This window comes from Dendrobates tinctorius, unplaced genomic scaffold, assembly GCF_039654945.1.
Source record: "Dendrobates tinctorius isolate UK_male_01 unplaced genomic scaffold, ASM3965494v1 ptg000015l, whole genome shotgun sequence".
Classification (NCBI taxonomy): domain Eukaryota; kingdom Metazoa; phylum Chordata; class Amphibia; order Anura; family Dendrobatidae; genus Dendrobates; species Dendrobates tinctorius.
In genome coordinates this window covers 18,503,851-18,648,029 of record NW_027361683.1, presented here as the reverse complement: position 1 = coordinate 18,648,029, position 144,179 = coordinate 18,503,851, and the positions used below count along the sequence as shown (strand labels likewise).

General features: G+C 45.6%; 1 protein-coding gene across 1 annotated transcript; it reads left to right on the top strand.

Moving 5' to 3' along the window:
• The first annotated feature begins 40,213 nt into the window (after positions 1-40,213).
• STK40 (serine/threonine kinase 40) lies at positions 40,214-129,911 on the top strand. The gene is made up of 11 exons (XM_073562584.1): positions 40,214-40,407; positions 58,844-58,962; positions 59,856-59,941; positions 70,551-70,694; positions 75,159-75,386; positions 75,582-75,634; positions 86,679-86,794; positions 97,075-97,219; positions 99,946-100,065; positions 101,834-101,915; positions 122,676-129,911. Exons 2-11 carry the CDS (start codon positions 58,851-58,853, stop codon positions 122,919-122,921), a joined length of 1,332 nt encoding a protein of 443 aa, XP_073418685.1. The 5' UTR covers positions 40,214-40,407; positions 58,844-58,850; the 3' UTR covers positions 122,922-129,911.
• Positions 129,912-144,179: the final 14,268 nt, after the last annotated feature.

Here is a 144,179-nt window from a genome sequence, read left to right as displayed (position 1 = left end):
GGCGCCTGTGCACTGCAGTATTCTGCTCTGCCCTCAACAGGGCAGAGCAGTGCGCCTGTGCCGGAGCAATTACAGGAAGGGAAGAAGAGGACCTCATCGCATGAAGATAGGGAGGCGCCGGACTGGACCGCAACACCCATCGGACTAGACCGCCCCCTCCGGTGAGTATAATCTAACGTGTTTTTCTTATCTTTCAGGTTACATCGGGGGCTTATCTACAGCATTAAAGATTGCTGTAGATAAGCCCCTGATGTCAATGCCGGCAGCTGATAGGCCAAAAAACGGTGACAGATTCCCTTTAAGTAGCAGGACAGGCAGGAAGTTCCAGGACAGGGCAAAGTACCAGACTCCAAGTAACATCCGGAATCCTCACAGTGCCCTCCCATCAGACTAATCCTAACCTTAACCATTTCCTTTCTACATGCTAACCCTTTTCTGTATCCTATGCTATCCTAAGCTTATCCTTATGCTATATTTATATAATGCTCTACTTTATATACTATACATCACCATAAATTATATCACATTACATTAGACACGTTACTTAACATTTAAAACCACACAACAATGTTCACACAGTGCGTCTGTTGTCTTCAAGTGCAGGAACAGGGTAAGACAGTCCACATCCCTACATTCCTCCCCTCTTTAAACATGGTCATCCTTGACTATTCTGGGACCTGGAAGACAACACACAACATGCAACAATCATATAAAACATTTAAACTGTTAGTCTCCTCTCTTCTGGGGTATAGAGTATCCATTGCCAGTGAGTGCACTGACACCACAATCAAAAAGCACAAGTTCCTGGGCCAATAGGCCATCATAACAACCACCTAACAGTCTTTGAGCTCATACCACGTTCATCTCCTGCTCGAGACTTTAAATAAGCGGTCCTCAAAGTCAAAACCGCAGATCAATGTCCATCTGAGTCCATGTTCAGAAACCAAAGCCTGCCTGGCAGTCCATGAACATAGCCAGTTCCTTCATGGATCCACATGACATTGGTCTCATCAACTTGGAGACCGTGACACCACTTGTCTAAGTTCTTTGTACTCACAGGTCCATTGGCCAACACAGCAACAGCTCCAGCGGTTCTGGAGTACAGTCCATACAATACTCGTCTATTTTTTAAGACAATGTTGCAATAAACAAAGTCCTGACCTGGCTTAATCCTAGGATCCTCTGTTTCCATTCTCCTCTCCCTCTTTTGTGAACAGCGGTCCCTTTAAGTTGCATAGCCTCCTGCTCCCTCTGCTGTTGGTGGTGTGAACAGCTCTGGTTCTTATACTATAGAGTCTGCCTATGGGGGGCTGCATTATACTATAGAGTCTGCCTATGTGGAGTGCTTTATACTGGATAGTCTGCCTATGGAGCTTCCATTATACTATAGAGTCTGCCTATGTGGAGTGCATTATACTATAGAGTCTGCCTATGTGGAGTGCTTTATACTGTATAGTCTGCCTATGGAGGTTGCAGTATACTATAGAGTATGCTTATGGGGGGCTGCATTATACTATAGAGTCTGCCTATGGGGAGTGCATTATACTATAGAGTCTGCCTATGGGGAGTGTATTATACTATATGGAGGTCTATGGGGAGTACATTATACTATATTGAGGACTATCTGGTTCATTATTGTCAGAAATACTGCACTGCACTTGCTCACTGAGCCAGTGCGCGAGTCCTGAGTACAAAAACTATGCACAAAGATACCTGTGGAGTGGGGCAGCAGTGGTGACGATGTATGCTCCAGGCTCACAGGACCTGAAGCACATGATTGCTGGGGGCGTGGCCTAAGCTCCACAGAGCTAGGAGCTGCAGGGAAACTCCTAGAAAGGTATCTACTGGACAATGTTACCAAGGGGCATAGACAGAGACTGAAACCAGATCAAAGCACGAGATCGCACGACAGTACCAAATGGTTAGACAGAATGGATAGTCAGGACGTAGCAATAGATCAGAAAACCAGAACGGGCAATAGATGGTACAATAGGGACAAACTATAACGGAGTAACGATAGCCAAGCCAGGAGGTCAGAACCAGAAAAGACAATAGTACCAAAACGAGAGACGGAGTACAGAGTGATGGGACAGACCGGGTCATACACGGGAAGCAAACAAGCAATGCAATATACAAGCGCACCAGGGGGGTCAGACACACAGCCAGAATAACAGTATAGCTGACAGAGAACCCTGGTAAACAGTGATTATAAATACCCTTCCCAGATCCAGAAAGAGGCCACATACACTTAACCCTGTGAGTGCAGGGCAAGAACCCTGTTCAAACCATGACAATTATACTATATTAAGGCTATCTAGGGGGCCATCATACAGTGTGGTGATTACAGTGATTGGGCCACCATTGTTACATCTGTGCCCGTACCTCAGCGAGACACTTGGCGGAGTCCCCGTCCTCATGCTGTGAGGGCTGTACCTCTGCAAGACCCCCGGCGGGGTCCTCGCTCTCTATCGCAATTAAGTTGGACCTGCAAGAATGGAGACACCTCCTTGAGGGAGCTGTTCATCAGGTAATCATTTTCACAGATCATAAAAACCTTGCTTACCTCCAATCCGCACAGAAGCTGAATCCCCATCAGGCCCGGTGGGCCTTGTTTTTTGCCCGATTTAATTTTGTTCTTCATTTCCGTCCAGCTGACAAAAATATTAAGGCAGATGCACTCTCCAGAGCTTGCCTGCCTCCTGACCTTGAAGAAGAACCCCAACACATCATTGAACCATCAAGGTTAGTACCTGTAGCCTCTGATAATCTGGCCCGGCTTCCTCCTGGAAAAACTCTCGTGACCACCTCAGAATGGAACCGTGTCCTTCGGAGGGGTCACTCTTACAAGTTTGCCGGTCAGAAAAAGACTCTGCAACTCATTACCCATTACTACTGGTGTCCCAACATGGGCAAGGATATTCAGGAGTATGCTGCTGGACTGCTAGATGTCTGCCAGCCGGTTAACTTCAGCCTCTTCCGATTCCTTCCGCTCCCTGGCACCATATCGCGATGGATTTTATCACGGACCTTCCCATCTCTCCGGCTGCTCTGTTGTTTGGGTCGTCATGGATCGCTTCTCTAAGATGGCTCACTATCCCGCTACCCGGTCTTCCGTCTGCCCCAGAACTTGCGGATTACTTTATTCAGCACTTTTTCAGTTCACCTTGAAGTTCTGGAGAGCGGTCTGTAAACTAGTAAAAATAGAACTGGACTTTTCTTCAGCGTACCACCCACAATCCAATGGGCAAGTGGAGAGGACAAATCAAATCCTGTCTGGATTCCTCCGCCACTTCGTCAACGCGCACCATGACGATTGGGTAGAGTTACTGCCCTGGGCGGAATTCTCCTACAACAATCACGTAAGTGAATCTTTTGGAAAATCTCCCTTTCAGATTGTCTTTGGACTCCAACCTGGAATCCCTCTTCCTATCTCTGGACCATCTGGCGTTCCTGCAGCCGATACCTTTGCGGAAGAAATTGCAAAGGTGTGGAGTGACATCAAACTCGTTTAGGAGAAAGCCTCTCAACATATGAAGATATGAAGACCCGGTGATAAGGTATGGTTCTCCTCCAAGTACATCCATCTGAGATACCTTCTAACAAATTAGGCTCCCATTTCATTGGTCCCTTTGAAGTCCTGAGTCAAATCAACCCGGTTTCATACAAATTGAGATTGCCTGCTTCTTTATGTGTGCCTAACTTGTTTCATGTTTCCCTCCTCAAACCAGTAGTTTTGAGCTCCTTCTTTAAAGACCCGGGTGCCACTCCTGATCCTGTCTCTGAGGATGATTTCTTTGAGGTAGAAGGTATCTTGACCACTAAGAAAGTAAGGGGTAGGACCTTTTATCTGGTGGACTGGAGGGGCGTTGGTCCTGAGGAGAGGTCATGGGAGCCTAAAGAGCAATCCAGGCCCCTCTCCTACTAAAGAGATTCTACGCAGGCTTGAAAAAGAGGGGGCGTAAAGAGGGGAATACTGTTACATCTGTGCCCGTACCTCAGCGAGACCCTCGGCGGGGTCCCCGTCCTCATGCGGGGGGGTCTTCGCTCTCAATCCCTTGCCTGCTGTCCTGCGCCTTCCTCTGCTTCCTGGTGTGCGGCCAGCACATCCCCTGGTATGAATTTTGGGCGCGAATTTTGGCTCATCTTTCATCGTTTTTAAGAAATCTCAATATGGAAGAGGCCAGGAGCCATTTGGTGAGCTGCCTTTCTTGCTACATGTTCACAGACTTACCAGTGGAAAAGCCAAACTTCACATGCCACAAATGCAAGCTTGTGTCCCTGTTGGAGGAAAAGTTGCAAAATCTCGAAGAGAGGTTAGCTACGTTGAAGATCATTAAGGAAGGTGAAGAGTTCTTGGACAGAGCAGAATTATCTCTTCATGTTACAGAAAGAGAAGAAATTCGAAGTCCACCTGAAGAAAGAGAGGAATGGAGACATGTGACCCAGAGAAGCAGGAGGATCAGGAGGCAGTCAGCACCCATACTGCTCAGGAACCAGTACCAGGCTCTCACGCAGGAAAACGATGAAGAAATACATCAGGATAAGACTTTGCCAACAAACAGCAACCTTGTACGCCTTCAGAGTCCTCCTGGATGGAGAAAGAAAAATGTTGTGAAGAAGAAACGGAGAGTGGTGGTCATGGGGGATTCCCTGTTGAGAGGAACAGAGGCCGCTATCTGCAGACCGGATATAACTTCAAGAGAAATGTGCTGTCTTCCAGGTGCAAAAATTAAAGATGTGTCTGACAGGATATCAGGACTCTTCAGACCTACAGATGACTACTCATTCCTGCTACTACATGTGGGGACAAATGACACCCCAAGAAATGACCTGGAAACCATCTGCAGAGACTTTGAAGACTTAGGCAAGAAAGTGAAAGAACTGGGAGCGCAGGTGGTCTTCTCTTCCATCCTCCCAGTGGATGGCCATGGAACAAGGAGGTGGAATAAGATTCTGCAGGTGAACAACTGGCTACGTCGATGGTGCCGTCAGCAAAGATTTGGATTTCTGGATCACGGAGTGAATTACTTATACGATGGACTACTTGCTAGAGATGGGGTGCACCTTACGAAGACTGGAAAGCATGTATTTGGAAGTCGCCTTGCTACACTTGTAAGGAGAGCTTTAAACTAGAACAACATGGGAAGGGAAGCAAAAGACCAGAAAAAGCCATACACCTGACAAATGCTATTGAGAACTCTGCTATTAGAAGTGGAAAGGAAGAACAAAGACAAAAGAATCTAATTAATAAAAATATTGGAGAAAGAGAAACCTATCACAAACTAAAATGTTTCTATACTAATGCACAAAGCATGGGCAACAAACAAGGAGAATTGGAACTACTAACACAGGAAAAGAAATATGATGTCATTGGAATCACTGAAACTTGGTGGGACAATACACATGATTGGAATACAAGACTAGAAGGATACAACTTATTTGCAAGAAACAGACTTGATAAACGAGGAGGAGGTGTCGCATTGTATGTTAGAAACGCGTATATCTGCACAGAGATTGAAGCTTCAGAGACTGGGAGTTCTGTGGAAACTGGGTAAGAATACAAGGGCAGAACAATGGAAAGGACACCATTGTAGGCATTTACTACAGGCCGCCTGTGCAAGCTGAAGATATGGATGAACTCTTTATGCATCAAATGGCCAAGTTCTCCAAAAAATATGACATAGTTGTCATGGGAGATTTCAACTATCCAGACATTTGTTGGGAATCTCTCTCAGGCAAAACTAACAGGTCAAGGAAATTCTTATCCTCTCTTGCTGACAACTTTATCTTCCAAAAGGTAGGGGAGAAAACAAGGGGAACTGCTACCTTGGATCTAATGCTTATAAACAGGGAGGAAATGGTTGAGGAGGTAAAAGTGGTTGGGACCCTAGGAGGTAGCGACCATGCTATTTTAGAATTTTGGATAACTAGAGGCGGAAGACCTGTGAAGACTCAGACGTCAAGGTTAGATTTCAGAAAGGCAGATTTTAAGGGATTCAGAAAGAGAATTGGAGGGATCCAATGGCTGGATATCCTTAAAGACAAAAATGTCCAGGAAGGATGGGAAATCTTGAAAAATGAAATTCTCAAAGCACAGTTGTTAACAATTCCGAAAAGAGGGAAGAATAGGAAGCATTTAAGGAAACCAGGATGGATGAACACAGAACTTAAGCACATGCTAAAAAGGAAGAAAAAAATGTTTATAAAATGGAAAGAGGGAGGCATATCTAAAGAAGAATATAATGCTGTCTGCAGAACCTGCAGGGAACAAATCAGATTAGCTAAAGCTGAAAATGAATTGAGGCTTGCAAGAGATGTCAAAAGCAATAATAAAGGATTTTGGGGATATGTCAAAAGTAAAAGAAAAGTCAAAGATGCTATAGGATTTTTACAGGATGAAAATAATGAAATGGTAAGACAGGATGTTGAGAAGGCTGAACTTTTAAATTCCTATTTTGCATCTTTTTTCTCTCAGAAAGGAAATGTAACATCAACTGTTCTTCACTGTCCTATTAAGGGAATAAAAGAATCCAGGATATCTATAAACAGAAATATAGCGAGGAAACACTTAGCTAACCTAAATGAATTCAAGTCTCCAGGTCCAGATGAATTACACCCCAGAGTACTGAAGGAGATAGCAGAAGAAATTTTTTAACCCCTCTCCATAATCTTTGAAAATTCTTGGAGAACAGGAGAAGTGCCAGAAGACTGGAGAAGAGCAAATGTTGTTCCTATCTTCAAAAAGGGGAAGAAGGTGGACCCAGGCAACTATAGGCCTGTGTGTTATGATTGAGTCACCGTAGGAGGCAAAAACAGAAATGCTAGCTAAGTCCAGAAAACCAGAGAAGTTGGCAACTATCAGATTGCAGACCCCTGAACCTATCAACACAACTAGTAGTAGCCGTGGGGGGTTCCTACGATGACCTAGACCCCTCGATCACAGCCGGAGAGATACATAGGCCTAAAGAAGGAAAGGGGAAATCTAACTGCCCCAGAGCAGACCCCAAAGCAATAGGCAGCCCCCCACATATGACGGTGAAGCAAGATGAAAACACTTACACAGACAGAAAGACAGGCTGAGCAAAGACGGGGCCCAAAAACTACCTAGATAGGAACGGATAGGAAGGCTGCTGTCTGCAATCTGCCAAAACCCTATCAGAGACAAAAGCCAACAAGCTGATATAAAAATGGCCCTGAAGCAACTAAGCTTCAAAAACTAAATCAGCACTCAGGTACTTTCAGAAGACAGAGCTCACGGAACACTGCACACTCCAGCAGGGAGTGGCAGAATCCAAAAAGCAAGAAAAACAAAAACAAATCTTAAATGCAAAAAGGCAAAACAGAAAACTTAGCTTTAGGAGAGCAGGAATCAGACTGGTGTCCAAGAGTCCACAGAGAAATCACCCGCAGGGCAGAAAGGGCGTAGACTGCCTTAAATCCAGTCAGTGACTCCACTCAACCAATCGTCTTCATTAGTCCCAGGTGCCTGATAATCAGGCTCACTACCTTCCTTCACTACAATAGGGAGTTCACCAGGCCTCAGTGACGGAGGGGAAAATGAACTCACAACACCGGTGAGTCTGACTTCTATACCAGGAAAGATCTTTGAACAAATTATTAAACAACATGTATGTCAGTACCTGGATAAGAATGAAGTGATTAAACAGAGTCAGCATGGGTTTGTAACTAATAAGTCATGTCAGACTAACTTAATTTCCTTCTATGACGGAATCACTGATTGGGTGGATCAAGGAAATGCTGTAGATATATTATATCTTGAATTCAGCAAAGCATTTGACAAAGTCTCTCATACAATCCTGTTATGATGAGTCACCGAAGGAGGAAAAAACAAAATACCAGCTAAGTCCAGAAAAACCAAAGAGGTTGGCAGCTATCGGATTGCAGACCCCTGAACCTATCCACAACAACTAGCAGTAGCCGTGGGGGGTTCCTACGGTGCCCTAGACCCCTCGATCACAGCCGGAGAACTATATAGCCTAAAGACAGAAAGGGGAAAAACTAAACTGCCCCAGAGCAGACCCCAAAGCAATAGGCAGCCCCCAACATATAATGACGGTGAAGCAAGATGAAAACACTAACACAGATAGAAAGATAGGTTGAGCAAATGATGGGGCCCAAGCTAACTACATAGGACAGGATAGGAAAGCTGCTGTCTGCCATCCGCAAAAACCCTATCAAAATGAGCCAACCGACTGATAGGAAAAATAGGCCCTGAAGTCGCTAGGCTTCAAAAGACTATATCAGAACTCAGGTATATTCTGAAGACAGAGCAAAATATCAACAGATCAGAGAAAAAATGGAGTTCAGCCTAAGATGGTAGCAGGCTTAGTCACAACAGGAGAATCAGCAAGGAAACTCCTAGAGAGGGCGTCTGCCTTGACATTCTTAGTGCCCGGAAGAAAAGAGACCACAAAATCAAACGTGTGAAAAACAAGGCCCACCTAGCCTGTCTAGGATTCAAGCGCTTGGCCGACTCCAGGTAAATCAAATTCTTGTGGTCAGTAAGGACCACGACTTGGTGTTTGGCTCCCTCCAACCAATGTCTCCACTCCTCAAATGCCCATTTCATGGCCAACAGTTCCCGATTCCTCACATCATAGTTACGTTCGGATGGGGAGAACTTTCGGGAAAAGAAAGCACAAGGATTCATTTTAGATGTCACAGGATCTTTTTGGGACAACACCGCCCCTGCACCAATCTCAGAAGCGTCGACCTCCACCTGAAACGGGAGTGAGACATCAGGTTGCCGCAAAACCGGAGCAGAAGGGAATCTTCGCTTCAGCTCCTGAAAGGAAGAAACAGCCTCCGGAGACCAATTCAGCACATCAGCACCCTTCCTAGTTAAATCCGTCAATGGCTTGGCAATACCAGAAAAATTAGCTCTAAATTTCCGATAAAAATTAGCAAAACCCAAAAACTTCTGGAGGGCCTTCAAAGAAGTGGGCTGAACCCAATCATAAATGGCCTGTACCTTGGCCGGGTCCATTTCAATAGTTGACGGAGACAAAATAAATCCCAAAAATGAAATCCTCTGTACCCCAAAAAGGCATTTCGATCCCTTGACATACAGGGAATTCTCCCTCAAAATCCGGAACACAGGCCGAACATGTTCCACATGAGAGTCCCAATTCTTGGAGAAGATCAAAATATCATCCAGATAGATAATCAAAAATTTATCCACAAAGTCTCGGAATATATCGTTCATGAAGCACTGGAAGACAGAAGGGGCATTAGTGAGCCCAAAAGGCATCACCAGGTACTCAAAATGTCCCTCCGGAGTATTAAACGCCGTCTTCCATTCATCCCCATGCTTAATGCGAATAAGATTATACGCCCCCCTGAGGTCAAGCTTGGTAAACCAGCAAGCACCTTTAACTCTGGAGAATAGATCAGAAATCAGGGGTAACGGATACTGATATTTAACAGTAATTTTGTTGAGGGCACGATAGTCAATACAAGGCCTTAATGAACCATCCTTTTTAGCCACGAAAAAAAACCCAGCACCTAAGGGTGAAGAGGATGGTCTAATATGACCCTTCTCCAATGCCTCCTTAATATAGGATCGCATAGCCTCGTGCTCGGGTACAGATAAATTGAAAAGCCGACCCTTGGGGAATTTACACCCCGGGTTCAGCTCAATTGCACAGTCATAACTCCTATGAGGAGGCAAAGACGCAGACTCATTCTCACTAAATACATCATAAAAGTCCGCCAAATAGTCAGGAACATCATGCGACTGGGGAGAGGTGGAGAAAACAGGAGCATCACTAAGGGCACACCGACAACCCCAACTCACCACAGACAAAGATTTCCAATCCAGAACTGGATTATGGATTTGCAACCAGGGAAACCCCAGAACAATGGTATCATGCAAATTATGCAACACCAAAAATCTGCAATTTTCTTGATGGTCTGGGGCGACCCGCATTACCACCTGGGTCCAAAACTGAGGTTTATTCTTCGCCAAAGGAGTAGCATCAATACCCCTCAAAGGGATAGGCGTCCGCAGAGGTGTCATAGGAAATCCACAACGTTTAGCAAAATCCAAGTCCATCAGGTTCAGAGCTGCTCCTGAATCCACAAAAGCCTTGGCGGAAAATGTGGACAGGGAGCAGATCAGAGTAATTGCCAGAAGAAACTTAGGTTGAACACCAGCCACAGAAAACGTGTGTGCACAACGTTTCTCTCGTTTAGGGCAGACAGAAATAATATGCGAGGCATCTCCACAAAAAAAACACAGTTTATTACGCCTTCTGAACTCCTGACGTTGCGCCCTAGAGAAAACTCTATCACATTGCATAGGTTCAGACATTTGTTCAACAGGTGGTAACATCTCTCGTGTAGTTTTGCGTTCACGTAAACGCCGATCCACCTGAATCACTAATGACATAGAATCGTCAAGACCAGAGGGAACAGGAAATCCCATCATAGTATCTTTTACAGTTTCTGACAAACCCTTCCGAAAGAGGGCTGCCAAGGCACCATCATTCCAGGTAGTAAGGACCGCCCACTTTCGGAATTTTTGACAGTACAACTCTGCCGAATCCCGACCCTGGCTTAATGCCAACAGGGTCTTTTCAGCCTAATCAATAGCATTAGGTTCATCATACAACAACCCCAAGGCTTGAAAAAATGCGTTCACATTATTCAGAATAGGATCATCAGGTTTCAAAGAAAACGCCCAATCCTGGGGATCGCCACGCAGCAAAGAGATGACAATTTTAACCTGCTGCGCGGAGTTCCCCGACGAGTTAGGCTTCAAGGCAAAAAATAATTTACAATTATTCTTGAAATTCAAGAATTTAGACCGATCCCCCAAAAATACATCAGGAGTAGGAATCTTTGGTTCAGCAGCATGTGAATGAGCAAGATAGGCGGAAATTCCCCGCACTTCAGCAGTAAGCTGCTCCACACGATCAGACAATTGCTTCATCTCCATTGAGAGAAAAATTCCCCCTACGGCCTCAGAGATATAGAGGAAAAAATATGCACAAAAAAAAAAAAAAAAAAAAATTCTGACACTTTTTTTTTTTTTTTACAATTCTCTCCTGCTATTGAGTAGGATCTGCGGTATGGCTGGTGATTCTGTTATGATGAGTCACCGAAGGAGGAAAAAACAAAATACCAGCTAAGTTCAGAAAAACCAGAGAGGTTGGCAGCTATCAGATTGCAGACCCCTGAACCTATCCACAACAACTAGCAGTAGCCGTGGGGGGTTCCTACGGTGCCCTAGACCCCTCGATCACAGCCGGAGAACTATATAGCCTAAAGACAGAAAGGGGAAAAACTAAACTGCCCCAGAGCAGACCCCAAAGCAATAGGCAGCCCCCAACATATAATGACGGTGAAGCAAGATGAAAACACTAACACAGATAGAAAGATAGGTTGAGCAAATGATGGGGCCCAAGCTAACTACATAGGACAGGATAGGAAAGCTGCTGTCTGCCATCCGCAAAAACCCTATCAAAATGAGCCAACCGACTGATAGGAAAAACAGGCCCTGAAGTCGCTAGGCTTCAAAAGACTATATCAGCACTCAGGTATATTCTGAAGACAGAGCAAAATATCAACAGATCAGAGACAAAAATGGAGTTCAGCTCACCCCCGGCCAGGGATGGCAGAACTCCCAAAAAACAAGGCAAAACAAAACAAAACTGAAGAGTACAAAGAAGAGCAGAAAAACTTAGCTTTGAGATGCAGGAATCAGACTGGTCTCCAAGAATCCAGCAGGAAAATCACCAGCCAGGAAGAAGGGCGTTGGCAGCCTTATATCCAGTCCTCAATTCCAGCCACCCAGTCATCATCTAGCTGCCCAGGTGTTTGGTAATCAGCCTCACTACCTTCCTTCACCAGAGGAGGGAGTTCATCAGACCTCAATGGTGAAGGGAAAAATGAACTCACAACACAATCCTTATTGAAAAAATGACTAAGTATGGAATGGACAAGGCAACTGTTAGGTGGATTCATAACTGGCTTAGTGATCGGACCCAAAGAGTGGTCGTAAATGGCTGCACATCCAGTTGGAAGAATGTCTCAAGTGGGGTACCACAGGGCTCTGTCCTGGGTCCTGTATTGTTCAACATCTTTATCAACGATTTAGATGAAGGAATTGAGGGTAAACTGATTAAATTTGCTGATGACACAAAGCTAGGAGGGATAGCTAATACTAGAGAAGAGAGAAAGAGGATTCAAAAGGATATAAATAAACTGGAGAAGTGGGCAGCAACTAACAGAATGGTTTTTAACAGGTAGAAATGCAAAGTACTACATCTAGGCATTAAAAATGAAAAAAGCATATACAGAATGGGAGGAATAGGGCTAAGCGACAGCACATGTGAAAAAGACTTGGGTATACTAATAGATCACAGACTGAATATGAGTCAACAGTGTGATGCAGCAGCAAAAAAGGCAAATGCAATTCTAGGATGTATTAACAGAAGCATACAGTCTAGATCACGTGAAGTCATTATTTCCCTCTACTCCTCTTTGGTCAGACCTCATCTGGAATATTGTGTCCAGTTTTGGGCACCACATTTTAAAAAAGACATCAACAAACTGGAGCAAATTCAGAAAAGAGCGACCAGAATGGTGACCGGTCTGCAAACCCTGTCTTATGAGGAAAGGTTGCAGGATTTGGGAATGTTTAGTTTGCAAAAGAGAAGACTGAGAGGAGACTTAACAGCTGTCTACAAATATCTAAAGGGCTGTCACATTGTAGAAGGATCAACTTTATTCTCATTTGCACAAGGAAAGACTAGAAGCAATGGGATGAAACTGAATGGGAGGAGACACAGATTAGATATTAGAAAAAACTTTTTGACAGTTAGAGTGATCAATGAGTGGAACAGGCTGCCACGAGAAGTGGTGAGTTCTCCTTCAATGGAAGTCTTCAAACAGAGGCTGGGCAGACATCTGACTGGGATGATTTAGCGAATCCTGCTTTGAGCAGGGGGTTGGACCAGATGGCCCAGGAGGTCCCTTCCAACTCTACGATTCTATGATTCTATGATTCTATGAGATTAAGGTCACGCGCGCGGTCTCTAGGTCTCTTAAAGAGACAGCGCACATTTTTCAAAAAAAGTAATTAGCCAATGGCAGAACACTGATTGCTATCTCTGGCCCCTCCGCCATAGGGAGGGTTCCGGAGCAACAGGTATCTACTGTTGCTAGTTCCAGTTCTGTGTCTGCTCTGTCTGCGCTTCTGCAGTATTCAGTCTAGTACTCTGCTTACACTATTTGTTTCCGCCTGTCAGCTCCACCATACCTGTATATTCTGGTTACCCGCCACGTGTCTGGGAACTAACTGGAGGTAGCACCTGTATCCCCCTGGTACTCCATTCTGATCCTGTTCGAGTGGTCTTACTACGGATACCTGGGGCTCACTAGTCACGCCCCCTTCGGAGCCCCCGGACCTAGGTCCCGAGGTTCCACTCAAAAAATAAACAAATGTGAATTTCACTACCTGTGCCTCCGCTTCCATCTGTTACAACCATGTAGTGTGTTGGAGCCATCAGTCAGTTTGGGGTATACTAAGGAGTCAGTACATATACAGTGAGATGGCATGATACTGTGTATAATAGAGTTCATCATACTGTGTATAGGGGAGCTGTACAGGGAGGAGACTCGGGACATTAAATGTAAAGAGGGCAATTATTGTAATAGGGGAACTCAGGTTACTGTGACTGTCAAAGGGACACACAGAGGGCATTATAACTTTCTAGGGGACAAAATGTGGGCACTGTTTTCTAGGGCACATTCACAGGGCATTACTATATTCTAGAGGGTTGTTTTACCAACTCGAGGTCACACAGAACCACACAGAAGGTGCAGTAATAGGGACACATACGGCAGAAGCGGCTCAGCATTGGAGTATTAGCAGGATAAGGACTTGTGCAGGTTGGGAACAGTCCCATTGGGGACAGTGCTGAAAATATGAGATGTGAAATGTGTATTTGTTGTAATCTCTGCAGCCGAGTCCTGGCTGGAAGAAGTTGCCATGTTGGTCTGGACCAGATGGAAAAGATGTGAAAAGTAAACAATTCAATAAGAAAGAACGTCCTCTGTAAGTCACCATCTATAAATGTTCTGTAATTATTATTATTATTATTATGCATTTATATAGCGCCATTTATTCCATGGTGCTTTACATGTGAAAAGGGGAAATATAGACAAGCATAATAAACATGTGTAAGACAAGGGACACAAGTACATATGGAGAGGGGACCCTGCCCGCAATCTCTTATATGTTCCATAGGATGGGTATCTACCACTGATGATCTTTGTATAGAGATTATTTTCAGCAACAACGCGGTTCATCTGCTGAGATTCTCCTACATCCACTATTTGGATGCACCACTCAGTTGTAATCAAGGTCCCTGGTTACGGGCCCTCTCAGAAGTTTCACCTCCCCTGAACCAAAACCCAAGCTACGCCTCTGTCAGGGGCTCTCCAAACATGACATGGCGTCTGCTAATTATGCCAGCAAATTTTACATTCAAAAAGTGAAATGGCGCTCTATCCCTTCTGAGCCCTGCCGTGTGCCCTAACAGTAGCTTTTCCCAGTTTTCTAGGACTTTGGTGAGAGATAAAAGCCCTAGAAAACTATATTAAGAACCGGGTGGTACCAGGAGGCCTTAGAATCAATCTACATCCATCCCCTAGAACTGCATCCCCTGAATTCCTCAATAAGTGGTTAAAAGAGTCAATAGACTCCTCCATTAGATTTATGCAACTACTACTGGAGGAAGAAAAGAAGCTTTTTGATTTGTCTACTAAACAGTTAAATAAGTAAATTGATAACATTCTGAAATTTAAGGCGGATCCAGATTTCATCAGAAGGGAGAGCCTATTGCAAACTTCTGTGGAGAAGTATCAGTCTTTCATAAAGGAAAGAAAACAACAGCAGTTCCAGAGGGATGTTAAGGCTTTTGGTGACAACCTGGCATATAGTTTTCCACAGAACAACATTTCTGACATCTCATCATCTGATATTGAGACATCTGACACTGAGCGTAACAACACATTTATCTCTCCAAGAGGGGGTAGACGGTATAGACAATGGAGAGGCAGAGGAAGACACCGCTCAAGGGGTTCCCAAAGGGGTGGAATGATGCAGTTAAACCCAAGGGGGAACAATGAGGGAAACAGTTTTTCATCTACTGCCTCCTCTTCCTCCTATTTTTTAGAGAAGAATGCCAAAACGGGCTACTATCTGAGAGTGAGACCCAAATAAATTTGAATCAAGGCCTGATTATTAATCTGTCCAACTACATCCTGACGAGTGAGGATTACAGTGTTTTGAGAAAGGGTCTAAATGATGTCCCCACCAATAGATTTGATTGTTTCAATTGGACAAAAGATATTAACCTCTTTTGTCGCAAACTTAAACGGAAAAAGTTTTTTGCACACCATGATCAAACTGAATGTGAGTGGTTGGGGTTACAAAGGGATGAACTTGAGGGCTACAGAGCTCTAGTAGGATTATTAGAGGAAAATGACACGAGAGAGGGCTGTGGCCCCTTCACGAACCTGAGAAATAATAGTACCAAAATGCCTCCACAATCTGATGTTTCCAGCATTGATATTTTTCTCAGGTTGGTGGAAAAAGATCTAAGAAAGATACCATCCACTGTGTCCACTTCAAATCTTAAGGCCTCTTTCACACATCAGGTTTTCGCCGTCAGGCGCGATCCGGCGCTTTTGACAGAAACCGGATCCGGCGAAATGCAATGCCGGATCCGGTTTCCCCCCCATTGACTTGCATTTGCGCCGGATCGCGCCGGATGGCCATGCGTTTCATCCGGTTTTCGCCGGATCCGGCAATGTGTCGCGATCCGGCGTCTGGAAAAAACGGCTACTGTAACGTTTTTTGTCTCCGGAGAAAAGCCGGACACGCCGGATCTGGCGCGTCCGGCTTTTTCACACAATGAAAGCCTATGAGCGCCGCAATGCGCCGGATCCGTTTTTTTGGTCTGAGCATGCTCAGTAGCTCTGCCCACAAGACATATATAAAAGCAAGACAGTGGGACCCACAGCCACACCCAACATGCCACCCAAGAAAGCAACCAAGCGAAGCAGGAGAAGGCAGGAGACCACTGCAGCACCATCAGCACCACAACCACCCCAAATGGAGCAGCAAATGCAACATGCTGAGGAGGGGAGGCCAGCAGCAGATGAGAGACGGTAATTATCAAATCCCCCATTCCTCCAAACTAGGGCTATTGAATATCAAGATATTCATTGGCCCTTTGTTTCTCTTTATTCAACAGCCGCCCAATAGATGCAGCAGCAGCAGCAATGGCAGCAGCTGGAACACCACCCACAGGCATGGAGTGTGGCCACCAGGAAGACAGCACATCATCTTCTGGGAGCCCTCCCTCGCATCGTCAGCGTTTGACGGTAAGTTTTTATTTCCAAAATCCATCTTCTCTGTAATATATGTCTATTCATTGCCTTTTATTTCAAAACAGGATTCACAAGATGAAGAGGAGCTCCCAGAAGAAGAAGGAAGGGGTGGACAGACACCTGGAGTGGGCTCACAATTGGTAAGTTTTTTGCATCAAACGCAGAAACACAACATCACACTACACACAACACATAGAAAACAATGTTCTGCAGACCACACACAGCAAACAAATGCCTACATCCAAAGACATAACATTTTTTGTTTTCTTCTCTAGTCTTCCCAATCTGGTGCTCGGCCAAGAGGTCCTCGCAGTGCCTCCCAGGGTCGTCGGCGACAGCAACGCGGCGGTCACCAGCGTGTAAGTATAAATATTTTTGCTTTGTTTTTTTGCACTTTTTATTTCATTTCTTATGTGGAGGCGTTATTTTTGTCTTTTTCTTTAACAGCCTTCACAGCGTGCTCCCGACTCTGACGGTGAGGATGGAGGACTCGATGTGGACCACCTCATCGATCTCGTCCGAGAAAGGGAGCCGCTCTGGAATATGGCTGACCGCCGCCACGCTGACCTTATCGTTACCCGACGACTCTGGGAGGAAATCTGTTCGCTCCTTGTGGGCCGCTGGGAGGACCTCGATGTTCGGGCCCAGATTACAGAGCGTAAGTATATACAGTACCGGTTGCTTGATGTAAACCAGTGTTTCCCGAACTCCAGTCCTCGTGGTCCCCACGGATCATGTGTTCAGGATTTCTATTTACTATGGAAATCCTGAAAACATGACCCCTGGGGACCATGAGGACTGGAGTTTGGGAAACACTGATGTTGTATACTAACCACTCCTTTCTCGTTTCAGGGAACAGAATTGTGAATCGGTGGCGGTCTGTGAGGGATCGTTTCAAGAAGGAGTTCAATAAAGAGATGCGGGCCCCGAGTGGATCTGGAGGACGCAGGAGCAAGTACAAGTACGCAGAAGCCCTGTCGTTCCTCCGGGAAACAATGGTCGCCAGAAGGTAAATATTACACACCACATGTGAAAACAAATGTTAGATGTAAATTTTTTTTTCAGCCAGGGCCATACCATGTCAGTATTTTAATTGTTTTTTTTTCTCTTTATTCCACAGCACGGTGAGCAGCCCTCGGGAGCCGGCACGATTGGACCCTTCTGAGGCGATCCCTGAGGAGACTGGCACTGAGGGACACTTCGACCGCCCCGGTACATCTGCACCTTCCCAGCCTTCCCACACATTCGACCCATCTGTCCCATCCACCAGCACAGGAGCATCGTGGCCGCCTACATTACATGAAGCTGCTGGTGAGGAGATCGCTTTCCCTTTACCCCACCCTTCTGCCCCTGCCACCTCTAGTACACCTGCGGGTACTGGGCGGCAGCGGCAGAGGGGTCAGGAAAAGACTTATGCGCCAGAGTTCTTGCATCTGAATGCATCTTTCCAGAACTGTCTAAAAGTCTTGTCAGAGCAAATCTCCGCAGGCTATCAGCAGATCAACTCCAGCATTCTGGAGGTGAAGACACTTCTGCAAACCATGCATTCAGAAGCAAGATCTTCGCCAAACCACACCTTTTTCAGGTCTGTTGTGGAGCGCATGGAAACGCTCTCTCCTGCCCAGCAGATGCATGTAATGCATTCATGCCACGCTGCTCTCCAGCAAGTTACCTCCCAACCTCCTCCTCCCACCACAGTAGTTCCTCCACCTGCACCCCCTCCAGCCACTTTCCATCCTCCCCCTCCTATTACATCTACACCCCCTCCAGCCACTTTCCATCCTCCCCCTCCTATTACATCTACACCCCCTCCAGCCACTTTCCATCCTCCCCCTCCTATTACATACCATCCACCTCCCCAGCACCATCCACCTCCCCAGCACCATCCACCTCCCCAGCACCAGCAACCTCCCCAGCACCAGCAACCTCCCCAGTACCAGCAACCTCCCCAGTACCAGCAACCTCCCCAGTACCAGCAACCTCCCCAGTACCTGCAAACTCCCCAGTACCAGCAACCTCCCCAGTACCAGACATCTCCCCACTTCCAGCAACCTGCCCCGTACCAGACATCTCCCCACTTCCAGCAACCTGCCCCGTACCAGACATCTCCCCACTTCCAGCAACCTGCCCTGTACCAGACATCTCCCCACTTCCAGCAACCTGCCCCGTACCAAACTCCTTCCCCATACAACTTGCCATCAACATCATCTGCTCCTACAGTCCCTGCCCAACCCTCCACTCCACCACCCACCACCTCTTCTGCTTCCCACATGTCCACCCATTCTGTAGTTTTTTCCACACCTTCACCTCTAACTGTTCCTTCCCCACCACAATCCCAGTTTTCTCTCCACACTCCCAGTGTCGAAGTGTCCCGCAGCCCCTACAGCAGTATTTCCACCACACACTACACAGATTTATAATGTGTGTATTTAAATAAAAATGACCAGTTTTATGGTTTCAGTTTTATAGTTTCAAAGTTTTATTAAACAAGTTTATTAAAATTTTAAAAAAGTTTACTAAAAAAACATTTTTCAATAAAAGTTAAATTATTTTACACTGGTTGTCTGTCATTTCTTTCTGCGGAGAAAAAGGTTAAATACAGGGTATTTAAAAGGTGAAATGGTATTCAAAACTAGGTATATAACTGTGGGTAAATTTTAGCTTTTTGCCACAGTTGTGTTCCTGGTTGTGTTTGAAGCAAAGTATTTCACCTAAAAAGTTGTGTTTATTGTTGGTGATTTCCTAACAATGTACACAACTTTTGTTAAAAGGTGAAATACTTTGCATAAAACACAACCAGGTACACACCTGTGGCCTAAAGCTAAAAATAGAGACCATGACAAGATAGCCAACTTTGGTTGGCAAAGGTATATACTGTTGGTACAGAAGGTACACAAGTTTGGTTGGGCACAAATCTTTCACACTCTGTCATCCTGCCAGTGTACTCTGCCTTGAGGTGACATAAAGTATAGTGCAAAATTGTCCCTCATTACTGAAACCGTCACAGAACTTCTAGTGGTAATGTCATGGTAATCTTGCAAGGTGGTTTCTTCAGAGGTGTCCTCAATGGAAATGGGTTCCTTGCAGATAACAAAATTGTGGAGTACCACGCACGCTTTGATCACCTCGTCCACAGTTTCTGTCTTGAGGTTGATCGCAGTCAATAGGACCCGCCATTTGGCTGTCAGAATACCAAAGGTACATTCAACCATTCTTCTTGCTCTTGTGAGGCGGTAATTAAAAATGCGTTTTGGTCTTGTCAATCCTCTGCTAGAGTACGGTTTCAAAAGGTGTTCTGACAGCTGGAAGGCTTCATCCCCTACACAGACAAATGGCATAGGTGGACCAGATGTTTGCGGCAGCGGTCTAGGTGGTGGGAACTGGAAGGTGTTTCCATACAGTTTACGCCCCATGGCAGACAGTTTGAAAACTTGAGAGTCATTGGAGCGGCCATAGGCCCCAATATCAACCGCAATAAATTTGTATTCCGCGTCAGTGATGGCCATGAGGACAATTGAAAAATATTTCTTGTAATTGAAATATTCCGATCCTGATCCAGCTGGCTTTACAATGCGGATATGTTTCCCGTCCACAGCGCCCAAGCAGTTTGGAAACTGACATATCTGTTGAAACTTGTCAGCAATTTCAATCCACCTCTCTGTTGTGGGCTCTGGTAAAAACTCTTCAGCTAAGGAGTCCCACAGTGCACGGCATGTGTACTTCACAATTCCAGATATGGTGGAAATCCCGAGTCTGTACTGGAAATGCAGTGATGAAAGGGATTCTCCAGTTGCAAGAAATCTGTGGGGAATTAAAAAGCAATAAATTAGTTTTAAATCACAGCATTACATACCAAAACTGAGCTATAACACTTGGAGATACAAACTACCACCAACAAGATTGCAGTGAAAGTGTGCTCTGATGCGAGCATATCCAATAAATGTGGCTTACCTTAAAGTCACCATCAGACGCTCTGCGGGTGAAACAGAGAAGCGGCAATAGGTGTCCGCTTTTCTTATGAGGTGTGCAATGCGCTCCACCAAGTAATCAAAATTCTCCATTTTCATCCTAACATATCCAAAAATTGTATCCGGGTTTCGTCGAAGGTCCATGCAGAGTGTAGAATAGACCCCACGCGTCATTCTCTTGGCTGTGATGGGGTGGATCCACAAACGTCGTCTACGATGCCTGATGCGCTGCTGTCTCGCTCTCTCCTTCTCCAGAACAATCACCCTCAAACGATTTGCCTCCGCTGTAAAATCCGCCAAATTCTTCAAAATATTTCCAATGACAACATCCATCTTCGCCAGTAACTTGCTCTTCTCTCCAACCTGCACTTTCTCCTCTACAACCTGTCAAAGAAGGGCTGTAGGAACATGCTATATATAGTTTTCCAGTAGCCAATCCCGTTCGGAAGGCCACAAGGGTCAATTTTAAAAACCGGATCCGGCGTAATCCGTCGAAAAACGGATAGAAAAACGGATGAACCGGATGAGACGGATCCGGTTTTGTCTGTCAAGAAAAAGACGGATCCGGCAGAAAACCGGATCCGTCACATCCGGTTTTACGAAACAGTTGCCGGATCCGGCGTTCCGGCACGACGCCGGATCGCGCCTGACGCCGAAAACCTGATGTGTGAAAGTAGCCTAAGACTGATGAGCAGGAGGCATTGACCAGACTAATGGAACAGAATGAAAAAACACAAAAATTGAGCTTGGTTTGAGTTGGTACACATGCAGCATATAAATGCATGTTCACATGGCCATAAAGCATACAAAACCTACAAAAGACAAAATGAAAAAAAACCCTGCTATAATTAAATAAGTAAAAAGCAAAAGTGCATTTAAATCATACAGAGTTCTTAGTAATACTGTATTTGATCAAACATAGCATAAAAGCCGTCCCACCATCGACAAGGTGACTCTGTGGTCGGGGCGGTCCTACGCTGTCTAGTATTAATAACCTTATCATGTGTCAAAGTTGACGCCTGTGTGAATAAGGGCAGACAAGGACCGGGTCCCAACCAGTGGACACCAGTCAGGGGAAGCTTTTAAAAACAATTTCCAGCTCAGGAGAGGGAGGCCACACCCCAGCTTGCACAGAATGCAAAAATACAAAGAAAAAACACAAAAATTGAGCTTGGTTTGAGTTGGTACACATGCAGCATATAAATGCATGTTCACATGGCCATAAAGCATAACCTACAAAAGACGGCTTTTATGCTATGTTTGATCAAATACAGTATTACTAAGAACTCTGTATGATTTAAATGCACTTTTGCTTTTTACTTATTTAATTATAGCAGGGTTTTTTTCATTTTGTCTTTTGTAGGTTTTGCAGCATTACTAAGAACTCTGTATGATTTAAATGCACTTTTGCTTTTTACTTATTTTATTATAGCAGGGTTTTTTTCATTTTGTCTTTTGTAGGTTTTGTAATGGAACAGAATGATCTGATAACTAAACCTTCAGACAAGGGTGGTAATCTCGTGATCATGACTGAACAGGATTACATCAAAATGTGTAATAGTATTTTAACTGACTCACAAACATGAAATCCTACGCTCTGACCCCTCTATGGGATATAAGGCTGAATTGAAAGGAATACTTGAAAAAGCAAGAACAGCTAATTTAATATCAAAGAACGAATTTGAGTTCCTATACCCGTCCCAACCCCTAACTGCCACCTTTTACACCTTACCTAAGGTGCATAAGGGACTAGATCCCCTTAAGGGATGTCCAATCGTCTCGGGGTCTGATTCACTTATTCAAAATTGCGGGGTTTATATTGATCAGATACTACGTCCCTTTGTTTTGTCTTTACCGTCATACATTAGGGATACCTCGGATCTCCTTTTGAAACTTGAAGGCATTCAATTGACTGAGAACTCTATATTGGCTTCAATAGACGTGGAGGCATTGTGTAGTAATATATCACATGATTTGGGCCTTGAGGCGATTGGATATTTTTTAAAATCAAGGGCAATACAATATAAGGCCCACAATGAGTTTGTGCTGGAATTATTACCGTTTACCCTCACCAAGAATTTTTTCTTGTTTGACAGGAAGTACTTTCCCCAGCTCAGGGGCACCGCCATAGGCAGTCCCTGTGTGCCAATGTATGCAGGGTTGTTCCTGGGCTGGTGGGAGGAAACCCTGGTCTTCCCTGATGAACCCAAATGGTGGCAAGAGCATATTGGAACATGGTACAGATTTATTGATGACGTGTTTATCATCTGGCAGGGAACAGACTGTGAATTCCTAGAATTCATTAAAGAATTGAACAATAACACAATTGGTATGAAATTCACTTATGAACTGGGTAAGACGGCTCTACCATATCTTGATGTCATGATTCATAAAGGGGAGGATGGTTTTTTGAAATCTCAAATATATTGAAAACCGACTAGTACGAACAGATGGCTTCGCTGGGATAGTCATCACCCAGAAGCACTTAAACGTGGTATTCCAAAGGGCCAATTTTTAAGATTGAGGAGAAATTGCTCAGATATGGATGCTTTTAAATATCAATCAGCGGATATGAAAAAGAGATTCTTTGAAAATTGTTATGTGGCGCCCCTGAGGTTCAGTCGCCACAGAGGTACTGCACCTCCTCCTGAGGTGTGGTGCCCCACTATCCAGGTAAGGTGGAGACACCTGACCACGCTCCAACACCTGCACCCCACACCACAAAATAGTGTAGCAAAGCACCTTCGGCGGCTCCCTGCTTGGAGTGTAGCATAGCACCCCTTGGTGGCTCCCTGCTTGGAACACAAAACATGCTGGGAGGTGGGTGGAGTTTAGTTGACACAAATTGACACAAAAGAGCGGGAAGAGTTGAGTCAGTCAGTCAGTCCATTGACTCAGTCAGTGAGTGAGGATGTAGAAGGACAGAGTGTGAGACAAAGAAGATCCCCGGGAGAGGGATAGAAGAAGGAAGTGCTGCAGCAGGCCACAGTGATCTGGGTCTGCTGGCACAGGAAAGAGACAGAGAAAGGAAGCTTGATTCTTATAAACAGGGAGGAAATGGTTGAGGAGGTAAAAGTGGCTGGGACCCTAGGAGGTAGCGACCATGCTATTTTAGAATTTTGGATTACTAGAGGTGGAAGACCTGTGAAGACTCAGACGTCAAGGTTAGATTTCAGAAAGGCAGATTTTAAGGGATTCAGAAAGAGAATTGGAGGGATCCAATGGCTGGATATCCTTAAAGACAAAAATGTCCAGGAAGGATGGGAAATCTTGAAAAATGAAATTCTCAAAGCACAGTTGTTAACAATTCCGAAAAGAGGGAAGAATAGGAAGCATTTAAGGAAACCAGGATGGATGAACACAGAACTTAAGCACATGCTAAAAAGGAAGAAAAAAATGTTTATAAAATGGAAAGAGGGAGGCATATCTAAAGAAGAATATAATGCTGTCTGCAGAACCTGCAGGGCACAAATCAGATTATCTAAAGCTGAAAATGAACTGAGGCTTGCAAGAGATGTCAAAAGCAATAATAAAGGATTTTGGGGATATGTCAAAAGTAAAAGAAAAGTCAAAGATGCTATAGGATTTTTACAGGATGAAAATGATGAAATGGTAAGACAGGATGTTGAGAAGGCTGAACTTTTAAATTCCTATTTTGCATCTGTTTTCTCTCAGAAAGGAAATGCAACATCAACTGTTATTCACTGTCCTATTAAGGGAATAGAAGAATCCAGGATATCTATAAACAGAAAGATAGTGAGGAAACACTTAGCTAACCTAAATGAATTCAAGTCTCCAGTTCCAGATGAATTACACCCCAGAGTACTGAAGGAGATAGCAGAAGAAATTTTTGAACCCCTCTCCATAATCTTTGAAAATTCTTGGAGAACAGGAGAAGTGCCAGAAGACTGGAGAAGAGCAAATGTTGTTCCTATCTTCAAAATGGGGAAGAAGGTGGACCCAGGCAACTATAGGCCGGTGAGTCTGACTTCTATACCAGGAAAGATCTTTGAACAAATTATTAAACAACATGTATGTCAATACCTGGATAAGAATGAAGTGATTAAACAGAGTCAGCATGGGTTTCTAACTAATAAGTCATGTCAGACTAACTTAATTTCCTTCTATGACGGTATCACTGATTGGGTGGATCAAGGAAATGCTGTAGATATAGTATATCTTGACTTCAGCAAAGCATTTGACAAAGTCTCTCATACAATCCTTATTGAAAAAATGACTAAGTATGGAATGGACAAGGCAACTGTTAGGTGGATTCATAACTGGCTTAGTGATCGGACCCAAAGAGTGGTCGTAAATGGCTGCACATCCAGTTGGAAGAATGTCTCAAGTGGGGTACCACAGGGCTCTGTCCTGGGCCCTGTATTGTTCAACATCTTTATCAACGATTTAGATGAAGGAATTGAGGGTAAACTGATTAAATTTGCTGATGACACAAAGCTAGGAGGGATAGCTAATACTAGAGAAGAGAGAGAGAGGATTCAAAAAGATTTAAATAAACTGGAGAAGTGGGCAGCAACTAACAGAATGGTTTTTAACAGGGAGAAATGCAAAGTACTACATCTGGGCAATAAAAATGAAAAAAGCATATATAGAATGGGAGGAATAGGGCTAAGTGACAGCACATGTGAAAAAGACTTGGGTATACTAATAGATCACAGACTGAATATGAGTCAACAGTGTGATGCAGCAGCAAAAAAGGCAAATGCAATTCTAGGATGTATTAACAGAAGCATACAGTCTAGATCACGTGAAGTCATTATTTCCCTCTACTCCTCTTTGGTCAGACCTCATCTGGAATATTGTGTCCAGTTTTGGGCACCACATTTTAAAAAAGACATCAACAAACTGGAGCAAGTTCAGAAAAGAGCGACCAGAATGGTGACCGGTCTGCAAACCCTGTCTTATGAGGAAAGGTTGCAGGATTTGGGAATGTTTAGTTTGCAAAAGAGAAGACTGAGAGGAGACTTAATAGCTGTCTACAAATATCTAAAGGGCTGTCACATTGTAGAAGGATCAACTTTATTCTCATTTGCACAAGGAAAGACTAGAAGCAATGGGATGAAACTGAATGGGAAGAGACACAGATTAGATATTAGAAAAAACTTTTTGACAGTTAGAGTGATCAATGAGTGGAACAGGCTGCCACGAGAAGTGGTGAGTTCTCCTTCAATGGAAGTCTTCAAACAGAGGCTGGACAGACATCTGACTGGGATGATTTAGCGAATCCTGCTTTGAGCAGGGGGTTGGACCAGATGGCCCAGGAGGTCCCTTCCAACTCTACGATTCTATGATTCTATGATTCCATTGGGAAGAAGGATTAGCACGGAATGTGAGGAGAATAAGAGAACAAGGACCAGGGTTAGAGGAGAACCCTTTTCAAGTTCTAAGCGCAAGGCCGGGGTCCGGTCCCCGAGGTTCTACAGATACTAATGGTCCTGCAGCAGACACCGGAGGAATAGAAGTAGTGACCACTTTATTCCCACACAAGATTTGGGGGCACAACAGCAACATATTAGTGAGCCGGGACTCAGCAGCAAGGAGTCCCCGAAGCAGGCTACAGCTGTCTGCCGTACAAGTAGAGTTCATAGGAACATCTGACAGGAGGAACTCCAGTGTAACTCAGTACTAGGAGTACTTCATTCAAAGGCGCTATAAGGGGAGACGTTCAGAAAAGGCACATGTTGGCGGAGTGTTGGAAAGGAGTACTTTATCTTGCCTGGAGGTTGGCTGAGCTCCTGACCCGGAGGACACGGCACGGATGCGGGCACCTGTACCTGCAACAGACTATGAGTAAAGCTTTGGAACTACATGCCCTGGTGTCCTCCACTTATTCCTGCGCCAACCTGCCCAGCACTGCTACATCCCTTGCGCCTGACACTACACCATCTAAGTGTCACTTCACCTACACTGCCCTGGGACTACAGCCCTGCCTGTGGAGGGCTATACCATCACTGCTGCACCACACCATCTGTCCCAGAGGATCTGTCTGCAGTGTCGGCTTACATCTCTATTGCCGAACACCACAGGTGGCGTCACGAATCACTCATTATAAGCACACTGAACATTTCCCCTTTTACAATGGGCGCCCAGGGCCACGGGCCGGGTCCCAGCTGCCGTGACATCTCCCATTGAAGCTCATCGGGCCCGGTACCGAGTATCCCATGGCCCTGGATGTGAGGGCGACCCAACTTGGCGTCACGAACAGGATGACGAGACCTGATGCCATCGGGTTCTGTGTGCCTAGGACTCAAATCTTTTGAAAATGTGCAGAAGGCCCAATTTAATAGACTGTAAAATGAACGCTAAAAATGGCTGCCAGCGTGGAGAAGAAGGGCGTGACAACATGGGTGGTCCTAAGAAAAGACCCTGAACTGTCCTGGGCCTCCTCTGTCTGAACTTCTATGCGACAGCAACATGGCCCACCCCCCGAGGGGTTCGTATACTGGCATGGTATGGAGGAGTAGGAAGAAGACGCCGCCCCCAGAAGGAGGAGCGGGAGCCGGTGGCGGGAAAAGAGTCCAGACCGTAAGAGAAAGGAGAGAATGCCATGATGGAAAGAGAGAGGAGGCCCGAAGAACGCGATGGGGAAAAACCACTTGCTCCCAGGCAGCCCCTGCGGGGCACACGACCACTGCGATACCATCTACAGCGCCCACCCCCACCTCCAAACCGGTGCCGCCACTGGATGCGGCCTGCTCGGAGGAGGTACATGAGAGTCTCGGAGCAAGCGGTGGAACCGAGGTTGAGGCCCTATCCTGACCTGGCGCGGCCGCGCATGCCCACCCCGGAGGCCTTGGCAGGAGCCAACCCTGCACCAGTACGGACCCAGCTGCCGTCCATTTACCAGGCAGCCTCGAGGGTTATGGCTGCCATCGTTCGCCACCCTGTACCCGTGCAGGAACCAGAGCCTCATCGAGAAGCACCAGGTACGGTCCCCGCCCCGACCATGATCCTGGTGCTAGGGACGGCGCCCATAGACAGAAATGGTCCTGCGTTTGCGCAGGCATCAAGTGACAGCACCCAAATGGCTCTATACCAGCAGCAACAGATAGTAGTGCCATTAACAGCAGTACCACCTGAAATGACAGAACAACATCCCTTGGTACCAGCTGCAACTCCTGCAGAGTCACAGGCAACTGAGATATCACCAGCAACAGTGGATGTGCTACCTATACCAGTAGATGCCAACCTCACTCCAGGAGAAAAGGAGTACCTGCAATTTGTGAACCAGCCGAAAGGAAGAGGATGCCCTGAAGAGCTCCCCTGGAAGCAGCAAAAGAAACCAGCTTCCACCACCCCAGGAGTGTCAGGAACACCGCACTGCACTTTCTCACTGAGCCAGTGCGCGTGTCCTGAGTACCAAGACTGTGCACAAAGATACCTGTGGAGCGGGCAGCAGTGGTGACAATGCATGCTCCAGGACCTGAAGCACATGACTGCTGGGGGCGTGGCCTAAGCTCCACAGAGCTAGGAGCTGCAGGGAAACTCCTAGAAAGGTAACTACAGGGCAATGTTACCAAGGGGCACAGACAGAGACAGAAACTAGATCAAGCCGAGGTCAAAGCATGAGATAGCAATACAGTACCAAAGGATAGACAGAATGGATAGTCAGGACGTAGCAATAGATCAGAAAACCAGAATGGGCATTAGACGGTACAATAGGGGTAAACTATAATGGAGTAACGATAGCCAAGCCAGGAGGTCAGAACCAGAAAAGACAATAGTACAAAAACGAGAGACGGAGTACAGAGTGAAGGAACAAGCCGGGTCATACACGGGAAGCAAAACAAACAACGCAGAGTACACGCACACCAGGGGTCAGACACACCAAAACAGCAGTATAACTGACAGAGAATGCTAGTTTGGAGTGAGTATAAATACCCCTCCCAGATCCAAAGAGAGGCCGGCAAAAGTTAACCCTGTGAGAACAGGACATTAACCATGTCCTAACCATGACAAGGAGGAGACCAGTACTAAAGAACATTTCCCAAATAACTAACTTTTGTTACCCAGGAGGGTATTAGCACTATTGTGCCTGTTTTTCTGTTTTTTTTTTGTTCATCATGTTTTTCCCGTTTAACTGTTTCCAGTTTTTGTTGCCCAGTCTAGTTGGCAGCCTTTACACTTGAACTGTGGAGATCATGGACACTGAGTGATCCAGAGCTGTCATGTAAATAGTTTGCACCTCATTAGGTGCTCTCTTTTGGTTTTACATAGGACTTTCCTGGAATAAGGACTACCTCATTTCCTTGTTGAATAGGGACATTTCAAGACGTGTTGGCTGGACCAGTGTCTACTCTTTATAGAATTGCACTTAAAGAAGAAAAAAAAGAAAATGATGATGCTTAGTATTTTTGTAATAAAGAAGTAAATAGTGATAGTGTTTACAGATTTTACAGCGAATGTTTTATGATGTTTAAGAAAAAGAGAGTATATATTGAAGTCTGAATAAAGATTTAAAATTTTAGGTGACGAACCAGGTAGCCACGGTTGTCACTTAGGCTTTTAGAAAGTAGTAAATGTGAAGAAAAAGAGAAAGTGAAGAAGTGTGTTAATGATGACACATGAAGTGGTAGTGAGTTATTGCCAAAAGCACTTTTGAATTAGGTACTATAGTAAAGTATAGATATTTAGTTAAATTGTTTGTAATGTTCAAGCATGAGTGCCACCCACATTGGGACGTTTAGATAAGAACTGTATATTAGCATTATAAAAATTTTGTATGTTCCTGTATTTGTCAACCTTTGTTTTCTTGCAGCTCGCGGACGTGCTGTGTTTAATGGGGGGGTATGTGGTGCCCCTGAGGGTTCAGTCACCACAGAGGTACTGCACCTCCTCCTGAGGTGTGGTGCCCCACTATCCAGGTAGGGTGGAGACACCTGACCACACTCCAACACCTGCATCCCACACAACATAGTAGTGTAGCAAAGCATCCTTTGGTGGCTCCCTGCTTGAAACACGAAGCATGCTGGGAGGTGGGTGGAGTTTAGTTTGCACAAAAAGAGCGGGAAGAGGATAGGATTTAGTCAGTTAGTCACAGGAGTCTGACTAGGTCAGTCTGTGAAAGGAGATCCCCTGAGTGGGATGGATGAAGGAAGTGCTGCAGCCGACCTCAGTGATCTGGGTCCGCTGGCACAAGAAAGGAACATTGATAGAAAGCCTGACTCTCCATAAGAAGAAAAGAATTAGTACGGAACGTGAGAAGAAGAGAACAAGGACCAGGGTTAGAGGAGAACCCTTCCCAAGTTCTAAACGCAAGGCCGGGGTCCGGTCCCCTAGGTTGTATGGATACTAATGGTCCTGCAGCAGACACCGGAGGAATAGAAGTTGTCACCGCTTTATTCCCACACCAGACTTGGGGGCACAACAGCAACGTGTGTGAGCCAGGACTAGGTAGAAGGAGTCCCCGAAGCAGGCTACAGCTGTCTGACGTACAAGTAGAATTCTTAGGAACATCTGACAGGAGGAACTCCAGTGTAACTCAGTACTGTGAGTACTTCACTAAAAGGCGCTAAGAGGGAGACGTTCAGAAAAGGCACATATGTTGGCGGAGTGTTGGAAAGGAGAACTTCATCTTGCCAGGAAGTTGGCTGAGCTCCTGACCCGGAGGACACGGCACGGATGCTGGTACCTGTTCCACAACAGACTGTGAGTAAAGCTTTGGAACTACATGCCCTGGTGTCCTCCACTTATTCCTGCGTCAACCTGCCTGACACTGCTACATCCCTCCTGCGCCCGACACTACACCATCTAAGTGTCACTTCACCTACACTGCCCTGGTCCTACAGCCCTGCCTGTGGAGGGCTATAACATCATTGCTGCACCACAACATCTGTCCCAGAGGAGTGTCGGCTTAACATCTTCCTTGCTGAACACCACAGGTGGCGTCACGAATCACTTATAAACTTTCACCACCATAAGCACACTGAAACAACTCCTTTTGCAATGGAGCCCCAGGGCCATGGACCGGGTCACTGCTGCCGTGACAACTGATCAACCGGCCCGGTACCGAGTACCTCACAGCCCTGGCGTGTGAGGGCGCTCCATTATCAATATGATTTATTAATTTTCTCCATATGAGCCACAAATGGACCATTGGGTCAAATATACACCTTCTGTTAAATTAATATTTTGCTATCCTTATCTGATATAAGTTCAGCCATATCAGGGACTGAAGGGATAGCCGTCGTGGAGCCGGGGCGCCATTCCGCTGAGCAGTAGGGTGCCAACCTCCGCTGACAGGAAGGTTACCAGTCACAGGGAACAGTTTAGTCAAGTACTCAATTGTTTGCACATGTCACTTTATGTCTTGTGTTCTCAGGACCTTTTGCACTTTTTCTGTTGTTGCTTATAAATCTACCTACACTGATGACACCTGTACTCTCCTTTCCTGGGTAAATGAGTGACTGCATGTTGCACCAGCCCAGGGTGATTTAGGAGCAATAGGGTCAGCCATCGTGGAGTGGGGGCGCCTATCTCGATTGTGTTTAGTGTGCCAACCTCCGCTGGTTGATAGAAATTATCAGGGCCCCAGTGTAGGGCCATTATAGGTGACACGGTTAGTTGTTGGTAGTTCTGTGTGGTTGTCTTGTTTTTAGCTCTTTTGAATAAAGGTTGTATCCATCACATTGAATATTGCTATAAGTAAGGCTCCTCCTAAACTTTGTATTTCGGAAATATACACAATGTACCGTTAAGATGTATAGTATGAAATCCTAGCTGGCTGAACAAAGGGCTCAAGCCGCATGGCTTGGATCCACAGGGGGTCTTCCTGTAAAAGGTTACATTAGAGCCGGCTCTTAGTTAGATTTGGGGTTACTCTTTATTACTGATCTGGCGCTGGCTGACAGCCAGCTTACCATTAGAGCTGACTCTTTGTCAGATTTGGGATTACTCTTTATTACTGAGTTGGTACTAACTGACAGCTTGTCACCATTAGACATGAATCTAAGTCAGATTTGTGGTTAGGCCGGGGTCACAGTAACCGACGCAAAATACGGTCAGTATTTGACATGCGTAATACGGATGAATGGCCCCTAAACAGTTATCCGTATGTTATCTGTAATCAAGGTGTGGTCGTGTATTTTGCGCATGTCAGCATCCGTATGTAATCCGTATGCCATCCGTATGGCGAGATTTTCTCGCAGGCTTGCAAAATGGACAAATAATGGAGCCCTATGACAGGGTTTATAACAGAAACTAAATAATAGATATAGACACATAGAATGCATATATATATATATATATATATATATGTATTCTATGTGTCTATATCTATTCTTTCGTTTCTTTATTAAACCTGTCAGTGTGAGTTTACTGTATAGCGCACTGAATTGCCGGCTTTGCTAAAAGACACCGGGTGCGTATTTCTCACAAGTCACACGTGTGGTCCGTGTGTAATCCGTATTTTTTGCGCACCCATAGACTTGCATTGGCGTACTACGGCCGTAGTACGCTGACAATCGCAGCATGCTGCGAGTGGCACGGAGCGTAGAATACGGATGAGAAATATACGGCTGGTGCGAGGGACCCCATAGAGAATCATTGGTCCGTGTCTAATGTGTGCGTTTAGCGCCTCTCACTCGGCCGTATTCCTTGCCAGTGTGACCCCGGCCTTATTCTTTATTACTGACTGATAGCCTGCTCACCATTAGACCTGGCTCTTAGTCAGATTTGGGATTACTCTTTATTACTGAGCTGGCACTTATTGACAGCTTGTCACCATTAGAGAAGGATCTAAGTCAGATTTGGGGTTACTCTTTATTACTGAACTGGTACTGACTGATATCCCGCTCACCATTAGAGCTGGCTCTAAGTCAGATTTGGGGTTACTCTTTATTACTGATCTGGTACTGACTGATATCCCGCTCACCATTAGAGCTGGCTCTAAGTCAGATTTGGGGTTGCTCTTTATTATCGAACTGGCACTGACTGATAGCCAGCTCACCATTAGGCTATGTACCCACGTACGCAGAAAATTCCTGACTGAAAACCGGACTCCTTCCCAGAAAACGCGTGTTTTTTCTGCACATTTTCCATGTTTTTTTTTAGCAATATTTGCGCATTTTTTATGCGTTTTTTTTCCAGAGCGTCCCCAGTCTCATAGAAAATAGTTAGAAATGCGGATTTTTCCACGAAATTAATGAGCATGCTGCGTTTTTTACAGCGATGCTTTTTTTTCGCGGAAAAAATGCATCAATATGCACAAAAAATGCAGAATTCATTAAAATGAATGGGATGCTTCTTGCAAGCGTTTTTGCCGGTAAAAACGCTTAAAACCGCGAAAAAACGCTTACATGTGCAGATACCCTTATGTTCAACTGTTAGTCAGATTTGGGGTTACTCTTTATTAATGAGCTGGCACTATCTGACAGCCGGCTCATCATTAGAGTCAGCTCTTAGTCAGATTTGGGGTTACTCTTTATTACTGAGCTGGCACTAACTGACAGCTGGCTTATCATTAGAGTCAGCTCTTAGTCAGATTTGGGGTTACTCTTTATTACTGAGCTAAATAAAGGATGGAATCTCCAGCGCTGGACTTCAGTTAAAAATTCATCATTTATTATAAATTCTTAAAATCGGACAGAAAAAAGTATGAATAAGGACATACAGGCAGATGGGGTCTCTGGTGGTCTCCAACCAACGCGTTTCGACCTAGAGGGTCTTACTCATTAGAGTCAGCTCTTAGTCAGATTTGGGGTTACTCTTTATTACTGAGCTGGCACTAACTGACAGACGGCTCACCATTAGAGTCAGTTCTTAGTCAGATTTGGGGTTACTCTTTATTACTGAGCTGGCACTAACTGACAGACGGCTCACCATTAGAGCCGGCTGTTAGTCAGTGCTGGGGGCGTGATTACAGCCACCAATCACTATTCACTGAGCGGTGACTCAAGCCAAATCTGCTGCATCCTTATAATTGAAAGCCCGACCCTGCCGGGAGCAATAAAGTTAATTTCCTCCTGGCATTGAGGCTCTAAGTGTGGGAACTGGGCAGTTCAGCTATTAATGGGGGTTAATCTGCAGTGTTTTTTACATGACAGGTTCCCTTTCGGCTATGTGCCGACGTATGCAGAACATTTCTGCATGAAAACTGGACTCCTTCCGAGAAAGCGTGCTTTTATTCCCCACGCATTTTTTGCGTGTTTTCCGTGCGTTTTTTTGTGCAAAAAATGCGCATTTTTGATGCGTTTTTTCCACGCGTCCCCAGACACATAGAAAATAGCTAAAAACGCGGACTTTTCTGCAAAATTAATGAGCATGCTGCATTTTTTTTACCACAAACTGTTTTTTTCATGGAAAAAAACACATTAATATGCACAAAAAGTGCAAAATGCATTAAAATGAATGGGATGCTTCTTTTAAGCAATTTTTAAGTGTTTTTTTTCTGGTAAAAACACTTAAAAAACGCGAAAAAAACGCTTACGTGGGCACACAGCCTCAATCACCTGTGTGTCAATTGCGTATTATTGCGTGGGTCTTGATCACCAAGTGGACACTAGAAGTCCCAGAAATTTCGAGCTCCCCCCTGAAGTCCTGAAAGAGGGTCAAATGACCCTTAAGGGGGTTTTACACTAAGCGATATCGCTAGCAATATCGCTAAAACGTCACTGATTTTGTGACGTTATGGCGATATTGCTAGCGATATCGCTATGTGTGATACTTACCTCCGACCAGCTCCCTCTCTGTCCATCGCTGATCGCGCGAGATCGGGCGGCTCCATTTCTCGTCGGGCGCTTCCTGCTGGGCTTCCTGCTGTGTGAGACGAGCGATGTGTGGAGGTGGGCGGGAGGACGTCAGGATTCATAGCGCACACGCAGTATGCTTTGCCCAACTGCGGGCAAAGCCGAATGCCAGACTGCGCATGCGCCGGTTAACTAAGCCCCGGAAGTATTTTGCTGTGTTCCAGGGCTTAGTAACCGGCGCATGCGCAGTCCGGCTTTTCGGCTTTGCCCGCAGTTGGGCAAAGCATACTGCGCGTGCGCTATGAATGCTTAGCGCACGCGCAAAAAATGGCGTGCACCTACTCCAATTCAGCAATAACCTGCGGACGGCGGGCAAGGATGGGGAGGCTGCACACATCGAGAACACCGCCCATCGGACCGGACTGACCTCGTTTTCATCGCCCGCCAAAGGGTAGGTGACAGATTCCCTTTAAGCCCCATGTAACAGATCACATGGTGGCCGGTGGACCAATCACGGTGGTTCTCAGCCTTTTTAGTTTGCCGTGGGACCTCTTTTCATTCGGAAGCGCATTTCTCATCAGTATCGGCTGTCTTGTTTGCTAAAGACCTACATTTCTCGTACTTTCATGTTCATGCACTGATTTTGTCTGTATATGCATATAAGAATTTATATATTGATGTGACTGTATTTATGTGCCTATGTTGATACATTGATATTTTCTGTATATGCACTTGGGACTGTGTATATCAATATGACTGTGTATTTGCGCCCATAATGATTATATGCTTTGACATCTGAACCGTATATCGATCTAACATTTCGTTGGTGATACAAGTGGTTGTGCGCATGCGCTCTGCTCTCCCTTGTGTCTGGCGATCTGGGAGGCGTCTCCTAATCTTCCCCCGAGCTTCGGGGAACCTTCCCTTCTCCCCATGCGCCCGGGGTAATGTGTGACGCTTTCCCCTGTATTGGCCGGCGCTCGGGACGTCCAGTGCGCATGTGCCGCTGAGAACCACCGTTATTGGTCCACCAGCCACCATGTGATCTGTCACATGGGGCTTAAGAAGGTCCTGCTCCTCACCTGACACACACTTCCCTTGAGAAAGCGTGGTTGCTGATACGCAAAACGCGCGTCGGGCTATCCCCCACCTGGCCCAGGGTCCACTCTGCCTCTGCAGTTACTTTGGTAAGACATTGCCTCCGTATATGTTTTATATCTGACCGCCGCAAATGCTCTTTACATCAGCGGTTTGGGCTGTCATTACCTGGACACACAGTGGTATAACGTGCACTGGCTGTATGCCTTTATATTTTGTCTGCTCTGTATCACATGCATTTATGTGCACCCATATGCAGTTAGGCAGTGTTTTCACCCTGGGTTTTGCTGCTCTCACCCTGCGGTGTTGTCTTATTATTACTCTGTCCACTACTATTATGCTTGTTATTGTATTTAGATATTTTTATTGACTATAATAAAGATGAATTTTTATTCTATACACCTGATTACTCCGATTCCTCCTTGCATGTATATATAATGAGTGGGTGTTTTCTCTTCCTCTATTGGGGGGCTCAGTTTAGCCTACCCTTCTTGCGACACATCAAGATGTCACTGAGGCATTTGCATATAATATTCATCGATCGCAGTTAGGTGACGCACAGTGTATTTACTTTACTCAGTTATAAAGAGTGATTCATTTCCACAGCGCTTTACAATCATCATAGTGTATGAACTGCATATGTTTGTATATTGGCAAAAGTGTATTTGTGCACCTGAACATTCATTTTAAAGTAAACGTGTGCTAGCCCTTTTCGTGTTTTTTTTTTTACACTGAGACTCTGCTGTATACATCACAGAGGATGCACTGAAACTCTACTGTATACATTACAACGGATGCACTGAGACTGCTGTATAAAACAGAGAGGATGGGCTGAAATTTTGCTGTATACATCACAGAGCATGCATTGAAAATCTGTTTTCTACATCACAGAGGATGCACTGAAACTCTGCTGTATACATCACAGAGGATGCACTGAAACTCTGCTGTATACATCACAGAGGATGCACTGAAACTCTGCTGTATACATCACAGAGAATGCACTGAAACTCTGCTGTATACATCACAGAGGATGCACTGAATCTATGCTGTATACATCATAGAGGATGCACTGAAACGCTTCTGTATACATCACAGAGGATGCACTGAAACTCTGCTGTATACATCACAGAGGATGCACTGAGACTCTGATATATACATCACAGAGGATGCAGTGAGACTCTGTTGTATACATCACAGAGGATGCACTGAAACGCTTCTGTATACCTCACAGAAGATGCACTGAAACTCTGCTGTATACATCACAAAGGATGCACTGAAACTATGCTGTATACATCATAGAGAATGCACTGAAACGCTTCTGTATACATCATAGAGGATGCACTGAAACTCTGCTGTATACATCACAGAGGATGCACTGAAACTCTGCTGTATACATCACAGAGGATGCACTGAAACCCTGCTGTATACATCACAGAGGATGCACTGAAACTCTGCTGTATACATCACAGAGGATGCACTGAGACTCTGATATATACATCACAGAGGATGCAGTGAGACTCTGTTGTATACATCACAGAGGATGCACTGAAACGCTTTTGTATACCTCACACAAGATGCACTGAAACTCTGCTGTATACATCACAAAGGATGTACTGAAACTATGCTGTATACATCATAGAGAATGCACTGAAACGCTTCTGTATACATCACAGAGGATGCACTGAAACTCTGCTGTATACATCACAGAGGATGCACTGAAACTCTGCTGTATACATCACAGAGGATGCACTGAGATTCTGCTGTATACATCACAGAGGATGCACTGAAACTATGCTGTATACATCAGGGGATGCACTGAAACTATGCTGTATACATTACAGAGGATGCACTAAAACTGAAGTATACATCACAAAGAATGCACTGAAACTCTGCTGTATACATCACAGAGGATGCACTGAAACTCTGCTGTATACATCACAGAGTATGCACTGAAACTATGCTGTATACATCAGGGGATGCACTAAAACGCTTCTGTATACATTACAGAGGATGCACTAAAACTGATGTATACATCACAAAGAATGCACTGAAACTCTGCTGTATACATCACAGAGGATGCACTGAAACTCTGCTGTATACATCACAGAGGATGCACTGAAACTCTGCTGTATACATCACAGATGCACTGAAACTCTGCTGTATACATCACAGAGGATGCACTGAAACTCTGCTGTATACATCACAGAGGATGCATTGAAACCCTGCTGTATACATCACAGAGGATGCATTGAAACTCTACTGTATACATCACAGAGAATGCACTGAAACTCTGCTGTATACATCTCAGAGGATGCACTGAAACTATGCAGTATACATCAGAGGATGCACTGAAACACTTCTGTATACATCACAGAGGATGCACTGAATCTCTGCTGTATATCTCAGAGAATGCACTGAAACTCTGCTGTATACATCACAGAGAATGAACTCAAACTCTGCTGTATACATCACAGAGAATGAACTCAAACTCTGCTGTATACATCAGAGGATGCACTGAAATACTGAAATGCTTCTGTATACATTACAGAGGATGCACTGAAACTATGCTGTATACATCATAGAGAATGCACTGAAACGCTTCTGTATACATCACAGAAGATGCACTGAAACTCTGCTGTATACATCACAGATGATGCACTGAAACTCTGCTGTATACATCACAGATGATGCACTGAAACTCTGCTGTATACATCACAGATGATGCACTGAAACTCTGCTGTATACATCACAGATGATGCACTGAAACTCTGCTGTATACATCACAGATGATGCACTGAGATTCTGCTGTATACATCACAGAGGATGCACTGAGATTCTGCTGTATACATCACAGAGGATGCACTGAGATTCTGCTGTATACATCACAGAGGATGCACTGAGATTCTGCTGTATACATCACAGAGGATGCACTGAGATTCTGCTGTATACATTACAGAGGATGCACTGAAACTATGCTGTATACATCAGGGGATGCACTGAAACGCTTCTGTATACATCACAGAGGATGCACTAAAACTCTGCTGTATACATCACAGAGGATGCACTGAGATTCTGCTGTATACATCACAGAGGATGCACTGAAACTATGCTGTATACATCAGGGGATGCACTGAAATGCTTATGTATACATCACAGAGGATGCACTAAAACTCTGCTGTATTCATCACAAAGAATGTACTGAAACTCTGCTGTATACATCACAGAGGATGCACTGAAACTCTGCTGTATACATCACAGAGGATACATTGAAACTCTCCTGTATACATCACAGAGAATGCACTGAAACTCTGCTGTATACATCACAGAGGATGCACTGAAACTCTGCTGTATACATCACAGAGGATGCACAGACTCTGCTGTATACATCTCAGAGGATGCACTGAAACTATGCTGTATACATCAGAGGATGCACTGAAACACTTCTGTATACATCACAGAGGATGCACTGAATCTCTGCTGTATATCTCAGAGAATGCACTGAAACTCTGCTGTATACATCACAGAGAATGAACTCAAACTCTGCTGTATACATCACAGAGGATGTACTGAAACTATGCTGTACACATCAAAGGATGCACTGAAATGCTTCTGTATACATTACAGAGGATGCAAACTATGCTGTATACATCATAGAGAATGCACTGAAACGCTTCTGTATACATCAGAGGATGCACTGAAACTCTGCTGTATACATCACAGATGATGCACTGAAACTCTGTTGTATACATCACAGATGATGCACTGAAACTCTGCTGTATACATCACAGATGATGCACTGAAACTCTGCTGTATACATCACAGATGATGCACTGAAACTCTGCTGTATACATCACAGATGATGCACTGAAACTCTGCTGTATACATCACAGAGGATGCACTGAAACTATGCTGTATACATCACAGAGGATGCACTGAAACTATGCTGTATACATCAGGGGATGCACTGAAATGCTTCTGTATACATCACAGAGGATGCACTAAAACTCTGCTGTATACATCACAGAGGATGCACTGAAACTCTGCTGTATACATCACAGAGGATGCACTGAAACTCTGCTGTATACATCACAGAGGATGCATTGAAACTCTGCTGTATACATCACAGAGGATGCACTGAAACTCTGCTGTATACATCACAGAGGATGCACTGAAACTCTGCTGTATACATCACACATGATGCACTGAAACTCTGCTTTATACATCAGATGCACTGAAACTCTGCTATATACATCACACATGATGCACTGAAACTCTGCTGTATACATCAGAGGATGCACTGAGACTGCTGTATACATCACAGAGGATGCACCGAAACTTCTGTATACATCACAGAGGATGCACTGAAACTATGCTGTATACATCACAGAGGATGCACTGAAACCCTGCTGTATACATCACAGAGGATGCACTGAAACTATGCTGTATACATCACAGAGGATGCACTGAAACTATGCTGTATACATCACAGAGGATGCACTGAAACACTTCTGTATACATCACAGAGGATGCCATACAGCCCCTCCATGCAGCTCCCATGCCTGCAACCCCCCATACAGCTTTTTCCTTGCAGCCCCCACCATACAGCTCCCTCCACACAGCTCGCTTCATGCAGCCCCCCTATACAGCTCGCCTCCATACAGCTTCCCTCCATGCAGACCCTACCACACAGCCCCCACCATACAGCTTCCTTCATGCACCCCCCCATACAGCTCCCTCCACACAGCTCGCTTCATGCAGCCCCACTATACAGCTCGCCTCCATACAGCCCCCACCATACAGCTTCCTTCATGCACCCCCCCATACAGCTCCCTCCATGAAGCTGCCAGTAATACTATGAGCTGAGTGTCAGCAGCCAATCACCGCCGCCTTCATTCACATTCACAACACAAAACAACGCCGCTCCAAGATGACGTCATCACACTAGAGCGTGTGTAGGTGTGTCTTTCATAGGCAACAAATGGATTGCTGGTAACCAATAGGAGAAGCTGTCCCTTGGCTACCCAGCTAACTGGAAGATCTCAGACTCAGTGTGATTGGTTGGAGATAAGTGTGCGTCATTTCCGTTGTCAAGTGCGCAGCGATGGAGAGCCGGGCTTAATGGTCGGCGGAGGCCTGCCTGTGTGTGTCGCTGTCTGTGCGAATCACTGGGCATGAGTCCGGTGTGAGGTGGACCGAGTGCTGCGTACCAGGTGAGGGCAGAACGGTGCACACCACGTTTGGGTGGGGATAGCGGCGGCAGAGGAGTGCTGTGCCCCGGGGTGTGCTGACTTCAGCCTTGTGCATAGCATTGCAGGGCTGTAGACTTCCAGTACTCTGCCCGGAGCAGGGTCAGTGTATGGGTGCCAGTCTGCTAGGGATCAGACATGTTGGATTTCGGCTTGCCCAATCTTTAGTTCCCACTACTGCCCTCATGTTGCTTTCCCCTTCTGAAATAAACACGCATTCCCAGCAGATGGAGAGGCTGCTGGGCACCGGCCACCCCTGTACCACCCTCCATTAGTGTGGCACATCTGAGGCTTCCTCTGCAGGATATTGCCCCCACCCCCTGGGCATTGATCCTCTGGATTGGTTTGTATTTGCCCTAAGCCCATACCATAGTATTGGCAGCCTTTCAGTGCTGGGGTCCTGGGTCAGAGCCCACCAAGGACAACATCTGCAAGGAGTCTGTCCCCCCGTGTTTCTGTATGTCTACTCCAGACATACAGGTTTTAGATTGCTTGCCCCAATGAGGACCGAGCTATTATCTGTGGGATGTGAGTGGTAGTAATAGAGGGGGTCCTCCTACTCAGCAAGAACAAAGAGCATGTCCTGCTGTGGGCGCTCAGGCTGCTCCTCATGTTACACTGCCATTAGCTTATTTTCGGAGCACTTTTCTAATGGTTAGCAGTTGTCTAGGGTTGGGGGCTGGATGAGTCACACAGTGTCTGCAGTGCTGGAGCGGTGACTGCCGGGGATCATATGGCTGCAGTGTCTGGCGAATGCCTTACTTAGAAAATAGAAAAGTGCCGAAATCCTACATACTCATTATTTCTCTAAATTGGAAAGTATGACGATATTCGTATTAAAGTGTGGCTAGCAATATCCCAAATACATCTGCACAGATATGCAAGGGGCATTATCCCCTGCAACCACAGGTGGCGCTGTTATCGGAGAGCAATGTAAGTTTGGGTAATGAGCTCCTCATTAAATGGAGGTCGTCTATGTAGGCAGCTTCTATTCATTAGTCCTGTATGTGCAAATGGACGTTATAGAGGAGATCTCCTGACTTTGACCCGCTCCAGCCTCACAGCTTTTAACTATTGCTGGGGGGAAATAATGGCCGCACACAGCATTCCCTCCTGGTGCCCTGTTTTGGAGAACCTGGTCCTGCAGGGATCAGGAGATCGCAGTCACAGGTTCATATAACTATAAGTGTTAAAGGCCCAGTCCGGGTCCTCCCATCTTCATACGATGCTGTCCTCCTTCTTACTTCTGCCGCGGCTCTTGCGCAGGCATACTTTATCTGCCCTTTTGAGGACAGAGTAAAGTAATACATTGCCCTCAATAGGGCAGATATAGTATGCCTGCGCAGGAGCCAAGGGACAAGTAAGAAGGAGGACAGCATCGTATGAAGATGGGAGGCACCAGACCGCGACACCCATTTGACTGGAACCTGGGGTGACTATAATAAAACTTTTTTTCTTCTCTTCAGGTTACATCGGGGAGCTTATCTACAGCATTACAGAATGCTGCAGATAAGCCCCTGATGGCGGTCGCCGCAGCTTATAGGCCAAAATTGGGGTGACAGATTCCCTTTAAACTTTCCTGCTCCTCCATCTGTTACAGTGAAGCTTTACTTTTGTGGAGACTCATGAGTATATAGTAGAAATGGCTTGTTTGGGATCAGGTTAGTTTCGTGGGCGACAGTGAGAGCTGTCACGGCCTTTTATGGGTTACTTGATTTCAGCTGGCGGTGCATGTGCAGGCTAGGAGCAGTGCCATGACCAGCCAGTGATGGCTCCTTCATCCTGTCTCCTACAGGGGACACCAGCCAAGGTAGTGCGTTTGGGCAAAGCAGAGGCAACGCGGAAGGTCTTCACAGTCTTCCACTACCCCAAACTACATGACTCAGTATCTTAATAAAATGGCAGAGAAGCGAGGACACGACACAGACCTTGCTAGATCTGATCTGTCTGCTTCAGTCGTCAGTAATGATCTATTGGTCTGTAATTGCACGATTGTGATGGACATTATTGGCATACGTGAGCTGGTGTATGGAGACTGCTGTGAGATGGTATATAGTGGCAAGGGGATGTTTGCAGAGGGAGCATTCATATTAGGCTCGCGCTTGGGAAGCCACTGGGCAATAGGAGTCCATGAGATGGGTTGTGCTAACAGACAGAATGTCATATTAGACACCTGAAATCTGAGTAGACAGTTTTACGTGTAGGTTTCACCACTTTAAATTGTGAAGAGTCAATACTTTTCCTATGTCTCACCAGCGTATAAAAAAAATCATTGTTTCATCCAGAAATGTGGACTGTTTTTATTTTTTTATTTGTATTTTGCAGCTTTATTCATTTCTAAGACCATTTCCAGTTTTCTGTTACATAATTACAATATAGCTATAAAAATTTGCTGTACTGTAGCTCCGTATGGCATCCAGTTTATTTTTCCCCCCTCTGGGCGCGTTTCATCCGATTAGTAGACATGCAGGTTCGGTCAGTGTAAAAATTCTCTCATCTGCCCTGCTTCAGTGATTAACATTGGTCCGAGTGCTGTCCACATGCACAGTGCACATAGACCTAAAATACGTTTGTGTGACCGAGCCCTCGCTATGACTGTGGGGTCCCAGAACCCTTGCTGAGTTTGTGCGGGACCACCAGTTTCCTTATGTGTATGGATGGCCTTAGAAATGACTTTAGGGCCACAAACGTACAGTGCCGTCTGCTGAGCACTACATATGGATTACTGTCTTATGCGCTGACGTAGCTACTCACTATTATCAGGTTGATGGAGGCACCTTGGACAATTTGGCAGGGTTGGGGGTTTTCATTGAGATCCATTTTTTTGGGGGTGATTTCTGTTAGAATCCCTTATGTGCTTCTCAGCAGAGTCCTGTATGTGGGTGACCCTCGTCTTAGACCCATATATATCTGCAACGTTTCCATCTCAGACCGTTGGAGGAGCCATTATTGCAAGGACTAGCTGTGAACAGCTTCACTATATTGTGTAGTGGTCCACACTGAATGTGAGCGCAATGGTGGCCATATGGGGGAGGCACATGCGCCTTACTGCTCCGCAGTACACTGTAGGGACTTGTTTTTGTAGGGTCTGGCATAAGAGTAGTGTCTGGAGGCATTGCAGTGTAACCACAATGGTGTTTTACAGTTTCAGTCATCCGAGTATGTGACGCGTCGATCTGTATAGAGTTTTCTCATGGAAAACACAGGTTTTTTATTAGTTGCTGACTTGGTGGGCTGGTTTGTGGTGACAGTCCAGCTTCCTATCTTTACTCATCGGTGCCATAAATATAGTGATCTTAGTTTCGGTTTTACGCTAGTGCCCGTGGGAGTAGTAGGTCTGGCCCATAATCTGTTTGTCTCTTTATTTTTCTCCTCAACCTGCAAAATGAGAAATGTTTTCTCAAACTGCCACTTACGATATTTAGTAATCTGGTTCCGTTGTTAGTAGTTTTGTTTGCACTGACATAGCTATAGGATATAAATACCCAAAATATTTGTTTAAGTAAATAAAAATCTGTCATGGGGCTGCAAAAGCCTCCCCAAATCTGTAGTGGTTTAGTGCTGAAGTCTTACCTGATTGAAATGTGAACTAAAAGCTGTCACATGGACATACCGTGCACGGAGATAATCTGCACGCAGCTGCAGCACGGGAGGAAAGCACTAAAGCAGAGAAACCCAATCTGTTCTCAGTATACAGCTTTTGCAAATGAAAAATGTTTTGGTTAGTGATGGCTTAGCTGTTGGGATCAGTGATAGGACATAGGTCCTTTCAGGAGGACACCATCGCTGTGGCCGCAGGCACACCCTGACTTTGGAGGTGGATACCGCCGCACACACCTCACTGCTGCTTCTCTCTACGTTTAACAGTGTTTTTCCAAGTAATATATTAAATGTCCATTCGTATAGCTAATCAGTCCTGCGTCAGTCAGAAGTTTGTAATATCTCTGATCTGTCTTTGGAAATCTTAAAATGCTGTGCTTAAAGGGGTTGTCCGGTCTAGACAGTGTGAACGCTGGGAGGATTCACAAGTCTGCAGTCACACAGAGTGTCTGCAGACTTCTCATTTGTCACCGAGAAGAACGGCGCTAGGAGACACTGGAGAAAGCAGCGTTAGGGGAGTAATGTGTACATGCAAGTAATGTAGTGAACACATTAACTGAATAAAAAAGGTAGTGGGAGTGCTTCTTTAAAAATATTCACGCTTATGTTTTTTTTTTTTTTTCCTTCAGAGATGTAGTTATTTAATATAATCATCTTATTTTGTGAAAATTGAAGGGAACATTCGGCATTAAAAAATGCGCTTTACCTGCGGATATAGGGTAATTCTGCAGGAAATTTAAACGTAAATCCTGTACACTTGACTTACTTGAGCAGCAGCTACATTGAGAAAATGAAGTTTTATTCTTCCTGCAGCCACTCGATGTCTATCCCTGTGGGGTGCACTTACATAGTCCTGGGCAGCCCACCTAATGTCAGTAATAGGTTGTAAGCCACTGTATGCTACACGTATGTGTGTGACGGGCAGCCTATACAAGCCTTACCCATGTGCATTTCTAGTACTAGGCACCCACCCCGTCCATAGACTAGTGAGGGGTTGCTGCAGAACTATTTTGTACTTGTCTTGCTTCCCACTAGATCAAATAAGATGCTGCAACCTGTAGTGCAGGGGTGGGCAATTAATTATCCGAGGGGCCACATGAGACCATGACTGTTGTGGAGGGCCGAACTAATAGCTTGAAATTAAATCTACTCAATATTAATCTTATCACTTAATATTGAGCAGAATTAAGTATGCTGACACCCCCCCTATATATCTTTGGGGCCCCACGCACCCTCCCCGTGTGCTGCATGGGGCCCATAGAATCCCCCTGTTCACACCCATATTAATACACATGAAAAAAAAAAACACCACTTACTCACCTCGGTCCCGTTCCCAGGCGCTCTGCTTCTGTTGCTATCTCCGATCCGCTGACTCTCCGGCGGTATACAGCTGATGCGATGACATGATGTCATCGCGTCAGCTGTTTCACACGCTGATTGGAGGTTGTGGCTGGAGGGCGGGCACAGTGCGGCCCGTGGACCTCAGGTTTTCAGCCCCACGTGCCGCACTTTGCCCAGGTCTGCTGTAGTGCATTAATATTTTGACCTGTGTTGGTAAATACAACCCATTTTTCTGGTATCTTATTTTTTTTTTCCTGTAGCGAGCTATGACTAATCATTTAATGCACGCCCCATGAAACAGCGAGTGCCTCTCTGGAGGATATAAGTGCATTCCCTCCCGGCAGCCATGCTTTCTGTAATGCCGTGTACCTGCAGATTAACTGTGTGCTGGCAAATAGCATTTTCTCATTGTAGCAGCTTTTACAGTACTGGCTAGACGGGATTTAAAAGCAGTTTACCTATATATTTTCTCTAGCTACACAGCCCTGCCTCACTACTGGGCATGTACATAAGGTGCAGCACCGCCTCACTACTGAGCATGTACATAAGGTGCAGCACCAGCCCTGCCTCACTACTGAGCATGTACATAAGGTGCAGCACCAGCACTGCCTCACTACTGAGCATGTACATAAGGTGCAGCACCAGCCCTACTACTGAGCATGTACATAAGGTGCAGCATCAGCCCTGCCTCACTACTGAGCATGTACATAAGGTGCAGCACCAGCACCGCCTCACTACTGAGCATGTACATAAGGTGCAGCACCAGCACCGCCTCACTACTGAGCATGTACATAAGGTGCAGCACCAGCCCTACTACTGAGCATGTACATAAGGTGCAGCATCAGCCCTGCCTCACTACTGAGCATGTACATAAGGTGCAGCCCCGCCTCACTACTGAGCATGTACATAAGGTGCAGCACCAGCCCCGCCTCACTACTGAGCATGTACATAAGGTGCAGCACCAGCCCTACTACTGAGCATGTACATAAGGTGCAGCATCAGCCCTGCCTCACTACTGAGCATGTACATAAGGTGCAGCACCAGCACTGCCTCACTACTGAGCATGTACATAAGGTGCAGCACCGCCTCACTACTGAGCATGTACATAAGGTGCAGCACCAGCACTGCCTCACTACTGAGCATGTACATAAGGTGCAGCACCGCCTCACTACTGAGCATGTACATAAGGTGCAGCACCAGCACTGCCTCACTACTGAGCATGTACATAAGGTGCAGCACCAGCACTGCCTCACTACTGAGCATGTACATAAGGTGCAGCACCAGCACTGCCTCACTACTGAGCATGTACATAAGGTGCAGCACCAGCACCGCCTCACTACTGAGCATGTACATAAGGTGCAGCACCAGCACTGCCTCACTACTGAGCATGTACATAAGGTGCAGCACCAGCACAGCCTCACTACTGAGCATGTACATACAGTGCAGCACCAGCCCTGCCTCACTACTGAGCATGTACATAAAGTGCAGCACCAGCCCTATTACTGAGCATGTGCATAAGGTGCAGCACCAGCACCCCCTCACTACTGAGCATGTACATAAGGTGCAGCACCAGCCCTGCCTCACTACTGGGCATGTGCATAAGGTGCAGCACCAGCACTGCCTCACTACTGGGCATGTGCATAAGGTGCAGCACCAGCACCGCCTCACTACTGAGCATGTACATAAGGTGCAGCACCAGCCCTGCCTCACTACTGAGCATGTACATAAGGTGCAGCACCAGCCCTGCCTCACTACTGAGCATGTACATAAAGTGCAGCACCAGCCCTATTACTGAGCATGTGCATAAGGTGCAGCACCAGCACCGCCTCACTACTGAGCATGTACATAAGGTGCAGCACCAGCACTGCCTCACTACTGGGCATGTGCATAAGGTGCAGCACCAGCACTGCCTCACTACTGGGCATGTGCATAAGGTGCAGCACCAGCACCGCCTCACTACTGAGCATGTACATAAGGTGCAGCACCAGCACCGCCTCACTACTGAGCATGTACATAAGGTGCAGCACCAGCACTGCCTCACTACTGAGCATGTACATAAGATGCAGCACCGCCTCACTACTGAGCATGTACATAAGGTGCAGCACCAGCCCTGCCTCACTACTGAGCATGTACATAAAGTGCAGCACCAGCCCTATTACTGAGCATGTGCAGCACCAGCACCGCCTCACTACTGAGCATGTACATAAGGTGCAGCACCAGCACTGCCTCACTACTGAGCATGTACATAAGGTGCAGCACCAGCACTGCCTCACTACTGAGCATGTACATAAGGTGCAGCACCAGCACTGCCTCACTACTGAGCATGTACATAAGGTGCAGCACCGCCTCACTACTGAGCATGTACATAAGGTGCAGCACCGCCTCACTACTGAGCATGTACATAAGGTGCAGCACCGCCTCACTACTGAGCATGTACATAAGGTGCAGCACTGCCTCACTACTGAGCATGTACATAAGGTGCAGCACCGCCTCACTACTGAGCATGTACATAAGGTGCAGCACCGCCTCACTACTGAGCATGTACATAAGGTGCAGCACTGCCTCACTACTGAGCATGTGCATAAGGTCCAGCACCGCCTCACTACTGAGCATGTACATAAGGTGCAGCACCAGCCCTACTACTGAGCATGTACATAAGGTGCAGCACTGCCTCACTACTGAGCATGTACATAAGGTGCAGCGCCGCCTCACTACTGAGCATGTACATAAGGTGCAGTGCCGCCTCACTACTGAGCATGTACATAAGGTGCAGTGCCGCCTCACTACTGAGCATGTACATAAGGTGCAGCACCAGCCCTGTCTCACTACTGAGCATGTACATAAGGTGCAGCACCAGCCCTGCCTCACTACTGAGCATGTACATAAAGTGCAGCACCAGCCCTACTACTGAGCATGTGCATAAGGTGCAGCACCAGCACCGCCTCACTACTGAGCATGTACATAAAGTGCAGCACCAGCCCTACTACTGAGCATGTGCATAAGGTGCAGCACCAGCACCGCCTCACTACTGAGCATGTACATAAGGTGCAGCACCAGCCCTGCCTCACTACTGAGCATGTACATAAGGTGCAGCACCAGCCCTGCCTCACTACTGAGCATGTACATAAAGTGCAGCACCAGCCCTACTACTGAGCATGTGCATAAGGTGCAGCACCAGCACCGCCTCACTACTGAGCATGTACATAAGGTGCAGCACCAGCGCCGCCTCACTACTGAGCATGTACATAAGGTCCAGCACCAGCGCCGCCTCACTACTGAGCATGTACATAAGGTCCAGCGCCGCCTCACTACTGAGCATGTACATAAGGTCCAGCGCCGCCTCACTACTGAGCATGTACATAAGGTCCAGCGCCGCCTCACTACTGAGCATGTACATAAGGTCCAGCGCCGCCTCACTACTGAGCATGTACATAAGGTCCAGCACCGCCTCACTACTGAGCATGTACATAAGGTCCAGCACCGCCTCACTACTGAGCATGTACATAAGGTCCAGCACCGCCTCACTACTGAGCATGTACATAAGGTCCAGCACCGCCTCACTACTGAGCATGTACATAAGGTCCAGCACCGCCTCACTACTGAGCATGTACATAAGGTCCAGCACCGCCTCACTACTGAGCATGTACATAAGGTCCAGCACCGCCTCACTACTGAGCATGTACATAAGGTCCAGCACCGCCTCACTACTGAGCATGTACATAAGGTCCAGCACCGCCTCACTACTGAGCATGTACATAAGGTCCAGCACCGCCTCACTACTGAGCATGTACATACAGTGCAGCACCAGCACTGCCTCACTACTGAGCATGTACATAAGGTGCAGCACCAGCACTGCCTCACTACTGAGCATGTACATACGGTGCAGCACCAGCACTGCCTCACTACTGAGCATGTACATACGGTGCAGCACCAGCACTGCCTCACTACTGAGCATGTACATACAGTGCAGCACCAGCACTGCCTCACTACTGAGCATGTACATACGGTGCAGCACCAGCACTGCCTCACTACTGAGCATGTACATAAGGTGCAGCACCAGCCCTGCCTCACTACTGAGCATGTACATACAGTGCAGCACCAGCCCTGCCTCACTACTGAGCATGTACATACAGTGCAGCACCAGCACTGCCTCACTACTGAGCATGTACATACAGTGCAGCACCAGCACTGCCTCACTACTGAGCATGTACATAAGGTGCAGCACCAGCACTGCCTCACTACTGAGCATGTACATAAGGTGCAGCACCAGCCCTGCCTCACTACTGAGCATGTACATACAGATTGCCCCGATATGCCTAAACAAGTGACCCCATTTTGGTTGGAAAGTAGACCCCCTAAGGAACTTATCTAGATGTGTGGTGAGCACTTTGAACCCCCAAGGGCTTCACTGAAGTTTTATAACGTAGAGCCATAAAAGTAGAATTTTTTTTTTTTTTTCCCCACAAAAGTGATCTTTTCCAAGGGTAAAAGGAGAAATTGGACCCCAAAAGTTGTGCAATTTGTCCTGAGTATGCTGATACCCCATATGGGGTATCAGCATGGCAGAGCTCGGAAGGGAAGGAGCACCGTTTGACTTTTTTTCAACGCAGAATTGGCTGGAATTGAAATCGGACGCCATGTCGCGTTTGGGGACCCCGTGATGTGCTTAAACAGTGGAAACCCTCCAATTCTAACTCCAACCTTAACCCCAACACATCCCTAATCCCCACCCTAACTTTAGCCCCAGCCCTAACCTTAATGGGAAAATAGAAATAAAATAGGGAAAAATAATAAATACATTTTTTTTTTTTAACTAAGGGGTTGATAAAGGGGGGTTTGATTTACTATTTATGGCTGTTTTTATATTTGGCGGCTGTCACACACTAAAAGACGCTTTTTATTGTAAAAAGTTTTTTTATCACCACATATTGAGAGCTATAATTTTTCCATATTTTGGCCCACTGAGTCATGTGAGTCATGTGAGTCTTATTCTTTGCGGAACGAGTTGACGTTTTTAGTGGTACCATTTTCGGGCACATAACATTTTTTTGATCGCTTTTTATTCGATATTTGGGAGGCAGAATGAACAGACCCAGCCGCTATCAGCCGTGCTCCCTCCGTGAGTGCGGCTGATCGCGTATGATGTACTATCCTGTCCAAGGGCATCAAGGCCCAGGGCACATGGACGGGATAGTACATCATATGTCAAAAAGGGGTTAAAAGCTTAGATCAGGAACAGAACAGATATTTATAGGACATTTGATAACTTTCCCAAATTCCTATGAAAACATGTACAGGCCATCCTGCACTGTACTACTGTACCCAATTTATTATACGGTATATTTTAATAGTCTGTCCATTTTATATTGACTCCACGACTCCATAGCCCTGGTTTGAATGGCATGAAAATTTTATTTTTAGATTTGAAAAATGTAGTCCATAGAAAAGCAGTGTATAATGAATTTGACACTTAATATACAGTTGTGGCCAAGTATTAGGCTGAGGGTGCCAATACTTTTGTCTGGCCCATTTTTGGAGTTTTATGTGAAATGATCAATGTTTTGCTTCATTCTCTTTTGTGTTTTTTCATTTAAGACAAATTAAATGAAGATAATAATACCAATGAATTTGTGTTTGCAATCATTTTCAGGAAGAAACTGAGTATTATCTGACAGAATTGCAGGGGTGTTAATACTTTTGGCCACAACTGTATAAATGGGATTGTTGCAGCATTTCTTTCCCCACTAGGAATAATGAAATTTCATGCAAAATTCAGTGTAATAGTTGCATGCAATTTTAGTGCACTCATGGCCTGTTGCTTTAGGTGGAGGAGAAATCTTAAAGAAAACTTGTCCCCAGGCCTTTGCAACTCCATCTGAGAGCAGTATAATGTAGGGCCAGAGACCCTGAATCCAGCAATGTCTCTTACTTGGACAGTTTTGATACAATCACTGTTTATCGGCAGATACAGGACTAGCAAACCTGCTACCATGTAGTCCTCCACGTTCATAAGCTCTGTATAAGCCTGCCCCAACAATGATTGGCAGCATTTTATATACACTGTACATTGGCAGAAAGCTGTCAGTGGTGTGGGTGGCCTTATTCAGAGCTCGGCATTCAGAAAATGCTACATCTGCAGCAGATAAAATCAGAGTTTTATAAAAATGACAGCAAGCAGCTCAGTAAGTGACACATCACTGGGTTGGTGTGGGATAAAACCCTTGACAGATTCCCTTTAAGATTGGGTTTGCACTTGGCAGTATTGTGTCAGGTTTTCCCATAAACTTCAAAGTGGTGTCTCTTGTGAAGCGTCTTTTCTGATGTCTTGCAGCTTCTGTGTTTTTTTTTTTTTTCTTTAAAGGTATTAATTGTGAGTAGCTCAGGTTACTTCCATTAAGCTCTTCAAGGCTTTGGAAGCCTGAAGCTGTTAACAGAAACTCAAAAGGGAACCTATGCATTTTGTTCGTACATTGCTATGCGCTTGTGCATTCTTTTCAGCATTTTTTAGGTAATTTCAGGCAGGTTCCAAGCGGAATTTTCCTAAAATAGCTGTCACGTGCACATGCCCTAAGAGAAAGGGGGTGTCCAAAGTAAAAAGTTTAGAGAATCATAGAATGGTAGAGTTGGAAGGGACCTCCTGGGCCATCTGGTCCAACGCCCTGCTCAATGCAGGATTCGCTAAATCATCCCAGACAGATATCTGTCCAGCCTCTGTTAGAGACTACAGGCTAGTGATAAAGAAGCCAGTAGAGTATTCAGCTCGGTGTGGATTTTGGCTCCTTTTTTGATTTGATATTGGGGGTTCATGGTTTATCATAGGAGTAGACTGAGAATGTTACTGGTAAATGTATATGAAACTCTTTTAGGTATCTCTTCTATTTTTATCACAACTGTGTAGTAAAACTGAGAAATGTATATTTTTTTCTATAGTGATCATTTGATATAGATCTTCTGAGAAGTGTTTCCAAATGGATTCCACTCTTCCAGGCAGACTTGGGCATTGTGCCGCACGTTTGTATGGAATAAAAGTGTTCCCACGCACCTCTCTGAATAAGTGGAAAAAGGCGCTTTGTTCTACAATTAATGCTCCTATAAACACAGGCTGTCTTGGCGTTACACACCATTCATTCATTAGACAGGCAAGCAGCTGACATGTTGCCGGTTAGTGCCGTGTTACTGCTGTCATAGGTTTAATATTCATTGTAAAGTTAGACATGTATGCAGAAATTGCAAATAGTGTAGCTTTGTTGAGACAAAATACCAGTGTTTCATAGCCTGGGTTAATGTCTTCATTATGTCTGTCTATATGTATCTGATTATTTAAAGTCTTTTTAACTAGAAAATTGCTTTTAGATCTTTAGCTCGTCTTGACTGACAGCTGTCAAGTCACCCAGTCCTGTCGCCAGCAAATGACATTGTGTGCAACATAGATGAGGAAAGCAGATGGGTAATGCGGAAATCTAAGCCAGCTTTAGGGTGGTGTAGACTTTTTGAAATGACCCTGTATCGTTTTTTTTTGATTTGTTGGATTCTCTGATAAGATTAACCTTAACTTGCCATTAAAAAAACTCATAGATTAGTATCTATATTACTGTGTTTTTTTATTTTCTTTGCCACTCTATGTGCTTTTTAAAACTTCTGCCAACGGCGGAGATGCTGAGTGTCAGTGGATCAGGGGGGTATGACTTGTTTTTGCTCCTTATGCAAACCAGCCCCCTGACCAAGCCTGATGTTCTGTGTGTGCCTGTTTTCTACTTTCATGCCTTGTTTTTTGGTCGTTCCCTAAGCTTTTTCACAGCTTGTATGTACAAACCACAACAGTGCATAATGTATACTGTTTGTTCTGCAGTTCGCAGCTTGTATGAACTGACAGCAGCGGATCTTGATGATTTGCATGCCATGTGCAATTCCCAAACAATGATGTCCAGGGACGCTGCATGCCATGGTAGCACGTTTAAGCCATGCAAGCTGCTCACAGAAGCACAAGCAAAAAACAACGTTCTTATTCTGAGAAACAGCTCCTTGGTTCTACCACCAAAATCAAAGAAATGTCAAACTATTAGTGTGTGTAGAATAAAAACTAGAGGGGTCTGGCAACCATACATTATGCCACCCTGCACCATAATCCTGGGAGTAGGATCGGTATGACTTATCTGGTGAAGGCCTGGTCATGGTATTGGCCATGTGGTCTTGTCAGATTTGAAGAATGACATAAGGTGATTCTGTGCTGCAAGTGAAATATCTCCTATTACGCCTAATGTGTTAGTCTACACAAACAGATGGTGATTGGGCCTTGAGCCAGACGTCCAGCAATTGGTGTTCTCTTGACCTCATGCCACCACTTTCAAAGACTATGGTAAAAAGCAAGAATTGTAATGGAGGTCTATTCTCTTTAGCAATGAGTCACGCTTTTATGTTGGATTTGTTGACAGCCAGAGATTGGCCTGGAGACCACGTGGGCATTGCCATCACAAAGGAGCATGAACATGTTCAGGAGCCAGTTTTCAACACGACACCAAGCTTCATGTTGCTTGTGCTTCCAGCAGCAGACCTCACATTACTAGTAAGCAGCCTATGTGGCCGCAACGTGCTACCATGGACTACAGCGTTTCCAGACTGGTCTCCAATTTGTTGTTGGTTTTCAATTATAAAGTGAGCTGCTAGCAACGGATCTTGATGATTTGTGTGGCCGAACATTCCTCAGACAGCCATAAGTAATCTCAAGGTTCCAAGGTGTGTAAGTGCTGGGATTTTGGTTTGTGAAGCTCATACTAAATACTGAATAAATCAATGAGTTGAAATTATTTCAAAATGTCTATCGATCCTGTGATTTTTATAATTCCTCGACTTCCTGGTGTTGCAATCTCATTGTGGAGGTGTTGGGGTTTTATCTGTATCTTGCGAGTAATACTTGGGAGTAATAAGTATTGAGCATTTCACCAATTTTCTACGTAAAAAATTTCTAAAGGTGCTATTGACGTGAAATTCTCTCATGTCGATAACAGCCCACCCAATCCACACAGGCAAATAAATCAAACCATAGGTGTCCATAAATTTAAGTTATGTGAAATAAATAGGAATGAGACCGGGAAAAAGTATTGGACACATGAAGGAAAGGTCCAAAAAGCCACAGTCATTACACCAGCTGAAATCTATCAGTAAGTTGGCAAGCAATCCTGCCACCTAGTAAACAATATCAGCTGGTTCAACTTCAACAGAAGAGTGGACAATTACTGGGTGAAACATTTTAAAGGAGAATCTGTCAGTAGGATCAACTCTCCTAAACAGGCTATACGGGGCATGCAGATCATAGGAAGTTAGAAAGAATCTAATGTCTTATTCCAGAGAAATCGTTGTGTTTCTCCTTCCCCATGACAGCACCACGGAGAGGGGATGCGCCCTTCAGAGGCCAAAGAGATTGCACTCATACAGGAAGATGTCGGCGCTGCACCATCGGAGCTGCAGCAGGAGGAGGTGAGTATGATGATGGCTAGGCAGTCACAGCAGCCCGCTGTCAGCAGGCAAGGCGTATGAGTCACACTCACAACACATGCAGCAGGAGCAGCCGAGCAGGGACCGGACCGTGCCACAGACTCGGGTGCGCCGGGTACAGAATGGGCGGTGCGGTATATTGCTCTCGGAGGCGGGACATCAGCCGGCCTTATTGTGAACTTGCGCTATTACCCTGGGCTCAAGCGGAGGCGGACGCGGAAATTGCTGCTCAGCGGGACAGAAAAAAAGCGGAAAAGACGCATCAGCTAACCCTGAAACAGTGACACCAAGTGGAATTATCTATTACACAGCCCCAAACATGTCTTTTTCAAAGCCTGCAGTCTCTAGTCAGCAACTATATGTAGTTTCTTGAGTCTTCTATATCTGCTGTATTATCATTTTCATTTTATTTATTACTGATTTATTTTTTTCTTATGATTTTAATTTATTTTTTAACACAAAATAAGATGAAAAAATAAAGACATTTTGATAACGTTGGAATGCTTTTGTAAAAGAGTTTTTCTTGTGGAAAACCTGATACGGCCCAGCCTCTACCTCCAGCGGCCCCTGGGTAAATTGAGTTTGAGACCCCCTGCTCTAGAGGAAGTGGAAATCCTGGTTAACTCCTTAAGCCCCAAGGGTGGTTTGCACGTTCATGACCGGGCCAATTTTTACAATTCTGACCACACTACCTTTATGAGGTCATAACTCTGAAACGCTTCCATGGATCCCACTGATTCTGACATTGTTTTCTCGTGACATATTGTACTTCATGTTAGTGGTTAAATTTCTTTCAAATAACTTGCGTTTATTTGTGAAAAAAATGAAAATTTTGCAATTTTCCAACTTTGAATTTTTATGCCCTTAAATCACAGAGATACGGCACACAAAAAACTTAAGTAACATTTCCCACATGTTTACTTTACATTAGCAAAATTTTGGAACCAAAATTTTTTTTTTGTTAGGAAGTTATAAGGGTTAAAAATTGACCAGCGATTTCTCATTTTTGCAACACCATTTTAATTTTACGGACCACATCACATTTGAAGCCACTTTGAGGGGTCTATATGATAGAAAATACCCAAAAGTGACACCATTCTAAAAACTGCACCCCTCAAGGTGCTCAAAACCACATTCAAAAAGTTTATTAACCCTTTAGGTGCGTCACAGGAATTTTTTTGAATATTTAAAAAAAAATGAACATTTAACTTTTTTTCACAAAAAAAATACTTCAGGTTCAATTTTTTTTTTTTTACCAAGGGTAACAGGAGAAATTGGACAGCAAAAGTTATTGTGCAATTTGTCCTGAGTACGCTGATACCTGATATGTGGGGGGGGGAACCACTGTTTCGGCGCATGGCTGAGCTCAGAAGGGAAGGAGCGCCGTTTGACTTTTTCAATGCAAAATTGGCTGGAATTCAGATCGGATGCCATGTCACGTTTGGAGAGCCCCTGATGTACCTAAACAGTGGAAACCCCCCCCACAAGTGACCCCATTTTGGAAACTAGACCCCCTAAGGAACTTATCTAGATGTGTGGTGAGCACTTTGAACCCCCAAGTGCTTCACAGAAGTTTATAACGCCCGGGCGTGAAAATAAAAAAATCATTTTTCCACAAAAATGATAATTTTGCCCCCAATTTTTTATTTTCCTAAGGTTTACAGGAGAAATTGGACCCCAAAAGTTGTTTTGCAATTTGTCCTGAGTAGGCTGATACCCTATATGTGGGGGTAAAACACTGTTTGGGCGCTTGGCAGAGCTTTGAAGGGAAGGACCACCATTTGACTTTTTCAACTCAGAATTGGCTGGAATTGAGATCAGACGCCATGTTGCATTTGGAGAGCCTCTGATGTGCCCAAACAGTGGAAACCCCCCAATTATAACTCCAACCCTAGCCAGAAAATGGAAATAATTACATTTTCTTTTAATTTTATTATTTTTCCCTAACTAAGGGGGTGATAACGGGGGGTTTGATTTACTATTTATGACGGGTTTTTATTTTTGGCAGCTGTCGCACGCTAAAAGACACTTTTTATTGTAAAATTAGTTTTTGCATCACCACATATTGAGAGCTATAATTTTTCCGTATTTTGACCCACCGAGTCATGTGAGGTCTTATTCTTTGCGGGACGAGTTGACGTTTTTATTGGTACCATTTTCGGGCACGTGACATTTTTTGATCGCTTTTTATTCCGATTTTTGGGACGCAGAGTGAACAAAAACCAGCGTTTCATGATTTTCTTTTGGGGGGGGGGGGTGCGTTTACACCGTTCCGCGTGCAATAAAATTGATAAAACAGCTTTATTCTTCGGGTCAGTACGGTTACAGCGATACCTCATTTATGTTGTGTTTTTTTTGTTTTGTTGGTTTTATGCAATGAAAACCATTTTATATAAGAAATTATTTTTGCATCGCTTTATTCTGCGAGCTGTAACTTTTTTATTTTTTCACTGATGATGCTGTATGGCGGCTCGTTTTTTACGGGACAAGATGACGTTTTCAGCGGTACCATGGATATTTATATGCATCTTTTTGATCTCGCGTTATTGCACTTTTTGTTCAGCGGGGTGATCATAAATCATTATTTTTTGCTTCGTTTTTTTTTATTTTTTAAAGGGTTCGCTAAAGGGGTTAACTAATGGGACAGTTTTATAGGGCAGGTCGTTACGGACGCGGCGATACCAAATATGTGTACTTTTATTATTATTTTTTTTTATTTCCAAAAAATGAATTTATTGGGGGAATATTTTTTTTTTTTTTTCTAATTTATTTGGGGATTTTTTTTTCTTAGCATTTTATCACTTTTTTTGTCACATCACAGATCACTGTGACAGATCAGCAGTCTGTCACAGGCACTACACAGGCTTCCTCCTTGCCTGCGCTTTGCATGCACTGAGGAAGCCAGCTCCCTGCAGGCTCCCGAAGGTCCCCGTCGCCATCTTGGATTCAGGGGCCTGCAGGGAAGGAGCCCCCTGCAGCAGAAAAAATATGAACTTTTTTGAATTTACCAAATGGCTGCAATGAAACGGAGTGAAAAATTTAAAGTGGTCTGAATACTTTCTGTACCCACTGTATATAACATTCCCGAGTTCGGCCAGATTCTGTGCCAGCCGACTGGAACTAACAGCATCCTGGATACCTGTGACACCGTTGGTTCATTATGAAACCTGAGGTTGGACCTAGACTTGTGGCTGTAGATTTTACAATGTCCATACATATAAGGCCTCATTCCGATGGCTTCAGACAGGATCCCGTCATTGTCTTTTGTAATCCTGTCTAGAGTTACAGAATCTTGCGGTCTCCACTTGCCCAGGTTAGAAGAAACCCTTTGGGGACATGTAAGAATGTACACATGGCCGTTTATCACTATTTGCTGCTCCTCTGATGCAACATGTGGGACCTGCACATGGGTGTCCTCTGCTCAATTCTCTCGGTAACCTGATGACTTGCTGCATAATAACACAAGGGGCGTTATGTAATAGTGTCATCATTTTTGCTGCTGATGGGACTAGCATTTCTACTCTGCAGCGTGGTCTGTAGTGCTATTCAGCAGTTCCAGTGCATCTCCTAGAAGATGATGGAGAAATGTAGCGAGTCCCCCACTGCAGGGTGTGTATGTAGATTATATGTAATGTGTTGTGTACAGATACAGTATCTGGGCTGCTACGTGGATGGTTTCCATTTTCAGGTTGTAATTTGATTGCCCTGTGCAGTTCATTCAGAAATAATATTGCTAGCCAGGTTTAGTTGTTCCTGTTATTCTATTTGACCTATTTTCTGTTTGTAGATGTGGATTACCTGTTCATTTCTCAGTCTGTGACGGCAGATGGAGATCTGTCTGCTCAGGAACTGACTGTAAAATCAGTAGGTGGAGAAGCTCTGCAGGGACAAAAGGCATGCATATGAGTAAGTGATCAAGCAGCATTTCACCCCTTACATCCATCTCTTCACGCTTTCTCTTCTGCAGCTAGAGGATGAAGAGAAGGGCATCTGAAAGGGATTCTGGGGAGACATCTGCCAGATCCAAGGCACTTTGCAGCAGTATCTCTGGAAGTAATGCCAAGAGGGCTGGGCCGTTCATTCTAGGTGAGTACCCATGACTTTGGCTTTAGCGCTTTCGTGTATTTGCATGTGTTTTGTAATCCAAGCAATGTGACGATTCAGATGAATGGGTTTTCTGAATGTATAGCTTTTTACAAAATTAATGTACAGTCATAACCAAAAGTTTTCAGACTGACACAAATGTTAACTTTTCATAAAGTTTGCTGCTTCACTGATTTTAGATCTTTTAGTCGGAACAAGGTGACGGATGCATCAATCTTATGTAGACTCAATATTGACAGTGTTGACTCTTATTTTGGGTATCAGCTTCTGGGCAAGTCCTGACTGACGACTCATTCTGTCTAATCGGCGCTTTCTGAGGTTTTGTTTCTACCCCTGCTTATTAAGGATTGACCAGAGACTCTCAAAGAGCTTGAGAACTGGCGTTTCCAGGTCATGGATCCCAAATGTTAAAAGTTTGTTCACTAAGGTTTTTAGGTATCACTACTGCCGTGTGTCACGAGTGCCCTATTTTGTTGGAAAAAGCATTGCTCACCACCCAGTTGCTCTTGGAGGATGTTTAGATACCACGCTTAATTCATTGTGGTGTTCTTGGTTCTTCTGCAATCATTATTTTGCCTTTCAGAATGTGCCTTCTGCTTACTCGCAGGCAGCAAATGTCCCTTGCTGTTATTTTTTTTGATGTTTGTCCAAACTCAGGAATTTATAACAGGAACAATATTAAGAAAAATACTGTGTTATGTATTGCGAAACTAAAATAAGACCATATATGTGAAGTATATGGAAAATAAAAGCAAATCCATCGCAGAAGTAAATTCATTTATATATCAAGTTGGTCTTGTTTAGAGTTTTTTCGATAAGTTATGAATATAGTGAGCTTTGTTTTATCCATCCCCCTTTTATCTATTTATTTTAAGGTCCACGATTGGGCAACTCTCCTGTGCCCAGCATTGTTCAGTGCTTGGCGCGGAAGGATGGCACAGATGATTTCTATCAGCTTAAGGTGAGTGCTTATTCCACTTTTCTTGGTACTGCCCACCTTCTGAAATATCAAATTGGTTAACAAACTAATTGCTTGTTGTTAACAAGTATGTTATTTCCTGTTGCTCATATTTCACCGACACACTCCATAGCGATGTACGCAGATTGCCATGATTCACATCAATCTAAAACCATTTTGATACCTCAGATTCTGCCAGAAACGCACATTAAGGCGCTTTCCATGGGAAGCCAAATAACTTACACAGTTACAATCAAAATTATTCATCCTTGTTTGCAAATTGGGTTTATTAGCAAACTGTACAAAGTTTCTGCTGTTTGCAATAAACCAAACAAGAACAATTTTTAGATACCCCATCACAGCTAATATAACAAGTGACTTCTACAAATGTAAAATTTACCTTTAGAGTCTCCTAATGTCTAAAAATTATCCCCCCCCCCTTAATTACAAACCTTAGTAGTTAGTATAGCTCCCTACAGCTGTTATAACTTGCTGCACTACGTGATGCATAGTTGGACACCAGTTTCTGACATTATTCCACTTGTATTTACACTAGTTTCTGGCAGTGGTTGTGAGGAATCTTGGCCCATTCACTTCACTAATATTTTTGGATTTGCATACTACAGCTTTTTTTTTTTTTTTTTTTTTTTATTTAAATCCATTAGCATTTTTTTCAGTGGTCAAGTCATTAATAGTCACTACACCATCTTCCAGTACTTCTCTGAAACCAAGACTTGTTGGTCTGAGGTATGTTTGGCATTTTATTGTTCTGTTGAAAGGTCCAATGATGCCCAAGCTTCAGCTTAATAATAGAAGGCATGTGAGGTTTATCCTAGGATTTCCTAATATTCAATTGAATCCATCTTGTCTTACAAACGCTGCAAGTTTCCATTGGAAACAAAGCTGCCACAGAGGATAACTGAACCACCATCATGCTTCACTGTAGTCTGTGTTTTTCCTACATATGGTTAATTCCTGCTCCTTCAGACATACTGCTGATCTAAAGCTGTAAAAAGTTTTGTCTCCCCATTGAACAAAATCCCCAAACTGGTTTATATACTGTAAATCGCTGTATGTTTAGATAAATCCCTAAATATAGAATTCTAGCCTGAAAGGGATAATACAACTTTAAGTTTCAAAAATTATTTTAATAACCCATACGACATAGTACAATAATGGTTTACAGTAACTTAAATCCTGAAGGTTTAGGAAATAATTGGACTAACAACATATAAAACATATCAACCCAAAGTCTCACTAATGTAATAACTCTTACCATCTGTCTCTCTCATCTCAATGCGTTTCATCACTCTTTTAAGAGCGACTTGTCAGGAGACACTGTGAAAAATTCTCACTAGAAAGGAGACTAAAGCCCATGGAAACAATATTTCTCTTTCCTCTCATTGGGGGACACAGAAACCATGGGTGTGTTCTGCTGTCACTAGGAGGTTGACACTACGCATGAAAAAAGTTAACTCCGCCTCCGCAGTATAGACCCCTCCGACCGGCTGTAGGACAATCAGTTTTTGCTTAGTGTCAGCAGGAGGTGGACAGGGGTCTCTCTCGCAGACCCATGCCTACCTCAATGTGCGTCGTTCCTTTTCAGGTAACCGTGGAGGGATACAGAGTAGATTTGCTACATCTGTATTCCCACACCAGGATCATGAGTACGGCGTGTACTGCCACCCCGTATTCTCATGAATCCCACGGGCAGGACCCTATCCCCTAACACAGGACTCGTGTTCAGTGGCAGCTCCTGGTCCTGACCTTCGGCTCTCATCACTCGCCCACCAGAGCCTGATGATCGAGAGACGCCCTGCAGAAAAGGTTTGGGACAGCAATCTTTTCATGCAGATAACAGACCCCTATTACGGGGTGAACTGGAGGTAAGAGGCTGCAGCGTTGTATGATCTGCTTACCAGCCGCTCTGGCTGAATGTGACTGCTGTAATCAGCTCGGGCTTACAGCCCAGGGCTCTATGCTCATGTTAAGAGCCAACACTTACTTTCAAGCATGCGGTGCAGCGCGGTTCCAGCCTCCTCCCGTGGCAGCGTTATGGCCCAGGGCTCCAGCAGGAGCCCAGCACGGCCGATACCAGATTCTGGCTCCTGGCAGGCTCCGCCCCCTGGCTTCCTCTTCCTGTACCAGCGCCATCTTGGTGCTCCAGGAGGCCGGAGCACTTCCGGGCGGAGATTTCATTAAGGCTTCTAGGCAGCGGCAGGGCTGTTCACCTCTCGCTCGCTCTCTCTCTCCCTCATCAGCCTTCGGGCGGCAGCTGCAGCGGGGACACGGGTCGTGGGTATGTGAGTACTGCACTACAGGTTGCTCCCTCACTCCGCTTTCTACCCCTGACGATCGGCACCAGGTAAAACCTGTCAGTATGCCCAAGGGAGAGCAGTCTCGCTCCTCCTCCTCCTCCTCCGCTTCAGTGACCTTGGTCAAATATTTTGTATGTACCAAATGCAATGTCAGACTACCTTCAGGGCAGTCCTTGCCACTCTGCTCGAATTGCAGCAGACCTACGGTGTCACCTATGCTAGAGAGCAGGTGCAGCCCCCCCCCCCCGTTTTGCCTGTCAGAGCTCCCACATTACCCCTGGAGCAGGAGGAAGCCACCTTGCCTGCCCCCAGAGGCCATCCATCGCCACGGGAGACAGCGAGTGTCCAGGATGGGCCCCTTCCTTATCTAAGTCCGTGGCCGACCTTACCATGGTATTACAGACCTTGCTAACGGTGCTTAACAGATTGCCACTTCAGACTCCAGTAGACACAGGAGCACCAAAGGAGCCTCCTTTTGGGCCTTCTAGGGGCTGTAAAAGGTTTAGACAGGACCACCAACCCAGGTCCCCTTCTCACTCCATCTCTTTGCCAGAATTCCTCTGGCAGTCTACCTCCTTCCGGTCCTCATCCCCGGAATCAGGCGAGGCATTATCAGAGACACACTCAGAGGAGGGTTCTGAGTACGGGCCAGAACAGTCCCAGGTCAAGGATATGGCTCAGGGCCTCATTGCCGCAGTCAATGAGACCTTTAACATTGGGGACGCCACATCAAAACCTAATGATCAGGTTTTCTCTTTTAAGCGTCAGAAGTCCCCCTCTAGGGTCTTCGCCTCCCACAAGGATTTTGAGGAAGTGTTGGCCAGGGAAAGGGAGAACCCAACCAGGCGGTTTCAGAGAGGAAGTCGTTTTGGGATTCTATATCCCTTCCTTCCAGATCTCACCGCCAACTGGACCGCCTCCCCTTCGGTGGACCCACCAGTGTCAAGACTCGCTACCAATACAGTCCTCCCACTCGCCAGTGGGGCAGCCCTAAAACATCCCAATGATAGGAGGATAGAATCCCTGACAAAATCCGCCTTTGAGGCAGCAGCTGCTAAATTATGTCCAGCCTTCGCCTCAGCCTGGGTAGCTAAGTCTGTTACAGAATGGACCAAACAGCTTAGACAGGGCATATTGGTCGCGGCCCCACCAGCAGAACTAGCGGAGTTCGCAGATCAAATTTCTCATGCCGGGAGGTATATGCTATCAGCAGCCCTGGATACCGCGTCTTGCGCAGCTCAAGCATCCAGTAACATGGTAGCCGTCCGACGGACGGTCTGGCTAAAGGCTTGGCAGGCTGATTTGTCTTCAAAGAAATCACTGACCAATCTGCTGTTTCAGGGCACCCGGCTCTTTGGGTCAATGTTAGATCAAATCATTAAGGATGCAACGGGGGCACAAGCTCCCTTCTCCCTCAGGCCAAGCCTCGTCGATATGTTTTCAAACCTAGGGCTCAGCCCTTTCAGCCCTTTCGCCCGTACCTCAGCGACAGGCACTTATGCTCCGGGCCCGCAGAGGTCGCAAGCACTGAGAGATAGGAGGAAGGTATCATTTCGGCCCACCCCGTCATGGCATTCCCGCAGTTCCAACAGCAGAGCTACCAGGTCACGGCTGGGCAGAGCCACTTCAGCCTGATGCCAGCAGGGAGTCCAACTCCCTTCCCAGTACCTCTCCCAGACTAGGAGGCTGCGTTCTGCTCTTCAGAGATGTCTGGCAGAATTCAGTAGAGGATATCTGGGTAAAGGAGGTAGTATCAACAGGATGCAAGATAGACTTCAACGCGCTTCCGCGAGATCGCTTCTTTCTATCGCAGCCACCGAAAGATGCTGCTATGGCTCTAGGTTTTTTGCAGCAATCGACTCTCTCATCAACGCAGGAGTAATCGTCCCCATTCCTGAGCAGGAACGTTTCACTGGCTTTTACTCAAACCTGTTTGATACCGAGGATGGCTCAGTTCGTCCCATACTAGACTTCAAAAGGCTAACAGATGGGTCCGCTTATGCCATTTCAGGATGGAATCTGTTCGGTCGGTAATTACGTCTATGGTCTGTTTCACACATCATTTTTTGTGTTCAGTCAAAATCCGCTAAAATGGCGGATAGCGGATCCGTTCCTGAACTGAGCACAACGTTTGTCACCGGACCGTTATTTTAATGGATCCGTGAAAGGAAGAATTTTAAAGGAACCGCTGCCTGGTGAGAGATTTTCCAGCCGCCAGAACAGAGTTTAGGGTTAAATTTCTGGCTGAGTGAAGTCTTTCAGCCATGCGCAGTGAGGCTGTGTGCCCACGTAGCGATTTTTAAGCGTTTTTGCCGCGACTTTCGGCGCGAAAACGTTTAAAAATCGTGTACAGAACGCACCCCATGCATTCCTATGGCATTCCGCACATGCTGTGCTAATGCCGCGCTTTTTTCCGCGGCGGAATCGCATCGCGGAAAAAATCGCAGCATGCTCATTCTTTTGTGCGGAATCGCAAAGAATTGCCGCGATTCCGCACCCATAGGAATGCATGAGAATTGCTTACTTCCCGCATGTGGCTATGCCCACCATGCGGGAAGTTAAGCGTCTCGTGCGGTTGGTAACCACGGCGTGGAGGAGAGGAGACTGTCCTCCAGGCCCTGGGCACCATACCCCTGTTAAAAAAAAAAAAAAGAATAAAAAATCGGGGTATATTTACCTTCCGGTGTCCCGCGCTGCATTCCCGGCCTTAGCGTTCCCAGTAATGCCTTGCGGCACGGTCCAGTGATGACGTAGTCTCGCGTGACTCTAGCGGTCTCGCGAGATCGCTATAGCAACGCGAGACTACGTCATCAAAGGTCTCGCAAGGCATTACTGGGAACGCTGTGGCCCGGGAATGCAGCGCGGGACGCCGGAAGGTAAATATACCCCGATTTTTTTTTTTTTTTATTAGCATTTTAACATTCTATCTTTTACTACTGATGCCGCATAGGCGGCCTCAATAGTAAAAACCTGGTCACACTTGTCAAACACTATGTTTGACGAGTGTGACCAACCTGTCAATCACTTTCCAAGCGATGCTTCAAATCGCTTGGAAAGTGCTTGAATATCGCACGCGAAAATCGCGATCATAATCGCGGTAAAATCGCGGAAAAAACCGTGCGATTTCTGGGAAGGAGTCCGGTTTTTAGTGAGCGTTTTAAAACGCTACGTGGGCACATAGCCTGAGAAGTGCAGATCCTGCCGCCCGAAAAAATGTTGCATGGTCCGTTCGGGCATGTCGACGGACGTCAAAATTTTGGCGGATCCGCAAAAAAATGGATCCAACGGATTGCCATCCGTCAAGATCCGCCGGCAATGCAACTCAATGGGAAAAAAAACGGATCGGCCCAAAAAATTGGCGGATCTGTTTTTTTTTGCAAAATGGCGGATTTTGACTGATGGACAAAAACTGATGTGTGAAACAGGCCTGTGGAGGATCAGGAATTCCTATGTTCCATAGATATGCGGGACACCTACCTACACATCCCCATTTTTCAGGGACATCAGAGGTTTCTGCATTTTGCTGTCCAAAAACAGCATTTCCAGTTTGTGGCCCTGCCATTTGGGCTGGCAACAGCCCCCAGAATTTTTACAAAGATTATGGCAGTGATGGTTTCTATATTAAGGGTCAGAGGCATAATATTGGTACCATATCTTGACGATATTCTCGTCAAGGCGCCCTCCTTCGCTCAGGCCCAGGAAAATCTAGCGGTAGTTTTAAACAAGCTCTCCCGGTTTGGTTGGATCATAAACTGGAAGAAATCCCACCTATCGGCAACGCAACTCCTAGAATTCTTAGGGATGATAATTGGCACCCGCCGCTCGAGGGTCTTTCTCCCAGAAAGAAAGTGGATTACCCTCCAGCAGGGAATTCGCTCTCTGTTGAAATTCCGGCTTCTATCCTTTTGCGCTGCCATGAGAGTCTGGGGAAGGATGGTGGCAGCTTCAGAGGCAATACCCTTTGCCCTGTTCCGTTCCTGAATACTGCAGAGGAACATCCTTCAGTGGGACAGGTCCATCTCTTCGCTGGATCGCCCCTTCCTCCCTTCCGTTCAGACCAGGGAGTCTCTCAAGTGGTGGCTGACCTCCCCCCTTGTTCATCTGGGTCGGCCTTTTCCCCCTGTCCACTGGCAGGTAGTAACTACAGATGCCAGTCTCCTTGGCTGGGGTGTGGTATTCCGCCACCTGACAGTCCAGGGACGATGGTCGAGGCAAGAATCCTCACTATCAATCAACATTCTAGAACTGAGGGCGGTCTTTCTAGCACTTCTACATTGGGAAAGATACCTCAACAACCAGCCAGTCCGGATTCAAACAGACAGTGCCACGGCAGTGACATACATCGATCACCAAGGGGGAACCAGAAGTCCCTGGGCACTGGCCGAGGTATCCAGAATCTTCAACTGGGCAGAAACCGCCATGCAGTTGTGCAAGGCTGCCACAGGGTTGTCCGTGCATACCTTTTCAAGGTTCTATAAGGTCCATACCTATGCTTCAGCGAACACCAGCCTAGGCAGAAGAATCTTGCAGTCATGAGTTCTCCGGCATGAAGGAAGTTTGTCTTTTCCCACCTCAGGGACTGCTTTTGGACATCCCACAGTTTGTGTCCCCCAATGAGACGAAAGAGAAAACACGATTTTGGTTGCTTACCGTAAAATCTGTTTCTCAGTCTTCATTTAACACAGCGCCCTCCCATGATTTTATTACCTGTAATGAATATATGATGACTTACATGATGTCTCCTCCTACTGCTTTTCCACTAATTGATTGTCCTACAGCCGGTCGGAGGGGTGTATACTACGGAGGCGGAGTTAACATTTTTTTCATGCATAGTGTCAACCTCCTAGTGACAGCAGCACACACCCACGGTTTCTCTGTCCCCCAATGTAGACTCTGAGAAACAGATTTTACGGTAAGCAACCAGAATCCTGTTTTATACACAGGTAGCTCTTATGTGTTCCTTCTATTCACAAAGGACATTCACTATTTGCTGTGATAGGTATCCTATGAGTTTCAGAGTATAAATGGGTATTTAGGGTGCTAAATGGTAAGTGATATCCTCATATTGTATGTACCACAACAGGCTAGCTAATAAGGAATGTTTAACAACATTAGCTCCACTATCATTCACTGTACCTATCACAGAGTGAATATAACCGAATTGCATTTCTAAACCGAATGTTCAAGGTACATCCTGATTGTGCATCAGCATATGTCAAGTGGCGCCCCTGTGACACCGCTCCTTTACAATCTTGGCTCTGCCCACTAAGTGTCGTGGAACCCGTTCTCATCTGATTGGATAGGGAATTTCCAATTAGATCTCGGAGAGTGGGATTCCCCAAACCTACATCACGGTGGGCTCAACTCGTGCAACCAATAGCAAACCAGAGAGTGTGATAGGATCACATTGAGCCCTCCTTTAAGAGTACGTTCTCCCAATTTACTTACCAAATGGGAGGAAGAGGCTACTGGAGGAAAAAAAAAATATCTTTGAGCATCATACCAAAAGACTCAATGAGGCTATGGAATTGGTAAAAGCATTCTCTGCAGAGGTTGACTTTGAAAAGAAAGAAAAAGCGTTGCAACTTTGCGCTGCAGAATATATTAGCGTTATGTAAAAATAAAGACTATTTATTAATACGGCTACCTGTGCATAAATATTTTTATGGGCTTTAAGCCCCCGTTACACACTGTGATATCGCTAGCAATATCGCTGTAAAGTCACCGATTTTGTGACGTTGCAGTGATATTGCTAGCGATATCGCTGCATGTGATACTTCCGACCGGCTCGCGTGGAGCCGGGAGGGAGGATGCAGGATCGCCGCGTCTGACAGGTAAGTAGCGATCCCCGTCCCCAGCGATGTCGCTGGTGAGATCTGCCTGTGTGGCAGCTCACTAGCGACCACCTAGCGATGTACCAGCGATCCTGACCGCGTCATATCGCTGGTCGGGATCGCTGGTGCGGATCGCTAGGTGTAACGGTACCCTAAGTCTCCTTTCTAGTGGGAATATTCCACAGTGTCTCCTGATGAGTTGCTATTAAAGTGCCGAGATGAGATAAAGAAAGAGATTATATATGTGATGGGAAGAATTCTCACAATAGTGAGACTTTGGTGTTTTTTGTGTTTAGTCCAGTCATTTCCTGAACCTTCAGGATGTGAGTTACTGTAGTGCACTATTGCAGTGTGTCGTATGGGTTATTTATTAACATAATTATTACAACTTAAGTTTTCTTATCCCTTACCAGTGAGAGTGGTTTCTATACTGGTGCATAGTTTTGAGCACCTGCCTCCTCAGGAATGTGGTGGCAGCCGGATTCTTTCTCTTTTTATCATATCCCGGTAGTGTAACCTGTGTTCCTACCACTGTGACCTTGTAAACTGCGCTGCCAGTATCTATGAACATTGAATGCCTTTGCTAGATTTTTGTACCCTCATCCTTTTTGCCAAAAGCTGGAGTCTTGCTATCCATCGTGTTTGCAATAGGCTACAACAGCAATTGGGTTCTCTGCTACAGACTAAAGACACTTGTCATGAAGGGGTTGCGTAATTCTGAGACTGACGTAGTCCTTAAAATGGAAAATTGTGTTGGATTTTGAGAAACCACTGTGATATTAGTTGTGGTGAGATATTTATATTGCTGTTTGGTGGATTGCAAACAGCACAGAGTTTGCAGATTAAAAATTAACCTGCAACCAGGATGAATAATTTTGATTGCAGTTGTGGAGTACTTGTGGGAATTTAACACAAACGTCATGCAGACGATATTATACAGGGAATATAGCTGTTGATTCATGCTGCAGGAATCGGGGACTGTTTCTTACATGGGTGTTTTTCTCTGTGCTGTTAGTATTTCTTATACTTTGCTTATATAGCGCCATCATATTCCGCAGCGTTTTGACATCATCACTGTCCCCATTGGGGCTCATAATCTAATTCCCTATCAGTATGTCTTAGGGAGTGTAGGAGGGAGAACTTGGAGGAAACCCACGCAAACACAGGGAGAACATACAAACTCCTTGCAGATGTTGTCCTTGGTGGGATTTGGCCCCAGTGCTGGCCATTTAAGGCCCTTTTACATTTAGCGATGCACCAGCGATCCGACCCGGTCAGGATCGCTGGTGCATCGCTAAATGATCGCTAGTGAGCTTTCATACAGAAAGATCTCACAGCGATGCAGCAGCGACGCAGCGGACGATACTTACCATTCACACACAGCGATCCTGCGTCCTCCCGCCCGCGTCCACGCGTCGCTCGTCGTCACAGCAGGAAGCGCCCGACGAGAAATGGAGCCGGACATTCTCGCGCGATCAGCGATAACCAGCGGGGGAGCCGGTCGGAGGTAAGTATCACACATAGCGATATCGCTAGCAATATCGCTATAACGTCACAAAACCAGTGACGTTTTAGCGATATTGCTTAGTGTAAAACCCCCTTTAGTTGTCTCACAAGATCACAGCTTCAGAAACTTCAGCTGTATCGCAGAGGTGTTGGGAGAATTTGAGCTTTTTTTTTTTTTGCATACATACTGAACGGAGAGAGTCGTGTGAGAAGTACAGCCTTTTTCTGGCTTGGCCACCTGGGCCATGTTGTATGCCCATCTGATTGTAGTGGCAAGTGTTGCCTATTTTTGGGAAATTCTTGAACTGGTATGTTGTCAGAGTATTTGCAGTCTTATTCAGTTCAATATTGTGAGTTATATGTGACTGGCGCATCCTGGATTTGGTTTAATAGTTGAAAAAAACAAAAGCTCCTTAAAAGTTTTCATAACTGGAACTTTAAATCCCCACATCACCGTATAGTCCCTAGAATAATGAGGGCTTTTGTGTGACCACGTCCAGACTTTACATGGATATCTGACAATTTGAAGGAAAAAAAGCATAGCATAAAAGCAAGTCCTCGATAATCCAGGGTAAAGGCTCTGGCATTTCATACCCTGTGTTTGGTTGCAGTGGTCACATGAGTCGCTTCTAAGCTGTCACCTCCAGCATCATGGCTTCCGTTTTTGAGCGCTGGTAATAGTATTTCTTCTGGCCTCTGAGGCTACTACACATTGGCTGTGCAGTAATCGTATACTTGTAAAAACAAACCAGGGAGACTGCGGGAGGGTCCGACTATGCAAAGCATTGTCGTGTGTGTGTGTGTGTGTGTGTGTGTGTGTGTGTGTGTGTGTGTTTTTTTTTGTTTTTTTTTTTTCCCCTCACTAAAAAACAAACAAAAAAAAAACAACAGGTAACCTCTTATTATTGTCTTTCGACTTCTTCCCCCTTAAGTTTTATTTTCTGCATCATATAGATACTGAGTTTGGAAGAAAGACCGGACAGATCGGGAGAGACTCAGGAGGAGAGACAAGGCAAAATGTTACTACATACTGAATACTCCCTGCTATCTCTCCTGCATAACCAGGATGGAGTGGTCCATCACCATGGCCTCTTTCAGGTACTATGAATGAGAGTGCTTTATTAGCTGTTGTGCATGACTAGTGCTTTCCCTGTTAATACCACCTGATGATCAGCTGACTACTGTGCCTCTGTCTTCAGAAGTTTGGGCTGCAGTGTCCTTTGAGACAACCTCTTCAGTCTCAAGTTATCAGGTTATAGAGTGTGGAAAAGATGCAGTTTTAGGCGATTTGCCCACCTTGCAGAAATGCTGCGGAAATGTCCACAGCATTTCCGTAACTCCCAGCCGCAGGTAAAACGCATACGGAATTCGCATGCGTTTTCCTGCTAAACACAAGTGTTCTGCATGCGTTTTTAGCTTGCAGAACGCTAGCGCTTTTCCAAGCGCTTTGAAGCATCGCTTGGAAAAGTGATTGACAGGTTGGTCACACTTGTCAAGGACAAGTGTGACCAACTTTTTACTATTGATGCTGCCTATGTAGTAAAAGATAGGATGTTAAAATAAAAAAAAAAGTAAAGAATATGGTTATGCTCACGTTCTGACGGCCCCCGATCTCCTCAGCGGCGCTCCTGGTACGTTTTTTTCCCAGGGATGCTTTGCGCGAAGGACCTTTGTGACGTCACGCTTGCGAGACCGCGACGTCTTCTCAGGTGATTCGCGCAATGCATCCCTGGGACCGGAAGATGCTGGCAGCGTGGCTGAGTGGTGGGAGCACTCTGGAGGCCTTAGAAGGTGAGTATATCCCTATTTTTTATTTTAATTCTATTTTTAACAGGATTATGGTACCCAGGGAATGAAGGACAGTCTCCTCTCCTCCACACCCTGGGTACCATCCGCACATGAAACGCTTACTTTATGCATGGTGGGCATAGCCACATGCGTAAAGTGAGCATTTCAGTGCAATCCTATGGCTTCGGAATCGCCGCGATTCTGCAAAATTAATGGTCATGCTGCGGATTTTACAGCTATGCAATTCCGCAGCAGAAAAATCAGCAGCATTGGCACAGCAATTGTGGAATCCCATAGGATTGCATGGGGATGTGTTTTGTTAGCGTTTTTTAAGTGTTTCCGCTGCGGAGAAAGCGGCAAAAACAGTTAAACGCAACGTGGGCACACAGCCTTAATGGACATGTTGCGGATTTTACCGCGATGCAATTGCGGAATCCCATAGGATTGCATGGGAATGTGTTTTTTAAGAGTTTCTTGCATTGCACTCGCAAGTGTGACCCCGGCCTTAGGGCAGTTTCACACGTCGGTGTATCCGGTATGTGTAGTGACAGTTTTCTCACATACCGGAGACACACACTTAGACACATTCTCATGAATGTGTCTATGCAGATGTCAGCGTGTTTTCACGGACCGTCTGTCCTTGTGCAAAACACGCTGACATCTCCGTTTTTGTGCAACAGCACTGATCACATGGACCCATACAAGTCCAAGGGGCCGTGTAAACACGTACCGCACACGGATGCTGTCCGTGTGCGTTTTTAAAAGTCAAAGGGTTAACATTGAAAATAATTTTTCAAAAACACGGACAGCACACTTATGGTACACACGGACATACGGATGGCATACGTATGCACACGGACAGCTCCGGTACCGGAATTATCTGGACGTGTGAAACTGCCCTTAATCTGAATTCTGGATCAGACAAGCCCATTAAAAGTCTGAGTGCATGGAAAATGGATCACATATGGGTTATCAATCAGTATGTCATATGGTTTTACAATGATAAAGATAGGAAATTGTTTACGACCTATATTATGAAATTGAATAAAACCAGATGCTATATGGGTATATTAAACGGACATATTTACATTGTGTAAGGAGTGGACGTAAAAGAACAGCCACACTAATTGCATACAGTTAAAAAATAATTTATTTATTTTTTTTCCTGGCTATAACTTGGACTGTGTTGCCCACGCTCATAAGTCCAGCCAAACACTTGACTAGATAGACATGCGCGCACACACCGTGGATATGTAGACAAGACCTGGGCCTTTTATGTGAGGTGAGATTTGCAAATAAAATTTGACCTGATCAAAACTTTATTAAGGAAAGATGACACATTTCTTTTGTATTTTAGGTAAAAATACATATAAATTCACTTTCTACATTTTAAAAATTACAAAAAGGAAAATGGGCTGATGCAAAAGTTTGGGCGCTCTTGGAGATTTGTGTGCGGAGATAACTTTGACCAAGGTTTCAGACCTTTAATTAGTCTGTTAGGGTTATGGCTTGTTCACTATCATCGTTGGGAAAGGCTAGGTGATGCAAACTTCCCAGGTTTATAAAAACCCAGCCTCCTCTAACCTTGTGCCAAAAAACAGCAGCCATGGGTTCTTCTAAGTATCTGCCTAGCACTTTGAAAATGGTGGAGGCCCACAAATTAGGAGAAGGCTATAAGAAGATAGAAAAGTGTTTTCAAGTTGCCCTTTCCTCAGTTCAAAATGTAATTAATTGAGGATGTGTTGCAGCCAATGGCACAGGGAATATTTCACGGGTAGAGGGAAGAACAGATTCAATGACCTTTCACCAATTTCTTGATGCAAACATAACATCTTTAAAAAAAAGCTGACGTTGAAAAGAGGATGGCTTCTACAAATGGATAATGATCCTAAACATATGTCAAAATCCACAATAGACTACCTCAAAAGACACAAGCTGAAGGTTTTACAATGGCCCTCAGTCTCCTGATCTGAACATCATTGAGCTCGAAATAGCAGTGCGTGAAAGATTCCCCAGGAATCTCACAGAACTGGAAGAATTTTCCAAGGGAGTATGGATGAAAATCCCTCAAACAAGAATTGAAGGACTCTTGGCTGGCTACAAAAAGCTGTGATACTTTCAAAAGTACTAGGTACTATCCATATGGCCTGTCCAAAGGTGTCAGGTTTTTAGAGATCATTTCGGCTTCAGCTTGTTTACCCCTTATTTCTTCACTGACAAATGCAACATATCCCCAAAAAAACAAAACGGACCCCACATGACTGTTGAAGAAAAAATTATAAAATGTTTTTTGATTCCTTGAATGTAACACCAAAAGAAAAAAATGGCTTGCTCTAAAAGCCAAAACTGTCTGTAAGGTACAGTTACAGTAGTAGGGTTTTATGCACTATATGCCTGAAAAAGGGGAAAAAACTGAATGTGTAGAGATATATAGATGGGCCTTTCTTGAGTTACAGGATGTGATGGCTGTAAGCTGGATGTATGACCTCACTTTTCAGGAGGTTTAGAAACAAGTCTGTTACAATTAGCATTGCCCCATAACCACAGCCCTTTCTGCTCATTCCACAGAGTGCAATTACAGCGCTCCCGGGGAAGTGACAAAATCCCCAGCCTAGTGGTGTCTACACTGCCATGTCTCCTGAAACTGGAGCTTGAGTGTTCATTCTGTACTTGCTCTTCCCTTACGCTCTTGTTTGGAGCATTGTGGCCCTATCATTAGTCCTTAGCACGGTCCGCCATTCATTGCAGTTAGGCTCCTGGAAACCATTAAGCCGAACAAAAACCGCACTGAGTAGCATTTGGCCCTGGAGCTGATGCAGAATGGGAAGCTGCTTCATGAAGGTTTTTAATTGTATCTTGGACCAATTTTTTTTTTTTTTTCTTCTTTCATCTCCGACAATCATTGACTCAATCATGTCCTAATATATCATTGTAACCCAGATAGCCAATTGTCTGCCAAGCTTGGATGTGATGTGTTCAGTCCTGCCTGACTTGTCAGTTAGTACAGATTCTGCGCGCTAAAAACGGAGTTTACATCCTACAGGATGATTTAAAAGCATAGTCGAAGACTGTAGACTCAGTAACTGACAGAACATAATACACGTTTTTAACATGGAAAGACACACTGTCCAAGTTTTATGTATACAAATATTCAAAGTGGCTTCCGTTGCGGACACTAGATATGAATAGGTGGTAGTAAAGGTCTGTACAGACCTGTACCAGTATATCCTCAGACTCCTGTTTCAGTGGTCTGAACGACCTGAGACAATGTATCACTGAAACAGTGGAGTCTGAGGATATGCTGGCCATTGCCTGGATATCACTGGACTACTATGCAGCAAAGAGCAGCCGACAGCACAGCGGAGGAGTAGATGCTTGAAAAAGGCCACAATATGGCCGAAACGTTGTATTTTGTACTGGCAGAATAAATTTTTGATACAATTTTTCACCTAGACTGGATGCTTTTCCTTTTCCTTATTATCACTGGACTACTAGTCATTGGCCATGTTACCAATAGAAAAAACTTTTGAACATTTCTGTACAGATCAGCTTGGACATATAGATCATGTCTCTTTAGGTCGGTGCCTTTGTGTTCTGCTCTCTCGGTTATGAATACAGACGCTACAATTTAGCACCATCCTTTTTGAGTAGCCTGTATTTTATTTGGAGGTTCTCGTGTGAGGTTACCATTCTGGGCGACAGTGCTGAAACCAGTCTTTCTTGGATCTGAATCCCGTCAAGTAGTTCCAGTATACTTCACATCTCTCTCCATAGGATCGCACATGTGAAATTGCTGAAGACATGGATGCCAACAAGCTAGTAAGAAAGATGCGGAAGCGAATATGCCTGGTCCTCGATTGTCTTTGTGCCCACGATTTTAGCGACAAGACGGCGGACTTAATTAATTTACAGCATTACGTAATTAAGGAGAAAAGGCTGGGGGAGAGAGAAACTGTTGTAATATTCTACGATGTTGTTCGAGTCGTGGAGGCTTTGCACAAGGTATGTATGACCTTAGACAACATTTTACGAAATTGTTTGATTTTCTTCTAATTTTAAATTTTTAGACTTGAGGAGGAGTAATGGGTAGCAGTAAAGTACCCACTTTTATGCACGTCATGTCACTTATGTGGCTGTGTTCTGTACAATTTTATGTCCTGTGGGCAATAACCAAAAGAATCTTTTTTACTTCTGCAGAAGAACATTGTGCACAGAGACTTAAAGCTGGGTAACATGGTGCTGAACAAAAGGTAAGGCAAGAAAACTGTATTGATCATTTTCAGAACTGAGGCATTATATATTTTTTTTAAACTCGATAACCAGTTTTAATTTTCTAGTGTAATGCTTGCTGGTTACTTTGACAAGGAGTGGTGCTACAGCTGTCTGGAGCCATTGATTTTCTTCCAGGCTGTTAGAAGTGGCATTATTGCCTCCTCAGTATGAGAAAGCCAAGTTTGGGCAAGTGGCACGACCATGTCCTGATTTGAGATGTATGCCTTTTATCTCCTTCGTCTCATTGGGGGACAAGGGTACTGTGGGTGTGTGCTACTGCCGTCTGGAGGCTGACACGAAGTATACAAAAAAAAGTTGGCTCCTCCGCCGCCGCATACACCCTCTCCCCGATTGCGGGCGGAAACCAGTTTTTTGCTTAGTGTCCTATGGAGGCACACGCAGTCTGGATTTTTCCAGACTATCTTTTTTTTTTTTTTTTCTTGCTATGAAGAGGAGACAGGGGCGACGGATCCTATTGAAAGGGTCCGATCTCCCCAAACCATCAACGGGCGAGCACGCGTTGAGTATCGCTTCCGCGTATCCTTTCCCGCACCGAGGGACATCTCTGGGACTTTTCCCCAGACATCTATTTTTCTTTTTTATTTTAAGAAGATAAGACAGGGGCAACGCATCCTATTGAAAGGATACGATTTCCCCAAACCAGCAACGGGCGAGCACTGTGAGTGTCCCTCCACGTATCCTTTCCCGCGACGTGGGACATTATGCCAGACTTAGCCCTGTCCACCCCTAGGTATTGAAACCATGGGCTTGCACAGAGGCACAAGACTAGTCTGTGCGGCCCCCTCTGCTCCACCAACGCAAGACGGCGGTGCTGCATGGCGGCGGACGGTCCCTCTCCTCGCCCCTGTTAGGCGGACGGAGTTAGGGTGCCTGCACCGTCCTAAAATGAAATGCCCCAGGTGCGCTACCAGTGGCAAGTATAGAGCTGGGGAGGGCCCTGGGCAGCGTTTTTTTGAGCTCACACCATGAGGTCCCCTGAGGGTTTTCCATTGTGTATAATGAGGCTAGGGCTGCGATCTGCAGACGCCATTACCCCCCCCCCCCCCCCCACCCTCCCCTCGTCTCTCTCCCTCACCTCTCTCCCTCCTCTCCTCCTCGCCTCCTCCCTCCTGGTACCTGCGCGTGGCTGTGTCCGGCAGGAAGCTCAGCAGGGCCGCAGACCTGCACCACCAGCGGAGTGATGAGAGCGGCATGACGGACCGGATCGCCGGGGTATCGGGGCTGCCAGCGCATGTGCAGGCGGACGGTGTCTAATTTAGCCCGCGGCTTTGGCCTAGGCCGCGGGCGGAAGTTCCGACGTCATATCCTGCGCCCCCCCCGTGACTAGGGCGGGCGCCGGATAAAATTGAGGCCCCGGCTTCAGTGCAGGGTAGGCCGCGATCGGGAGAGCATTCGCAGCCTACCCAGAGGTGAAGGAGCGCATTGGAGGCAGACCAGGAGTGCGGGGGGGACACACAGGAGCAGGGTAAGTGCGACCCCCGTCCCGGAGCCACACTACGTGCATTAAAGGGTTACCCTCCTCCTCCTTTCCCCTCGAACTTTCATAAATTTGGCCTAATCAGCAATATATCTGGGAAAGGAAAAACGTACACGTTCCTTTATGCCGCATGCGTATCCTGTGGGGTTATGTTCCCACGAGCGCAGACTAATTATGTGAGACCTGTGACTCCGAACGCGCACAGGGGTCTGGGTTCCCCGGAATGGGCATTATCACTCTCGGTCCATGGTTTCGCTTATGAAGGCGATTGAGACCCTTCAGGCCCCGGATAGGGGTAGAGACGACGACTCGCCTGTTTGGGAGGGTTCATCCACCTCACAAGAGCCTCCGGCCTGCAGGGGCCGCACTCTCTCTAGACAGACGCATAGGAAGAGAACCCACACTGCGTCTCCGGGCCCCTCCGGTGCTTCGGCATCCGTGAGTGCGGCATCTCGCTCACCGTCACCTTTTTCCGGGAGCGAGCAGAGTTCAGGTTATGATGTGGAGGAATCCTTGGACCTGGATACTCCGGGGTGTCGGGAGACGGTAGACAGTCTCATTGAGGCTGTCAATCAAACTTTGGGTATTGAGGAGGACGTCTGCCTAACCGCAGGTCATAAGGTATCCTTTAAGAAGGCCAGACGACCGCATAGAGTGTTTTTAGCACTCATCCAGAGTTCGAGGACATAGTGCAGTGGCACAGGGAACGTCCAGACAAGCGTTTTTCGGGATAAAAAACGCTAGAAACAAGATATCCGTTTGCACCAGAGCTCTGTAAGGGATGGGCGGAATCTCCGGTTATGGATCCCCCAGTGTCACGCCTGGCCTCAAGAACCTTGTTGTCGGTGCCTAGTGTTTCTTCCATTAAAGACCCCACGGATCGACTCAGAGTTTAGCCCGCTCGGTGTATGAGGCATCAGGATCAGCACTCTCTCCTTCATTTGCGGCAACATGGGTTGCCAAGGCCATGATGTCATGGTCAGATTCTTTAAATAAGGTCCTGCAGGATAGAGACCTGCCGACGGAGGTGTCTGAGATAGCGGGTCAGATCGCGATGGCAGGTGACTATTTAATCAATGCGTCCTTGGATGCAGCTAATTGCGCAGCACTGGCGGCGGCGAATGCAATCGCCATTAGGAGAGCCCTGTGGTTAAGGCTATGGCGGGCTGATTCAATTTCCAAGAAATCCTTGACTTCCCTGCCTTATCCGGGTAGCCGCCTATTTGGGGAAAAATTAGACAAACTTATCTCAGATGCTACGGGGGAAAAAGCAGCTTTCCCCCACAGCAGAAAAGTAAACTGCCATTTCGTCAGCCTCAGGCACGCTTTCGAGCATTTTGCAGCCCCGGGTGGCTGGCAGCGGCCAGTTCTTCTGCCCCAGCTCGCTACAGCCAGGACAAGGAGCGTCAGGTCACATATAGAGCCAACCCGCTGGACAGGAAGCGAGGCTGCCCACCCAGGTCAAGGGGGGCCAGGTCCCAGAGGCCCTCAGCGAAATGACTCGGGGCATCTGGTACCCGAAGACGGCAGAGTGGGCGGACGTCTACTCAGGTTCTGCCACGTCTGGGTTGCGGTGGCACGCAACGCTTGGGTGGCGGAATTGGTGTCGTCTGGGTACAAAATAGAATTTGTCAGAGATCCTCCAAGATGATTTTTTCTTTCCCGGCTTCCCAAAGCAGAGTCCCGGGCAGAGGCATTGCTAGGGGCCATCAAGGTACTGCAGCGCAACAGGGTCAATGTCCCTGTACCAGAGAGCGAAAGAACGCAAGGTTTTTATTCCAACCTGTTCGCGGTCCCCAAGAAGGACGGGTCGGTAAGGCCGGTTTTGGACCTAAAGCTCCTGAACAGGTTCATCAGAATCAGGCACTTTCGAATGGAATCTCTCCGTTCAGTCATTTCGACCATGGAGCAGGGAGAGTACTTGGCCTCGATCGATGTCCAGGATGCTTACCTACACGTCCCTATTTTTCCCCCGCATCAAAGATTCCTACGTTTTGCAATCGATGGTCGGCATTTCCAATTTGTGGCTCTGCCTTTCGGGTTGGCCACCGACCCCAGAGTGTTCACGAAGGTAATGGCGGTCGTCATGGCCATTCTACTGGTTTTACCGTATTTAGACGACCTCTTAGTGAAGGGTCCGTCCTTTCGGGCATGCAAGGAAAATGTCAGCATCACGCTGGATACCCTATCTCGCCTAGGATGGTTGGTCAACAGGAAAAAGTCGTCCCTTGTCCCAGCTCAGAGGATTTCATTCCTAGGGATGATTTTCGACACCTCCTGAGGGTTGGTAATTCTCCCTCAGGGCAAGGCTCGAGCACTCCGGCAGGGAGTTCGGAATCTTCAGCAACCAGGCCCTCACACCATTCGGTTCGGGATGAGGGTGCTAGGGAGGATGTTGGCGGCAATGGAAGCGATTCCGTTTGCCCAATTTCATCTTCGTCCCCTGCAGCATGCTGTCTTGACTTCTTGGGACAAAAGTCCATTCACGCTCGATCATCAGTGCAGGTTGTCCTCTCGTGTCAGACGGTCACTTCAGTGCTGGACGCGCGACTCCTCTCTACTTCAGGGGAAGCCCTTTCCCCCAGATCAATGGTTGGTGATCACAACCGATGCGAGTCTTCTCGGTTGGGGAGCAGTTTTCCGCCATCACACAGCTCAGGGGCAATGGTCGCATCAGGAGGCACGCCTCCCGATCAACTTGTTGGAGATTCGAGCGGTGCGGTTGGCACTGCAACATTTCCTGTAGTTTCTAGCAGGGCGTCCGGTCCGGGTTCAATCGGACAACGCCACGATGGTGGCGTACGTGAATCACCAGGGAGGCACGCGCAGCAGGGCAACCATGCGCGAGATAGAGCATGTGCTACGCTGGGCCTAGGGGAACCACTCGGTAATCTCAGCAGTCCACATTCCAGGCGTGGAAAATTGGGCAGCAGATTTCCTAAGCCGGCAGGGTGTCGCGGCCGGGGAATGGTCCCTGCACCCGAGGTCTTCCAGCAGATTTGCCAACGGTGGGGGACTCCGGACGTGGATCTGATGGCCTCCAGGTAAAACGCCAAAGTGGCCGTGTTTGTCGCTCGGTCTCAAGACCCGCGAGCAATCGCAGTGGATGCGTTGGTCCTACCATGGAACCAGTTTCTGCTCCCATACCTGTTTCCCCCGCTCCCACTACTTCCGAGGGTCATCAGGAAAATCAAGACAGAGAGGGTTCCGGCAATTATGCTGGCCCCAGACTGGCCCCGTCGGGCATGGTACGCGGATCTAGTGCAGCTCCTAAGGCTAATTTGTTCTGTGTTCTCCTACTGCTGTTGCACTAAACTGGTTTCCGCCCGCAATTGGGGCGAGGGTGTATGCGGCGGCGGAGGAGCTAACTCTTTTTTTGTATACTTAGTGTCAGCCTCCAGACGGCAGTAGCACACACCCACAGTACCTGTGTCCCCCAATGAGCATCTAGGAGAAAAGAATTTTACAGTGAGTACTCACAAAAATCCATGTTGTTTTTTTTTTTTTTTTTTTCCCCCTTTTATAAGAATCCCTTTATACTTCTAACGTTTAAAGACCAGAAAGCCCTTTTAAGATTATTGGATGCCCTAAAAGAGGGTATAAAGGCAGATAATGAGAGCATAGTCTGGAAGAGCAGAAGCTGCAGAACCGGAGACAAGAAGTGTCCAAGGCATATATATATATTCCTCAATTAGTTTCGTCATTAATCAAAACATCTATAGGATAAAAAATGCACTTTTTCTATCCTATGTATATTTTGTTTAATAAAAAAAAAAGCCTACTGAGAAATATATAATGCCTTAGATTCTTGGACTTAATGGCAAAATGGTAGAAGGTTGCTCCAAGGCTTCACAAAGCTGAAACAGTGGTGCACAGGAATCTTCTACTAAGGGCTCATACTCACGTGTGAGAAACTCGGACAAGTCTCGCACGTCAATACTCGGCACTGCCGCCGGCGCTCGCGAGCGGAGCGCTCAGCTGCATAGAAATACATGTAGCTGAACGCTCCGATCGGAGTACCAGCAGCAGTGCCGGGTATTGTTGTGTCAGACTCATCCGAGTTTCTCACATGCGAGTATGAGCCCATATACTGATAGTCCTAGTAACTGTTTTCTCTTAAGCCTAAGGCCTTATTTTTGACTTCTGTGACTAACTTGTTTTGTGATTTTCGTTGCCCATTTTAGTCTATGGGAGTCTTTTTTTAAATGGAAGGAGTCACAGATCAAAATTACCCATACAGGTTTCTGTGTTCATGAAAATCAGACAGCCACAGAGTGTTAGTCATGTGCTGTACATGCTTTAGCATTGCAAAGAATAGGAGAAGCTTTGAAACTTACCGTATTTTTTGGACTATAAGATGCACCTGACCATAAAATGCAGTTATGTTTTTGCTGGAAGAAATTTTTTATTTTTTTTAACTGAATGGTATGCTATAATACTTGATTACACACTATTATGAGGGATCTATGGATGATACCCTGTTATGGCAGGGTATGTGGATGACCTTGGTATGGGCATATTTGTGGCTGATGTGCTAAGAGTATATTCATATTACAGAGGGGTGGGAAAGAGGATATTTGTTCTTCAATAGAATTAGACACCTTTTCTCTCCTGATATGTGGCTTGCAATAATAATAATAATAATAATAATTTTTATTATCTTGTTTTCCCATTGTTATTTAGACAGGCAGGGTGGCCAATTAGAGAAAGTTGTGGTGGAAGAACAGTGTAAGGCCGGGTTCAGACTTGCGAGAAACTCGGACGAGTCTCGCACGTCAATACCCGGCACTGCCGCCGGCACTCGGATCGGAGTCTTCAGCTGCATGTATTTCTATGCAGCTGAGCGCTCTGGTCCCAAGTGCCGGCGGCGGAGGGGTTTTCTTGACGAAAGCAGAGCTTATCTCTACAGTGCCTACAAGTAGTATTCAACCCCCTGCAGATTTAGCAGGTTTACACATTCGGAATTAACTTGGCATTGTGACATTTGGACTGTAGATCAGCCTGGAAGTGTGAAATGCACTGCAGCAAAAAAGAATGTTATTTCTTTGTTTAATTTTTTTTTTAAATTGTGAAAAGTTTATTCAGAGGGTCATTTATTATTCAACCCCTCAAACCACCAGAATTCTGTTTGGTTCCCCTAAAGTATTAAGAAGTATTTCAGGCACAAAGAACAATGAGCTTCACATGTTTGGATTAATTATCTCTTTTTCCAGCCTTTTCTGACTATTTAAGACCCTCCCCAAACTTGTGAACAGCACTCATACATGGTCAACATGGGAAAGACAAAGGAGCATTCCAAGGCCATCAGAGACAAGATCGTGGAGGGTCACAAGGCTGGCAAGGGGTACAAAACCCTTTCCAAGGAGTTGGGCCTACCTGTCTCCACTGTTGGGAGCATCATCCGGAAGTGGAAGGCTTATGGAACTACTGTTAGCCTTCCACGGCCTGGACAGCCTTTGAAAGTTTCCTCCCGTGCCGAGGCCAGGCTTGTCCGAAAAGTCAAGGCTAACCCAAGGACAACAAGGAAGGAGCTCCGGGAAGATCTCATGGCAGTGGGGACATTGGTTTCAGTCAATACCATAAGTAACGTACTCCACCGCAATGGTCTCCGTTCCAGACGAGCCCGTAAGGTACCTTTACTTTCAAAGCGTCATGTCAAGGCTCGTCTACAGTTTGCTCATGATCACTTGGAGGACTCTGAGACAGACTGGTTCAAGGTTCTCTGGTCTGATGAGACCAAGATCGAGATCTTTGGTGCCAACCACACACGTGACGTTTGGAGACTGGATGGCACTGCATACGACCCCAAGAATACCATCCCTACAGTCAAGCATGGTGGTGGCAGCATCATGCTGTGGGGCTGTTTCTCAGCCAAGGGGCCTTGCCATCTGGTCCGCATCCATGGGAAGATGGATAGCACGGCCTACCTGGAGATTTTGGCCAAGAACCTCCGCTCCTCCATCAAGGATCTTAAGATGGGCCGTCATTTCATCTTCCAACAAGACAACGACCCAAAGCACACAGCCAAGAAAACCAAGGCCTGGTTCAAGAGGCAAAAAATCAAGGTGTTGGAGTGGCCTAGTCAGTCTCCTGACCTTAACCCAATTGAAAACTTGTGGAAGGAGCTCAAGATTAAAGTCCACATGAGACACCCAAAGAACCTAGATAACTTGGAGAAGATCTGCATGGAGGAGTGGGCCAAGATAACTCCAGAGACCTGTGCCGGCCTGATCAGGTCTTATAAAAGACTATTATTAGCTGTAATTGCAAACAAGGGTTATTCCACAAAATATTAAACCTAGGGGTTGAATAATAATTGACCCACACTTTTATGTTTAAAATTTATTAAAATTTAACTGAGCAACATAACTTTTTGGTTTGTAAGATTTATGCATCTGTTAATAAATCCTGCTCTTGTGTGAAGTTTGAAGGCTCTAACTTATTTGCATCTTATCAAACCTGCTAAATCTGCAGGGGGTTGAATACTACTTGTAGGCACTGTACCTACTGAGCAATAAGCTTCCTGAACCGTAGTGTGGAACTCCCATCACAAGCACTCGTCTCACTCCAAGGCACGGTGGTGATGGTTCCTGTCCCCCCTACTCCTCCTGCCTTCTTGCTGCCGAGAGACACTAGAAGCGCTTGGCAGCTGATTTCAAGCCAACGGACATAACTCTGCTGTAAATCTTCAGCTAAAACTCATCCAGCAATCCCCTGCAGACTGACCAAAAAAACAAACGCTATGCTTGTAAAAGCTCCTTCAGGCTTTGACACACTGAACTTTTAGCCTCATTTTCTGCATACAAAAAAGTGTCTTAGTCAGAAAAATACGGTCTTTAAAAAAAAAATAGACTGTTTTTCTGACTCTTAAGACAGTTTTTTAGATCCAGAAAATGAGGCTAAAATTTCAGTGATTTTCACTGATGGAATATTTTTTCTATCAGTGAAAATCACTGATATAGCATAGATGGTGAAAATTGATAAAATGCTTATGAAAAGGTGATCCAAAATCCTGATGAAGAATGGTCCTTGTCTTTACAAGTCGAAAAAATTGCAGATGCCTGAATGAGGTCTAATGCTGTATTTACAGCTACACTGCTCAGTTTTGCTGAATGTCCATGCTGCTTCTCAGTGTTGGGAACAGGATCTTCTCTTGTCTGTCTTCTGTGTATGAAACCCCACTTGTTATTACGGGACAAACCTTAAGGCCCCGTCTCGCATAGCGAGATCACTGATGCGTCAACGATTTTATGACGCAACAGCGATCTCGCTACATGTGACACATAGCGGTGACCGGCCCCCCTGCTGGATATCGCTGATCGTCCTCGAATGTCCTGGGCCATTTTTTCATCGTCGGCATCCCGCTGGCCAGCACGCATCGCTGTGTTTGACACCGACGAGCGACCTCATTTTCGACGCAGAACTTGGGGACGCAGGCTGAAATCGTTCAGAATAGCTGCTGTGTGACAATGCACCAGCGATCCTTACCAAGTCGTATCGTTGTCGGGATCGCTGCTGCGTTGCTATGTGAAACGGGACCCTAACTTGGCACCTACAAAATCTATCTTTTGCCTGTGCTGTAGAAGTTTCTTTTCTTTTTTTTTTTTTTCTGCCCTCGTTGAGTGACGTGCTTTTTCCTCAATGTGTTTTCTTTAATACTCCAGTATTTTTTATATTTTTCACTTGAAGTGGAAATCTGAAAAGCATTGAAAAAGATCGTGCTTGTGGCATGTTCCCTCGTAAATTAGCGTGGGCTTATGTATAAAACTATCAGCCTAATGAGGATGATTCATCTCCGAGAGTACAGCCTGTTCAGTCTCAGATAATGGAGATTCCTGTGTGTATATAATACACAGTCCGGTACATCACCCACATACATGTACACAGAAGACTTCAGTAAAAATGCATTTAGCAGTATCGTGTTTAATAATATTTCTGACAACTCTATTTGTTTGGCTTCAATGTAATGTGATGGTAATGCACTGGATCCTAAAACTTCATTGAAATGATTAGCAGTCGCTGGAACACTGCTTGGAATATTTTGCTTTGTTACTAGCCATCTGGGCACTGTATTTGGTTAGATATGGAAAACTATTGCAGCACACCCTGGTAGTACAGTAAAAAAATTCCAAACGTGACACAGAATCTAGGAGGATGTAGTACAGCCTTTAAGAGAATATTAAGGTACACTAAAAGCAAACATTTTGTGTAACGCTACAAAAATCCACCTCCCTTTCTTTTGCCTGGCTGTGAGATTACTAGCTGCAGCATGAGTCTCCCCTGTTGCTCATAAACGGTGAACTATAATCCCCATACCTCACACATTTCAAGCCAAAACTAAGAGATCAGCAAATGACGGTAACTCCTGCATGCTCTTGAGGCGAGCTGTGGGCATTTTTAGCTTGTGTACTTACTTCTGTAATTTCTATAGCTACTTGGCAATAATATGTAGCTCGAGTCAGATGTACATATTTACGAGGAAGCCAATTTTATGTATTATACTTTAACAAACAATAACCCAGTAATATGTTTAATTGTGACAAGGGGCACCACCTAGATGGAACTGATCACAGAAAAAGGAACCACTTCAGATAGGCATGGAAAAGCAGGAGGACATGGAGTATGCATGTTTAAAAAAAAAAAAAAAAAAAAATGGTCCGTTTTTATTAAACATCAAAGATTTTAAAAAAAGATAGAAAAGACAAACAATTGACACCCTCAAGCCACAATAGAATCTATTTCATACATAGTTATACCGATGTAAATGACGGGCAGAAGAGGGCTCCCCTGGTATGTTTTTAAGAAGTATCTAAAAATAAATATATATCATTTACTTGGTAAGAGTAATATGTAAAGATAAGCTCCGTATCTCATATGTAATAGACACATCCCAGTCGGTATCCAGAGGAGTTAAAGACCCAATACATTGTTTAAATAAATGCAGTCCTGGTTAATACAGGCATCTTACCCACACACAGAAGAAAGAGGCTCAGGTAGTCCCCTTAGAACACTGATAGAAACTACCCTGACGCGCGTTTTGCATATTCAGTACATACAGATTTCTCAAGGGGAGATTGTCAACTCTTACTGTGTAAACGATATATATTTATTTTAGCCGCTTAAGACCTATACCAGATGAGCTCTCTTCTGCCCACTATTTATATTTGTATGTTTATATATGAAATAGATTTTAGTGTGGCTTAAGGGTGTCGCTTGTTTCTTTTCTATCTTTGTAAATATTTTTTAAAAATCTTTTGATATTCAATAAAAACTTACCAATTTTTGAAACGTGCTTGCTCAGTTTTCTCCTGCTTTTTTATGTATTACACGGCATATGATTTGATGAAGACATGGTTGTGTGTTTTGGGTACTCTGTTTTATGCAGATAATTTCAATGAAACAATTCATCTTTGTGAGTTTCATCTAGCTAATTCTACAGAGCTATAACTTTGGTCTTCAGCACTATATTTTTGTATATTTGGGGTTTGTTGTCTACATTTATACTCTGCATTTCTCTTTTAAAGGACACATAGAATAACAATCACCAACTTTTGCCTGGGTAAGCACTTGGTGAGCGAAGATGATTTGTTGAAGGATCAACGAGGAAGTCCAGCTTATATCAGTCCTGATGTTCTTAGTGGTGAGTGGGTAATATTTTCTGGGGAAACTGCAGGGATACGCGCCACTCAGATTAAGAGGTTTTGCAACCAGTTTTTCCCATACAAGCGGCATACAAACTAAAGAGGCTAGTGTGCTTACTAAGAAAATCCATGTCCTCTTTGTTTCAGCAGGAGTCCAATAGTTTGCGTTGAAAGAGCTGATTGGTCATTATTGGATTGTTTGAAATTCCTTTTCTTTTGCCTTGTGTTATTCATTGACATTTCATGTTATTCAAAATGGCATGCGTGGTTCATGAATTTTATGCAAAATATATTAAAATGGAATCTGCCTGGTGATTCATGCTGCCTAAACTGTGGGCAGCATGACTCAGCCTAGCTACACGATCGCAGCCAGGGATTTTATTTTCTGAAATTCTCCGGTGTTTCAGAGATGATATACTCTCAAGATCTGCCTGGTGACCATAGCTGTAGCCCAGACCAATTCCCTGCCGGCTCTTCCTAGCACTGCTAGATGTGAGATTTCAGCTGCCTGCAGTTAGAGCAGCATGAGTTGCCTGAAAGGTTCACTTTAACACTTGATGATAATCAGGCGCAAATGCAATATCACATCATGTCCTAACTATGTATGCAAGCGCTAAACTTACAACTCAGGTCTCCTTACCTGAACCAACGTATTTAATTATGCCTGTGAAGCAGTAATGTTAGGTCTGCCGATCATGCAACTTATGATCTGATTGCAGACTGTATATCATGGACGTGTTAATCCAGCGTTAGTGTGCTCCTGCAGTACTATCTGGACTCATCATGAGGCAGGAAAATGTTCCAAAAAGGATTATACAGCTATTCTGACTTGGATTTTCTGTGAAAGTATGCCATCCTCCTAAGCTCTGAGAGGTCTATTTAATAATGTATGCAGTTTGTACTGTGAAATCTTGTGACTGATCTGCCTTAACCTGGCCATACACGAGTAATTTAACTGCCATTCACAGCCTGATTTGTAATGGAAAACAATGCCATTCATTATGACTACTAGGCACAGATCTCTGCATAGATCCATGGTGACAGCAGTAGTTTGCAACCCGGCGCACATTTCTCAAAAAAGACTACAAATATCATATACAGTACAGACCAAAAGTTTGGACACACCTTCTCATTCAAAGTTTTCTTTATTTTCATGACTAAGAAAATTGTAGATTCACTCTGAAGGCATCAAAACTATGAATTAACACATGTGGAATTATATAATTAACAAAAAAGTGTGAAACAACTGAAAATATGTCTTATATTTTAGGTTCTTCAAAGTAGCCACCATTTGCTTTGATTACTGCTTTGCACACTCTTGGCATTCTCTTGATGAGCTTCAAGATGTAGTCACCAGAAATGATCTTTCAACAGTCTTGAAGGAGTTCCCAGAGATGCTTAGCACTTGTTGGACCTTTTGCCTTCACTCTGCGATCCAGCTCACTCCAAACCATCTCAGTTGGGTTCAGGTCTGGTGACTCTGCAGGCCAGGTCATCTGGCGTAGCACCCCATCACTCTCCTTCTTGGTCAAATAGCCCTTACACAGCCTGGAGGTGTGTTTGGGGTCATTGTCCTGTTGAAAAATAAATGATGGTCCAACTAAACGCAAACCGAATGGAATAGCATGTCGCTGCAAGATGTTATGGTAGCCATGCTGGTTCAGTATGCCTTCAATTTTGAATAAATCCCCAACAGTGTCACCAGCAAAGCACCCCCACACCATCACACCTCCTCCTCCATGCTTCACAGTGGGAACCAGGCATGTAGAGTCCATCCGTACACCTTTTCTGCGTCGCACAAAGACACGGTGGTTGGAACCAAAGATCTCAAATTTGGACTCATCAGACCAAAGCACAGATTTCCACTGGTCTAATGTCCATTCCTTGTGTTCTTTAGCCCAAAAAAGTCTCTTCTGCTTGTTGCGTGTCCTTAGCAGTGGTTTCCTAGCAGCTATTTTACCATGAAGGCCTGCTGCACAAAGCCTCCTCTTTAGGGATGAGCGATATTGCCCAATATCGTATCGGTATTCCAATTTCCGGTATCAATGTAAGTCAATGGGAGAAAAAAATCGGAATTACAAAATGACCACTACAGTGCTATAATGGATAAAACGGAGGGGAAACACCTCAGGATAATGGGGAAGGAGTTTGCAGAGGCAGAGGAGCAAAAAAATATCTAGAAAAATGCACAGAGCGAAAGCTGTGTCAGGGAAACTGGTCGCTATCTTAACAGCGGTGTTTTTCTTTGGGTTAGGATTAGTTGGGTTAGGGTTTATGGTTAGTAGGGTAAGGGGTTGGGGTTAGGGTTAGTTAGGGTTAGGGGTTAGGATTAGTAAGGTTAGGGTTAGTGATTTTACATTATTAAATTAAAACTGCCGGTGGTGGTGTCAATATGCCCTTTGACTGACATGTGTCCGCATTCAGCTCACCTTGCTTTGCAGGGAGTTTCCAGGAGCACCACGTGGGGGAACGGATACACTCCCTTTAAACCGTGCTTAGTCTTCTTCTGATGATTATATTACTGTTATTCAGTAATTCTGCATATTGATATTCTGCTTTTGGTTCATGTACATCTGCTCCTACTGCTTCCTAAACCTCCGTCTGTGGTTACTCTGCTATTGGCTGGTCGCAGAATGTTCCAAACCCAGAGGAAATACGCAGAAGTAACAGTAGGCACAGGAACTTGAGAGAACCAGCTGGTGAGTCTGGAACCCGTATAGGCAGCAGAAATCAGCATAAGAGCCAATGGAACTAACGGGCACCAGCTGACGTTACCGAAGCCCGTTAACTAAGCAGGAGGTACCTGTGCCAGAATGCACTACCAGGGACCAGCAGATGTTACTGGAACTCGGATACCACAAAGGGGGGACCTAAGTCATTGACTCTATTGAGAACCAGCTGACGTTACTGGAACCCAGATAAGCAGCAGAAGGTAAAAGTGCCAGTGGCTGTACTGGGCAACAGCTGACATTACTGTAGCCCGGATACCACAATGTAGTGGTGACATAAGCCAAAAGCACTGCCGAGAAGCCCACAAAACCCCCCACAAAGACGCAAGTTCAAGAGCAAAAAGACCGGAGTCCGGGGACATCTCCATTTGTCTTCTGCATCTGTCTTCCTGTCTTGGGTCTTCTACCAGAGTAATGTCTTCTCGGCAGAAGGTGCAAGAGCCACATTTGCCCCAGCAACCCGGACACAGTCGCAGCAGGGGAGGAGCTGGGCCTACTGGCACTGTCGAGACCAGCCTTGAGCGCCAGGTTCCGGAGTCCACGTAGAGGGCTCCTACACTGCCGACACCACGGATAACGGCAAACTGAGCCGGAATGATGTACGGCGGGGGCGTGGAACAGTGCGGCGGACACAACCGTGTAACGGCGAGCGTTGTCGAAACACGGTTTGGAGCAGGAGGTACCCGTGCCCTTGGGCACTCCCAAGAACCAGCTGGCGATGCTGGAACTCTGTTTACCCCTTGGGGGAGGCACCTGTGTTCGCACTTCACTGCCAGGAAACAGCTGGCGTGGCTGGATCCCGCCTCTTGTGCTTCTGCCTATAGGTGTTTAGCATCTGTCGTCCTTTTTTTCCACTTTGGTGTAACGAGGTACAGCTGGAGGTACTGTTGCCCAGAAACACTGCATGCTGTGAAAGTGGCAGTCACGGAAATGGGCACTAGCTGGCGGTACTAGAGCCCAGAAACATGGCATGCTGTGAAATCAGCAGTCACGGAAATGGGTACTAGCTGGCAGTACTAGAGCCCATGGAAAACAGTATGAGGTGAAAGAGTCAGTCACAGAATCAGGTGCTAGATATTGGTGGTAGAGGCCAGAGCATGGGCATAACAGATGACGCTGTGTGCAACATAGGCACGTGACAGAGTATGCATACTGCTACCAACCATGCATGTAACCTGTCTACTCTGGCCCAGGGCAGCAAAAGTCACCAGAAATCCAGGCCTGGTTCATTTTTACGAATGTAAGCCGGTCCACATTTGCAGTGGATAGTCTGGTACGTTGGTCTGTTAGTACATTGCCAGCTGCACTAAAGACGCGTTCAGAAGTCACACTGGCACCAGGACAAGCTAGGACCTCCAAGGCATACTGGCTAAGCTCGGTCCATGTATCCAACTTGGAGACCCAAAACTTGAAGGGGACAGATCCATCCTGAAGCACACTGACAGGGGTGGAGAGATATTGTGCCACCATGTCACGGTAACGTTGCCTCCTAGTGCGTTGCACTATCTGTGCTGATGGTGCCCGAATTGTTTGCGGGTTCAGAAACCGTTGAAACAGGTTGGGTATACTGAACCTGTCAGTAGCAGATGTACTGCTTCTGCTACCGGCTTCTGAACAGATTCCGCTGGGCCCAGGATGCACTGAGGTGCCTGCTAGTGCACGCGCATCACTGCTATGCGGTGGAAAAGTGTACATGAGTGAATTAACCAGTGCGTCTTGGTACTCCTGCATTTTACGCACCCGGTTCAACGGTGTAATTAGGCTTTGAAGGCTGTCCCGGTAACGTGGATCTAAGAGGGTGGCCACCCAGTAGTCATTTGTGTGGAGAATACGAGCCACGCGTGGGTCATTTCTCAGACACTGCAGCATGAAGTCACTCATGTGCTGAAGGCTGCCAACTGGCCATGCATCGCTGTGACCAGCTGGAGGAATGTGCTCTGGCTGCTCTGCATCACCCCATCCACGCGCTATCTGGTGACTACTAGTAGAGCGCTGTGTACTTTCCTCCTCTGGCTCATCCTCATAGTCCTCCTCATCCTCCTCGCTTGCTGTGTCCTGCCTGGACCTTTGTGAGGCACCCACAGAGCTTTGTACCAACTGGGCCGATTAAGATTGCCTGGTTGGTGCAAGTGTCTCATCATACTCCTCCTCCTGAGAAACCTCATCCCTTAGTCCTTTAAGGGATGATTCTATAAGGCATATAAGGGGAATAGTCAGGCTGAGTAGGGCAGCATCCATGCTCACCATCAGAGTGGAGTCCTCGAAGCACTTCAAAATGGTGCATATGTCCTTATTGGATGCCCACTCTGTGGTTGTAAAGTGGGAGGGCTGAGATGTGTGTCGCCTACTTTGCGCCTGATGCAGCTGCAACTCCATAATTGCAGGTTGCTACTCGCACAACCTCCGCAGCATATGCAAAGTCGAATTCCACCTGGTGGGTAGGTCAACAATGATGCGGTGCTCGGGCAGGCCCGATCTGCGCTGCATGGCTGAAAGGCGCGATGCAGCCATGCTTGAACGCCGCAAATGAGAGCACTCGTATCTGACTTTGTGCAGCAGCTCCTCAAGGTCAGGATAGTTCCTAAGGAAACTGCACCACCAAGTTTAGGACATGGGCAAGGCATGGAATGGGAGTCAGACCACCTAGGCCCAGAGCCACGACCAGGTTTCAGCCGTTGTCACACACCACCATACCTGCCTGGAGGTTGAGCGGCGCAAGCCACATGTCGCTCTGCTCCTTGAGCGTGTTCCACAGCTCAGTTGCGGTGTGGCTAACATCACCCAGATAAACCAATTTCAACACGGCCTGGTGATGTTTGGCCGATGCAGTGCTGAAATCGGTTGTTGTGGTACGTCTGGGTGCAGGCGAGTCTGACGAGGAGTATGAGGAGGAGTCAATTTGTACGGAGGAGAGGCCTGCAGTCCGTGGAGTTGGCAGGACCCGCGCACTTGCACTGTCTACTTCAGTTCTTGGCTCAACTACATTTACCCAATGGGTGGTGATGGAAATGTAGCGTTCCTGGCCATGCTGACTGGTCCACGCGTCGCTGGTCAGGTGGACCTTGCTACTAACTGCATTTTGTAGCGCATGCTTAATTTTACGTTCCACATGCTGTTGCAGGGCGGGGACGGCTTGCCTGCTGAAGTAGAAGCGGCTGGGAACGCACTATTGTGGGATTGCAAACCCCAACATATCGATAAAGGCTGGCTTGCTCACCAGCCAGAATGGTAGCATTTCCACTGCAAGCAGTTTGGCAATGCGAGAATTCATGCCCTGTGCTCGTGGCTGGTTTGCAGAGTACGGGCGCCTTTTCTCCCACACCTGTGTGACAGATGGCTGCACACTGGATTGGGAGTGTGACGATGCCAGCGATTGGGATGCTGATGCTGACGAAGTGCAGACAGTGTGCCGCCGTACAACACTGCCTGCAGATGCACCCTGGCATTCTGGTAAGGAAGCAGGAGCAGCTGTTTGCGAGCTGGAGGAAGAGGTGGCCACTGTGGCTGAAGAGGTGCAGGTGGCGAATCATCTTGGGTGTGATGCTGCCACTCCACAGGGTGCCTCTTCCTGACATGCGTCAACATATTGGTGGTATTAAGGTTGCTGACGTTCTTCCTTCTCCACACAGTTTGTCGACAAAGCTTGCATCTGACTACTGTAACATCATCTGCAACTTGGTTGAAAAAGGCCCACAACTTTTGAGCGCACCCTTTGTGCTCTTTAAAACAGCCCTGCTCCTAACGGGTGCTGAAGTTGATGGAGCCGACAATCAATTTTTCCCTCTTCCTCTCCCACGTGGACGGCCACACTGCGCCACACCTTCAAGCTCTTCCTCTGAGCTATCCCCACTTGCTTGCTGCCCCTCAGCATGCCATGATGGGTCAAGGACCTCGTCATCCTATACCCTTTCGTCAGCAGAAACTGGCAGCTGAGTTTCATCATCTGCTGACTGGGGTCTGGTCACTGTGGGCACTGGCCCACCCTCCACTTCTTCCTCAGACGCACACAGTGGTTGCGCATCTGTGCAAACTACCCCTTCAGCTGCAGGAGTGCTGTCTGGCTGGCACACAGATTCCAAGCCAACAGATTCTGAGAAGAGGATTAAAGTTGGCTCCTGGCCCTCTGAATGTCTGGGCAATTTAGTGGGCGGTGAAGAAGCAGATGGGTGCTGCTCTTCAGTGGCCTGACCCGATGTGGTGGAGAGGTTCTGCGAGGATGCTGCGCTCATTGAGGTGGATGCCTCAGCTGCCATCCAACCAACAACGGTTTCTACTTGATCCTCTTATCAGCCTATGGCCCTGCACTCCTAACAAGCTGCGCATAAATGACTGCTGCCGGGTGAAAGTAGGTGCTGAGTGACTTGGGCCTGCTGCTTGCTCTGGATGTGCACCATGTCTGGCTGCTGATGCACCTCTTCCGCGGCCGCTACGGGGACGTCCCTTACTCCCTGCCTTCATCTCTATCGATGGATTCAGAACGGCAAGAAAGTAATTATTAGGGATTAGTGTGCTTATTTCTGTAGAACTACAAACAGGTATAAGAAACACTAATGGCACTGTATTATGGTGTGTCTGCTACACTTTATTTGAATCTAGTGTCGCCTACACAAAGAGTAACGTGTGTTTGTGGTTTTGGTGTACACGTTGCGGTCGGATGTCACAGCGCAGTAAATGACACTGCTGCGATACCAAAAAAAACAACGGATTCTCCGGGACTGGGCCAGGTGCTGTGTGGCACCAGCCACAGAGGTTGTTTGGGTCCTCACAATACAATCCCTATATAGTGTTTAACCTCAATAGATGCTGTGAGGTAAAGTAACACTTATAGGGGCACTGAGAGTGAATTTACTGGTGAAAAATTTTGGGGGTGCGCGATAGAACAGGCCGCACTAGGGGTCCTGCAGTCTGATGTGACTACAAAGACTAACCTAGTGGGTGCTGCACTCCCTCCCCCCCCCCCCAAAAAAAAAGCACACAGGTGGTCTGCGCAGCGGAGGTGACTAAACTGCGCAAAGCGCACCCGAGCACCAGGAAAATTGAGGGATAAATGGGGGTAAGGGATTGGGGGGGGGGGGGACCCCCTCACTGAAAAATCCCTATATTGCGTTCACCAAAATGTACTGGATGGTGAAGCTACACTTTTAGGAAAAAATAGGGGAAGGGGATTTAAGGGATGAAAAGGCAGTGAGACACACACCACACAGTGCTGCAGCAAGAGGAGCTGCAGTGAATGTGCGCTGCTCTGTCTCCCTAAGCACCTCACTGAGAGCCTGCACAGCACAAAAAATGAAACTGAGTGGGGTCAGTGACGAAAAAGACTGCTTCTGTAACACACAGGGGCTGCTACAGTCCCTGAAAAACAATTTCTATCGCTATTTTATCCGAGATCACTTCCTATTTCCAACAGAAACCTATCCCTATCTGCTTTCACAGTAGAGTGAGGCTAAAATGGCAGGCGCAGCCTTTTATACTGCCTGATCACACCATCCATCCAGCCAATCGCAGCGCAGCCCCTAGCTTGCAAGTTTGGACGCCTCCTACCAAGCTTAGGGGAGTTACACAATGTTGTCAGCAATTCTTCAGCTCCTGATTGGCTCCACGGAGCGCTCAGAGGCTGAAGGAATATGGGATTGCCGATGTGAAAAAAATATCGGTATCGGGAATCTGAATTCCGATATTGCAAATATCGGGCCGATTTCCGATATTTCAATATCGGAAGTCTCATCCCTACGAGTCCTCTTAACAGTTGTTGTAAAGATGTGTCTGATGCTAGAACTCTGTGTGGCATTGACCTGGTCCCTAATCTGAGCTGCTGTTAACCTGCGATTTCTGAGGCTGGTGACTCGGATGAACTTATCCTCTGCAGCAGAGGTGACTCTTGGTCTTCCTTTCCTGGGGCGGTCCTCATGTGAGCCAGTTTCTTTGTAGCGCTTGATGGTTTTTGCCACTGCACTTGGGGACACTTTCAAAGTTTTCCCAATTTTTCAGACTGAGTGACCTTCATTTCTTGTAATGATGGCCACACGTTTTTCTTAGCTGCTTTTTTCTAGCCGTAATACAAATTCTAACAGTCTATTCAGTAGGACTATCAGCTGTGTATCCACCAGACTTTTGCATAACACAACTGATGGTCCCAACCCCATTTATAAGGCAAGAAATCCCACTTATTAAACCTGACAGGGCACACCTGTGAAGTGAAAACCGTTTCCGGTGACTAACTCTTGAAGCTCATCTATAGAATGCCAAGAGTGTGCAAAGCAGTAATCAAAGCTAGAGGTGGCTACTTTGAAGAACCTAGAATATAAGACATATAGTATTTTCAGTTGTTTCATACTTTTGTTAATTATATAATTCCACATGTGTAAATTCATAGTTTTGATGCCTTCAGAGTGAATCTACAATTTTCATAGTCATGAAAATAAAGAAAACTCTTTGAGTGAGAAGGTGTGTCAAAACTTTTGGTCTGTACTGTATATCTGACCATTCATCTAAATCAGTGATTTCCAAGCTCCAGGCCTCGCGGCCCCCAACAGACCATGTTTTCTGGATTTTCTTAGTATTGCACAAGTGAGAGAACCTGTGGCGATTTCTGGTGCCTTGATTATTGTCACCTGTACAATACTAGGGAAATCCTAAAAACCTGATCTGTTCGAGGCCGTGAGGACTTGAGCTTGGGAAATCCTAATCTAAATGAAATTTGAACAGATCTTCCTGAATATTTGGAGGAATATTGTAAATAGCAATGTAGACTTCTCATTTATAAGTGGTTAAAGGGGTTGTCCATCAAAACCGGCAAGTGTGCAGTCGATGTGTGTGGCTGTAGACTTATGAATTCCCCCAGCACACTCAAGTATATGGAGAGCGAGGTATTGTGTATTAGCTGCCGATCTCTCTAGTATAATTTTCTTCACTCTCAACTACTGCAAACTAGAGACCAAAACCTGATAGTCTGAAAATGACCTGTCATGATGGATAACGCTGTTAACTTGCAGATATGGAGTCAATCTTCAGGTTAATATTGTTTAAAAAGGTGTCGGCTGCTGTACTGAGTGTGCAGCTACTACGAAGAAATGAACTTTATTCCTCCCTGGAGCTGCTGGCTTTCCATCTTACAGGCGTGCCAGCATGACTATAGTCACCGCACAGCACACGGCGGCTGTAATCACTCCGCAGAACTTTAACAGTCTGCCAGCTCTGCGCAGATACACCTTAAAGCCGGCACTCAGTCAGTGCCTTGCTCACGGTGCCATCAGGGGTGACTGTAGCTGATCTGGGTACATCTGTATGGCTGAAATCCAGTGGCACCCGGAAGGAGAAAGTTAATTTCCTGCCAGTAGCTGCACTTTTAGGACAGTGGCCGGCACCTTTCTAACACTTAACCTGCAGATTAAACCTATATCTGCACGTTAATAGCGTTTTCTGACAAGAAAGGTTCCCTTTCAATCAACAAATGTTACCAAACCTCTTTGTACTAGACCTGTAGAGCTCAATTTAGGACTCGATCTACAATTCTGTACTTTAATGTAACTGCTCTTTCCATTTCTATGAAGGTCGTCCTTACCGTGGAAAACCAAGTGACATGTGGGCTCTTGGAGTGGTTCTTTTTACTATGCTGTACGGCCAGTTCCCCTTCTATGACAGCATACCTCAGGAACTCTTTCGTAAAATTAAGGCTGCAGAATATTCTATCCCAGAGTGAGTGACTACATTCTTACCTAATTTTTATTTCAACTGACCTGTAAATTTATGCAAAACCTTTTGGTTTACACTTATCTGTTAATGTGCTTTTTTCTTTCTGCTTTCTAGCTATATATACATGTGCCATCTGCTCAATATTTCACAGCAGCTTTGCTGGTGGTAATATGGACTTGTATTGCAAAATGAACAAGTATTTAGAAAAGTCTATTCTGGGATATAAACTGTGTTCCAAATTATTATGCAAAAAGAGTTTAGGAGTGGTAAGGTTAGAATTTTTTTGTTTGTCATTTAAACTCATTGATGGTGATGTGTGTCAGGGCTCTTTATATCACTGAAAGCAATTGCAGATACCTGTGCAAATTAGTTTGGCCGGTGTGTCCAAATAAAGGCAAGACTCTGTAAGAAGGCTGTTCCACATTATTAAGCAGCCTACATTTTTTTTGCCAAAATGGGAAAGAAAAAGGATGTGTCGGCTGCTGAGAAGCAACATATTGTGGAGTATTTAGGTCAAGGCATGACTACAATCAACATTGCCAAGACACTTCATCGTGATCATCGCACAATCAAGAAGTATGTAGCCGATTCCCAGCACACACGTGTGCGTGCTGATAAGGAAACATTGAGGACTCTTTCCAACAGGCAATTGCGTCAGGTTAAAAGAGCAGCTGCAAAAATGCCTTGTCATAGCAGCAGACAAGTTTTTGAAGCTGCTGGTGCCTCCAACGTCCCCCGAACCACAAGATGCAGGGTCCTTCAGAGGTTTGCAGCTGTGCGTAAGCCATCCTGTCGACCACCTCTATCCACTGCACACAAGCAGAGATGGCTCCAGTGGGCCAAACGATACATGAAGACTGACTTCCAAACTGTTTTGTTCACCGATGAGTGCCGTGCAACGCTCGATGGTCCAGATGGATGGAGTGGAGGATGGCTGGTTGATGGACACCCCATGAAAACACAGCTAAGGCGCCAACAAGGAGGAGGTGGAGTAATGTTTTGGGCTGGAATCATGGGGGGAGAGATTGTCGGCCCCTTTAGGATCCCTGAAGGGGTAAAGATAAACTCCATAATCTGTGGAGCTTCTAACACAGCACTTCCTGCCATGGTTCAAGAGGAAGAACCGTGCTTTCCGCAGCAAGATAATTTTCATGCATGATAATGTACCGTCTCATGCTGCAAATAACACATCTGCATCTCTGGCTGCTATGGGCATAAAAGAGGACAAACTTATGGTGTGGCCACCATCTTCCCCTGACCTCAACCCCATTGAGAACCTCTGGAGCATCATCAAAAGGAGTGTCTATGATGGCGGGAGGCAGTTCACATCTAAGCAACAGCTCTGGGAGGGTATTCTGTCCACATGCAAAACAATTGAAGCACAAACCATCCAAAAACTGACAAATTCAATGGACGAGCGAGTTCAGAAGCTTCTTTCGAACAAGGGGTCCTATGTGCAAATGTAACATCACCTAAAATAAAGTTTTGACTTGAAAACTGTTTGATTTCATTTTGTAATAAGCTGATAATGCTTATAATTTCACAATTGACCATTTTTTTGTTCAAAATAAAAAGGTTGAAAACTCTGCTGTTCATAATAATTTGGAACATGCATTTTGAGTGTTTCTTATTTTTAAAAATATACTGTTCATAGGCAGTTTGTTCAAAAACATTGCAATTATACTAGAATATTAGATGACTGGAAAATGACTGCAATTCATATAGGTAATTTAGAGAAAATATGAGGAAATATTTTTTGCATAATAATTTGGAACACTGTGTATTTACTTCTTTTGGGAGCCCACTGATCATTTTACATATTTTGGTAACATAATGTGCAGGTTACAGCAGTCTGAGATCTTATGTATGTTGTTTTGTGTCTAACAGTGTACTATTAGGCAATATTATGACTATCCAGTCATGGAGTCTCTCAACGGCCTTCCCCTCTATTCAGTTCCTTGATAATAGTGTGTGAATTCATTAGGCGGAAGGCTTTCACTAAGTTTATAATACAGTGATGAGTCATGGTAACTTGTGGATAATCATTATAAGCTTGTAATATAGTACAATGAGTCAGTTTAATGCAAATGATCCCCCTATTAGGCCTATTGTCTCTTGTTTTTAATTGCCAATGTCACAGCTAGTTTTGTCCTTTATGACAAATCTTTTTGCACTATTTTTTATTGTAACGTTCCAGGGGCAAAACCTTCTTTTTTTTTTTTTTTTTTTTTTTTTTGCGACTTAAGAAATGATAGCTTTTTTATTTTTAAGGGAGTTGTTTTACAGTAACATCCTTTGGGGGTGTGTGTTTGTGAGTCCAATAAATATATATAATACTTATATTTGCCTGTGGGGGATTTAAGCGCTGGGATCTGCGCAAGCACTGCTTCTATCACGTAAAGCAGAGGCTCTTCCGGCTTTTGCTGAGGATGGCTTGGGCACAAGTCCTTGCCATCCTTTGGGGCGTAACTGCAGGTGTTTCCTGCAATCAGACGCACAATCTGGGCGTACCGTTGCGTCGATTTTTCAGGAACGGGTTACTATAATAAACTCTAAATTCTGCACAGTTCATCCTGTTCTATTACTGGAAGTTGGCGAATATTTACACTGCAGTATTGGCACAGGTGTCTGAAAAAGTCACATCACCATCGAAGCCAAGATAAAGTTACAAACCGTAATGACTTCCTTGTATAATGTAGTAATAAAGTGTTTTCTCTCTTTAATGACAGAGATGGCAGGGTGTCTGAGAGCACCGTGTGCCTTATTAGAAAGTTGCTGGTTTTGGATCCACAACATCGTCTGACGGCATCCGAAGTTCTGGAGTCTCTTGGTGGCATTATATCCTCATGGTTAGTTTCTGCAGCTCTGGTAACACTACAGCTCTGTAATCCTCATACATAAAACATATTCATGTGGTTAATACTTCTTAATCTATGTGCCAGGGGTGGGCAATTAATTTTCCCAAGGGGCCACTTAAAACTGTTGTAGAGGACAGAATCAATGGATTGAAATTAATTTTGCTCAAACTTATTACTATTATACAATTCTGCTCAATATTCAGTTATAACATGAATAAAATCTGACTAGTTATGAAAATCTGCTAATACTTGGGTATGATTTTTGTCAGTAAAATTGCCATTAAAGGGGATCTGTCACCCTTTTTATCCCCTATTAGCTGCCGGCATTGACATCGGGGGCTTATCTACAGCTTTCTGTAATGCTGTAGATAAGCCCCCGATGTAACCTGAAAGAAGAAAAACACGTTATATTATACTCACCGAGGTGGGCGGTCCGGTCCGATGGTTGTTGCGGTCCGGTCCGGCGCCTCCCTTCAGGCGATGACGTCCTCTTCTCCCGTCGATGACGTCCTCTTCTCCCGTCCTGAAATGGCTCGGCGCAGGCGCATTGCTCTGCCCTGTTGAGAGCAGAGCAGAATTCTGCAGTGCGCAGGCGCCAGACCTCTCCCAACGCCTGCGCAGTGCAGGACTGTGCTCTGCCCTCAACAGGGCAGAGCAGTGCGCCGGAGCCATTACAGGACGGGAGAAGAGGACGTCATCGCATGAAGAAGGGAGGCGCCGGACGGGACGGCGACACCCATCGGACCGGACCGCCCACCTCGGTGAGTATAATAGAACGTGTTTTTCTTCTCTTTCAGGTTACATCGGGGGCTTATCTACAGCATTACAGAATGCTGTAGATAAGCCCCCGATGTCTATGCCGGCAGCTGAAAGGCCAAATAAAGGGTGACAGATTCCCTTTTAATCTAAGCTATGATAAATCCTGAAAATTGCAATTATAGTAGGCTTAGCTGTAATAATTTTATTCATAGTTTTTTTTTGTGTAATTATGTAAAAAAATAAATTGGAAAGGACCCATTTCTGTAATGTGTATTAAATATTCTCTCAACCTGTTAATACTGTATATCAGTACAGTTTACCTCTGCGTAGAAGAATGGCTGCTTTATTCCTATGTAATACTCCACTTACCGACTGAATTAGGACTAAGCCTGACTTCTGTCAGCACAGTGAAGCACGTTTTATCAAATAGTTTCACAGTTTTTGGCATAATATAACCTCATATAAAGTTGACATTTGGGCGTAGCGCTCTGTGAAAGGTTGTGGTCAACAACTTTTAGATACATTTATTAGTATTTATTCCAGAAAATGTTGCAAAGGTTGTTTTTAATTTGCCCTTGACCTTATCCTTGCACTCAAGATTGAGGGTAAAAAAGTGATTATTGGGCATTAAATTGAAAATCTTGCAGTTTTCATTCTGTCCACAAAGTCTGTTTTGGACTCTCACACTCGCCATACTTTCACGAAGACTTCAGGAATCTCTTTATTATCAGCAGAGTATAAATATTACGCATCATTGTAATCCTTACTTTTGATAAAGGACCCACTATTAACCTGCTCCATTCACATTGACTGTTTGTACACACACATTAGATGCGTTCTTATTTGAATCAGTCATCCATATACTCATAAGTGTAAATTGCTATTGTTCTTGACAGCAGGCCAAAATTTGTGTGTAAACTCATCTATAGCTGTATTTCCAAGTGCTTCCATCTGGGTCTTTCCAGTAATCCCAATTAACAAAGTTTATTCTTGTCTCCAGGCAATCTATGTCCTCTCTGAGCGGCCCACTGCAAGTAGTGCCTGACATTGATCATGTTACCAGTCCGGAGAACTCCCAAGAGGTAAGAACGAATGGCGCTTTCATCCTCTGCTTGTCTTGACAGGTAACCTGAATGTATACAGTGGCATGTAAAAGTCTGGGCACCCCTGGTCAAAATTACTGTTGTTGTGACCAGTTAAGCAAGTTGAAGATGGAATGATCTCTGAAAGGGCTAAAGTTAAAGATGACACATTTTCTCTGTATTTTAGGCCAAAAAAATTATATATTGTCATTTTTTACTTTTTAAAAATTACAATAAGGAAAATAGGCCAATGCAACCCTGCATAGTTAGTACCTAGTAGCCACTCCCTTTTAAAAATATCACAGCTTGTAAACGCTTTTAGTAGGCAGCCAAGAGTCTTTAAATTCTTGTTTGATGGATTTTCATCCATTCTTCCATTTCTGTGAAATTCCTGGGTCGTCTTGCATGCACTGCTATTTTGAGGACTAGCCACAGATTTTCAGTGATTGAAAAACCTTTAGTTATCGCCGTTTGAGGTAGTCTATTGTGGATTTTGATGTGTGTGATCATTATCCATTTGTAGAAGCCATCCTGTTTTCAAATTCAGCTTTATTACACATGGTGTTATGTTTGCATCAAGAATTTGTTGAAATTTCATTGAATTCATTCTTCGCGCTACCCATAAAATGTTTCCTGTGCCATTGTCTGCAACACAACTCCAAAGCATGATTGATCCATCCCCATGCTTAATGGTTGGAGAGATGTTCTTTTCCTGAAATTCTATGCAATTTTTTCTCTGCACATACCTTTGATCATTGCGACCAAAGAATTTTATTTTAACTTCAACGATTCACAGGACTTGTTTCTAAAATGCATTGGGCTTGTTTAGATGTTCTTTTGCATACCTCTGATGCTGAATTTTATGGTGAGGGTGCAGGAGAGGTTTTCTTCTGATGACTCTTCCATGAAGGCCATATTTGATAAGGTGTCTCTGAACAGTAGAACAATTACCACAACTCCAGTATCTGCTAAATCTTTCTGAAGGTCTTTTGCAGTCAAGTGGGGGTTCTGATATGCCTTTCTAGCAATCCTACGAGCAGCTCTCTCTGAAATTTTGCTTGGCCTTCCAGACCTTATCTTGACCTCCACTGTTTCTGTAAACTGCCATTTCTGAATTACATATTGAACTGAGGTAAGGACAACTTGAAATCACTTTGCCATCTTCTTATAACCTTCTCCTGCTTTGTGGGCCTCCACCATTTTCATATTCAGAGTGCTAGGCAGCTGCTTAAAAGAACCCATGGTGGCTGTTTTTTCACACAAGGTTAGAGGAGGCTATGTGTTTCTAAACCTGTGGAATCTGCATCAGCTGGCCTTTCCTAACATTGAGGGTGAACAAGCCATATCCCTTACAGGCTAATTAAGGTCTGAAACCTTGGTCAAAGTTATCTGAGCACGCAAATCTCCAAAGGTGCCCAAACTTTAGCATCAGACCATTTTTCTTTTTGTAATTTTTAAAATGTGAAAAAATGACAATGTGTATTACTTTTTAGCCTAAAATACAAAACAAATGTGTCATCTTTAACTTTAGGCCTTTTAGAGATCATTTTATCCTCAACTTGCTTAACTGTTCACAATAACAGTAATTTTGACCAGGGGTGCCTAAACTTTTACATGCCACTGTACCTTGTAGTTTTAGTTAACCCCTTCACTACCAAGGGTGGTTTGCACGTTAACTCCCGGGCCAATTTTTACAATTCTGACCACTGTACCTTTATGAGGTCATAACTCTGGAACGCTTTCATGGATCCCGGTGATTCTGACACTGTTTTCTCATGACATATTGTACTTCATGGTAGTGGTAAAATTGCATTCAAATAACTTGCGTTTATTTGTGAAAAAAACGGAAATTTGGCGAAAATTTCGCAATTTTCCAACTTTGAATTTTTATGCCCTTAAATCACAGCGATACGGCACACAAAAAACTTAATACATAACATTTCCCACATGTTTACTTTACATCAGCACAATTTTGGAACCAAAATTTTTTTTTGTTAGAAAGTTATAAGGGTTAAAAATTGACCAGCGATTTCTCATTTTTGCAACACCATTTTATTTTTAGGGACCACTTCACATTTGAAGCCACTTTGAGGGGTCTATATGATAGAAAATACCCAAAAGTGACACCATTCTAAAAACTGCACCCCTTAAGGTGCTTAAAACCACATTCAAGAAGTTTATTAACCCTTTAGGTGCGTCACAGGAATTTTTTGAATATTAAAAAAAAATGAACATTTAACTTTTTTTCACAAAAAAAATACTTCAGGTTCAATTTTCTTTATTTTACCAAGGGTAACAGGAGAAATTGGACTGCAAAAGTTATTGTGCAATTTGTCCTGAGTACGCTGATACCTGATATGTGGGGGGGAACCACTGTTTCGGCGCATGGCAGACCTCAGTAGGGAAGGAGCGCTGTTTGACTTTTTCAATGCAAAATTGGCTGGAATTCAGATCGGACGCCATGTCGCGTTTGGAGAGCCCCTGATGTACCTAAACAGTGAAAACCCCCAAGTGACCCCATTTTGGAAACTAGACCCCCCAAGGAACTTATCTAGATATGTGGTGAGAACTTTGAACCCACAAGGGCTTCACAGAAGTTTATAACGTACAGCGGTACAATTAAAAAATCATATTTTTTCCACAAAAATGATCTTTTCACCCCCATTTTTTATTTTTCCAAGGGTAACCGGACCCTAAAAGTTATTGTGCAATTTGTCCTGAGTACGCTGATACCCCATATGTGGGTGTAAATGACTATTTGGGCGCATAGCAGAGCTCGGAAGGGAAGCAGCGCCATTTGACGTTTTTGGCTAGAATTGAGATCGGACACCATGTCGCGATTGGAAACCCCTGATGTACCAAAACAGTGGAAACCCCCCCCACAAATGACACCATTTTGGAATCTAGACCCCCCAAGGAACTTATCTAGATGTGTGGTGAGAACTTTGAACCCCCAAGGGCTTCACAGAAGTTTATAACGTACAGCAGTACAATTAAAAAATTATATTTTTTCCACAAAAATGATCTTTTCACCCTCAATTCTTATTTTTCCAAAAGTAACAGGACCCTAAAAGATATTGTGCAATTTATCCTGAGTACGCTGATACCCCACATGTGGGTGTAAACCACTATTTGGGCGCATGGCAGAGCTCGGAAGGGAAGCAGCGCCATTTGACGTTTTTGGCTGGAATTGAGATCGGACACCATGTCGCGTTAGGAAAGCCCCTGATGTACCAAAACAGTAGAAACCCCCCACAAATGACACCATTTTGGAAACTAGACCCCCCAAGGCCAAGGAACTTATCTAGATGTGTGGTGAGCACTTTGAACCCCCCAGTGCTTCACTGAAGTTTATAACGTCCGGGCGTGAAAATAAAAAAAATCGTATTTTTTCCACAAACATGATCTTTTAGTCCCCATTTTTTTATTTTCCCAAGGGTAACAGGAGAAATTGGACCCCAAAAGTTGTTGTCCAATTTGTCCTGAGTACGCTGATACCTCATATGTGGGAGAAAACTACTGTATGGGCACACGTCGGGGCTCGGAAGGGAAGTAGTGACGTTTTGGAATGCAGACTTTGATGGATTGGTATGCGGGTGTCATGTGCGTTTGGAGAGCCCCTGATGTACCTAAACTATTGAAACTCCCCACAAGTGACCCCATTTTGGAAACTAGACCCCCCATGGAGCTTATCTAGATGTGTGGAGAGCACTTTGAACCCCCAAGTGCTTCACAGAAGTTTATAACGCCTGGGCGTGAAAATAAAAAAAACATTTTTTTCCGCAAAATTATATTTTTGCCCCCAATTTTTTATTTTCCTAAGGGTAACAGGAGAAATTGGACCCCAAAAGTTGTTTTGTAATTTGTCCTGAGTAGGCTGATACCCTACATGTGGGGGTAAAACACTGTTTGGGCACATGGCAGAGCTTGGAAGGGAAGGAGCACCATTTGATTTTTTTCAACGCAGAATTGGCTGGAATTGAGATCAGACGCCATGTTGCCTTTGGAGAGCACCTGATGTGCCCAAACAGTGGAAACCCCCAATTATAACTCCAACCCTAACCTCAACACAACCCTAACCCTAATCTGAGCCCTAGCCCTAACCCTAACCCTAGCCCTAACCCTAACCCTACCCTAACCCTAACCCTAGCGGGAAAATGGAAATAAATACATTTTCTTTTAGTTTTATTATTTTTCCCTAACTAAGGGGGTGATAACGGGGGGTTTGATTTACGATTTATGGCGGTTTTTATGTTTGGCGACTGTCGCACGCTAAAAGACGCTTTTTATTGTAAAAATAGTTTTTGCATCACCACATATTGTGAGCTATAATTTTTCCGTATTTTGACCCACCGAGTCATGTGAGGTCTTATTTTTTGCGGGACGAGTTGACGTTTTTATTGGTAGCATTTTCGGGCACGTGACATTTTTTGATCGCTTTTTATTCCGATTTTTGGGGCGCAGAATGAACAAAAACCAGCTTTTCATGAATTTCTTTTGGGGGGGTGCGTTTACACCGTTCCGCGTGCGGTAAAATTGATAACGCGTTTTTATTCTTCGGGTCAGTACGGTTAAAGCGATACCTCATTTAGGTCTTTTTTTTATGTTTTGTCGGTTTTTAGCAATGAAAACAATTTTATATAAAAAATTATTTTTGTATCGCTTTATTCTGCGAGCTATAACTTTTTTATTTTTTTGCGGATGATGCTGTATGGCGGCTCGTTTTTTGCGGGACAAGATGACGTTTTCAGCGGTACCATGCATATTTATATGCGTCTTTTTGATCGCGCGTTATTGCACTTTTTGTTCGGTGGTATGATAATAAATCATTATTTTTTGCTTCGTTTTTTATTTTTATTTTTTAAGGGGTTCGCTAAAGGGGTTAACTAATGGGACAGTTTTATAGGGCAGGTCATTACGGACGAGGCGATACCAAATATGTGTACTTTTATTGTTTTTGTTTTTTTTTTATTTTGAAAAAATGGATTTATTGGGGAATATTTTTATTTTTTTTTTACTAATTTATTTAGCGATTTTTTTTTTTTTTTTTTTTTTTTTTTACTTTATTACCTTGTCCCAGGTGGGACATCACTGTCCTGTGACAGATTGCTGATCTGTCACATCACAGATCACTGTGACAGATCAGCGATCTGACACAGGCACTGCTGAAGGCTTCCTCATGCCTGCGCTTTGCAGGCACTGAGGAAGCCAGCTTCCGAAGGCCCCCGTCGCCATCTTGGATTCGGGGGCCTGGAGGAAAGGAGCCCCCCGCAGCAGCGCTGCACATTGCGCTGCCGTGGGGGGCTCAGGGAAGCACGGAGGGAGCCCCCTCCCTGCCGATGCTTCCCTTTAACCCCCGGTACACCGCGATCGCGTTTGATCGCGGTGTGCAAGGGGTTAACGTGTCGGGGGCGGTCCGTGACCGCCCCTGACACATTGTGCCGGGTGTCAGCTATGATAATTAGCTGACACTCGGCCGCGATCAGCGGCGCTCACCATGTGGGCGCCGCTGATCGCGATGACGTAATATTCCGTCCATGGTAATTAGGTCCATGGTCACATGGACGGAATATTACGTCAATTGTAGGTAAGGGGTTAAAGGGAACCTGTCAGCTGGATTGTGCACAGTAACCTACAAACACTGTCAGGTTTGCACTGCTATACTGATTATCCCCTTAACGACCGCCGATATGTCTTCCAACGACTGCAGTTAAGGGTACTTATGCCTCAGCACCGCTTTTTAGCGGATTTTTAATTTTTCCGGGGTCTCAGCCAGGGTAGCCAAGACCCCAGAGAACATGATTCGGGTCGGTTTTTACCAACCCCAGTGTTGCGATAGCCGTTATAAACGGTATAACAGCGACTTAAAAAAAGTTGATTTTCCATTTAATATCTCCCCGATTTCCCCCCACCACCACCCCCTTGATACCTCTGGTGTCCCTGCAACTTCCCATGAAGTCCCCTGGGCCGCCGGCAGAGTCTTCCGGGAGAAAATGGCGGGCGCATGCTTAGTGCGCCCGCCGAGATCGGCCGGCCAGCACTCGGCAACAATAGAAAATTTTTCCTATTGATTCACTTTGATCACTGTGATGGGGTCTATCACAGTGATCAAAATAACAAAAATAGTAAATCAACCCCCCCCCCCCCCCCTTATCACCCCCTTAGGCTAATTTCACACTAGCGTTACCAAGTGCAGCGCTCGGCCGCCGCTAAGCTCCGCCCCTGGCCGCGCCCCCTCCGGTCAGCTTCTCCCATGGACGCATGACACTGCATGCGATCAGCGTACCCTATATTTAGCGTTGGGTACGCTGGCCGTGCGCTGGTATGTTTTTGCCGGCGCATGTGCCCTTTTCCTTTCACCCATGACGGCACCACCTGAGAGAGGGATCCGCCCCGCCAGGACAGGAACCTACTGAGACATAAGGGGCGGCACCTCTCCCCCACTTCAGTTTGGGTTCCTGTCCTGGAAAGAATCCCACTGTGGCGGTGCCTGTCATGGGCGAAGAGAAAGATAAAGACCCAGGCCCGTCCCGGCGCGGGAAGAACAGGTAGCATACCTGTAGCGCCGGCCGTCGGGTCCTGGAAGCGCAGTCCCCGGGGTCCCTGGGGCTCCGGGTTTGTGCGGGCGTGGATGGGATCCCGGTGGCTCCGGGAAGCCCCCACCGCGCCGCCCTCCCCTCGCGCACGCCGCATCTCGATCCCCGTGGTAGGGGAGAGATGCTGGCATCTTCCGGCCGCTGACGTTGGCGGCGCTTGGAATGCTGGGTGCGCCGGCTGACGTCAGCAGAAGGCGACGGTGTAATGGCGCCGGGTGAGACGCCGGCCGGCTTTCTGAAGCGCTGGGCTGGCGGTCGCAGGGGGGGAGGGGAGGAAGACGCTCACCAGGCGGAGGCATGCAATTTAAAAGGAGGAAGACAGCTGTAGATCGGCGGTGCAAAATGGAGTCCGAGCAGGAACGTTCAGCGTCCCTGCCTCCCTCACAGCCCTCTGGCAGAAAGCATGGAAGCCAATCAAGCAGCAGTCTCGCCCCAGCCGCAGGTCGGGGCACTCCTCAAGGTCCAAACAGCGCGGGTCAGGTGCTCCGACGCAGCCTCCAAGTCCGGTACCCTTGATTACGGGTGGTGAGTGATCTTCGTGAATGTTAGCAGTATATTAATAGGGGTTTTCTATTGTATGCTTCACCCTGTAGGAAAGGCCTAGAAAAGCGGGAAGCAAGAAGAACAATAGGAATTGTGCTATATGTAAATCTCCCCTAGCAAGAGACTGGCAAAAAGATCTCTCTGCTTCGTGCATTCAGCGGACTATGGCAGAGGAAGCGCCTAGTTTCGCAGCCAATCTAATATCTGCCCTCAGGTCAGAAATGGAAGGCTCAATTAAGTCCTTATTGAAAAAAGGGAAAAAAAGCAGGAAGGATTTCCCTAGTTCCCCCTCAGATTCCGCGTCAGTATCATCTCAGGCGGAAAAATCATCCTCCTCAGATAGTGACACAGGGGGTAAGCCATGTTTCCCTGTAGAAGATACAGATGCCCTCCTAAAGGCCATTAGAACCACAATGGGCCTACAGGAAGAAAGGGCGGCTAAAACCCTAGAGGACGTCATGTTTGGGGGGCTTCAGGAGAGGAAAAAACGAACCTTTCCAGTAAACGCGAAAATCCAGGCGCTTATTGAGAAAGAGTGGAAAAAGCCTGAAAAATCGGGGGCCCTTCCATCCGCCTCTAAGAGACGATACCCCTTTGAATACAAGGATACAGAGATATGGGACAAAGTCCCAAAAATAGATGCAGCGGTGTCCAGGTCTTCCAAAAGGTCGGCCCTGCCCTTGGAAGACGCAGGGGTTCTTAGAGACCCGCTGGACAAAAAAGCAGACTCATATTTGAGGCACGCATGGGAAGCGACAGCAGGAGGTCTAAAGCCGGCGATAGCGGGCACCTGCACGGCACGCTCCCTCATGATCTGGCTGCAGCAGTTAGAAGAGAAGCTGGCGTCAAGGGTCCCAAGAGAGAAGATCTTATCAGACATGTATCTCTTGCACGGGGCAGCGGCTTTTTTAGCAGATACCTCGGCGGACTCTATGCGATTGACAGCCAGAGCAGCGTCACTATCAAATGCTGCTAGACGCGCGTTATGGCTTAAGGGCTGTCCGGGTGACCTTCAGTCCAAGGCCAAATTGTGCTCTCTCCCCTGCGATGGTCGATTCCTGTTCGGCAAGAACTTGGACGATATTCTGGAGAAAGCAGGCAACAAGAAAAAAGGCTTCCCCAGATTCCCTATGGATCAGAGGAGACAGCCCTTTCGGAGGGGGAGATTCAATAGAGGGCGTCCTCCCGCTGACAGAAGAAGATGGGAGGATAAAAGGAAGAAAGAATCAGGGTTTATGTTTGGTGGAGGCACCTCCACCTCAAAAAAGTCACCACAATGACGCCGGTATTCCAGTAGGAGGGAGATTCGCACTCTTTTTCCAGGCCTGGGAAAAGATCTCCTCCAATACCTGGATTCTGAGCATCCTAAAAGAAGGCCTGAAAATCCCCTTTATTCGTCAGCCAAAACCCGTGGTCGTCATCACACCTATCAGGAAGATGACCGAAGAACAACTGGCCTTAGAAACAGAAATCCTGAGCCTGATAGACAAGCGGGTACTGTCCGAGGTGCCACGCTTACAGGAAGGAAAGGGGTTTTATTCACCCCTTTTTCTAATAAAAAAACCGGATCAGTCGTTCAGGACAATCATAAATCTCAGACGCCTCAATCTATGGATAAGGAACCCGACCTTCAAGACGGAATCAGTAACTACGGCAGTGAAGCTGCTACATCAAGATTGCTTCATGGCCGTAGTCGATTTAAAGGATGCGTATTATCACATCCCTATCCATCCAGATTACCAGAAATATCTGAGGGTAGCGCTTTATATTCAGGGCACACTAAGGCACTTTCAGTTCAGGGCTCTTCCTTTTGGCATATCCATAGCCCCGAGGGTCTTCACCAAGGTCATAGCGGAAGTGACAGCTTTTCTCCGGATTCACGATACGGTCATAATACCATACCTGGACGATTTTCTTATAGTGGGCAGTTCAGAGGACCACTGTACAGCACAGTTGACTCAGGTGATCAACACCTTGCAAGAGTTAGGGTGGATAGTCAATTTCAAAAAATCAAAATTACAACCCCTAAAGAAACAGACCTTCCTAGGATTTATACTGGACTCAGAAAGGCAAGAGTGTCTGCTCCCAGAGTCCAAGATGGAGAAGGTGCGAAATCTGGCCTTGGCGGGCCGTAACCAACCATGTATGACATTAAGAAAAGCAATGTCCCTACTAGGTACCCTAACATCCCGTATTCTGGCGGTCAGGTGGGCTCAGTTTCACACCCGGCAACTCCAGGGGGAGATACTAAGAGCACAAAGATCGCTAAGAAGGCGTTTGGAAGGAAAGCTGGAGCTTTCCTTGAAAACCAGAGACTCTCTCAACTGGTGGTTGAACGAGACAAATCTGACCTTAGGAATACCATGGGACAGACAGACGACAGATATAATCTTAACAGATGCAAGCTCCTCGGGGTGGGGGGCACACCTAAGGGGCCTCATAGGTCAGGGTTCCTGGACACCTCAAGAAAGGAAGGCATCCTCCAACCTGTGAGAACTGTGGGGAGTGGGCAAGGCCCTAAACCACTTCATTCCGCTACTCCAGGGTCGAGATGTACGCATCATGTCAGACAACAAGGTAGCAGTAGCATACATCAACCACCAAGGAGGGACAAGATCACACTCCTTAATGGAAGCAGCAACAGACATTCTGACAGTGCAGAGGAACACCTACACTCCGTGACAGCCCTACACATAAAAGGGGCAGAAAACATAGAGGCAGATTTCCTGAGTCGCAATACCCTGAGGCAAGGAGAATGGGCGCTAAACCGGTCCATCTTTCAAAACATAATTCAGCTTTGGGGGGAACCAGTGATGGACCTCTTTGCAAACAAGCACAACAGGCAAACAAAGGTTCTGCTCTCTAAACCCGAGGGAAAATCCATGGGCAGTGGACTCGTTGCACATCCAGTGGAACTTCAGACTGGCTTACGCGTTCCCCCCCAGTAGCTCTGATCCCAACTGTGGTAAGAAAAATCAGAAACGATCAAGCCAGGGTAATTCTAATAGCTCCATTTTGGCCAAAAAGGCCCTGGTTCGCTCTGCTACGGAAGATGTCCCTCTCCGATCCATGGGTTCTGCCAGAAATCCCGGACCTACTAGCTCAGGGTCCAATATTGCACGCTCAGGTCAAAGGATTCCATCTGACGGCGTGGAATTTGAAAGGTCGCTTTTAATGGATAGGGGGTTCTCCGCTGGGCTGGTGGCCACTCTGCTAAAAAGCAGGAAACCGGTGACTACTAACATCTACGGCAGAACATGGGATAAGTTCCTACAGTTCTTGGGTAAGCTGTTAGGAAAAGAACCCCTGATTAGTACCATCCTAGAGTTCTTACAATCTGGGTTGCAGATGGGGTTAGCAGTAAACACACTTAAGGTTCATGTGTCGGCACTAGGGGCGCTCTACAATTGCAAACTGGCATCAGATAGGTGGATAGCCAGATTTATTAAATCCTGCCATAGAGCTAGGCCTATTCCAATACCCAGAATAGCCCCCTGGGATTTAAACCTGGTGTTAGAAGCCCTTACAAAAGATCCGTATGAGCCATTACATCAGCTACCCCTAAAGTTTTTGACCCTAAAAACGATCCTGTTAGTAGCCCTCACATCAGCCCGCAGGATAAGCGACTTACAGGCTCTCTCAGTAAATCCTCCTTATACGCAAGTCTTTCAGGATAGGGTAGTGTTAAGAACAGACCCCAGTTATCTGCCCAAGGTAGTATCAGATTTCCATCGAGGTCAGGAAATTGTCCTTCCATCCTTTTGCGAAAATCCAAAAGATCTGGGGGAGGAAAAATTCCATAGTCTGGATGTTAAAAGAGCTCTCGTAGAATATATATCTGCCACTAGCCAGTGGAGGAGGTCACAGTCCCTATTCGTAGCTTTTCAGGGTGCCAGGAAAGGCTATGGGGTTTCAAAAGGGACTATTGCTAGATGGATTAGGGAAGCCATTAGTGTAGCCTATTCAGCTTGTGGTGTCCCGATTCCTGACGGCATCAAGGCTCATTCCACCAGAGCCGTGGCGACCTCCTGGGCTGAAAAGGCAGAGGTATCAATCGAACAGATTTGTAAGGCCGCTACCTGGGCCTCACCTTCAACCTTCTTTAAGCACTATAGATTAAATCTATCCTCCTCTGCTGACTTAACCTTTGGTAGAAGGGTGCTGCAAGCGGTGGTCCCTCCCTAAGGTGTTTCGAAGTCTCCAAAAATCTCTCAGGTGGTGCTGTCATGGGTGAAAGGAAAACCACCATGGTTACTTACCGGTAGCCGGTTTTTCCGGAACCCATGACAGCACCCGTACATTCCCCCCCTTTTTTTCACTGTATGGGTGTGCACAATTAGTAGGGTGTTTTGAGTGATTGTGGTGTTGGATTAAACATGTAACTAACCGGGAAGTCCTCTCAATGCTCTGTAACCCAACTGAAGCGGGGGAGAGGTGCCGCCCCTTATGTCTCAGTAGGTTCCTGTCCTGGCGGGGCGGATCCCTCTCTCAGGTGGTGCTGTCATGGGTTCCAGAAAAACCGGCTACCGGTAAGTAACCATGGTGGTTTTTGCTCTGCGCTGAGCGCACAAAAATGCGACAAGGTGCGTTTGGCGCACATCGGCGCAGCGCAAAAAGGGCGCATGCGCCAGCAAAAAAACATGCCAGCGTACCCAGCGCTAAATATAGGGTATGCTGATTGCATGCAGCGTCATGTGAACATAGGAGGAACTGACCGGAGGGGGCGCGGGCGGAGCTCAGCGGCGGCCGAGCGCTGCGCTTGGTAACGCTAGTGTGAAACTAGCCTAAGTTAGGTAAAAATTAAATAATAAAAAAAGTATTTCCATTTTTCCATTAGGGTTAGGGTTCGGCCTAAAATTAGGCAAAAAAAAAGTATACGTTGTAATATTACTTTTATTCTATCATTATTATATTGCAATGTAAAAGCACGGAGTAAGCTTACACAAGCTAATGGACTTCTGTTCACACTAAAGTGATGGTCCAGCTTTAAATAAGAATGTCTCTGTAAAAGATGTTGTTTATTAAATGTACAATTGTCTACTTAAGGGACTATGTGATTGCAGGCAGGAAGGTTAAGTAGTCTAGTTCTATATGGCGACAACTCACTGTAAAGTCGTGATAAAAAGCATCTCTGCAACTTGTCTGTTTGCTGTCGCACAGCAATTTTAGACAATTTTGCGATTAAAAAAAAAAATTTGCAGGTAATTCGCGGTTGCATGTGACTTGCACTAAAACCTATGGGCAAGTGAATCGTGTGCAACTTAAGACCTACAGAAATTCCAACAAACTTGGAAAACTTTGAACTGTCACAGGTCACAATGTAGTACCATATGAGATGATTAGATGCATTGTGTCACGTGTAGCCCTTGCCTAATTCTGAAGTGCTGCAGTTTTTCTCTTTCTCCCATGATGGCACCACGTCGAAAGGGGATCTGCCCCATGGGGATAGGAAACCTACAGATAAAAAGTCGTTACCTCTCTCCCGCATCAGTTGGTTTTCTGTCCCCATAGGAAACCTACGGACTCGTCAGTCGTCGTTGGATGCCGGGGCCGACCAGTCCGGGGGATGACAGCGGGGGTTCCTTTTCCCGGCTGGGGTGGTGACCCGAGGCGCCACCGCCGCAGGACAGCGGGCCTCCAGGGTGTGCGGGGGGGGGGGGGGGGTGGTGAGGCGCTCCAGAAGACCGCCTCTCCCAGGGGTATGTGGGGTTTCAGGCGTGTGAGGGGAGCCAGTCAGAGGCCTGCCGAAAAACACTCCAGGGACAGCGGCGCAACTGGCGCAGGAAGTGTCCGATGGAGTCTGGCTGCCGCAATGCATCTTTGGGAGCGGCAGCGTGAACGCGCAAGCCCTGTGACATCGCCACCACCGCAAAGCATCTCTTGGACCGGCATCTCAAAGCGCACACGCGGGGGAAACGGGGCGGCGACAGATGAAGTCAGACGCCGGGTGCGACGCAAAGTATCTCTGGGAGCCCGGAGTGCCGGGAAGGTGATGCAGTGGCGGCGCACACCCGGAGGCAATAGAAAGGAGAAAAAAAAAAAAAAAAAAAAAGGCACTCCCCCACGTGGCAGTGGCTGGAAGGGGAGCGGCAATATTTAAAAAAAAATCACCAGGCAAAAGATTGCTGCATCTCCTGGAAGCATGAGTGAGCCTCCAGAGGAGCAACCGCAGCTGGACATGTCCTCCGACACAGGGCACCAGCAGCAATCACTGCAACAGCAGCAATGCCGTAAGAAGGATCCCAAGGACCAGACACAGCAGCAGCCGCTCTGGATCCCGGCGCAGCAAGGAGTCCAATGGGGCAGTGGCCCCAAAAGACAAGGCTTCTGCAGACCCTGTGGTCCCTCCAGATCCAGTATCCTTCTTCGGCCTGGTGGTAAGTGGACTACGTGAATGTACAAGCTGTAACTAGGGCCTGTCTTCCTCTCTTAGTGGAAGAAGTGCACGCAAAAGGCCAACCACAAGATTTGCCCACTTTGTAAAGAGGAGCTTCCTACTGGGTGGGGGAAAAGGCTCTGCCAAGCGTGCATTGATCACACGATTTGTAAAGAATCTGCAGGGTTCGCCTCCGACCTCAGGGCCCTAAACAAACACCAGGTAGGAAACACCGTCAAATCCCTCCAGGGAGAAAGCAAAAAGCATAGGAAGGCTAAGACCAGGGACCCCGAGTCAGACAACAGCGATAGGGAGAGCAAACCTTCAACATCAAACAGACAGTTCAGCATCCGACTCCTCGGCCTCTGAAGAGGGGGGTCACAGCTGTTTCCCTATGGAGGAAACGGATAATTTAGTAAAAGCAATTAGAACCACTATGGGGCTGGTAGACACCAGACCCAAAAGAACTATCCAGGACTCCATGTTCAGTGGGTTAGAACAAAAAAAGAGAAGATCATTCCCTACGAACGAGAAAATTCAAGCACTAATACAGAAGGAATGGAAAAGGCTGGAAAAAGGGCCTCCTGGCTCCAAAAAGGAAATATCCCTTTGAAGACCCAAGCTGTTCATATTGGGAGAAAGCGCCAAAGGTGGATGTAGCCATAGCAAAAGCCTTGAAAAAATTTGCTCTGCAGTTTGAGGATATGGGAACATTTTAGGATCCCATGGACAAAAAAGCGGAAACATTCCTAAAAGGTTCCTGGGAGGCAGCCGGAGGAGGACTGAAACCCGCCATAGCCGCCACATGCACAGCTAGAGCCCTAATAGTGTGGTTAGATTAGTTGGAGGACCAACTGAAGAACAAAACCCCAAGAGGCGCAATTTTAGACTCCGTCCCATTGATGAGAGGAGCGGCGGCCTTTCTGGCGGATGCATCCGCGGATTCAATTCGACTGGCAGCCAGAGCAGTTTCATTTTCGAATGCTGCAAGGAGAGCACTCTGGCTTAAATGCTGGACGGGAGACTTGCAGACTAAATCCAAACTTTGCTCCATTCCCTGTGAAGGCGAATTCCTTTTCGGCCCCACACTGGACGATATCCTTGACAAAGCAGGGGATAAAACAAAGTCTTTCCCCAACCAGTCCAATTTCCCCTTCAACTGTTTTCAGAGCAGGAAATTTATCCAGAGAAAGCCGCCTAAAAACTGGGATGACAGGAGAGGAAAAGGGTTCATGTTCGGGAAACCAGCAAACAAGAAACAACCCCAATGAAGGTGTCTCCCAGGTAGGAGGAAGATTGGGCCACTTCTTCCCAACCTGGGAAAAGATATCAAACAGTTCCTGGATCTTAAATGTGGTAAAAACAGGCCTCAAATTAAACTTCCACACCTCACCCAAACCCTCTTTTGTAGTGACCCCGCAGATACAGTCAGTGGAAGAGCAAGACGCAGTTCAACAAGAGATTCAGACCCTGGTGGAGAAATCAGTGCTACAAGAGGTCCCTCACCAAGGAAAAGGCTTCTATTCTATCTTTGAGAAAGCCAGACGGGACATTCAGGACAATAATAAACTTGAAAAGGTTAAACAAGTGCCTGATAATCCATCCATTCAAAATGGAAACAATAAAATCTGCAGTAAAAATGCTGTTTCCAGCCTGTTACATGACTGTACTCGACTAAGACGCGTACTATCACGTCCCCATACACATGGACTATCGCCAGTATCTCAGGATAGCAGTCACTGTAAGGGAAGAAATAAGGCACCACCAATTCAAGGCTCTCCCTTTCAGGCTGCTCATCGCCCCGAGAGTCTTCACAAAAATCCTAGCGGAAGTCATGGCACATTTAAGGAAGCAGGACTTATTTATAGTTCCATACTTGGACGACTTTCTAGTGATAGGCAACTCCCCTTCTCACTGCAGGGATCAGCTGAACAGGACTATGGAGGCACTGACCAGCCTAGGTTGGCTGCTAAATCTGCCAAAATCTCGGATGGTCCCAAGCCAAGTACAAGAGTACCTGGGCACTACTATAGACTTGCTCAGACAAGAGTGTCGTCTCCCAGAAGGGAAAGTGTTACACATGAAACAGATAGCGACAGGGGCAAAAACTCACACAGCAACAACACTCAGAAAGGCCATGTCCCTGCTCGGCTCAATGACAGCCTGCATCCCTGCTGTGCAGTGGGCCCAAGCCCATACAAGGAATCTCCAGTGGGAGATACTAGCCGCAGAGTTTTCTCTTCATGGAGATTTAGAAGGGCAGTTAGACATCTCACCCGAAACAGCTCCCTCACTGCAGTGGTGGACAGAGCCATCCAACCTATTCCGGGGGGGTCCCCTGGGTATTGCTGATATCTCGAGTCCTTACCACAGATGCAAGCCCCAGGGGGTGGGGGGCTCACTTGGACAACCAGGTAGCACAAGGGGTCTGGACGGAGGACGAAGAAGCAGCCTCCTCAAATATGAAGGAGCTCTTAGCAGTAAAACTCGCCCTCCTGTATTTTCTGGACTCCCTCAGGTCCCACCACGTAAGGGTGTTTTCGGACAACTGCACGGTAGTCGCTTACTTGAACCATCAGGGGGTACAAGATCCCGCTCCCTAAGGGAAGTGACAAAATCAATTTTCCAGTTGGCAGAGGGAAACCTAAGCTCACTGACCGCACTACACATAAAAGGGGCAGACAACATGATGGCAGACTTCCTAAGTCGCACACAGCTAAGACAGGGAGAGTGGGAGTTAAACCAGAAAATTTTTACTCAGATCACAAAGCTATGGGGGAAACCCAGCATAGATCTATTTGCCAACAGGACGAACTGGAAGGTGAAAACCTTCTGCTGCATAGACCCCTCTGGGAACCCGGTAGCCCTGTACGCCCTCATGATTCCCTGGCACTTCCCCCTTGCCTATGCGTTTCCACCAATAGCCTTAATTCCATCAGTTCTGAGGAAGATTCGGGAGGACAAAGCAAGGGTAATATTAATAGCCCCCTTCTGGCCGAGAAGGACTTGGTTCTCTTGGTTGAGGAGAATGTCCATCTCCGACCCTTGGGTCCTCCTGGATATCCCGAATTTACTCTCAGGGCCCAGTACTGCACCCCGAGGTGGAGAACCTACATATGACGGCCTGGAATTTGAAAGGGCTCTGTTGAGCAGCAGTGGCTTCTCCAAAAATTTAGTGTCCACTCTCCTACGGAGTAGAAAACCGGTAACCACTAAACTGTACGGGAGGATCTGGAGGAAGTTCCTCTCAGTATCAAACACCAATGCAGGTGGGGATGTACCTCTATCAAAAATCTTAGCGTTCCTGCAGAAGGGCTTAGAGCAAGGTTTAGCTACCAGCACATTGAAAGTTCAGGTGGCGGCCCTAGGGGCCTTTTACAACTATGACTTGGCAGGGAACCGTTGGGTGGCCAGGTTCATTAAGGCAGCCAGTAGATCCAGACCTATGCCTTCCCTAAACACTCCTCCCTGGGATCTAAACTTGGTCCTCAGCCCTGTCCAAACCTCCCTTTGAACCGTTACAAGAGGCTCCTAGAAAAACTGATATCAATCAAGACCTCCCTCCTGATAGCCCTGACATCAGCCTGTAGAATCAGTGATATCCAGGCCCTGTCAGCCTTCCCTCCGTTTACACAGATCCTAGAGGACAGGGTGGTACTTAGGACAGACCCAGCCTATCTGCCGGAGGTAGCATCTCAATTCCACGGAACTCAAGAAATCTCCCTCCCCACCTTTTGCCCCAATCCCAAAAACAGGGGAGAAGTGTTACACACATTAGATGTTAGAAGATGCCTAATTGAATACCTAGCTGCCACCAGGGAGTGTAGAAAGGATAGGTCTCTTTTTGTCTGCTTCCAGGGGCCAAGAAAGGGGTGAAAGGCCTCAAAAAGCACGCTGGCGAAGTGGATAAGAGACGCCATCACCTTGTCGTACTTGTCGCAGGGGGCGGACGTCCCAGACAGAATAACAGCCCATTCTACAAGAGCAGTGTCAACTTCCTAGGCAGAGAGAGCAGGCATCTCCATTGAGCAGATATGTAGAGCCGCCACTTGGTCCTCTCCTTCTACTTTCTTTATCCACTATCGGCTTGACCTAGCCACCTCCTCAGATCTAACCTTTGGTAGAAGGGTGCTGGAGGCAGTGGTCCCCCCCTAATAGTCTCTGCAATTCTTTCCGTGGTGCCGTCATGGGGGAAAGAGAAAAGCGTAGTTACTTACTGTTAACGGTATTTCTCTGAGCCCATGACGACACCCTTATATTCCCTCCCTACACGCGTGGGGTGCGCACTTATTGTAAATACAGTTTTTAGTCAAAAAGTCATGTGGTGTCTCCTCTACCCAGTTTAATGATTATAGAAATTTCCTTTTCTTAAACTTGTTGTGTTAGCATTAACGGAACTTCAGCCTAATACTATGTAAAACAACTGATGCGGGAGAGAGGTACCACCTTTTTTTATCTGTAGGTTTCCTATCCCCGTGGGGCGGATCCCTTTCTCCGTGGTGCCGTCATGGGCTCAGAGAAGTAACTACGCTTTTTAGGTTTGTAGGATTGTATTTGAGGGGTGAGCTGAGATCCCTTTATTTACGTATGTCACAAACGTTTTCACTATTAGATAGATATAGATATATATATATATATATATCTCCCTTCCCCCTATCTAACCACCATCTGCTCACCTTCTCATTCTTGTCCTTCTCACCTGCCCCCCATGTCCAGCCACAAGCACATCCTCCCAGAAACCTCGCACACCTAGACATTCACAGACTCTCAGACTCTCTTCCACCTCTGTCCTCCATATCTTCACTCCACAACACGGACAGTGCCACCGCTTTCTACAACGCCACCCTCACATCAGCCATAGACTCAGTCGCCTCTCTCATGCATGGCAAAGTGCGACAAACCAATAGGCAACCCTGGCACAACAACCTCACCAAAAAACTTCAACAAGCATCCATGGTCGCAGAGCGGCATTGGAAGAAAACACGCCTGCCAGACGACTTCACTGCTTTCAAACAAGCTACACTTGCCTTTAAATCAGCCCTCACCTCTGCTAAACAGACCTATTTCACAAACCTTGTATCTTCACTATATCACAACCCAAAACAACTGTTCAGCACATTCAACTTTCTCCTCCACCCACCACTGCCACCTCCAACTCCCCTCATCTCTGCTGAGGACTTTGCTACCTACTTCAAAAACAAGATTGAACCGCTCCACATACCAGACCTCTGCCCTTCCCTAATAACCTCCCTCTCCAACATCACTGAAGGAGCGCTTACTCATCTCCTTTTCAAATCACGCCTCACCACCTGTGCACTTGACCCCATCCCTTCCCACCTGCTCCCCAACCTCACTAACATGATCATTCCAGCCCTAACCCATCTCTTCAACCTATCCCAAACTTCTGGTACCTTCCCCTATGCCTTCAGACATGCCACCATAACACCCATCCTCAAAGAATCAAACCTTGACCCAACTGCTCTGCCCAGCTATCGCCACATATCACTGCTCCCGTTTGCTTCCAAACTCCTTGAACAGCATGTCCATGCTCAACTTTCCTCCCACCTCTCATCTAACTCCCTCCTTGACATCCTGCAATCTGGCTTCCGCCCCCACCACTCCACTGAAACTGCCCTGACCAAAATTATTAATGACTTACTCACAGCCATAGCTAACAGACGGTTCTCCATCCTCCTTCTTGACCTGTCATCTGCCTTTGACACAGTTGACCACTGCCTACTGCTACAGACTTTCTTCCCTTGGCATAAAAGACCTCGCCCTGTCCTGGATTTCCTCATACCTTTCTGACCGCACATTCAGCGTTTCCCACTCCCACTCTACCTCCTCATCCCACCCTCTCTCTGTTGGTGTCCCCCAAGACTGTCCTGGGGCCCCTCCTCTTTTCCATCTATACTCTTGGCCTAGGACAACTCATAGTGTCTCATGGCTTCCAGTACCACCTGTATGCAGATGACACTCAGATCTACCTCTCTGGCCCAAACGTCACTTCTCTGCTGTCCAGAATCCCGGGGTGTCTATCAGCCATATCCTCCTTTTTCACCTCTCGCTTCCTAAAACTCAACGTAGACAAAACTGAACTCATTATCTTTCCTCCATCTCGCGTATCTTCCCTACCCGATCTATCTATTATGGTAAATGGCATCATGTTCTCTCCCGCACCTGAAATCCGCTGCCTTGGAGTAACTCTCGACTCTGCCCTCTCCTTCAAACCGCACGTCCAATCTCTTGCCACCTCCTGTCGCCTCCAACTCAAAAATATTTCCAGAATCCGTCCCTTTCTCAGTCCTCAATCTACTAAAACTCTTGTACATGCCCTAATCATCTCCCGCCTTGATTACTGTAACACCCTCCTCTGTGGCCTCCCTGCTAACTCTCTTGCACCACTCCAGTCTGTCCTCAATTCTGCTGCCCGACTAATCTACCTCTCTCCTCGCTACTCCCCTGTCTCTCCCCTCTGCAAATCCCTCCATTGGCTCACAATTCCCCAACGAATCCAGTTCAAACTACTAACACTGACCTACAAAGCCATCCACAACTTTTCCCCTCCCTATATCTCTGAACTAATCTCCCAATATCTTCCCTCACGTAATCTTCGATCCTCCTACTCTCCTCCACATTTATTCGTTCCTCACACAACCGCCTCCAAGATTTCTCCCGAATATCCCCTATCCTCTGGAATGCCATGCCTCAACACGTCCGATTATCCACCACCCTCGGATCCTTCAAACGGAACCTGAAAACCCATCTTTTCAGGAAAGTTTACAGACTGCAATAACCATTCTGCCGCATCACCACCACAGCTGCTGCACCCCCGACCTTCTCTTTTCCCCGCTATCCCGTAGAATGTAAGTCCGCATGGACGGGGTCCTCTCCCCTCTGTACCAGTCTGTCATTGTAAATTTGTTGTGGAAACTTGTTTACTGTTAATGATATCTATAACTTTGTATGTAACCCCCCTTCTCATGTCCAGCACCATGGAATTAATGGCGCTATATAAATAAATAATATATAAAAAATATGTAATATAAAATCTGCTAGTGGTATGATTTATTTTTTGTAGGGGTTAAATCCTCTAAATGAATGTGACTTTAATTTGCGTGTTGGGACACACACTCCCTTTAAACCTATGCGCCTCCTATCTAATGCAGTCAGCACTTTAGCAGGGTAAAAACTGATGGCAAGCTTTTTTTTTTTTTTTATTACTTCCAACTTTCTCACCCTTAGGCGAAGGTAACGGAGGAGTCGTCACAGTACGAGTTTGAAAACTACATGCGACAGCAGCTTCTATTGGCAGAAGAGAAAAACACAATCCATGAAGCCAAGAACTTTCCTCAGAAACGTCAGTTTGGAAATTTCCCCCCAATAAGGAGACTGGGGTATGATGCCCAGGCAATGAGCCCTTTGGACGCTGCAATTTTGGCCCAGCGATATCTCCCACCACCGCACCTGTCTCTTCCCAATGTTCACTAACTTTTTTTTTTTTTTCTCACCTGGATCTGTTTCTTTGGAAAAAAAATCATGGACTTTACAAGTGGATGAAACCTTTCAGTAGTGAGAGACCACATGGTGCTAACCCTTTTTTTCATCCTTTACTTTTGCTCCCCTTATTCCAGTTTGAAAAAAAACCATTGCACATATGCCCTGTAATTATTCCCACTCTATAATCCTATAGCAATACAATTTGCAGCACAGGAAATGTCAACTAATGTAGCAATCTTCTGTTTGACAGGGTTTCTTTTTTTTGGGATGTTCTTGGCTGCATACATAGCAGGTTCTGCACTGCAGCATTAAGTATCAATAACTATATATTCGTCTGGCCTTGGTATGTTTTATCCCTTCTGCATCCTCCCATCTTGTAGAAAGATTTTTTTGCAATCGGCCTTTTTATACATATATATATATACATACATACATATAGATCTATACATAGACATTAAATCTACCTCTTTTTTTAGTAGGATTCCACAAAGTTGAGAATGCAGCATTAGGAGGAGTTTGCTGTGGAACAGATGTCTTTTATTTGCTGTTTGTTCATAGTCATCCCCCTTCTAAGTAATGGGGCCGTATAATCTAAATATTGAGTGTACATATATAAATATATATATCCTTATATAGAGATATATATTTGATATTGAATATCTGCTGGATTGCAATATCCATGTTGGAAGAATAAGCTGTGTTATAACCACCGGGCTTATAACGTCCCATATTCTGTACGCCTGCAAGCAGACGTATGCGGTTTTGTTTTTTTATTAGTTTTTTTATTCCCTTTTGGTTTTCATATTTATTGGTGTGTTTTCCATATTTGGTATAGTTTCATTGTAAATCACATTAGGATTTGTTCTGCATGCTTGTCTTGTGTGACAAACTGGAAGGATGAAGGTAAGCAGATGTGTCTGGTTTGTATAACACATATCGGATCTAGCTATACTGTATGGAACGACTAGACCATACTTTAGGATCCTATACTAACACGAGTCCAGTAGATTTGGACCAAATATCTGCAGATTTCTTTTTAGTTTTTCTAAACCTACTTTTCCACAACTGTATGCAGCAAAAGTTTTCAGCAACCACATGGCTACGCCATGGACTTTAATAGCTGCAGTCAATGTAGGCAGTAGACCAGTGGGCAGAATTGGGGACTCTGACGGAATGGCAGAGATGAAATGGGTGGTTATATACTATTTACTTATTTTAGCAATGTTACAGGTTGTTTGAAAAGTTAAATTAATTGGAGAATCCCTTTAAAATGCTGATCTAAACCTTTGTTCTTCTCTGGTTAGTGCAGTTCTCCCCACAAACTATCCAGCACTTCGGTCCATTAAAAAAATGCCTGTTGGTAGAAGAGCATGGGACCTAAGCAGTCAGTCTGCCTCCTACAATTAAATGTGTCTCGTAAAAAAGCTGCTTTTCTTTTGGATGGTTCTGATGGACAGATCTGGTCCCATGCTTCTCCATCAGCAGCCATTAATAAGGACAAGAGAAAGTGATCAACCCCTATAATTTGTCTGGTAAAGAGGTTCACAAATAGCCAGTTTTTGTTTTTCCTTCCCCCAAAATATTTTTTTCTGCATAGGTGATAAATGTGTGATGGCTGAGAACCCACTGAACACTAGAACAGAGGTCCAGAGCCATCAACTCATTCAAAGTTCCTTTCATTCTGGTGGTCTAGTTAGAAGGGAGAGGTGGTCCATGCTGCCTCTGCTGCTCCATTTAGTGTGTATGGGCATGTGGAAACAGATGAGTGTTAGGCTTGGCTGTTTTTGTCAGCCCTGTAGACTTTAAATGAAGTGGTGGGCACACATTCACCCTCGGGATCCATGTAATCTCCTCCTTACTGTAGTCATGCAGTGGTGATGAATGAGAATCTCATGGTTATCGGTGGACCTTCCCAGCTGTTGTACTTCTATTATATTTCTCCCATCTGTCTGATATTGAGGCCTTCTCCTAAGAATAGGTCATCAATATTGTAGTCCTGGACATCCAATTTACATAGGTATAAGATGTAGTTCCAGACAAGGTACTGGATAACTGTGGCAGTGTTTGGGTAGAAGAGGGTAAGTTGCACTTTTCTAACCTCAGTCTGCATATGTACAAATGTCTTTAGATTTATGCATTATTTCTGTCTATTACTCCGTTATGGCTTACCATCATGTAACGTCAATAAGCGCATTATATAATATGTTCTTGTAACCAGTCAGATGCCATGGCTGAAGGTGCCAGTAATGACCATATTAATAAGTAATACGTTTGCCGCCTTGTGTATTATGCCACCTCTATATGATGCATGCTGGGCACGTACTGATGAAAAGTGATGGGTAGGATCCCTACTTCTGCAATGCTTCATTCTCTTGTGCTGATAAAGATACCGATATAAAGCACCTACACGTTTGTCAGAACCACATATGGAGGCCTCTGAACCAAGATGGGAGTAATAACTTGTATTTTCTGCCTCTTTCACAACCTCTTTATTTCATGAAGGGGTTGATTTCAACTACAGTCGTGAAGGTCAGAAATGAGGATGAACTTTCTCCATAACTGAGCCATCACCAATGCCGTTTTCTTGCCACCACTCAGTCCCAGTCCCGGATGTGCTTTTATTTCTATCCCTTGGCATATGTGACTGGACAGTGGGGTCTTGCCCTCCTAACTATGAATTATGTATATTACCTTTTTTTAAGTCTAACATTTCATTGTGTGGTGTGTGTATATCATTTGCTGAGTAGTTTAGTGGGTTATGCGAACATGCACCTTTAGTTGCTAGGAAGTTTTAATGTTTTTATTTTTTCCATTCTGTGAGCATTAATAATTTCATGATATGTTACTGCAGGAAAAAGTCAGGTTCAGTCACTACATTGTGATTCCAAAGCAATATTTCTTGCACAGGCACCTTCTGAAAGTCGCGGCGTTATCACTAGAAGGTTCCTACAACATACTCTAATTGTAAGACACAGTCGCCACGTGCGTCACGTATGGCTATGAAGATCTGACTAATTGGATGACCAATTTTATTAGGTCCGGTGTTCATCTTCTTTCCGCAGTCATTCTCCATACATTGAACTCAATTATATAGTGGATAAAAAACAACAATGACATCACGGTCCGGGATGGAAATACTGGAACCTTGACAGTGAGGGCATATCATGTTTGTACAGTGATTTTGTATTTTCTTTTTAGGATTTTTTTTGTTTGGTCATGTATTGAGCAATAGTGGCAAGCGACTGCATTAAACTTTTATTATGTAAGAATATGTACAGTTTTCAGAGTTCTAGATACTGAAAAGGCGCACCATCACTGTAAAAAAGATGATCATGTAATTTTATGGCTTGCATGCCTATTTCTGCCTATGTACAATATAAAGACCTTGACCATAGTCCTATGATGGTATATTGTTTTATGTGGGAAGATTTGCAATACAAAATGCCTTGAAATGTTCCGATTGATGTGCTTTTTAATGTCTCTGGAATTAAGCTAAAAGCTAATTTGTCTGCAAATGTCCCCACCAGGCAAAAGCTCCTGGGGTGCTCCTTACACATTCTAAGAAAACTAAAGCTACAATAGATGTTTGAGGCATAAAAGATATGTATTTTTAATACTGACATTAGATACAAAGATATTTAAATTCACATTGCACTGTTGGTCTCTGTAGCTAGTGCAGTGTTTAGAATTATTCATCTTCACCCAGTCAAAGTGCCTAGTCATGGAGGGCATGGAAATAGTCCCTGCCCTTTCACCATGACAAATTTGAAATGGCAATCTGGACATTTTGCTGGCTGGACATTGAAGTTTTCTTGAAATGCATCGTAAATTTTGGGAATATGAGACGGGTGCTTGATTTTTATTTCATTTTTCTTTTGTAATCCCTTTTAGTTCCGTGATTATCTGTGTAATTATTTCTAGGGTGGAATTTTTCTTTCAGTGAATCTAGCTGTTCAGAAATAAAAAAAAAAAGGTATTAAAATGCTCATGTAAATCTTATTTCTATTGTGCTGAGTTTTCTAGTTGCTTTGGTCATGGAAATGGGCAGAACCTTGGATGTTCTAGTATGTCTGGTTTGGACAAACCTTATAAAAAAAAATTGAAGTTCGGTTACCCGAACTTGATCCCGAACCCCATTCAAGTGATTGGGGGACCCGAACATCCGATGGTTCATACAGATGACAGCGCGGGAAACGCCAGCTCTGACTGGCGGTCACCGTCACTGGTTATTGCGGACCGCTGCAGATTCTGTCGAACAGAGGACAAGTGTGTGAGCCAGCGGCTGTGACTGGCAGTGACAAGGTTACCGCCAGTTAGGCGATGCTGATGAGTATTCAGCCAGCGCTTGTGCATAGTGAGAAATGTCAGAGTGATATATATATATATATATATATATATATATATATATATATATATATATATCTATTTCAGTGCATGTGTAGCTTACTGTAAATGTATTTAGCGAATAAAGAAATAAAGGCGAAAAATGGCTTTGGGCCCACCTTATTTTTAAAAACCAGCTGAGGGAAAGCAGACAGCTGCAGGCTGGTGGTGGTGTTCTGGGAAGAGACCAATATCCATGAATCTTCCCAGGCTATTAATAGCAGGACATAGCTGTCTGCGTAGCTTTTACTGGTTATTAAAAAGGGGGGACCCCCCCCCCTGTTTTTAATAACCAAAGGCTAAGCAGATGGCCTCGGGCCAATATTTATAGGCTGGGAAGGGGCCCACTTGCCAATGTAACAAGGCAAGTGTGAAAAGCCAGGCAAAATGCTAGAATTGGTGCATCTAATAGATGCACCTTTCCTGGGGCAGCTGTGGGCTATTTCTAGGCTGTGGAGGGCCAAATATCCATGAACCTTCCCAGCATGAGAATACCAACCCCCAGCTGTCTGCTTTACCTTAGCTGGTTGTTTTTCAAAAAATAGGGGGTGACCCCATGCTGTTTTTTATCTATATTTTTTTAAAATAATTAACCAGTGTGGGGACCCATCTATTTTTGAAAACCAGCCAAGATAAACCAGACAGCTGAGGGCTGTAGCCCGCTGCTGTCTGTTTTATCTGTGCTTGTTATCAAAAATAGGAGAAACCCCCCCCCCCTTATTTTTTTTTTTTTTAATTTGCCTATTATGCCAGAAAATCACAGCCATGCCAATATTTATTGGTTTGGACAGCGTGAATCAGATGACATGTCACTTTAGTCTCATAAAATTGGTTCCCCTCAGACATGAGCCTTATGACAACAGTCTTGATTTACAGCCTGTAGAAGACATCTGTCCATAGGTTGACAACCAGCTCCTTTGACGGCAAATTGGAGTGCACTTATGCAGACAGGTACAGACTTGAGTCCCGATTGATAGGAGGGTGTGTAGGTGTAAGCTACCCCTGATTCATTAAGAGACGCCGTGAGTAATGGCGTGCTCCACATAAGAAACATTTTTGGTGTAAGGAACGGCGCAGCTCATCATGAACCCCCCCCCGTTCCGCCACAATGCTGCTCATATTAACAGCACTGTGAGAAACTGGCATGAATACACCAAAAGGTGCAAAGATGTTGTGTAACTCTGAATAGGGCATAAATTTAGCGACTTTTTAAAGCAATTTATGCCATAATTCTGGTGAAATTGCTTTGATTGATCAGGGCATAAGTTACCAAATATGTGTTAGTGGAGGTAACTTTGATGGCCAACCAAACTATATTGACAATTTTTCCAAAAATGTAAATCTGTACAGCATTTCAGTAATCACAGACAATTTATAGATTTTTGGGGTAAGGTGTCCGAAGGTAAAAAAAAAGTTTTGTGAAAAACAAATGCTTAAACATAAAAGATGCAAAACTATTGTGAGGAAGATGTCCCTTCTGTGAATGGATCTCTTTCCTTGCCACCTTTTTGTTACCAGTTAAGATGCTGTTGCGCTTTCTTTTTTTCCTAGTTTCATTTTAAACATAAATAAAATACTTTGCATCATATTCTCAAAATTCTTCTGTATCCTGTTGCAAGTATTCACTTGGTTTGTAACTGCAATAGCACATAATCACTGCGGCCAAGTCCACACACTAGTGGTGGGAACTAGAGAATTATTTCCATAATTGTTTTTCATTGTGTTGTCTTTTATTAGTGCAACTAGAGGCCCAGAAAACATCCTTGTAGTTATTGTTTTCTTTATCTGTCAGATGATTTGCCGACTCATCTATAGTGCTAATACACAATAGTACATCTGGCTTGAACTGTTTATACTGTATACGCTAATCCATACAGTTCCTACGTAACCACTTTTGAGAGGGCATTAGAATATCCTTCACCGCTAAAAATGTTTGACTATCGTGGAAGATGGATATAGAAACTTTTTTTCTTTTTACTTTTTCTTCTTTTACACTTATTTTTTTTTTTTTAATGCAGGCAATAAGATGAAATGTTTTAAAACCTGTCTAATATTTTAGCAGTCTATTGGAAAAACTATAATTACCTCCTTATTTCGATTTAAAACAAAAAAAAAACATGCAAGTTATAACTTTGTATGTAAAAATATGGTTGATAAGCCATTGTTTGTTTCTTGGAAAGATATTGTTGCTGCACGCTGCATAAAGTGGCACATAATCAAGGCTCCCGTATTTGAAGTGGGAGGTTTTTTTTTATGCATGCCGCTTAGTCCTTTTATGCTCTGCATGCGGCATCAAGTCATTATGATCCCACTGCTATATCTATCCATAGATTGAATTATGGTTGTTCGACCATTTTAAGATATAACTTAGTCTGTTTTAGCTTACTTGACTCATTGCACTTTTCAGAAGCTATTTTTATATTTGTACAAATACAGAATATCTTGTATATGTCTTGTTTTAACTATAGTTTACTTGACTTCCATTGTAAATCCCAATGTGGCAGGTGCCTATAACGTGCCAAGATTGAAAATTACTTTGTTTTGTTACCACCTTATTCAATAATCATACAATAAACTGGCACGAATATCGACAAATCATATGGAGTATTGGTTCTTTTTTTAATTTAATTTTTTTTGTAGTTAGACCCATTTATGTATGAAATTTTAGCTGTTTAAATCCGTGTCGGCTGCCAAAGCTTGAGTCACGATCACCAGTGTCGAGGCTTAACTTCTGTAATTCAATGGGGATGGTTCTATCTTGTGTGGTTCAACAAAAATTGTTCGCATTTACAAGATTAAAAAAAAATTGGAACATCTGCTGCTCCACGCAGACCATGTGTTTTGTTTTTTTTTCATCAGTCTAGGGCAGAGGTCTTCAATGTTTTGCTGGTTACAAGACCCATTCTACCATGACAAATATGATTGTGCCATATCGGATGTAAAAAAAAAAAAAATATATACAAGTAAATGACATTTAAATTGTTGCCTATCTAATTCATATGACCGAGTTCTTGGAATGATAAAACATTCCTGGTTCCACCAATACATACAGGTATCTGAAGGTGCTAACAGCTTGGGGGACACATCTGCCTAAGGGAACACTGCTCCAGGCAATCGTCTGTTGGATAGAAATGACAGAGGACAGGGTTTTCTCCTGCCCTGGATTCCAGATGGATGTATTTTAAGTTGACACATTTGTATCTTATCTTTAGATGATGGCATGTCAAATTCCATTTACAATGCAATTACATCGGGAGCGAGTGTTCTAAGAAACGCTCGTTTCAGGAAAAGTCATGTAGTCTATACTGGCTGCTGATAAAACATTGAAAGAACAAAACATTTGTTTGTCACATGAATTGATTTTCTGGTTTGCACAAAAACTACCTTTTGTCATGCCAAGGCAGGCGTAGCAAGGTTAGTGAACCCACTAGACCACAGAGGACTCTGGAAGCTGAACCCTAGGAACCAGCCGGACAAGGATGTCAGATGAATCAGCAGTTTCATTCAGGTTATAAAGCAGGTGAACCCACAAGGGAGAACACCCTGGGTTGAAGCAGAACTCCAGCCCCCCCCCCGAGGGAGCTACTGGCGAGTGAACCCCTATACAGGGATAGACCTGGCGCAGCCAAGGAAACTCACATGCAACAGCTCCAGAGACCAGAGGGTCAGATCCGAACGGGACAGTGGTACTGGGAGAGGGGGAGCGAGGGGTACAGGGAACTGGAGAATGAGAACCACCAGGAGCCAAGGATACGGTCAGTGTCTGATGGTAGGTATTCGGGACAACTGCACTAGGGAAAAAACGCTGAATATTAGTTCAGGCAAGACAAGGCAAAACAATAAGCAAGCGCTGATCTGGGACCTGAGAACAGCAACTAAGAACAAAACAAAGGAAGTGAAGACCTTAAGTATGCACAGACCATCACAGCACAGACGGCCCTAATAGAGAACAGGTGCCCTGCTGTTTTAAGCATGTGCAGGAAGCGGGCGCACCTCCAAAGAGCATTTCCAGGAGACCTGCCACAAGGAGATGCAGATTCCTAGCAGGGAACGGAGCCGCCGATCGTCTGGAGCCAAGAACGGTGAGTGAGGAGCATAGCGCTGCATGAGGAGCGCCAGCCTCCCTCTCTGAGAGACCGAGCCCGCAGCTGAGGGTATGACAGTACCTTCCCCCTTACGCCCCACCTTCACTCTAGCCAGGAACCTTCTAAGGAGGACCAGGGCAGTAATGTTCTAGGGCTCCCAGGATCTCATCAGGACCAAATCCCTTCCAGTCAACCAGGAAGAGCATTTTCCCTCTGTTTTACATCAAGTATGGCCTTGATCTCAAAGACATAACTAGCAGAGAAAGAGGAAGGAAAAGCGCCAGGATCCCGGAAGTAATGTCCAAGGATGACAGGCTTAAGGAGGGAGACATGAAGAGTTGTGGATCCGCAAAGAGGAAGGCAACTTCAGCTGGTAGCATGCCTCATTGAATCTCCGAAAAACCTCAAATGGGCCGATGAACCAAGGAGCAAACTTGTAGGAGGGAACCTTGAGGCGAATGTGCCTAGATGAGAGCCATACCTTGTCCCTAGTTTGGAATGGAGGGGAATCCAACCGTCTCTTGTCTGTGTGATCTTTCGTCCGCATGGATGCCCGTTCCAAAGAAGCCTTGGTCTCGGACCAAATCTTGGAGAAGTCTCTAGCAAGATGCTCGGCTGCTTGGTTACTGGAAGTGGTGTTCAAGGGGGTAGGAGTCTTAGGGTGGCACCCATAAATCACAAAGAACAGAGAATTAGAAGAAAACTCACCGACATGGTTGTTGCAGGAGAATTCCGCCCATGGCAACAAGGCAACCCAGTCACTGTGGCGAGCATTGACAAAGTGGTGCAGGTAGGTACCTGGTTCACTCGTTCCAACTGGCCATTGGACTGTGGGTGATATGCCGAAGAGAAATTCAGAGAGACCTCAAGCTGCTTGCAGAGGGATTGCCAGAACCGGGACATGAACTGCATTCCCCTATTGGACATAATATGAAGTGGTAAGCCATGAAGATGGAGACCATGTTGAACAAACAACTCTGCCAAGTTGGCTGCGGAGGGAAGACCGGATAAAGGGACGAAGTGACCCATCTTGGAAAATCGATCCATGATGACCCATATCACAGTACACCCAAAAGACTCCGGCAAGTCTGGGATGAAATCCATCGCGATGTACCTCCAGGAGCAGACGACATGGGGAGAGGTAGAAGATGACCAGTAGGAAGCTTTTTGGGAGTTTTATTGCGGGCACACAAGGGACAAAATCACTGACATCTGAACAGAACATACTACATCAGTAGTGCCGTGAAATCAGCTGCAAGGTCTTAGGCCCTGCACGACCAGCAAGCTTAGTTGACTCCTCATAGAAGTACACGTTTCCTGTCTGAGACAGGGACAAATGTCTTACCCGGAGGTGGTTGCAACAGTCAGACAGGTGCTACGGTGATTGCTATAGACAGATCAATGATGTGGCAGGGTTCCTCATCTAGGTCGTCAGAGATAAAAGACCTGGATAAAGTGTCAGCCTTTCAGCTGGACGGAAGTGGAGATGAAAGTTGAACCGTGCGAAGAATAACGACTATCGAGCTTGATGAGGATTTAGCCTCTGAGCTGACTACACCCTCCAGAAGGTAACGCCATTCCTTCAAGGCCAATTTGATGGCCAAAAGCTCCATGTCACCAATTGAGAAGTTGCATTTGCAGGGCGAGAATGTCTTGGAAAAGAACCCACAGGTCACCATTCATGGAGGGAAGCTTCTGCGGGAGTATGGCTCTGGCTCCAGAAGAGGAAGCGTCCACCTCCACAAAACTGCTTATTGAAAATCAGCCCATGGAGAGCGGAAGCAGTAGAGAAAGCTTGTTTGTGAACCAAAAAGGAAAACTCCGCCTCTGGAAGTCACACCTTAGATTTGGATCTCTTTAGAGTCAGAGCAGTGAGAGGTTTGGTCAGCTCCGAGAAGTGCGGGATAAACTGCTGGTAGTAATTGGCAAACCCTAGGAATCGCTGAATAGCCTTGACTCCAACAGGACGCGGCCACTTGAGAACAGCAGACACCTCAGAATCCATTTTGAGACCTGTGTCAGATGATGTAACCCAGGAAGGGCAAAGGGCTCCGCTCAAAGAGGCACTTCTCAAACTTGGCATACAGACGATTCTCTCAACCGTAGGAGAACCTGACGGATATATCTCCTATGAGTTGAGAGATCCGGAGAAAACGCCAAGATATCATCCAGATATACGACCACACAGACGTAGAGAAGGTCATGGAAGATGTCATTGACAAATTCCTGAAATACTGCTGGCGTGTTACTTAGCCCGAAAGGCATTACCTGATGTTCGTAGTGACCATCACGAGTGTTGAAGGCTGTCTTCCACTCACCCCCGGAATGAATCCTAACGACATTGTTGGCTCCTTGTATGTCCAATTTGATGAAGATCCTGGCCCCACGAAGGCGATCGAGGAGCTTTGGAATAAGAAGCAGAAGATATTTATTCTTCACTGTGATATTGAGACCTCAATAGTCGATACATCAACGTAAAGACCAGTCCTTCTTTTTCACGAAAAATCCCACACCAGCTGGGGAGGAAGATTTCTGGATGAACCCCCGAGCCAGGTTCTCTTTTGATATAGTTGGACATGGCTTTGGTCTCAACAGGCGACAGAGGGTAAATCTGGCCTCTGGGAGGAGTAGAACCTGGAATGAGATCTATGGAACAGACATACGACCTGTGAGGTGGTAGAGTCTCCGCTTCGCGTTTGTTGACCACATCGCAAAGGACCAGTAGGCTGATGGTAGGCTGGGCTGAAGGAGGTCGCGGAGAGTGACATGGCTGGGTCCTTCCCTGGAGGAAGATCTGGCTAGTCTCGTGTTTTGAGACTCTTAAATGAGGCTCCACGGACTTTATTTGCATATTCGTATTTCCCAGGGAGCAATGCACCTAGGATTTCACTGTGGGTGCCTTTGCCGGCTGCCGCTGTGTTTGCTTTGACTGGTCTCCCTGAGGTCAGTGATTGTTTTGTGATGTTGGTCTACTAGGCATTGCTCCCACCTAGCCAGAATCCTACTCCACACTGATGAGGGGCAACACCCCGAAACAGCTGTCTGCGGATGGATACCTGGCCTTGGTATTTCCCTTGTCATGTCTGTAAACTCTTAAAGAGCTGGATATTGACTTAAAGGGCCACTTAATATGGTGGTTTCTGAAAGGAGCCACCTCTTGGCTGGGTCCTTGCCTGGAGGAAGATCTGGCTAGTCTCGTGTTTGAGGCTCCACGGACTTTATTTGCATGGTTACACAGGTGTGACAGTGATGATGACACGACCGACCCCAACGAAGGATGTCTCCTGTCCGCCAATCCAGGATCGGTTTGTGTGTACGAAGCCAAGGAAGACCTAGCATAAACGGCGGGGAAAGGTTGGGTAGCACATAGAAGGCGATCTTTTCTTTTATGAAGAGCCCCGATCTGAAGTTCCACCTCTTCTGTGATGCCTAGGATGGAATCTTGCAAGGGTCTTCTGTCCACGAAGGTGATGAGACGAGGATGCTGCAAAGGAACAATAGGAATCTCAAACTGATGAACCACAGCCTCTGCACAAAGTCACCTGCTGAACCGGAATCAAAGTACGCCATCTCAGAAAATTGCCTGTCACCAGCCGATGCCTGTATAGACACAGTAAGGGGTAGAGAGGATTCACTCTCTCCTAGGAAGGCCTCTTTCCAGATCTAGGTGGAGGAGTTTTCCGGCCTCTTGGGACATCGGCGGCGAAAATGGGTAGGACTCCCACAGTATAGGCACAGCTTCTTGGCAAACCAGTACCACACTCCCTTGTTCACCCAACTAGATGCAGTCAACCTCCATAGGCTCGGGAACCGGAGCTGGAGCTGGAACTGACAGGATGAGGGGTCTTTGGAAAGATGGAGCTAAACGGAGATATTGCCTCTCCTGGGCTCTCTCCTTAGTCCGTTCCTGAAGGTGGAGGATGATTCGGATGGCGAGAGAGATGATGTCCAACGTATCGGGCAGATCCGGAACTGCCAATTCATCCATAAGTCTCCCGTATAACCCAGGTCAGAAGACTCCAAGCAAGTGTTTGTCGCACCACTCTAACTCAGAAGACAGTACGGAACTGGATGGCGTACTGTCCGACAGAGAGAACCTTGTTGTAGGTTGAAGAGAGCTTCCATCGATGATGTCACCACTTGGCTCATCAAAAATCTTGCGGAAGGTGTCCAGGAAATTTTGAAGATGGGACACAGTGGGATCGTTCCGCTCCAGTAAGGGATTGAACCATGCCAAGGTTTCGCCTTCCAAATGGGAGGCAAGGAATGCCACCTTAGCTACGTCCTTCGGATACAGCTGGGGCAACAACCGGAACTGCAAGTGACACTGGTTCAGAAACCTCCTGCACAACTTGGGATCACCAGAGTACCGAGTGGGTTTACAGAGAACAGGAGAAGGGCCAGATGTAGCGGCAATCACCGGATCGAGCACTCATACCAGTACCAGAGGAGAAGCGGTAGTCATTTGCATGTTGACTAGGCGTTCATCACCGGAGGTCATATAATTCAACATCCAGGTTTGCATCGCACGTTGCCGGTCAAGTTCCTGATGTAAATCCGCAAGTTGTGTAGCATTGGTAGGTTCAACAGTCTGAAGAGAACTGAGACGGGCAGCCAAGGTCTGCATGGAAGTCACCAGTTAATCCTCATTTTTTCGAAGGCTGGCTAGTTTTCTTTGGGTGGGGAATCGCGTATCAGTGGGGTCCATGGCCTGGTCAAAATCTGTCATACCAAGGCAGGCGGAGCAAGGTTAGTGAACCCATTAGACCACAGAGGACTCTGTGGAAACTGAACCCTAGGATCCTGCCGGACAAGGATGTTGGACTCAAACGGGACAGTGGTACTGGGAGAGGGGGAGCGAGAGGACCAGTGAACTGGACAATGAGAACCAGCAGGGTCCAAGGTAGATGGTAGGTATTCGGGACAACTGCACTAGGGAAAAAGCACCGAATGTTAGTTCAGGGAAGACAGAATAAGCAAGCGCTGATCTGGGACCTAAGAACAGCAACTAAGAACAAAACACAAAACTGCCCAGGCCCCTCCCAAAGGAAGTGAGGACCTTAAGTATGCACAGATCATCACAGCACAGACAGCCATAATAGAGAACAGGTGCCATGCTGCTTTAAGTATGTGCAAGAAGCAGGGTGTGTCTCTTAAGAGCACTTCCAGGAGACCTAGCAAGGGCATGCAGGTTCCTAGCAGGGAACGGAGCCGCCGATTGCCTGGAGCCATGGACAGGATGCGTGAGGTGCATAGCACCGCGTGAGGAGCCTGGTCTCCCTGTCCATGAGAGACCAGGCCTGCAGGTGAGGGCATGACAGATTTTCTCAAGTCACCATCCATGACAGCACCATGGGGGAGGCTCCCTGCCATAATAGGGACAGGAAACAGAGGTTAAATGGCACCACCCAACTTCCAGTGTTTTTTCCTGTCCCTATGGGACACGAGGAGGTTCTTCTGCGGTGCTCTGTGGCCAGCGTTAGAGTCTGCATATATTACCTAAGCAAGCCAGGCAGCTGAGGTGATCAGTCTGACCTTCCCCTCCTGAAGCTGCTCCCGTCTCCTTGCGACTCGAGACCTTGTCCTCTCGGAGCTCCTGGTTCTCCTCCTCTCCCTTTCGACGCATGTCGGGCAGTGACCGGAAGTGATGTCGCTTTCAATTGCGTTCCACGGTGGAACGCGCCACCGAGAGGTGCGCTTGTGAGATGTGCACTTGCCGGAGGCAAAATAATGCATACTCCAGGCTTCCCTCAGCTAAGGAATTAACTGGAATTGCTTGCACCTGGGGGACACTTCCAAAGAGAGGGAGAGGAGGAGGTCATACTTTCTGGATGACGCTCTGAGACCTCATCTCCACCCTCTGTAAGGAGTGCAGATAAAAGACACCACATGGTAGGACCTTTGCTGTCATGGAAGATGGTTGTTCTTGCTCTGCAGCTACAGAATCCAGCACTGTCAAAAAAAACCCAGTAAGTATCTAGTGTGGTGTCTCTGTATCTTTGGAGCAGGAATGTCCTTAAGATTTATACTTGTGGTCCCTTCTCTCCTCTTTTCAGGGAGACAAGGATCCTGCTCCAAAAAGAAGACAAGTTGTCCCAAAAATGTGCCAACTGTCTTAAATTAATAATCTTTATATAGCGCCAACATTAAATTGCCTTCTTTAAGCAAAAAAAACACGTGTCAGAATTGCGCAGACAAAATTGTCAAAGAGGAACAACCCTCTTTAATAGAAGAGTTAAGTGGTATGGTTCGCCAGGAGGTCCAATCATCCCTAGCCACCTTTTCCCAGTCCCTCCCGGTAGCACCGCCAGAGGCGAAAAAGAGGAAGATTTCCAGAGAGGAACACTCGGACTCTGACTCCCAAGGAGGTATGGGATCATTCAGTAGTGAATTGGTGGGAAGAAGGCGAGTCTGTGTCGGGCAGATCAGTGCTGGAGCAGTAAAAAGTATTATTTTGCATCAGGAGATTTAGAGGAACTTCTAATGCCGGAGAGAACCATTATGAATGTGGAGGAGGAAGAAATTGCCCCGAACATAGTTCATTATGAAATGTTGGGGGTCTAAGATCTCAGAAAAACTTAGTGTTTCCGGTACATGAAAATATCCAAAAGTTGATACTGGATGAGTTGGAACTACCAGAGAAGCGCTTCGTGACACCTACAGAGCTGAAAGGAAGGTTCCCACTGGAGGAGAAAATATCCAAATGCTGGATGGAGGTTCCAAAAGTGGATATTAAAGTGGCAAAGAAAGCGACTTTGCCCTTTGAGGATTCCTCCCAATTACGAGACCCTATGGATCGCAAGACAGCCTGCTGAAGAAATCGTGGGAAACGTCCTTGGCTTTGTCCACCAGGACATTAAAAATGGGTCGTGACTGGGTCTTCCAGCAAGACAATGACCCAAAACATACAGCCAAGGCAACAAAGGAGTGGTTCAAAGAGAAGCATATTAAGGTCATGGAGTGGCCTAGCCAGTGTCCAGACCTTAATTCCATAGGAAACTTATGGAGTGAGTTGAAGCTCCGAGTTGACAAGCGACAGCTTCAGAATCTTAATGATTTAGAGATGATCTGCAAAGTGGACTGGACCAAAATTCCTCTTGATATGTGCGCAAACCTCATCAACTACAAAAAATGTCTGACTTTTGTGCTTGTCAACAAGGGTCTTGCCAAGTATTAAGTCTTGTTTGCCAGAGGGATCAAATACTTATTTCTCACTGCAAAATGCAAATAAATTTAATTTATACAATGTGATTTTCTGGATTTTATTTTTGACTAGATGTATGCCCGATGCTGTCTCATCGGGAGGGCAGTAACATCACGATGGGGGCAGCTTTGTGGTGCTGGGGGTGGCGGCCCACACACTTCCGTGCAGTCACAACCGGCAGGAAAAATGTTTTGCGGCCTGTGCTGGAGATGGTGTATGGTGCTACCAGAGGGTGGCCGCACCCAATCTCTAGCACAGGCCTCAAGCCGCGGTCTTTCCTTCCGGCTGTGACTGCACGGAGGTGGGTGGGCAGGCAGCAGTGGGATCCGGCGTGTGTAGTCAGGCGGTGGGTCCTGGCGGGGGTTCGGTGGCGGCATCCCTCTCATTACTCCCCCCTCATTACACCCCTCTTACAGCCAGCAGGAAAGACAGTGCTGGAGATGGTGTGCAGCAGCACCACCAGAGTGTGGCCGCAACCAATCTCCAGCACATGCCTCAAGCCGCGGTCTTTCCTGCCGGCTGTGACTGCATGGAGGTGGGAAGGCAGCAGCGGGATCCGGCGCGTGTAGTCAGGCGGTGGGTCCGGTGGCGGCATCCCTCTCATTATACCCCCTTCATTACACCCCTCTCGTTACACCCCTTTCACTGCCTCGTGATCGCAGCGGCGGCTGGGATCCAAGCAGCGGCGTTCGGGATCGCAGCGGCAGCCTGGATCCGAGCGGCGGTAGGGATCGCGACGGCCTGGATCCGAGCGGCATCACTTGGGTGTTCCAAAATGGAAATCGGCGTAATTCCAGTGCAGCGCGGTGGATTGTGGGATTCGGGGACATCCAGACGGAAGTGGATGACGGACAATGTAAGGCAAATAGATAGATAGATAGATAGATAGATATATATATCTATCTATTTATTCTATCTCTCAGGCCTGAGTCAGACTTGCCAGAAACTGGCACAAGTCTCGCATGTCAATACCCGGCACTGCCGCCAGCACTCGGACAGGAGCGTGCGGCTGCATGTATTTCTATGCAGCCGCACGCTCCGATCCCCAGTACCAGCGGCAGTGCTGGGTCTTCAGATGTGAGACTTGTGCCATTTTCTCACAAGTCTGACCCTGGCCTAAATGTTAAAATTAACCTACCCTTAAAATTATAGACTGCTCATGTATTTGTCAGTGGGCAAGCTTACAAAAGCAGCAAGGGATCACATACCCCACTGTTCGTTTCCCTAGATCCGGACGATGCATGCATAGCGGTAGATGCTTTCGCCCACCATTAGAACTTAGTTGACATATGCCTTTCCACGGATTCTTCTCCTACCAAGGACGTTGCAGAAGATCAGGAGGGACAAGACAAACACCATTCAGGTAGCGCCTCCTTGCCTGAAAAGGAGCTGGTTTGGCACCCTGAACAGTTTAGAGATAGATGGCCCGCTACTTCTCCCACCAACCAGCAACCACCTCCACCAGGGATCGATTTCTCACCCAGATCCTCAAACCTTACAACTTGCAGCCTGGCTTCTGAATCCATCATCCTAAAAGCTAGAGGTCTCTTGGATAAGGTGGTAAAAACACTGCAAAAAAGCAGGAAATATTAACAAATGCCATTTACAACAAGATAAGCAAAACCTTCATGTCCTGGTGTGGATCCAACCACCCAAATGTGGCACAAAACCTCAATGTTTTTACAATGCAGGCTAGAGAAAGGTCTAAAGATTAGCACTTTAAGGGTAGAAACACACTTCCGTATTTCTTGTGCGATAATCGCACTGCACGGACTGGCCGGCACCTCTCTTGACCTGAGCATGACAGCGTGATGGATTACTATGCAGCTGTCAAGCTCAGGTCAGGAGAGCCGACAGCCAGTTCGAGTTTTACAATGCAATTCTTGCACGAGAAACATGGCAGTGTGTTTCTGCCCTAAAAGTCCAAGTCGCAGCCCTCAGCTCGTACTTTGAGCAGACCTTAGCTAACCATCGCTGGGTGAGGAGATTTATGATTGCAGCCTCTCATCTACAACCTAGAACTCCAAATCTGGTCCCAGCCTGGCATCTAAACATGGTTCTTAATGGCCTTACAATACCTCCATTTGAGCCTATAGAGGCTATAGATGTGGATAAATTATCTTGGAAAGTGGCCATCACAACGGCAAGAAGGGTAGGTGAACTACAGGCCCTCAATCAGAGAACCATACCTAAGAATCTAAGAGGACAGAATTATTTTCCACCTCAATCTATTTTTTTTTTACTTAAGGTCTTTTTGGAGTTCCATAGGTCCCAAGAAATCATACTACCTTCTTTTTGTCAAAACTCGTCCAATGCTAAGGAAGCGGAGTTCCATATTCTGGATGTATGAAGAACAGTCCTTCAATATCTTCAAAGGTTAAAACCCTGGAGGAAGGACCAGAATGTCTTTATTACATCACTTTGGGGAAAAATAAAGGGAAAAGAGCTTCCAAAAGCATGGTTGCGAATTGGATTAAAAAGGCAATTGGCGGAGCTTATGGAAACCAAGGAAGGGTACCTCCAGAAAAGTTTACAGTACACTCAACCAGAGCTATGTCAGTTTCATGGGTTGAGAGGGTAAGCGCCTCCATCGAGCAGAGCTGCCACACCTGGTCTTCGGTCCATACCTTTTCAAAACATTATAGACTTGATGTAATTTCTAATAATGATTTGGCCTTTGGAAGGAAGGTTCTCCAGGACATTGTCCCCCCTAAAAACGTGATTATTTGGTGCTTTCATGGCGGGTGACTAGAGAAAATAGAATTAGACTTACCAGTAATTCCATTTCTATGAACCCTCCACGACAGCAGGGGTAATCCCACCCTATTGTTTGATTTGCGGATGTAAATAAATATTGAAGCATTCATACCGGTGTAGTCCTTTATAAAACACTGGAGAGAGGTAGAGAGGTGGGGCCATTTAACCACTTCGTGTTTCCTGTCCCTATTAGGGTGGGGAGTGTCCACTCCCTATGGTGAGGTCATAGAGGGTTCCTAGAAATGGAACTTCCAGTAAGTCTAAAGGCCCCGTCACACACAGCAATCTCGCTAGCGAGATCGCTGATTTTGTGACGTCACAGCGATCTCACCAGCGAGATCGCTGTGTGTGACGGGGATCGCTGATCGTGCACTATCGTGCACAGCCGTTTTTTGATCGTTGCTCTCCCGCTGGCCAGCGCGCATTGCTGCGTGTGGCAGTGGGAGCCAACGATCAGTGACGCTCCCAGCGCTCTAAGCAGGCGCTGGGAGCTGGTAACCAAGGTAAATATCGGGTTACTAAGCGGCGCGCGTCACTTAGTTACCCGATGTGTACCTTACAAAGGTTTCTAAGGTACACATCGGGTAACTAAGTGACACGCGCCGCTTAGTAACCCGATATTTACCTTAGAGACCAGCGTCCTCGCTGGTGCTGATCGCTGGTGAAGCTGCCAGTTTGGCAGCTCACCAGCGATCATGTAGCGATGCACCAGCGATCCTGACAAGGTCGTATCAGTGTCGGGATCGCTGGTGCATCATTTAGTGTAACGGGGCCTTAATTCTATTTTCTCGGTAGTGCACCATCCTGTTTTTAACAGGACCTAGTATGTGAAAGATTACAGATCAATCAGTGCACATTGTTAAGTGTAGTCATTATTAAAACCTGCTCCTGATAAGTCATTTAGTGCTGCCAGTTAGGTACTGTAAATGGACATTACCCCATTCACCCTCAAGCCTGTTTTCACCTTCCTGACCAGTCCAAATTTTTCAAATCTGACTATTGTCACTTTGTGGTGATAACTCTGGAACGAATCAACATGTGCCAGTGATTGAGATGGTTTTTCATGACACATGGTATTTCATGTTCAGTTTAGGTCGATTTTTATATTTCCCGTTTATGAAAATTTAGCAGTTTACAATCTTTAAATTTTTATGCCCTTCAGCCAGATTAATACCAGAGTATACCACACAAATTAGATAATAAATAACGTTTACCACATATCTGCTTTACATCAGCATAATTTTTTAAATAGACTTTTAACCCTGAAGAAATCCAGCAAGTGGAACCAAAAATGTAACCTCTAATGTAAGTAATTTAAAAGATGTATGCATAGGCCAACATATAGAGAGTGAGACGCATTAAAACAAAAATGAACAAACCAAAATACCCTCCATGGGTGTTGTTACCTAGAGTGTGTATATATATTTATGTGTATATGTGTATGTATGGGTGTATATGTGTGTATATATATGTATGTGTGTGTGTATATATAGATATATATATATACAGTCATATGTTAAAGTTTGGGCACCCCTCTTAATGTTAACCTTTTTTCTTTATAACTATTTTGGTTTTTGCAACAGCTACTTCAGTTTCATATATCTAATAACTGATGGACTCAGTTATATTTCTGGATTCAAATGAGGTTTATTGTACTAACAGAAAATGTGCAATCTGCATTTAAACAAAATTTGACCGGTGCAAAAGTATGGGCACCCTTATCATTTTCTTGATTTGAACACTCCTAACTACTTTATACTGACTTTCTGAAGCACTAAATTGGTTTTGTAACCTCATTGAGCTTTGAACTTCATAGCCAGGTGTATCAAATCATGAGAAAAGGTATTTAAGGTGGCCACTTGCAAGTAGTTCTCCTATTTGATTCTCCTATGAAGAGTGGCATCATGGGCTCCTCAAAACAACTCTCAAATGATCTGAAAACAAAGATTATTCAACATAGCTTTTCAGGGGAAGGATACAAAAAGTTGTCTCAGAGATTTAACCTGTCAGTTTCCACTGTGAGGAACATAGTAAGGAAATGGAAGAACACAGGTACAGTTCTTGTTAAGCCCAGAAGTGGCAGACCAAGAAAAATATCAGAAAGGCAGAGAAGAAGAATGATGAGAACAGTCAAGGACAATCCACAGACCACCTCCAAAGACCTGCAGCATCATCTTGCTGTAGCTGGTGTCACTGTGCATCGGTCAACAATACAGCGCACTTTGCACAAGGAGAAGCTGTATGGGAGAGTGATGCGAAAGAAGCCGTTTCTGCAAGCATGCCACAATCAGAGTCGCCTGAGGTATGCAAAAGCCCATTTGGACAAGCCAGTTAAATTTTGGAAGAAGGTCCTGTGGACTGATGAAACAAAGATTGAGTTGTTTGGTCATACAAAAAGGCATTATGCATGGAGGCTAAAAAAACACAGCATTCCAAGAAAAACACTTGCTACCCACAGTAAAATATAGTGGAGGTTCCATCATGCTTTGGGGCTGTGTGGCCAATGCCGGCACCGGGAATCTTGTTAAAGTTGAGGGTCGCATGGATTCAACTCAGTATCAGCAGATTCTTGACAATAATGTGCAAGAATCAGTGACGAAGTTGAAGTTACGCAGGGGATGGATATTTCAGCAAGACAATGATCCAAAACACCGCTCCAAATCTACTCAGGCATTCATGCAGAGGAACAATTACAATGTTCTGGAATGGCCATCCCAGTCCCCAGACCTGAATATCATTGAACATCTGTGGGATGATTTGAAGCGGGCTGTCCATGCTCGGCGACCATCAAACTTAACTGAACTGGAATTGTTTTGTAAA

Coding starts and splice junctions, on each gene's coding strand:
- STK40 (XM_073562584.1), top strand. CDS start 58,851: ATGAAGAGAAGGGCATCTGAAAGGGATTCTGGGGAGACATCTGCCAGA. Junction 59,942..70,550: donor ATGATTTCTATCAGCTTAAG/GTGAGTGCTTAT, acceptor TGCATCATATAG/ATACTGAGTTTGGAAGAAAG. Junction 86,795..97,074: donor CAGTCCTGATGTTCTTAGTG/GTGAGTGGGTAA, acceptor ATTTCTATGAAG/GTCGTCCTTACCGTGGAAAA.